We start from the raw sequence: 144,179 nt of genomic DNA, 5'->3' as shown, positions 1-144,179 counted from the left end.
TTTCATGAAACAATCTTCACCCTTAAAATGTTTTTAAAGCAATTTCATTTTTTCCGCACTTAGAAAAAAATGCATTTTTCATATGCAGTGTATTTGCGGTGAGAAAGAGCACCTTTTCCTTCAAAGAGCTGTGATGGTTCCATGTTTGTTCATTGTAATATTGCCCAATTTCCACATTTTAAAATTCTGAACCCTATTTCATATATTTTAAAATATAAGTCAGTGCCCAGCCGGCTTGGCTCAGTGATAGAGCATTGACCTATAATCCAGGAGATTGCAGTTCAATTCCTGGTCAGGGCACATGCCCGGGTTTTGGGCTCGATCCCCAGTGCGAGGCATGCAGGGGGCAGCTGACAATGGCTCTCTCATCATTGATGTTTCTATCTCTCTCTCCCCCTTTCCCTTCCTCTCTCTGAAATCAATAAAGATATTTAAAAATAAAATAAAATAAAAGTCAGTGGGAAAGTACAATTCAATAGTGAGTTTTCATTTGACATAATTTTTCAGGGATCCAATTAATTTGAAAATTAAGATTGGCTTCTGTCACGCCTGCTTAAGTATGTAAACATGACTTCACCTTGTGGTGCATTCTAGATAGTCCCTTTTAAAAACTGTGGTAAAATATACATAACATAAAATTTACCATGTTAACCATTTAAAATTGTACAGTTCAGTAGTGGTAAGTACATTTATATTGCCGTGCAACCAATTCTGCATTTCTTTTTTTTTTTAAATATGTCTTTGTTGATTTCAGAGAGAGGAAAGGAGAGGGAGAGAGAGAAACATCAGTGATGAGAGAGCTGTCATTGATCAGTTGCCTCCTGCACACCCCCGACTGGGGATCGAGCCCGAAATCCAGGCCTGTCCCTGACCAGGAATCGAACCATCACCTCCAGGTTCATACCACTGAGCCAGGCCAGCAGAACCTCTATTTCATTTTTTATGCGAATTGTGCAACTAAAGTGATTTCAAAACCCAGGATGGCTCTGTCCTGCAGTTGGAAAACAAACAAACAAACAAACAAACAGAAACCTGGTCTATATCCTGGGAGGGGGAGGATTCAAAATCTGGCGCCTGACTATGTGCCCTTTTCTTCACTACCACCCCAAATGCCCTCCAATCCACTTGGGCTGCTGTCCCCAGAGTGGAATGCTAGAACCATTTGCAGGCAAATTACCTGGGCCACCTAACAGAAACTCAGATTCCCTGGTTAACCCGGGGACACTGAATCTGCCTTTTAAATGAGTCAGCAGCCCTCTTCCCAGGTGATTCACGGAGCTAGAGATTTAGCAGCACTGTCTGGCTCTTCCTGCTCAGGCCCAGGGAACTTCGCTGAATGCCGCTGAAGCTGCCACTGCTGGCCAGAGTCCAGCTTGGCTGACCTTGAGCATCCCAGCGCGATGGCAAAGCCAAGGCGTGTCGCCAGGGCTCCTGAGGGCCAGCGAGGCCCTCTGGGCAGGGACAGGCCGTGAGGGAGCCGGGCGGGGCAGGCCGAGGGAACAGAAGGCGGGCCAGTTCCCGCTGCCCTTGCCTCAGGGGAAGCCTGCTTCGTGCACCATCTGCGGGGATCTGGAAGGGAGCGCCCGGCTTCCTCCTGGCACTGGGGGATTAGCAGCTACTTATCTCAGCTGTTCCCCCATTCGGAGGTGTTGCAGTATTTACAGAGAAGACAGAAGCAGGCTTCGCTTCTCCCCACGAGCCCTCCCGTCTCCTCCGGCAGCCCCTGCATTCCACCCCTAGGCCAGACCCTGGGGGTGGGGGTGGGGGTGGGGCCGGTCTTCCTAAACAATTCTGTTTGCTCCCCTACACATTTGCTCACTCCCACTGCCCTGGGGCTGGAGCTGGGTTTCAGTTTTCATTAAAAGAAGAAGGTGACCTGACTGTGAGGGATGCAGGCCCCCACACATCCTGGCGCGCAGGATTCAACGCCACCAGGCGTGCATGCTCTGCAGCCTGCTTGCCCGTGTTTTACATGCAGCCACCGCAGAGATTGCCCAGGGGGGAGGGCATTTCAACTCCATTAGACTCTGTTCTTGGCACACGCTGGCAGTCCCTGCCCTCTGACAGGATAGGACCGGCTGTGATGAACCCTTTAATAAGAGTTAGAAAAAGAAGACAAGGCAGGAGGTAGGGGGAGGCAGGAGCAAAAGGGAGAAGGGAGATCCTTTAGGGTCTTGGAGTCACGTGGGCCTAATGATCTCAAAGCTGAATTTTCACTCTTCCATCCTGGTGCAGGTCCGGGAAATCACAAAGGATTTCTAAAGGCTTTTCAATTCCATAAAAGGAGCCAGTCCTTGGAGAATGAAGTGCTGAAGCTCACAGGTTTCTGCTTGGAAGGTATTCTTCTGAGCTCAGACTTGGCTTGCTCCCCACACAGGCGGTAACTCTATTTATGGAGTATCAGTTTTTCAAGTGTTACCTGGAGCAAGCCTGCCTTTGAGAGCCCAGATGTGTCATTGCCCAACCCAAGCCTGACCGTGTTTCGCGCTCCCACAAGTGCAGGAGGGCCTGCGGAGGAGGTGAGAGCTGTGAGCTCACAGGTGCTCCTTCCTCCTGCCACTTTCGCTCACAAGCATGGGAATGTGGAGCCTGTCTCTTCCCCAGTGAAGAGCAGGCACACGTCTGACACAGGGTACGAGTGGCAGTAATTCGCATCACTAACACTCGCTGAGCAGTCAGAGGGGCCGTGCACTATCCTAGACTTTAGGTGTGCACATGGTTCAGGTGGAGTTTTCTAGGTGAAGCTGAACTGACTGCCAGCTGCCAGATCTGCAGAGCCGACACCAGTTTACAGAGCTGCTCTCTGATATGATGCCACCAGCTATATAAGAAATGCACCATCTTTATCACAGACAAGGTGTCACTGCCTCTATTGCAAGGATGTTGTCACAGGTGTTCATCAAAGGACACGGACTCCTTTTTGAGCCTCTCGGAAGAATTTCCAACTGACTCCAGGACCAAGAGCAGTTCTACTTAGTGACTGGCTTGTTTTTTTGTTTTGTTTTTTTAAATTTATCTTTGTTGTTGAAAGTATTACAGATATCCCTCTTTTCCCCCCCCATTGATCCCCTCCAACCCACATCTGCCTCCCCCCACCCCACAGCCATGACTGGCTTGTTTTGATCCTGTGGATCCTGAATCTAGTGACCAGCCAGGTCTTTCTTTGGGTGGTGGCTAAGAAAAATCCTAAACCACAGGTGTGGCCCAATTGTTAACATGATTATAAATTAATATGATTGACTTTACAGACCTGCCTCTATCTTTCATTTTTCGATCTCTCTCATTTTTAAGTTTTGTTGTCTGTCTTTGTAAGCTGCCATAGATCCTTTTGTGGGACAAGACAAAGGATGGAAGGATGCAAGGATGGATGGTTAGATGGATGGGTGGATAAGAACGCACTTTGGAGACAATGGAGAAAATATTTGCAATTGGAATTGGAGTGATCACTGTATAGGTAAATGTGTTTGTAGGTTTTTTCCATCCCAATGCAAGGGTGTATTGCTCAATAAAAACATCCATTGCCTATTCTGACTTCCCTCTTGACATCATGGGATGTATAACTGGCAACCTAAATTAACATTTTCCCCATTATAAAAATAATATGTGTTCTCTGTGGTAAACTAGGAAACATTAAACAGAAAAGCATGTCTGGTTGAGTTTGTAAAGCCCTATATTTTAACCCCCCTAAAATAAAGCTAAATGTGATATAAAATTTATGAGGCGTTGGCTTCCATAGCTACTTACAGCCGCTGGGTGGAGAAAAATAGTTTCCTATTCTGGTGATTTGCAAGAATGTACACTTGTTCTTCAGAGAGGTGTGCAATGCAAGGAATTCGAATTCAAAGCATTTCTTGATTTTACTATTATAATCTAGATTATCTCTAGTCAACAGCTGGGCCCAGAGAATGCCAAAATGGGAGCAGGCTCTGCCCTAGGGATTATACCATCCATATCTCACTTACAAACTTTAGTGGGTGGGTGTTAGTTTCCAACTCAGCTGTTGAACTCTTTCAAAGCTGCAGTCTAAAAAGAAGGATCTATCAATAACATAGAACTAAACCATATAAGTCTATTGCTGAAGATTTTTTCTTTATGTAGCTAGTCTGAAATCAGTTGTTTTGGGGAACATATTAGCAACTCCTCTTGGTTAAGACACAAATAACCAATTTATCTTAACCGCCACAGCCTCTGATTTAATTTCATAAATTCAAAAATAATAAAAATAAAGGCTTTGCCAAAAACCAGTCATCTGTGTTACTCAGGGGAAGGAAACAGAGGTTATGCCTCCAAAATAGAAACAACTGAAACACCTTCTCAAGCCACTTCTTGAGTGAGAATGCCTGCGCTCACACAGATAAGTAGGCCTGGGTGCTCATGGCGTTGCAGAGAGAAGAGCCAGCCTTTGAGAATGGAGAAGAAAACAGCCACTAAACCATGATGTGGCTTTGAAAAATGATCAGAAAACAAATCCTGAGCATGGCCCAAAGGATGCAACAGAGTAAAGTAGTATATCACCAGAAAAATACCTGCAAGAACTCAGGTGAGAACATTCTTTACAGATAAACAAGAAGGGGGTCCCCTGTTAACCCTTCTGCAAGTTCTACTTAAATGTGCAACTTTCCAGGGAGATATTTGAGTTGTTTAATATTATAGTTCAATATTTATAATTGCCACAAAAGTCGTACTAGGCTCATCTCTCCACCAATGTGTATAACCATCTTCTCTGTGTGTTTTCTGTCCAATGAGAGGAGGGCCCAGAGCCCTACTCCCAAGGGTGCAGAAAGGGAACCCTAGAACCTAAACTAAGCTGATCCCTGAGTCTGGCACAAACGGTCATGTCTGGTGTCCACTCAAGGATCACATCACTAAGCTACTGGCCCAAGGTGGTAGGTGGGGATGTGGAGAGGGGTAGGGAGACGGTGATGGGCAGAGTGAGCTATAATCCTTCCATCCTTCCACTCTTCCCATGAGTTTCTACCAGAATAGGAAACTGAAAATGATAAATCAGAAACACATACTGATACCAGTACAAGGGCTGAGTCTTTGCTTTCACACCGGGCAATGAAAAACCTTAGATAAATTGTGCTCATGATATCCAACTCAGGGATGTGGGCCCCACAATGGTAATGGAAGGAGCAAAATTGGTCGATGAAGCAGAAAGTATTGTTTATTAGAACAGCTCCAGTGTTTTGGAAGTGCCCACACCTCAGGCCTAAATATCAAGCCCATCATTAATAACTGTATCTATATACAGTTAGACAGTTTCCTTTGATCTAGCTGAAAACTAACCTTGATTCTGACTACATATGAAAAGTTAAATGTTAAGCTTGCCTACCTTCTCACCTGGAACATGTTTGTGTGAATCTGAGAGAATCTGTCATGAGTAGAAGATTTGTTGTTTCTATTTACTGTATGCCATAGAGCAGTCACATGGGTAGATCAAGTACCCCTGCCCAAAGCAACCAATTCAGTCACAATGATCTAGACAGGGTTCTAAAAACCCTAAGAATGACAGATGCTCTTCATTTTCTCAGGTATTTTTGGGTGTAGGTGGTCTAGAAAACATTTCATAATGTCACCACATAGAGGTTGTAATATGTAGGAATATACCATTTTTAAAAAAATAAGGGGTGCTAGGAAAATAGAGTACCCTATTGCCAGAGTCTGTGTCATTTCCAATAAAGTATCTTTTATCCCCCTTGTCTCTGTGAGCATTATTTAAATTCTCAGCATCCACCAAGAAGATGTCCAGGTCTCAGTGACTGATTTTGAACAAAGGGCCTCAAATAATTGCCCTGGGAAATTCAAGCTTGCTCTCACCTATGGGGAATCTCAAACATGTCCTTCGTCTCTCATTTTACAAATCAATCAGCAAAATATTTCAGGTCAAGAAACTCTTTGATTTGAAAGAGAGTTGTTCCTAAGTAAAATCAAAATAGTGAAGCTCATTGTGTAGATGTAGCTATGAACAAGGGAAAAGTTAATTTTCTAGCTAACTGGCATTCCCTTGAAATCACAGTGTGGTTCATTCAATCTGTCTAACTGCTATTAGTTAAATGCCTTCTTGGGGCAAAGCATTGTACTAGGTAGAACAAAGAATGTTAGAATGAATGAGACAGTGTTCACACACCAAGAAAATGTTTACACTACATTAGTTGTACACAGATCCGACCATCCACCACGAAGACTTGTGCTGAGCAGCATAGGAGAGAGATTTGACAAAGGCTGGCTGTGGGGATGGAAACGGGGAGAGCCTTTCTCACTAGGTCACTTGGGCAAGGCCTCATGGTCTAGGGACTTGGAGCTGAGGCTGTGAGAGCTGACTCGTAGGTTCCTTCCCATCCCAACCCACACCCTTTCTGCATAATTTTGTAAATGAGTTAGAGAGAGCGGACAGGACTGTGGGGAGATAGAGAGGCTTCAAAGACATGAACAAAACTGGGGAAATAATTAGTAAGCTTTAGGGTATTGTGCTATATTTGTGACATTATTTTCTAGCCTAACCATTTTTTTTCTTAATGACGAACAAACACAGATATGTTGCTCCCTTTTGGAATAATTGCGATGTGTTCCGCAGGTGCTCACCGAGTGCCCGCCGCGTACCATGCGCCACCCGGTGTCCTCCCGAGATGACCGGGGCGGCATCAAGTCAGAAGCGAGCACGCGACTGCGGGCGCCGCTGGCCTGGTCTGTTCAAATGAGAAGCGTGTGAAATGCGTGTGTGCGTGTGCGTGTGCCTGTGTGTGTGTTTGCAAGGGCAGCCTCTGCTTATTCGTGAGCTGAAAGCTGGCAGAGGCCTGAGAGAGAGCTCGTCCCCACTCCGCCAAGGGCCTGAGAAGTTTCAAGGTCACCTGGACACAGCCCCCTCTGACTGCTGAAGCTGTTTCCCAAACCTCAGCAGACACCAAAACTGTCAGCGGAGGGCAGGGGGCAGACGGGCAGAAAAGGAGGACTCTGTTACATTTTCCACTGGATATTTATGTATTGTTTGACGATTTTCCAGAGCCACGTGTTAATTTTGTAAAAGAAGAAAATCTGACTTAACGCCTTCTTGCTTCAGATGCAGGATGCTTTTGTCTTGCTTACCCAGTGGAGACATCTTCATAACAGCTTCCACATCGTTGAAGAAAGACACTGCATCCCACGTGCTCTTTGGATCTTTCACCAGCAGTGCGCATTTTAAAACTGTTTTTATTTTTGGTCAGTAATCTAACTCTGCTCCAGGATTTCCATGTGCAATAAAATTTCTTTTAGCCAAATTGATTATGTGTTGGGTTTCTGTTTAAATGGAAAACAACAACCATTGTTTGGAGAATTAAACTCATCTAAATACACCCACGCAAAATGACAGAGAAGATCATTTAATTTGCTTCAGCAGTGATTTATAGGATATTCTCATTTTGAAAACAAATTCTTGTCACATACGATGGCATAATATATATGACAGATGTAGAATGTTGAGCTTATAAGGTCCTGAAAAGTTGCTATATTAATTAGTTGCTGGTATCAACACACCTGTTATCTATTTATCTCTCTTAAAAATCAAGTAGAGATCAGACCTCTGGTTTTGGCCAAGATGGAGCACCCTGTTTCTCCCAGGTTCTCCCTCTTACAGCTGTGGCCATCACAACAAGCAAACATGGGAAGACTCAGAGGAAAGACGGTGGTGAACTGCCCGGGGTCTTTGGCCCTTGAGAAACAGCATGGTGAGGAGTTCTGCTGAGGACGTTCCAATGTCTGTGGGCATGTGTGCTGCACCAGGTCCTGATGGCAGTAGGCACACCACAGGGTGACAGAAGACCCCAGAAGGAAGCTCTTCTTCACACTTGCTTAAGGTGGAATCTGGCACAATGAGCAGACTCAGCAACAGAACCTAAAGCGTGGAGAGGAGTGATGCTTCTGATGAATGGCAAGGTAGCTTTGAAAACACACCAACTGAGCCACTCCAGGAGCAGGTGAGCACTTTGAACCAAAAGGCCTCTTTTGCAAACAAAGAGAGCTGTCCCACAGCTGTCACAAACTCACGGGGCCCGAGGGCCTGTGCTGGGCATTCCTAGGACAGGAGCAGAACTTAGAGGTTGGGAAGTTAGTTTCCTGCTCTGGTCCAGATCCACAGCTGAGCTGAATGGGACTTAGCCTGTGATGCAGCACCAGGGGAAGGCAGCCAGGAGGCCTGGGTGTTGGCAGCCAGGAGCAAGAGGCAAAGGCTGTGCAAATGACGGCCAGAATAGCAGCCCACACTTGACCTGGAGCACCTGAGGCACTCCCCAGGAAGTCTAGGGAACGAAGAAGAGGTGGGAACCTAAAAAGCAGGCATGTGTGAGAGATGGGGAAGGGAACAGTGATAGTTCTGCAGATAGGGGCTCTCAAGCAGACAGAAATCTAGCCCAGTGCTCTCAATCTTGGCCACCCATGGAATCACCTAGGGAGGTGATGCCTGAGTCCTGCCTCCACGAGTCATGAACTGAGAAAGAATTCTTGTTCTGTAACAAATCATCTCCAGATTCTGTTGATTTACACTGAAAAAAAAAAAGGAGGTATGTGTGTAAGTTGGAGGAAGGAAAAGAAGGGATGTGTTGCTTCTGCTTTGGGCATGAAGTGTTCACATATAACGTGTCAATACGATGGAAAACAATTTAGCTTTGGCCACACAAGGGAGGAAAAATCACAAGTGTGTCAGAGACCTGTGCTGGCCCTGTCACTCTGCCCTCCTTCTTCGCCAGGGCCAGCTTCCTGTCCTGTGCTAATTTATGAATTTTCTCTAGTGGAAAGTAGGATGTGAATCTCACCTCCAAAGTGAATTTGACGTGTTCAAGCTAAAGAACACATGGAAACAGAAAGAAAAAGCCACCAACTCACAGCCAAAGTTCTTTTCATTAAAGTGTCAGCAAGTCTTCAAAACTGATGTGTCCTATTTCTTATACATGAAAAGAATATAAGATGACATGAGGTCAGGAAAATAAACACCGTATTTACAATTAGAAGCTCTTTTGGAGATGTGGTCATGTCCCTGTGTGATACCATATAGACTGAGCATTTCACGGGGCACCAGGGGGCAAAAAACAAAAACAGAAACAAAAACGCCTCGTTAAGGAAAAGGCCCCACACAGGTTAGAAAAATGCCCACATGATCTGGCCACCCTGTTACCCAACTGGGCGTCCTGGGGGGCCAGGGAGGGTCTCTGGGAATATTTGTCCTGCCCCCTTCTCCCCAGTTCCCAAAACCATACTTCTTCTGTTCAGCTAATTAAAGACTCATTTGGGATTATTAAGATATTTATTTTTTCCATTTCCCCCTCTAAGGGTAAACCTATTGTATTATAAATGCACATTATTCTTGTTAAGTTTTATGCAGTTTGATCATCTAAAAGCAAAGATCTAGATTGGAACCAAAATCAGTTGATCCTTTCTGCCCACGGGAGCTGGCTGGTGATGAAAGGAGGGGCAGTGGTGCCATTAGTATTGTCACGCTATCTAATTTAGAACAACAAAGACAGAGAAGAATGCTAACTGGTACAGGGGGCTAATACTTAGAAGACTACTGGGGAACTTGACAGTGAAAGGAAAAAAGTGTGTGTTATTTTTATCAAGTACCCTTCTGCAGGTAATTGTTGGCTGTCGTAAGTCCCTGTAGCTGGAATTCTGCATTGGGAGGCCACACCTCCAATATTCATTTGAGAAAAGTTTAGGACACAATCTCCAAGGATTTTGTCCAGACAATCAGTGTTGAATGGAGAAAGAGCTTACTACAGGTTGGAGTAATCAGGGGAGGCTTCCTTGAGGATGTAGTGTTTGGTCTTGAGTTATGAGTAGAGTTGACCAGGAGTACAGAAAAGGGAATGGCAACCCAAATAAGAGGCACAGAAAAAGCCAAACCATAGAGATGGAAAAAAGTTCAAAATGTTTTCAAGGGAGACTAAGGAAAATGACCTGGTTGAAGCAGAGATGCTCAAGGATATAGCTTATAAATGCATTTAACAGTTTAATTAAGGGGAGAGAGAAAGATGCATTCCAATGACATACTTCCTTACCAGAAACTCGTTTTTTAACCATAGGTAATGATAATATCAGAAGTATAGGGTAAATCTAAGTCACCAGAAAAGGCTGGTTTAGATGCAAACATTACAGTAGTTAAATACAACATCCAGCTGATTGACAAAAGCCCCCACCCCAGGGGAACCCCGTATCCACCTTCTCCAGGCTTATACCCTAGCAGAAGACTTACGGTGACACTTTACCCCATAGAGCCCTAGCTGCCCGGTCATCTTTGTAAGTTGCCCTTGTCGGTGCATAATTTTACTCTCCACCTTATTTCATGCCATCTCCGGCCTCTTTGAACCTTCAGTGAACTCCCACTCTTGAGACAGACCTGTGAAAAGGAGTTTTAGAAATGAGGCTAGTGGGGGAATCCCAGCCATTACCAGATGTGAGAGACTAGCAGCATTTTCTAGGCCTTCACTTGGCCTTTCCTTCCCTGACTTTCTCTTTCACGCCTCACACTCACTAACTCCGGGCTTTTCTCCTCTGCGCTGTCTACTCTCCCACGGTGGTGTGCTGGTAAATTGCTCTCTAAAAAACCAAAGCCTTGATCTGTAGTGTGTGTTGATTTCTGTGATATAAATACTTCCACCACAGCTGATTTTAAGCTACTACCTTGAAATATTTAACAACCAACCGGAGAGCCTGGGCGCTGGGCCTTGCTCTCCGAGCACCTGTCTTGCCCCATGCTCCCTTCCATTCCCCAGACAGCTCTCCCCTAGGGCCTCTACTCTTTGGCCCTTGTAGGGATTTTGTGCTTGCTAATAGGGTTACAGCAACTAGGGTCAGCTGGCTGAAGTATCCTTGAGTCACTGATGTTCGAGCTGTAGGATGCTATGCCACATACTCTACTGTTTCGTGTGTTGGGGCTCACCTTCCATCTCTCATGAAGTTCAGTATTTTAGCAGGAGCAGGGTATGATCGGAGGGCGCAACAAGAAGCATTCAAAAGCCTCTTCCTTCTTCAACAAAATTCGGGCTCCCCAGCATTCTGGGCATAGTTCTTTTGTACCCTTGACAAAAGGCAAGACCTCTTATGCACGCCCCTTCAATTACCTGGGGATCTTGTTAAAAATGCAGATCCTAATTCAGGAGTATGGAGGGTGCTGACAATTTGCATTTTTAACCAGCTCCCAGATGACGTGTGTGCTGCTGGTCCCAGGACTGCAGTTCGAGCAGCATCGAGCTAGATGACTCCTGAGGTCCTTTCCAGCGCGCTGTGTGCCCCATGCAGGATCTCGATCCTCTGCCTGTTGTGCAGGGCTTTTCATTTATATCCAAAATTTCTGAGCATTCTAGAGAGCCTGTCAGCCTCATCTATTGCCATATCTTGGCTCAATTTTCACTTACATCAACTCTGACTTGCTTTAATATTCAGGAATAAGACAAAACCACAAAGCCAAAAATATTGCATGGAAGTGAGGGAGGAATCAAAGTGAATAATTATCTTATTAGAAAGTTTTGAAAATATGGGAGGAACTAAATGAATTGAATTGATTTGAACTGAATTAGAGAACACACAGCTCTGCAAGCCACAGGCTAGGAAAGACGGCTGGATGTTGACAGTTTTTCTGTAGTCTTGTAATACTCAGTTGGGTCACCACTGGAAATTTAGCAGCCTGTGGTTTTCTTCTATTGAGCATTTATAGCTTAAAAAGTCCCCACGTTTACATATAGAGCAGTCTGAAGTTATGTTATTTTAGCATATGGTATTGTTTCTGATATGTGAATTTTGGTAGATATTTTGGGCAGTTAGTGCTAAAAATTAAAATAAGGAAAGCCACCACTTACCTTCTACTACAGTACTAGTTCCCACTTAGAGTTAGTGTTTTCATACTTCATTTTAATCACTTTCATACTGTATTTTGTTGACCTATCATCACTTTACTGAATCAGCCTCTGAAATTCACATAAGAAAACAACAGTGCTCAGGATTTCAGCAGCTCAGTAGGCAGGCCTTTCTCACTAGAGGGGAAGAAATGAATCTCAAGATAAAGAGGTCGAGTCTTAGGTCTTCCAAATGCATTTCTCAGAATGTGTGCGTTCCAGAATTTTCAGCTCATCCGCACTTAATGTAATACTCAAAGCATGGAGAGAAGATATTAGAAAAAGCACCCGAGGTCATATCTGCAACAAGAAAATTATTGGCATTGCAAACTGATTTCTTTTATTGAAAGATTAAAGTTATTCTTTCTCTTTTTTTTAAATCCTCACCCAGGGATATTTTTCTTATTGATTTTTAGAGAGAGTGGAAGGGAGGGGGAAAGAGAGAGAGACATAGATGTGAGAGAGACTCATCGATTGGTTGTCTCCCGCCCCGACCGGGCCAGGGATTGAATTGGCAACCAAGGTACATGCCCTTGACCGGGAATCAAACCCGAGGCCTTTCAGTTCACACGTTGATGCTCTAACCACCGAGCCAAACCAGCCAGGGCAAAGTTATTCTCTTTTCCGACACGTGAATATGGTTCACTAAGTAAATATTTGCAATCATTAAATAAATATTTGGATGTCAGCTACGTGCAAAACCCTGTGCTTGCTGCCATAAAATAGGCTGAGCCAAAGGCAGAAGAGTTACTCTCCAAGTTTCCCAAGTTTTAAAGTGTATTTTCTTTTTTTTACCTATCGATGTCACTCTTGAAGGCACCCTACTTGTGTATCTTATTATGCCCTAAAACGGCCACATTTTTGTTCATTTGCACAAATTCTTTGAAACTTTGACCAAACCAAGTCAACTTTTTTTTAGGAAAATATATATTTCTCAAATGTGTTTTTTCCCTGGGGCTTGAGTTATCCGAAAAGCATGTTTGAAGTAGTCCCCAGTGCTCACAACCTGACAAACAGGAAAAGTTGACTTTGTGGATAATAATTCCCGACCTGTTTAGTAGGTCTGAGCACTGGGTGTCTGATGAAACGCACACTAGGATGCTACCCTTTCCACCAAAAGCCTCAGCCCTCTGTGTGAGCACACAGCACTTTCACGATTAGGGAGCTATCGATTGTGAAATGCACCATTGTTTCAAAAACAGATATTTGGGGGGGGGGGAAGCCTCTCTATAAAATGTACACATGGTTATAAATGTTAAAATAGAGGAAAAAGTACATCTTAGAATCGGGGAATATAATGTTATCACAAACATACATATACATACATATATAATACATATTTGCTCACAAGCATACCCATATATATTTAAATCTCTCTCTCTCTCTCTCTCTCTCTCTCTCTCTCTCTCTCTCTCTCTCACACACACACACACACACACACACACACACATTATCTATGTGGGAAAACCTCCAGCATCACAACAAATATATTTCCATTTCACATCCTGATTCACACATGCCATCAGTAGAAGCACACTTCTCACATAAGTGATGTAATTTTCACAGTTTGGGTGCCATTTATCCTTCTTAAAATATTTTAGTGCAAATGAGAATTTTAGTGTGACGATATGGAAGTTTAAATTTACAGCAGTCAGGAAATTCCCAAAGTAGATAAGAACTTCTAAACATCACACGTACACACGATGGCTACGTATAAATAGAAGCGATGATCCTAACGATTTTCATTGTGTTTAGAGGCATTGAAATCATATAACAAATGAAACGGAATTATTTTTATGTTGATTTATGTAATTTTAATTATTAGGGTCAATCACTTTCTAAAACTCAGTAAAATAAAGAGGTTAGATGTGACATTTTGACAGGGAAAGTTAAACCTGGCTCCTAACCACAGAAGAAAAACATAAGCAAAAGATAAAAGATAAACAAGAATAGAAGATGACATAACCATCTGTCAGCCTCCCAGGGCATATGTTGGTTTTCATGATGGTGTTTTCTGTTCCCTTTTTCAATGCTTTACTGGGCAGCACGCAGCTCACTTAGCAACATGCAGGTGTAGGATTGAGACAGACACTGCTGATAATAGTTAACTGGCTTTAGGGTCACTGGTAGATAACCTGGCTTGTCCACTGAAAGACTTTGGACAATGGCCTTAAAGCACCAGTTTTAACCCAAGATAAGAATCTCAAAGCTACTGAATAGAAGACAGATTTTTTACATGTATGTATGTATGTATGTATGTACGTCCATGTATAAAAATGCAGGGCAAGAGATACTATAGACAAAGTCATTAGAGAAAGTAAAGTCTTCCAGTTCCAGCAGATAGTGCACCAGGATCATCTTAAGCTCTCCCATGACACACTAGTAGAGATGCCAGGTAATATAAAGCAGTACTTTTTATAAGTGTATAGAAGTCTCTGTAAGAAAAGGACATCCCCAGATGCTAGAAATGAAGAGGGAGCCGAAAACCTGGAGTTAAGAATGTCTTCTGATGAAGGGGCTATTTTAGAAAGTGGCTGGCTATCCATTGCGTAACCTAAGGGCTAGAGTAATTTTTTCCCTTTTGTGTTGAGTTAAAATTCTATAAATCTTACCTTAGAATTATAAATATGATGTGCACATATTTTAAGAAACTTGATGAGTTTTTTAAAAATGCGCACGCCCACGTCTGCATCACCCCAGAAAGTTCCTTGGGCCCCCTTCCAGTCGATCTCTACTCCCACAGGCAATTATTGTTCTGATTCCTATCACCACAGATTCTTATCACCGTGTTCCAGAATTTTATATAAATGGAATCATAATGTATGTATTCTTTTATGTGTGGCTTCTTTCAACAGTGGGGGAGGAAGATCCAGATTATCTACACGTAACTATGCCTAAAGGGGTGTTTAACTGACAAAATTTACTGATGGTGACAAAAGGCTTTTATGAGAAGGACAACCCACACTCTACTGTACTGTAAAGGGAACACAGAGGATTCCAGTATCAGTCTCCTCTTCTGCCTCACTAAGAAGTTGTTGGTGCCCTGGCCGGGTAGAGCTGGGGGTTAGAGTGTCATCCCAATATGCAGAGGTTTCGGGTTTGATCTCCTGTCAGGGCACATACAAGAATCAACCAATGTGCATAGATAAGTGGAACAACAAATTGATGTTTCTCTCTCTCTCTCTTTCTTTTTCTCCCCAAAATCAATAAATTTTAAAAAAGAAAAAGCTGTTGGTAACGCTTAACCAGTGTGGATGGGGAACAGGCTCTGTATTGGACCCATCTTCATGGTACAAATTATTCCTGTCACGCAGGTGTGGATCTGTGGGCAAAGGTTGGATTTTTCTTCAAGGATCATAGTTTCAAGATTTGGACTTCACAGGATACACTTATTTATAAACCGCCTTCAAGCGCTGAGTCTTTGCTATTTTGTGAACCTGAGTAACCCTGCAGTTGCCTGTGTTTCTAACACGGACATGATGGGTCGTCTCTTTCTCTGGAACTGTGGACCAGGTCGGCTGCATTCTGCTTTCCTGGGACAAAGACAGGGGAAGGCTTCAATATCTAGTTTCCTTGTAAAAGTCTCTTTCTATGCCCGGCTGGGCGTGGCTCAGCGGTTGAGCATTGACCTGGGATCCAGGCAATCGGGGTTTGATTCCCGGGCAGGGCACATGCCCGGGTTTTGAGCTCGATCCCCAGTCTGGGGCATGCAGGAGGCAGCTGATCAATGACTCTCTCATCATTGATGTTTCTCTCTCTCTCTCCCTCTCCTTTCCTCTCTCTGAAGTCAATAAAGATATATTTTTTTTAAAAAATCTCTTTCTGTTTGAAGAAGCTTTTGTGCAACACCTTGATGCTTCCTCCAATCAACAATAGCACAGAACTTTGAGTTAATAACTTTATTTCCAAAATTGTACGAATTACATGCATTGCAAGCCGTCTAAAGGAGGGAGAGGCTGTGACAGGGATCCTAGACTGGTTTCCTCTTACCCTTTCTAAAGATGGTGGTGATGATCGTGGCTTAGAAACATTATGGCATTTCTTTGATTCTCTGGATATGGGATTGACTGAATGAATTTTTTTAAAGTCTGGGGAGAAGCTGAAATACCCAACTATAAATACCCTGCCTTTGAGATTTTCTTATGCAGGTAGGCAAAGGGGAGTGGAGGATGGGGACATCTGCAATAGTGTCAACAATAAAAATAACGTTTAAAAAATAAAAAATATTTGTATGTGCGTCACTGCATTCAGGTGAATGAGCACTTGGGAGCTTACTAGGTAATGATTGATGCCGACTCTGAGCAACATATAAATCTGCAGGCCTGTGGCATCCTTCAGGTCTCCAAACTAATGGGCATTTGGTCAGAAAGCTGTCTCTCCTTCGTTGTTAAATGGGACGGTGCTAGTTTCCCAGGCTTGAAAAGAAATGCAGGTGACAACATCCCAACAAAGCCCCGCCCACATACCAAGCAGGTGGCCTTAGCTGATGCACTTCTCACAGCTCCGCGCCCATGTGAACATCTCTGTCAATTTCTACACTACTCTTCTCCCAGTGGTCACATTTTATTTTATTTTATTTTATTTTATTTTATTTTATTTTATTTTATTTTATTTTATTTTATTTTATTTTATTTTATTTTATATTTTATTATTTTATTTTATTTTATTTTATTTTTTTAATATATCTTTATTGATTTCAGAGAGCAGAAGGGAGAGGGAGAGGGAGAGAGAGAGGTCGAAACATCAATGATGAGAGATTCATCGATCGGCTGCAGCCCACAACCCGGGCATGTGCCCTGACCGGGAATCAAACCTCGATCTCCTGGATCCTAGGTCGACACTCAACCGCTGAGCCACGCCGGCCAGGCCCAGTGGTCACATTTTAGATGTTTTAGTTAGTCCATAATGGCCCAGGTCTTTGTTGGAAGCTCTAGGCAGGATTTATTCCCAGCAGCTTGGGGCTGGAACGGCCCTTAAAGATCGGTCAGATCAAGGCTGCTGGCATTAGAGCTTGTGTTTGGTGACTTTCCGATCTAAGATGCCACTGGCCACCTTCTCTATCTCGGCCAGTGAAGGAGGAAGAAACATTTCAGCTGGGCTGAGATGGTGGTGGGACGGAGAAGGGAGGTGAGCAATGACCCCCTGCCTGGCGGGAAGGGGGGAATCAAGGCTCAGGGGGAGGAGAGACAGGTCAGGGAGAACAGGGTACTGGGGTGACCGTGGGGGCAGTGAGAAGTCCCAGACCTCTGACACTGGGAGGTCACAGCAAACCCTGGTGAGCAGGAAGGGACCCAGGGAAGAGACTGGGCCGTGAGCCAGAAGCAGAGGAGAGGCGTCAGCGGCCGCGCCCCAGCCAGCTCCCCCTCGGCAGGAGGGGCTGCCCGGCAGATGCCCGCGGCCTCGCGCTTGGCCGGGCAGGCGCACTGAGCAGCGAGTCAGCACCAGGCAGCCACTCACCCGTTTTTGGAGCCAAGTTTCTAGTCATTTCTGAAAAAAAAAAAAAGAAAAAAGATTGAGGGAAAGCTGTCCCCTCCCCCCCACCCTTCAGAACTGATGTGAGCAAACCCATTATGTTTTACTAATGCACGTAAAAGCAATCACATCTTAAGAGCAGCGGGACTGAGGGATGAATGCTACTTGAATACACCTTGTCCATCAGAGATGGTGCCACCAGTGGTGCCAAAGGGTGGTGTAGATTGCCCAGCAGCAACACGTGATGATCATCAATGCCCGCCCCACCCCCGGAAATATTCAGAAAACCAAGTGGGGCTTCCACTCATCGAAGAGGCTAGAGTGGGGGGTGGGGGAGGTAGGAGGGGTAAAGGGGAGGGTTAATGACTTGGGGTGGTGAGCACACAATACAACATGCGGATGATGTGTTGTAGAATTGTACACCTGAAACCTGTATAATTTTGTTAACCAGTGTCACCCCAATACATGCAATGAAATAAAATAATAAAAATAAAGAAAAGAGAATAAAAGCAGTTCTATGATTTAAAAAAATTAAATAAAAAAAAGAGGCTAGAGTGAGCCAGCTCACTCACCACACATATTTCAGTAGTAAATCCAAAAGGATCCTGCATCACCTTCTGTCTCCACACCCCCAGAGCCTCCACCTGGTGGTCTCACAGGACCCCACACACCAGCCACTGCCTCTCATTTCCCAGACCCTGGGTTTGCCCTTCTGGGCCACACTTCCTTCTATGCATGAACCAGTCACAGGTATAGACTCTGTACTCGGATATCCCGGTTCAAATCCTGGCTCTGCCACTTCCTGGCTGCGTAAATCCTGGATGTGTATCTTAACTTCTTTAATCTTCAATTTCCTCATCTCTAAAACAGGAAATACAGTACCAAGGGTCATTGTGAGAATCAAATGTGACCATTTGTGTGAAACACACACTACAGCATCTGATGCATAAGCGCACAATACATATCACCACCACCATCACGGACCTGCCCTCATTGTCTCAGGTCTCTTTCCCCACTCCGATTATTCCTGCTCTCTGTCTTCCTCCCTCAGCTTACAGGGACAGTCCCGCCTCACGTGCTGTCTCTGACACTGGTCTGCGACACCAAGCTATGCAAACCGCGGAGGATGTGGGCCGCGCCAGGACCGGAAGGAACACTCTTGATCGGAGCTTCTTGGACATTTCAAGCCACGCAAAGCAGTCTGCATGGTGCCCATTTACTGCACCACTGGTCTGCCTGATGGAAGGGTGTGAAACACAGTGGGGTGCCCTAAGGTTTTGAACCAAATAAATGATTCCTGGAACTTTTCTCACAAACAAACCAGGTCATGGGCTCCTTCTTCATCCCAGGTGCTTCAAATCTGCTTGAAACAGGAAAGCCACTCTGGACTCCAATCTCATGTGGGAGGGAAGAACATTTATAAGCAAGTAACTAGCATCATGAGGCTACGTCACCGTTCAGATAGATGATATTAATGGTGATGACAGCTGCTACTTATTGAGTTCCACTACGTGTCTGCATTATACTAGTCAATTTCCATATGTCAATACATTCAATCCTTATAACAACTCTTCTAGGAAGGTATTATGACCCCAATTCTGCAGATGAGAAAACTGCAGCGTGGTGTAGGGTCACCCAGTTAGAGAATGGCAGAGCTACTTCAGCAACTATTAAGTTAGGTTCTCCTGACTCCAAAACTAACCCACACTGGATGGCTGGGAGGCTGGGGGGCTGGGGGCTGGGGGGCTGGGGGGCTGGGGGCCTGGGAGGCTGGGGGGCTAGGGGGCTGGGAGGCTGGGGGGCTGGGGGGCTGGGGGCCTGGGAGGCTGGGGGGCTGGGGGCTGGGGGGCTGGGGGGCTGGGGGGCTGGGGGGCTGGGGGGCTGGGAGGCTGGGGGGCTGGGGGCTGGGGGGCTAGGGGGCTGGGAGGCTGGGGGGCTGGGGGGCTGGGGGCCTGGGAGGCTGGGGGGCTGGGGGCTGGGGGGCTAGGGGGCTGGGGGGCTGGGGGGCTGGGAGGCTGGGAGAGATGGCGGTAAGAGCATGGCTGAGGAGTGATTTCATAGGGAAGAGAGGTGAGGGAAGCATCACAGGGAGATGAACCTGACCTTGCGGCATGAGGAGTTTGCCAGGTCAACAGGAAGGAAAGAGCATTTTAGCCAGAGGCCATCTGAGCACAGACATGAAATCACACTGTATTTGGGGGACTGCGACAGACTGGCAAAGTGTGCCGGTGAACAGCGCTTGGGGGCTGGGGCTGCTGTCCCTGTAAGTGGACTGGTATGTCCCAGCACCTGTAGCACCACCTCACTTCCCCCATGACCTCCAGCATGGACCCTGTGGCCTTGCCTCACTGGGCACTGCATTTCCGATCTGCTCCTGCTCTCCTCACTGCCACGCTGTGCTGCCTGACATGTCACACTGTCCTGCTGAGACTGAGCCCTGGCTTCCTTTCCTGGTCATCACTGACCCCTCCAACTGGTTTGCTTCCAGCTCAGGACAACCCACCTGTCTAATCTAGCTCCAGACTGAGGACATTGTTCACATGCTACCCATTTCCAGCCCTAGAAATGGGCTTGGATTTTACCCTGTAGGCCAGGGATTTTAACCAGGGATATGTGGATGGGCTCCATGGAATCATGAACCATTAGAATTCCAGGAAAAAACAGACTCATAGATGCAGAGAACAAATTGATGGTGGCCAGATGGGATGGGGGTTAGGGGACTGGGTGAAAATGGTGACGGGATTATGAAGTACAAATCAGTAGTTACAAAATAGTCCCAGGGATGTAAAGTACAGCATAGGGAATGTAGTCAATAATATTATAATAACTATGTATGGGGCCAGGTAGGTACTAGGTTTATCAGGAGGATCACTTTGTAAATTATATAAATGTCTCACCACTATGCTATACACCTGAAACTAATTAAAATAATATTGAATGTCAACTGAGATTGAAAAATAAAAATAAGAAATTGAAAAAAATAATAATTCTAGAAAAAATACTTAACTGAATTGCTAAAGAAAAATTAAGCTTTCATTAGATTCCCAAAGTGTTCACGTAGGTAGCTAGATAGTAGGAAGAAAGCAAAGGAAATGGGGCACTGAGCCTGTTTGCTTCGCCAGGAAGCTACAGCTTCACACCCGCCCCATGCCCCAGGGGAGCCGATGGTAGCATCGTTCCTCCAAGGGATCGACACCCCTCCATTCCCTCCTCTGGTACCAGATTATCAAAATGGCACAAGGGGAGGTGCTTGACCATAGAGGCCTGTCAGTCTAACCTGGAAAAGGGATCACTGGCTAGGGGGTGGACCCATCAGAAACTAGCAAAAGCTTGGGAAATTGATAGGTTATTTTGAAAAAGCTCCTGGTTAAAACCCCAGGGGGACAAAGAGCCCCTCCCCGTAACAAACTTGCCCCTGTGCTCACACGCTCTGTCCATAAGCCACCATTCAGGTCTAGGCCACCTGGGGCCTGCGGCACGCTGCTCAGGCTCCAAAAGGCGAAGCTTTAATATGAAACCGAAGCTCTGGACACTGGCCCTTGTTTTGGCCCCGCTGACGACATGGCTAGACTATTTCCATGGCAGGGTGGAGGGAGATGGGACGCTGGGAAGCCAGGAGAGGCAGCCTTCCTGCATGAACTTTGCCACACCACTGTGGAACGCTTTCCTCGCGATTCCGTGGAACAACCTGATCTCTACCGAGGACCAAAGGGCCATATGACTTTCTTAAAAGACTAAAAACCATAGAAATGCTTCACTCTCCAATATCGAAGCCACTAGCTACATGTGGCCACTTAAATGATCTAAAATTAAGTAAAATTTAAAAGCCAGTTTCGCAGTCTCACTATCCACATTTCCAACGCGCCTGCGGCCGTCAGAGAGCACAGCGTGGAGAGCACGCCCGCCGCTGCAGGAGGCCCTGCTGGGTAGCGCGGGCACAGGGGACGGGCCCCAGAGGCTGGGCGGGGGCGACCGCGGGATCAGATACGAGGCGAAGGCTAACAGCGACTCGAGGACAGATCTGGGGAGGGAGCGCCACCGGGAGGAACTGATCTGCCGCAGCAACGGGAATGCAGAGGGGGCCACAATCGCGAGAAATGTTTCAGAGCATTTGGGGAAGACATAAGCTAAAACGTAGAGGCAGGAAAAGATGCCAAAGCCAACTCTAAGCTTTCTAATTTGAACGTCGGAAGACGCCAACACGTTCCCTCTGGCCTCCCTCTCCTACTCTCCTCATTCACCTTAAACACCCCGCTCAGGTCCTGGGGCAGGGCCTTCCCGCTGCTGTTTCCTCTGCCTGGAATATTCTTCCTCTAGTTTTCGAATGTCTCCTTCCCTCTAATCCTTGAAGTGTTTGCTCAGCGAGGCCTTCCCCCAGCAGCATGGGTGACTAGGAGGGGGGACAGTGAGTGCCACAGAAGCAGGTGTGAGGGTGAGGAAGCTGGTGAGTCATTCTGCGTGTGAACCTGTCAATGAAATGCTGAGCCATCGAGGGCCAGTGACAGGGTTCACTGAAGGGCAGCATTTGGAAACGGGTGAAACTGCTCTCACTCCAGGTACCCAAAGCGCTCAAGTGTCCACCATCTTTTCAAATCTCCTCTCAGGAGGTGTCCTGATAAGCTTATTGATGGTGAGTTCTGCAATATTGACATGTACAGTTTGTTAGCCAACCCAAGTGCTTTCCATCCGCATGTGGGAAAGGGTCCTAAGCCACAGACTGGATCCCTAATGGTGGATTTTTATATACAGATCCGGTGGGAACCCACTTCCATATTCCTGCCCACAACGCCACCTCAGAGGTGGCCTGCTGATCTTACCAGCTGACTAAAGCAATTTTTGAAAGGCATTCAGCGAAGGGTGGACAGAAAAAGCCTTTGTGACTAATTCCCCATTACTCATAAAATTTAAGTGGATCAGACATCCCCCTCCTCCGCCCCCTCTGAGCATGTTGGTAATCACAATGTTACTGTATAATGTGAAAAATTCCGAATAGAACTAAACTCAGGTCTATAAATATACATGAATTAAGGCTTCAAATATAGCGCTGCTTTATTTTCATGGGGCTATTTCTGTGTGGTGATTGCCTGGCTGAATTGCGATTTCCAAATACGAATGGCTCTTCTCCATCACTAATGAGGACGCTGGCAGGGTGCCGCGCACCCAGGCCCCTCGGTGGAAGTCTGTTAAACAGTGGCAAGTGCTCTTCTGAATTACACAAGCAGAGCTGACAAGCGGCAACAGCACAACTCCAGGTCCTGCAAAGATGAAATAGTGTCTGTTTGGTTTCTCTCCCGGTGCTAGAGGAATACAGACGGCTGTAATAAATAACGAAATGATCATGAGCACAGAGCCCTGTGATATTCTAAACTAAACGCGCCACGGCAGAAATGAGGAGTGAGTGCCAATGGAGGTTTCTCTGGCACTGGGTTCATGAGTAAGTAAAACATGTTTAAACAAGCGTGATGAGTGCATTCACAGCCATGGTGCCTGAACCTCCGAGGAAGCACCCGTAGCAAACTCACTCTGGCTGTTACAAGCAAAACACGGACTAGAGTTTAGCACCTCCATCAAATAGAAAAGCAGACTTATGACCCGTGGTGATCGCAGTACCATAAAGCAACTTTTCCAATATCAACACCGACAATACAACCTACCTCTGAGCCAGGCCTTTATAGACAAATGTAACGAAATGGTTATATTTTGAAGCAGCTTAGAGAATGATGGACCTTGGAGTCAAAGCTCAAATTCCAGTTCTCACGTACAGGTTTTGTAACCTTGGGCATAGGCTTAGAGAGGTTTTCTCACCTGTACAGTAGGGATTTTAAAGAAATACCTAAGTCTCAAGGTTATTGAGAAGATTAAATGAGAGAAAGCATGTAAAAAAAGCACAGTACCTGGCATATACTAAATCCTCAGTAAACAATATTTTGTCCGAAAGTCTATCTTCAGTGTCTCTCATTGATCCTGAACACTTGGCAAGCTAGGAAAACAATTCTAGTTTATGATAAGTAGTTAAAATGGGAGGCTGAGCCAATTGATGTATAACGGTAATTTAAAGAGGAAGTCTTGGTAAATCCTATCTTTCCCCTTATTATATAGTACACACTCTAAAAACTATTATTTAACCTGTTCTGACTTGGCTTAAAAATCCAGTGGTCTTCTGATAGAGTATCACAAAAACCTTTAGCAAACACTATATGTAATGGTGAAATGTTGAAAGCTTTGTTCTTAAGATTGGAGGCTCTCAGTAAATCAATAAAGCAGAAAAGGGAAATAAAAGACAGAGATTAAAAAGGAAATAAAAAGTATAAAGATTGAAGAGGAAGAAATAAAACTACCATTATTCACAATGACATAATTATGTATGTAGAAAATCCAAAGGGATCTACAAACTACATGTGAATTCAACAAGGTCGCTATATATGAGGTCAACATACAAAAATATATTATTTCTATATATCAGTAACAAATAATTACAAAATGTAATTAAAAAGTACCATTTACAATAGCAGAAAAAGATCAAATACCTAAAGAAGATATTTAACAAAAGGTGGCCAAGATTTTATATAGAAAACTGTTTACACATTATTGAAATTAAAAAAGCCTAAGTAAATGAAAAGAGATACTATATTCCTAGATTTGTAAAGATGCCAGTTTTCATAAAATTGATCTATAGAGTGACTACAATTCAAGTATTTTTAAAAATATTTTTTGTAACATTGACAAGATGATTCTAAAATTTATACAAAGACCAAGAATGGCCAATATCTTGAAGAACAATATAGCTAAAAGATATACCAACCAGGTATCAAGATTTATTATAAAGCTATAGTAATTAAAACAGTGAAATGTTGGCACATGAATAGAAAAATACACCAATAAAACAATTCCAGAAATATACCCAACACATATACAATCACTTGATTTATGACAAAGAGGACACTACAGGGCAGTGAGGGAAAGGATCCTCTTCTGATAAATTGTGCTGTTAATCTTGATCCCTACCTCACATTATGCAGAGAAATCTATTTGAAGAGACACAAAAAAGTAGATTCTGCGATTCCATTTACATAAAGCTCAAAAACAGGAACAAGTAATCCTGACAGAAAACAAGATGTTTCTTATGGCAGGGAATGACTGGTAAAGGGGCCAACAGACCATTTCTGGAGAGCTGGAAATGTTCTAATTCTTGATTGGGATGATGATTACATGATTATACTCACTTTATGAAAATCTATTTAGAGTTGTTGACCTATGATCTGAGTACTTTTCTGTATGTTTAATATACTTCACTAAAAAATTAACAGAAAAAAGTTGTCACCCATGGCTGACATTGGAACCAAAAGTTTGTATATTTCACACACAAAACACTCTTTCTTCTAGTATCATTTTGTCCCAGCACCTCCTGCTTCATGCAAGTTCCCACTAATTTAGAAACTCCTCATAGCTGATGCTTTAAATCTGTCCTTAGAGCACCAAGAGAACTTTGCCTTCATTTGACCTGCGCTCAACATTTCAGACTATCCAGGTCACGGGAAGGGAATCCCTGTGTTAGTTGTAGGCAACAACCAATAATTTCACTCCCCGTGCCCAATAGTAAGAGTATTATGGGAATTTAAGAGAACCACCTGATCAATTTAAGTATCACTGCCAACTGATGTTCGTGACTCTTCTCATCAAAGCTAGGACCACATTTCTGCAGACATTCTCTGCTTGCTCAGATGAGCCCACTCATTTATTTAATGAGTTCAACTAGATCAAGAGGTACAATGGCAGCCTCTAAAAAACTTATGTAATTGATTACTTTGAGTTGTTTTAAAAGTAGATTTTTACTCCTGAGGACTTTAACTCAGACGTTCACTTTAGCTCCTAAATGTGCTAACGCTGGCTTTGTGATCGGTAGAGTTAACTGAGAGGCTGAGCCAGTTGATGTATAATGATCATTTAAAGTGCAAGTCTTGGTAAATCCTATCTTTCCCCTTATTATATATATTACACTCTCTAAAAACTATGGTCATTTAACCTATTCTGACTTTGCTTAAAAATCAAACAGTTCTAGGATAATTAGCATTTTGGAGACATCGATTAAGTGCTATTTACTACAGTCCTTTCCCATCATGTTTCTCATACCTTTTTCAAACCAAAAACAAGTATCCATTTGTCTTTCACCCATAAGTATAAACACTGTAAACACTGAAGCATACTTTCTAGACCTCTTATTTCCCATTCTGATTCTGGCAAGGCAGTCACCTCTCTGGTATTCTAACCTTGGGAGGAATTCTTTAGTAGGCTTACGTGAGGAGTTAAGTATTGCTCTCTCTCCTTTGACTTGTCTCAGGTAAGCTTCAAGAACAGCATGGTAAGGGGTTTGCCTGAAAGGCAGATGGTGGGTCTAGTCCCAGTTCAATCGACTGTGGTGTCTTAGACAAATCACCCAGTGCCTCAGTGTTCTCATCTATGAATCAATGGGGCTATTTCTGGAATTGTTTCCTGTCACACAGTAGTCACTCAGTCTATGAATGCACAAGAATTAGATAGTTTCAAAGACATCCTCTAACTTTTTATTATCTAACTCAATTCATTTCTGTAAAAAGTAGTCAACCGGCAAATAAAATGCAACTTAGCCAGGTCTACTCCTGTTCCACTACTATTCTTGGGGCAGCCTGGAATTAGAAGAAACCAGCCCTAGAAGGTGCTGCTAGAAGCAAAGGGGCAATGAAAATACAGTGATACAATAAGCACATTTATATGTAAAGAATTAAATTAAAAACTAGAAGGATCCCCTGGCCCCAAATGGTCAAATGAATTAACTAAAGAAGAAAAAGTATTTTATATGACCATTTCCTACCCAGAACTCTTGATTTTTGGAAAAATGTCAATAAAATCAGTTTCTCAAAAGAGCTTTGTATATTGCACTGGGCATCTCCCAAGGAGAAGCAGCTACCATTAAGATTCTTGCACGCAGATTTACAGCAAGAAGAGATGTGCGGGCCGAGTGTGCCATGTAAGTCAGAGAAGGAGAAGGGGATCACGCAGCCAGTCATCTCTGGAGATCAACGGAGAGAATTCAACGTGTCTGCTGTGAGGCAACTTTTGGGGTTCTCTATATTAGACATCCTTAGGACGAGAACATTTCTTCATTTTCTATACTTGCCTTAATTTATTTCTGGCCCACCCCTATTGGCTATTCTTTTCCCTTCTTGAAACTTAAGACTTTTTTAAAGAAACAAACATTTCAACTTTTAAAAGAAACAAACATTTAAACAACTGAGAAAATAAGACACATTGGAAATATGAACTGCTCTTCCACTGCATGGTAAGAAATGAGAAACGCCTACTGTGAAATGCTGAAGTCTAAAATTAAAAGTAAGACAGAGAATGCTCAGTGACCTTTTTGTCGGAGGCTCACATGAAGAAATGTCATGATACATTGATCAAACTTTTATTCATTTGCATTTTCAGGATGTCGCTATTAATACCACATGACACTCAACAAATTATACACTACAATATGAGATTCTGTATAGATCACTTCACCTCTAGTTTCTTCTTCAGCTGTGCTATTTCAGACTCTGGTTACTTACAGAAAAAGAAAGCATTAGAGTCTTTTTTTTGTAGGGGAGGAAAAACTTTCTACCTTAAGGTCTGTGGCTGGGGTCTGTGAATTAAACCGACAAACGACAGATTAATACGGAAAAATGCATATATACTTGTAAACAACTGAACTCAAAACCAGAAGAAAAAAAAAATCCCAAAATGGTCAAGTTTACAAAAGCAAGTTTGATATTTTAAACTTTGCTTCCACAGGGGATACACAGAAAAGTGAAAACCCAAAAGCAGCCATCAGACTTGGAAGCTAATGAACCATTTTTTAAAAGGGTGATAAATCGTGAAGTAAATAGGCAAATGGAAAGGGAAGTTGGGCTTTTAGGGGTGGTAAGTTGTGGAAAAGTAAATATATGGGGAAACTGATGGAAAAAATAAGGGTTACTTTAAAGTTTGTTTGTGTAGACTCATCTTAGTATCATCTGTTTCCAGTGACAGGGGCCAGAAGAGAGGAGACACCTATACAAAGGGAAATTTATGCCCTGCTTTTAGACAGAAGCAGGACAGAGTTCTTCCTGCATCTATTGCTTCTCAGTTGCCTTCAACTCAAAATAATCTTTATGCCAAAGTGACATATTTTAGGGTGGCTTATTATGACACCCTTAATTTTCTAAGAAGCAATTGGTTCAATTGCTCCTATGAAAATATTAACTTCCAACCTGTGCTCTGTGAACCTAGTTCCCTAAGGAGTGTTATTTATTTAAATTAAAAAAAATTTCATCTTGTTGAAAGTATTACAGACGTCCCATTTTTCTCCCACATTGACCCCCTTTTCTCTACCCTCAAACCCCCGGCCTTCACCACACTACTGTCTCTGTCAATGGGCTATGCATATAAGCATGTAAGTTCTTTGATTAATCTCTCTCCACCCACTCCCCTCTCCCTGCCTCTCCCTGCCTTCCCTCGGAGATCCCTCAGTCTGTTCCATGCTTCTATGTCTCTGGATCTATTTTGTTCATTAGTTAATTTTGTTCTTTAGATTCCACATATAAGTGAGATCATGGGATACTTGTCTTTCTCTGACTGGCTTATTTCTCTTAGCATAATAATCTCCAGGACCCTCCATGCCGTCCCAAATGGTATGAGACCCTTCTTTTTCACAGCTGCGTAGTACTCCATGGTGTAAATGTGCCACAGCCTTTTTATCCACTCATCTACTGATGGGCATTTGGGCTGTTTCCAGATCTTAGCTATTGTAAATAGTGCTGCTATGAACATAGGGATGCATATATTCGTTCTGATTAGTGTTTCAGGATTCTTAGGATATATTCCTAAAAGTGGGATCACTGGGTCAAAAAGCAGTTCCATTTTTAATTTTTTGAGGAAACTCCAGTTTTCCATAGTGACTGCATCAGTCTGCATTCCCACCAACAATGCTTGAGGTTTTCCCTTTCTCCACACCCTTGCCAGCACTTGTCGTTTGTTGACGGTAGCTATTCTAACAGGTGTGAGGTGATACCTCATTGTGGTTTTAATTTGCATCTCTCTGATTATTAGTGACTTTGAGCATTTTTCCATGTGTCTCTTGGCCATCTGTATTTCCTCTCTGGAGAAGTATCTATGGAGTCTTATTTTCTTTCAAAAGTTCTATGGTCAAATAAGTTTGAGAAATGCTAAGTTAAACAGAGTTAAACATGATTTTTTTCTAGCAGGAATTCTCAGAACTTTTAATTAGCTAACAATACATTGTGATTTGATGAAAAGGGAATAATTCATTGTTTCCCAGTTATTTGACCATGGAGCATGTTTTTCAGGGCGTATCTTGAGACTAGTGTTTCCTCTAATACATACTGAAAAATAATGGGGTCAGCCACATTTGTGTGTATGCGCAGAAGTTTAAGCGGCCACTGAAATAAGTATATGCCAAAAAGGAGAGAGCTGACTGAATGAAGCTGCCAAGTGCCAGTCAGCAGCAGCCATGCTGCATTCGGAACCACGCTCCTGGGGACTGGGCTCTGGTTTGTTCCTGGGAAGAAAAACGAAGGCATCAAAAGCTTCTGGATCCCAATGAATTAAAACCCCTTCCTGGGCACTGAAGAGCGCCAATGGATGAAGGAAAAATGGCTCAGTGCTGCTCCAGTTGTATTATCCTTAAACATCTATTGCATGATTGCTTCATAATTACAAAGACTAACTGTCAAGCATTTTTCACAGGAAGCAAGGCGCTGCTTGGCTGTAACTGCTCTTCTGGCTGGTGCAAAAGGGTCAGCGTTTTTTAAAATCTTTATCTTGTTTTAATTGAAGAAACATCTCTAAAAATACCATTCGAGTGGCTTCAAGATGAAAAGGAAAAAGCACATTCAACGTACAAAACTGAATAATGGCAACAATATAGACGGTCTGGGGGTGGGGAGCGCAGGATTCGGAGCCGCCGGAAGTCATCAGCAGGTCAGAAGCCGGGCGGAGCCGTCCTTCCCTCCGCAGAATCCCAGCTCCAGCGCGGCCGGCCTCCATGCCCCATGCCACGGCAGAGCGCTTCAGAGGCCCCCGGTCGGCAGGCGTGGTTCTGGATCCTCAAAGGTCAATTGCCGCCGCGTCGCCCTCATCAGCCTCCGTGCTCCCTGGACAGGGGCACAGCTAAGCACCCAAGTCAGAGGATTGGCTGGTGAGACCTGCGCTGTCCCGAAGCTTCGGGGAAAAGAGGACAGTGACTAATATTCTCTGAGCACCCAGATGCCAGATATTTTTGTGCACATTACCTCATTAATAAACAAACAAATCTTTCCCTCATTTTGTACATAAAGAAAACTGGGGCTTAGAGAGGTTATGAAACCAGCCCAAGGTCAATACAAATGCTGATGAGTAAATTGGGTTGAAGTCTGAGCCAGGTCCGCGTGAGCCCACGGTCTGCTGACCGGTGTCATGCTGTCTCCTGGTCATGAAATACACTTCATTTTATATCGGAGCATAACCGGCCTGTTTCTTCCAGGATCTAGCAAAACATCTCGGCTCTTATCACCACCCCAACTTCTAGAGACCTGACAATGTTTAGATCTCATCCATTTGCTCAAATCAATGCAGCTATTTATTTTCAACTGCTGGTAATCAACTCTCTTAACTCAGCATTTTGTGGAAAAAAGTCTAAATACTTGAATTGCTTCATTTCACGCTCATTCTCTTTGCGTGCATCTTTTTGGCTTGCTTTTAAAAATAGAGTCCAAATCATCGCATATTCAGATATGAAAAACAGGAGGGAGAGCAATGGGGACACTAATGGGAACTGGCCTCATGGCTCGGGTACCTGTGTGTGCAGTCATCCAAAAGAGGAAACTCTTGAATTTATAAAACAGTCGCTCCGGTGTGCTTGATTGAAAAAAGGAAACAAAACACTATCTTAGGACTGCAGACTTGGATTCGCCCGCTCTCCCAGGCCCACCCTGCCTAAGGCTATTTGATTCAGTCTCCTCATTGTTTAAAGTAAGAGTTGATCTCTTAAGTTCCTTTAAAAATTCTGTAGTTAACCGCAACTCACTGGCCTTTCCAGTGATCAAACAATTTAAAATAATTCAAATCCCACCACCATAATCCTTTTTAAAATTTCTTTGACAAATGCAAAGGACTTACCCATCCTCTAGTTAAATTTTGAGCCTGACAGGAAATCAAGCAGCAAAGAAAACTATATGGTGACCCAGTTAGGCTGTGATTTATAGTGTTTGGAAAACGGTTTTTTAAATAGAAGTTCACTAAAAACATAAATTATGTCATATATTCTGTAGAAAATTCTTTTAATGTTGGTATGATTAAAGATACACTCAGTTAATGAGAAAAACATCAAAGGAATGATTATTTGCCCTTCTGATTGAACAAATGAAATGGAGTTGTTCATACACATACAATTAAAAAATATATATCCAAAAACAACAACACTGATATCAGTTAACAAAAACAAGGACTGACCATTATTACCTTCAAAATGGCAGAAGCAAATATAAAATACAAAAAGTAGCTTTACTTTGACTTTACGAATGAAATGTCCTCCTTAAGAAAGGCTAGCATTCAGTTATTTGGTCGCCTCTGGGGCAGGTGTGGTGTCTTGGTGGGTGCCAGCCTCTGGGGGCACAGCCTCAGGTCCTGACGCAGCACCAGTGATCTCGGAGACAGCGGAGATGGCTTCTGGACTGGAACTAGCTCCTGTGTGACTGGGGGTGGTCTCAGTCTGAGAGGCTAATGGTTCTTGGCTGAAGCTGGCATCTGTTACACTGGGTATGTCAGCTTGAGTAGACATGCCCTCTTCTTCTGTTTCCAATTCTGTTTCCTGACTTTGAACTTCCTCACCTTCCTCTACCATAGCAGGTGGTAGCTGTAAAAAAGTCTATTAAAAAGAAAAAAATCAATATGAACTAACTCAAGTGAAAAAACACTGGCTTATAAAGTTAAGCTCTAATATTAACATTATCCCCCTAATAAATACTGTTCACTCTAGAGTTCTCCATAACACTGCTGGCCACACTGTATTTCACACAAACAACTCTGATGACAACCGCCTAGGTTTTGTTGACTGACTCTAAGAATATGCCAACACAGATATCATAAATAATGATAAAAATACATATTAAATCTTTAGAGAGGAAAGGAATATGAAAGCTATTAGATTTTTTAGCAAAGGAATTTGCTGTCACACTTCTGGAAAAACAGTAGCTGATTAGAACTGACTGACACATTAAATAGAGAAGGGCCGACTTTGATCAAGGAGCCCTGTGAGGGTGGGAGGAACCAAGCCTTAGGAAAAAGCCATGGCAGGGAGGGAGGAGGCTGGCAGGAGACTGTCCCACTTAAACACTGGAGCAGCTCCAGATGCTGAGCCTCGTTGCCTGGAGTAGGTGGGAAAGGGATCAGTGAAAAATGATAATGGATTACCAAGAGGCAAGAGGAAACCTTTGGGAATAATAAATATGTTCACTATCTTGACTGTGATGATGGTTTCACAGGTATATACATGTGTTGGAACATCAAATTGTGTAGTTTAAATATGTGGAATTTAGTGTATGCTAAATTTAAAACATAAAGGTGTTTTAAAACTATGGATGTTATATGAATAATAGCAACCCATTTTGGTTTCGTTGGTTTTCTACAAGGAATCAAATATTTAAAAATTTATTCTGAGGTGAAGGGGAATACAGTCAATAATATTGTGATGTGCTGCACAGTGACAGATGATGACTAGAATTAGTGGCGTGATCACACTGTAAGGTATAAAAATGCCAAGTCATTATATTGTACACCTGAAACTAATATAACTATTATAATATATTATATACCAACTATACTTAAATTTAAGAAAAGATTTATTCTGCATCAAAAAAGATTCCTTTTTCAGCAAGAAGACTAAGAGCCAGTGTTGAGAAAAACTCACCTGATGATAGTGATGTGTGGTCTGTATCAGGTGCATGTACATGTTGTATACGAAGTTTGCCATTTGGGGCATATTTTTTATTATCTGTACTTCAAGAGATGGTCTCTCCCCATTCTAGAAGGCAAAAAAGAAAGTTAAATATAGTGAAAAACACTAAAAGCTAACATTCCAAAAGGAGCCCACATTTCCATTTTATGTGTAAGCACTATTAGGGTCTAGAGGACATAAAGATCCAAGTGTGAGAATCCCATAAAGAATGAAGAGGATTCAATTTGAATTTAGAAAATGTAGAGCTCAGGGGGGAGCTAAGTCATTAGCTTTTTTTTTAATCCTTACCCAAGGATACTTTTTCCATTGCTTCTCAGAGAGAGTGGAAGGGAGGAAAGAAGAGGGAGGGAGGGAGGGAGGGAGGGAGGGAGGGAGAGGGAGGGACATGGATGTGAGAGAGACAAATTGACTGGTTGCCTCCCACACATGCCCCAACCAGGGCCAGGGACTGAGACTGCAACTGAGGTACGTGCCCTCTATGGGAATTGAACCCAGGACCCTTCAGTACACAGTCCGATGCTCTAACCACTGAGCAAACCTGCTAGGTCAAGAGTCATTAGCTTTTAATACAATTTCAGGCTGGTAAGTAAAACATGAGTTTTGGTCTACTAACTAATGTATAAGAAAAGGAGATAAGCAATCATTTGACTAGAGAGAAAAACCTACATGGTCTAAAGTAAATGGTCTCTAGTACTGCATATGCTCCAAAGGCAATTCTCAAGGTTATTCAGAAAGAATATGTTAAAACTGTTCTTCCTATTTATGTTTTTCTAAAAAATGAGAAGCTAGCAATATTCAGACTGTCAGTCATGAAGGTGAATATTCAAAAAGGAATTTTTACTAATAAAGAATGCTCAGATAGTACAGGATGCTGGCAAGCAGTAGTCTAAAGTGCAAACTCTGACTTGAGTATCTAGTGGAGTCATGTGGGGGAAAATATTAAATCACAGGGGCCCGCTCTGGCTCCACAGGTAGATTCAGTAAGTCTGAGGCAGAATGAGGCGATTCTAGTGGAGTGGTCGTGGTCTCTCACAACCACCTGAGAAATAATGCTTTATCAGTGCGGGTAAAGTAAACCATACTAGAGTAAAGACAAACAACTTTCCTATTTATAGTCAATTATAAAATGTTTATAAAGTCTCACCCTTTCTTACTACAGGAACAATTCAGAAAACCATAACGGTAAAGAACCTTTAACAAGAAAAAGAATTTCACCTTAAAGTGACAAATTATTTAAGGCACATAAAATTAGAAATATTCAGTACAATAGCATTTCCCAGAATTAAATGGGATGCCTGGCTTGCATATAAGCAGGTGTTTTGATAATGGTCACCTTCTGCAATGGTCACAGCATCTGTGTGCAGGGACTGTCATGCTTCAAAACAGGAGGGGTTTTTGTTTGTTTTGATCTGTTTACTTTCTTTCTCATGCATAAAACTGGATTAACAAGAAAACCTACAGAACAGGGCTATTACTGAGATGAAATGAGATAGTGTATGTAAAGAACTAATTGCTTGGTACCCGGTGAGCACTCAATAAGTGTTGGCATATATTATTTTTACATAGAAAATCTAATTTAGTTCCTCAATGCAAGCAGCACTCTAAACCAGTAATTGGCTGATCTTCCTGATGATGTTCCTAGCTACTGTGGTCACCAACAAGAGAACGCAGCTCTATACAATGAACTAAGAAGTCCTACCTTTCTATTGGTTGGGAAAGGTTCCGTTGGAATTATATGCAAATGAAGTGGGCGGGCCGTGAGCTGGCTAAAAGCTGGAGTTAGTTCAAAACAGTTTTGGAAGAGGGATACTCTGGCGAAGATATAAAGTCCAAGTCTGGCTCTAGACATGGCCACCACTAAGCGACGGACATCCCTTTGAGAAACAAACAAAATTAATTAACATACATCAAGATTAATAACATATTTACACAGCTTTTTCTTTCTCTTACATATTCCACTAAATATTCCTGTTGTGTCAATAAAAAGTTAAATTTCTTCAAAACTTACAGAATAAACATTAAGTTAATCAATGTTATGTGACTAGTAAACAGTGTACAAAGTTAATGCTATATTTAATCTCAATGTTGTTCTTTTTGCGGGAGTGGGGGTGGGAGCAGGAGGAGAGGATCACAAAATAACCGATGCACTGATTAACAAGACCTAAGTAGCTATTCTGGTATTATGATATAGTTCAGCTGTCAGTCACCACTATTAAAGTCAATCTGAACCAACCCTTCCTCTACTTCTTTACCTACCAAATTCCCAGGCTCTTCAAAGTCAAATTTTAGTTTCTAGATAATTCTCACCACATGGTTTTATACTTATTTGCAATAATAATTAAATATAAACATACAATATAATGATATAACATGACATAAAACCATGTCTTATTTATGTGTTTCCTCTAGTACCTAGGCTCGATGCCTGGCCTATAATAAGTATTCAGTGTTCACATAAACAGTAATAAAAATGGCTAAATTGAGTGATACAACTATACATATGACCACTTAATGAATTATGTCAGTTTTCTTTATCTTTTAAATAAATGATTTTTAAAACTTTATTTGAATCAAATAAATTTATAAAAGGAGGGCTATATATTAATTTTACCTCACTACTAGTATGTGTTTTAGTAAGAAAAGATAATTTTGGTTTTAAATATAGAGGACAGTTTGTTTTCTCAAGATGCCCTTACATGGCTATTTAAATTTGTGAGTATTTTACAAAAAAGACTTTCATGAGTAATAATAAAATCTGGTAAAATCATCCCTAATCCTTGAAAGAAAGTAATAGTGTTACAGAGATCAAATGTTACAAAGATCATATAATAACCAGGGACACCTACCTACTCCACTTCCCTCACATACACAAAACTATGAGATGCTCACTTAGGTAGGAGAAAACGTAACCCTTTGCACCAGCATCATGAAGAAATGTTATCTTCTAGGTTACTGCAAACCAAATTGTTTTTTATTTTCTCTACATTTCCTTAGAACCCCAAGGGGCCATGCTGCAGGTGGGTGGTTCCAACAATGGTGACTAGATGCACAGTGCAAGAAATACTTAGCATGAGCTCTCACACAAACATTATAAAGGAAAGTATAGTTAAAACAATGCTGTCAGAGTAAAAAGGATGGCAGTGATGGAAGCAGGACCTCAACTGCAGTCTTCATGGTAACCACTCTGTTACAATGTTCAGTTCTCCCCTTTACATCCAGAGGCTCTCCACCTCTAGGCAGAGCACAGATACAGTGCTTTTGCAGTGATCCTGAACTTGCCCCTCTGAAGACTCTTCTCTCCAGCCCCAGTGCTGCAGTGCAGTAAAGAGGCTCTACAAGCTTGATCTCACCTGCACAGGATAGTTAGACTAAAATCCTCTGCAGAGTCAAACGTAGGTACCTTCTAAGGATATGCTTGGTATCTCCCCAGCTGGACTCTAAGCTCCATGAGGGTAGAGGTCATAAATATTAGAGTTACTTCTACAGATCAAGAATCCAGCACACCAACAAATAATAGATCGACTTAAAAGTATTGGTAAATAAATGACCAAACACTATGAACATGACAAGCTACCAGGCAAAAAAGTAAATGAGTAGACAGGGTTCCCTGGAGCTGTATCTTGAACTCAAGGCAATGAGATTGCCACCTTCTCTCAGTCCCCAGGATGCAGCTGGACACAAAGAGCACTGCTAAACAACAAGCCCTCGTTCTGACAGAACCCCTGGAGGAGACAACACAGAAAGTGCCAGTGTCACTGCTTTGAACTGAACAAGTCCTGAGCATTTCTACTGGTACCCGGGCTATTCAAATCAGGTGGGGACAAGAACAACGAATGTTGAAAAAGGGACTAGAAATGTCTCACTACTCTGGTTTCCGAATAGCCCTGCCTGTCCTAAGACAGGTCTCTGGCTCCTATACCATTACCTGACGAGTCTACCCTGGATGAAAAAGATGTGGGCAAAAGAAATATGGCAGGCACTAGAAAACCAGAAGGGTTAAACAAAGTTACCATATGACCTAGGTAACTACACCCAAGAGAAAGGGAAACATGTCCACACAAAAGTTTGTACATGAATGTTCATAGCAGCATTATTCATCATGGCCACATAGTGGGAAAAAACAAATATCTGTCAGCTCATAAATGCTGAATAAACTGTGATAATCCGCACCATGGAATGTTATTTGGCAATAAATGGTTTAAGAACATATCATGCCAAGGGATTCCATTTACACAAAGTGTCCAGAATGGGCAAACCTACAAAGAGAAGGGAGAATGGTGGTTGCTAAGAACCTGGGGGAGAGGGAAGGGAGTAACTGCTGGTAAGTACAGGGTTTCTTGTTGGAGTGAAGAAAATGTCCTAAAATTGATTGTGAAAATAGTTGCATAGCTCTATGAATATACCAAAAGCCACTGACTTATACACTTAAAATATGTAAATTGTATAGTATATGAATTGTATCTCAATAAAGCTATTATTTAAAAGAAAAATATGGAAGAAAGTAGGTTTCCTTGGTCTCTTGAAACTTTTAAAACACAAAGTATTAAAAAAACAAAGATACAACAGATTATCTCTGCAAACCAAAATATTCTATGAAGAGTTGGACAAAATTCTAGCTAAGCTACCTAAGGAATTTTGGGTAACTGGAAGCCCAAATAATAATTAAATTGACATTTCCCCTGTATACTTTAACAACAACTGAACCATCACCAGCAACCCCCTAAAGAAGCTGAATGTTCAAGAGCAAATTTTGTCAAATACAAAGAAGGCTGATTAACTGGAAAATGGTATTTTTGCTTAGAAAAATCTTGATATTAGACAATACTGAAATCAGATTTTTTTTAACCCTTCATTTACAATAAACATTTTACCATCATCATCTTTTTTTTAAAGTTTCCAGAAAAGTCAGGCAAAGATAGCACAGAGCTAAACTCATGGGAATTTGGAAAAGACAAAGCACAACGGAGTAAGAGAAAAGGTGGGGAGGGGAAGAAGCAATATTCGTGTACTTACACTGCGAGTTTTTGAGAGATAAAGGGAACTGCTTTTTAGAAAAGTTAGTTTCCAAATACACGCTTGACACTTAAATAAGCAAAAATAAACTGTATTTTCGAATGCGACAGTCTTCAAACAATTTCTTGAAACATGCTATCTTTGCTTACTCTTACATAAAAGTTATTAGTCTAACAGAACCTGATCGCTGAGCTAAGCTCCAAACAGATCTTTACTTACTGATAACATTATGAGCACTTGGAGAATTTTCTTTTTATATGCACCAAATAAAATAATAAAATGAACTCTCTATATAGTTTTGCTATTAAGTCATAAGAGTTGAAGGTTTATATAAAACTAAAAAGATGTTTTGTAATAAGATTTTATTCCCATAAATCTCTAGCACATAAATACATCACAATAAATGATGAAAATAGATTGTTTGTTTTGGCAATTCATAATCCTGAGGGAACAAATGGTTCCTTTACCCTCTAACAGTGAAGCTGAGAGACTGTGTGGAAATGTCAGAAATCCTGTGCAAGAAAAAATTCATTCTGAAGACAGTTTGTACCACTTTACTTCCATTAATTTCTCATGGTAAGTTTCCAGCATACAGCACCAAAAGCTGCCATGAGAACTAATGACACTTCAAACTTAAAAAAAGTAAAACTACTTAGCCACAGAAGTTTAAAACTGAAGCAGATGGTAATATTCAATAATATTATGACAGTTTTTCCTCACGTACCTCAGATGGCCCACTGCCCTGGTTCGTACTAGAGACAGAAGAATATAATCATTCTGTTGACCTTGAAATCTGTCAACAGTTGTCACCTAGAAAGAAAACATGGTAAATATGGAACATTTAAAATAATCAATCCCAAAAGAGACATGATCATATACTCGGAATTCAAAAGATAAGTTAATGAACACGAGCTATGAAATAAACCACAGTAACCCGATTAGGCAATATCCCTAAGTTATTCACGCTTAAGGCGTCCATCTCCACCTCTGCTGATAACTGAGTAACTACCTGTGGAATTCACAGTCTTCCCCGCATCCATCTTTACTTCTGCTGATAGCTGAATAACTAACTACCTGTGGAATTCACAGTCTTCCCCTACATCAATCTCCACCTCTGCTGATAGCTGAATAACTACCTGTGGAATTCACAGTCTTCCCCTACATTCATTTTTACCTCTGCTGACAGCGGAATAACATCTGTGGAATTCACAGTCCTCCCCTACTGAACTACTCAACTTCATGAAAGCAGGGAATGTGTTTAGCTCATTACCTGGTATCCCAGTGTGATGCCCAGCAATATAACTTAGTTTGCTCACTTATTATTTAACATATTCCTACTTCTCATGTATAGCATTCCTCTGTCAAAAAATAAACAAGTAATCTTTGTAGTACTTTTTGTTCAGTTTAAAAATACATGCACGCCTGGCCGGGTGTAGCTCAGCGGTTGAGCATCGACCTAGGATCCAGGCCATCAGGGTTCGATTCCCAGTCAGGGCACATGCCCGGGTTGTGGGCTAGGCAGCCGATCAATGACTCTCTCATCATTGATACTTCTATCTCTCTCTCTCCCTCTCCTTTCCTCTCTCTGAAATGAATAAAGATATATATATTAAAAAAAAGTTTAAAAATAAATAAATAAATAAATAAATAAATAAATAAATAAATAAATAAAAACTGTTAAAAATACATGCACGAGTAAAGAAATTCAGGGAGATTTCAGTCTAATATTGACACTCAAGCATTTATCTCTTTTTCATTAACTCAAAAGAAAATTTAAATGCTTATGCTGCACAACCTACAATCATGATCCTACCTTTAGATGTTAACATTTCCTTTTAAATAAGCTTCACAGAGGTATAATTTCTTACAATAAAATGTACTCATTTAAATGTACAATTAGATAAATTCTGACAATATATACTCCCATATAACCACCAATACAATTAAAATTGCTGAGACCTCAGGCCCCTTTGTTATCAAATCTGTATCCCCCAACTCCAAGCAACCACTGATCTGCTTTCTGTTACTATGCATACCCTTTTTTGTCTAACTTCTTTCGCTCAGCACATATCTCTGAGATTCATGCACGTGTTGTATCCATTAAAAGTTCATACTTTTTTACCACTGAGTAGTATTCCACTGGATGCATACACTACAATTTGTTTCTCCTGCACTTGTTCATGACTCCTGGACTGTCTCTGGTTTGGGGCTATTTTGAATAAGACTGCAACAAACATTCCTGTATAAATATTTTTGGTTTTGTGTCATGTTTTCACTGCTGTTGGATAAAAGCTGGGAGTGAAATTGCTGAGCTGTATGGAAAGTGTGCGTGTAACTTTATAAGAAACTGTCAAACTGTTTCCCAAAGTTTCTGTACCACCTTACACCTTCACCAGCAATGTTCCAATTCCAGACGTCCAGCCGCTCCACATCCTTGCCAACACTTAGTAGATGTCAATCCTTATCATTTTAGCCATTCTACTGGGTGTGTATCATACCTCGCTGTAGTTTCAATTTGCATTTCCCTGACAACAGATGGTGGTAAGCACGGTTTCAGGTGCTTATTGGCCATTTGTATGTCTTCTTGTGTGAAATGTCAGTTCAATACATTTGCCATTTAATACTGGGTTGTCCTCATTTAACACTGACTTTTATAGAAGTTCTTATATTCTGGATACAAGTCCTTTGCTCTTGTGTGTGGATGTTATACTGGGAAATTCTATTGCCATCCTGACCATGTAGGGAGCTTGTCTGAGAACTGGGCTCACAAACTGAGAACGGCAGGGCAGAAGGATGAGCTGAAACCTGGTCTTTGATGACATCACTGAGTCACTGTAACCCCACCATGGAGCCATGCTACTTTCATCTTGCTATGGGAGAGAATCACTTTATTATTGGAATTAAGTTTTTCTGTTGCTTATAGATAAGGGAACTCAGATATTGAGGTCCCTCTATTTCTAAACTTTCTACATTTCAAAGTTATTAGTTTCTCATTTTTCACTCTCTATATCCCTTATGAAGTGTTTCATAGTGTCTATTCCTCACAGCAGTCTTTCATTGTCTTCATTTCTATAATTTTGTTTTATTTTCTTCCAGTTCACATTCTGTCTCTTCCTGAGTTCAATTCTATACTCTGTAGTCTTCCCTCTCAGATACAGTTACTTCATTAAGTACTTTAAAATTCAAAGCCAAATATGTACTCAAAATTTTTATCTGTTCTAGGCCAACATGTTCTCTGGAATATGTATCTTGTCTATTAGTTTGTTTTTATGCTCTTGACCTGTTTTTTGTTCCCTATATAAATCGAGCTGGTACTCGTTTCCTTTTCCCTACTATTTCATCATTGAATAAGTGAATTTCCTAAAGAAATCCACTTACTATGCAAGAGATTAGGCTGGGTGAGCAAGACTTTTCTAAAGGCTGGATGCTTTTTACAACAGAAGGTTCTCTTTTCTTCTGCTACTATAGACAGTCTATTTGCAAATAAAGACAGCTCACCTACAGGCTTCTTTGAACCAACCTGGAACCAGGGAGACTTCAGCTCACCCTAATTCCTGCATCCACTGTTGAATAACAGGGACGTGGCTCTTGTGTTTCCGAGTGCGACACTCACCTTCGGGAAGTGTATATTTGCCGGCACTTTCAAGACTAATCCCCTAGATTCTCTTCTCCCCCCAGTTTCTTCACGATGTTAGTCACCCTACCTGTGCTATCTCACTAAACATGGAGTTTGTCTTCCATTCCTATTTTCCCCCTTACTTTTGGGTTATTTCCAAGAAAAGGTGAAAGAGCTTTTATATAGCCATATTTGCAACCAAAGTCCTAATTTCATCATTACTAATATGTTTGGTTACCCTTTCCAGTTTTCAACTCTTTATTTACAAAATCAAGCACATTCATTTTTATTTGATATTACTCCTTCGCATCTCGTTTGCTGTGAACATGACCACAAAATGTTTTTCCCACTACATTTTCTTTCTGCTACATTGCTAGCATTCAGCCTACTGGGAACATTTAATTAACCCTCAGTTATTTTCACTGCCTAGATCAGCACTGCCCAATATAAATATAACACAAGTTATATGTGATTTTGTAATAGCCACTGGTAATAGTGAGATTTTACAATAGCTGTCTTAGATTCCTGGAGTCTTGCAGATGTCCTCTATCTAGCTAATCCTTCTGGGTTGCTAGTGACTAGACAGTTTGATGTGACCACATGATTATCCTATATTCTTGTTATATAAGACTGACTGATGTGACAACTGTGGATTGAGCAAAAATTATTTTTAAAAGGGATTAAGACTCAACCTCAGGAGGAACTAAGGCAGTGGAAGGAATCACAACATATGAAATTCCTTAAATAAAAATGTATTAGCTTTAAATAATTGTGCCTATGTTACTCATAGTAAAAAAAAACCAAAAAAACCCTTTACAGAAAAAAAAAAAATCTTAGGTCTGGATGCACTGTATAATTTTCCTTTATCTTCAAGAAAAAACAGTCCCCTATACACACACAAGAGGCAGTACAAATTATACCTTTGCAAACAAAACAAAAAGTGATTCAATTCCCATTTCTATTCTAACAGTACCTAAACAATAATTTTGTTATCCATCATTTTGCCAATGAAAGGTTTTAAAAACATTTATTTCTGATTACAATCTATAAAAATCTTCAGTGTGGTAGTTGAGACAGAAGTTCAAAGAAAACCAATAACACTGTCAGTTAGGATTGCCAGAGAATTTATAGTTACCATAACTCCATTTTCTCACATGTCTTAAAAGGAGATAGCAAAGAGACAAGTGGAACAATATAAATAACTCATAATAAATATAAATCTTCCCGTCCTACCAACATCATGAACAAGAGAACATATGCATTGTATTCATAAAAGTACCTTATTTGGTCTTCCAATCAATGGATTGCTCCCGCATCGTCTGTTGATAATGTCACGAATAAGATGCTTCTGCCCATTATAAGTTGTTAGAATACTGATCTTGTCAGCAGGGTAACCAAGTAAACACATGTACATAAAGAGAGCCACCACATATTCTGCCTCTCCAAGGTTCTGTAATGCAAACATAGTCAGACTGAGCATTTATTTCCTTTTCTTTCAATTTCATAGAAAAATGGTTAACTAGCACAGTTTGTTCATTTATCACACTTCAAGAGGTGAAGAGTTAATAATCTGGACAAGTGAGTATCTTACATAAAACTGATGAACTGCCTTATTTTAGATTAACATTGATAAATAAACATAGAGTAATATAATTATTATCCTTTGACAGTTACAATATATTTGTAATATATAGAACATCATAAAATAAAAGTTACCAACTTAAAGACGTAATATTTCTGGGACCGCAAGAATCACAATACAGACCAATAATTTTCTGTTGCAGTGTACTGGAACTAGGGCTATGTGAGAAACATTTAACATAAAGGGGCGAGGTAACGCTCAGAAGCCAGTGTAAAATCCAGTCTAACAGCATATCCATCTAACAGTGTTAACTGTCAATTTCACACAATGTTTTTCCTCCTTCTTCCTACGTCACGGTACTGTTTGTGTTTAGTGTTTGTTCTCTTGTGATGGCCGCCATCGCTGCCAGACCACTTTAGGTGGGAGAGGATGTGGCCCCAGGTTGTCAGTCTGGCTGACTGTGAGGTAGGAGACTGGTTCTAGACCGGTGGGAAGGAGTCTAACTAAACTTGAAAGTCAGGAAGCATACACAAGGCTGTTTAATCCAGTTCAGTGGAGACTAAATTGGAGTAGAGATGAGGGAAGTAAAATAAGAATATAAGCATAACATAAAAATCAAAAAAGAAAGACAAGAAGCCGGACTTCATGTCAAGGCAACAGGAAAATTACAGGAGGACCTTCAGAAAAGCCATTTATATTCCGGTGACACTCATACAGTTTGAGTTATCTCTTAAATTTTCTAGTTCTTTGGAAGACAGGAGGGAAAAGAAACCATATGGCTGTAAATTTTATCAATTTTGTTATCAATAGCAAACTACATTTATCTAAGCATCAACTCTAATATAGGTAAAAGAACGTATCTTGTGGTATATATGCTGCCAGACCTTTTTGTATAGATTATCAGTATATATTTCTATATGTATGCGTTTCTCTTCCTTTTTAAAAATAAAATGGACACTATAAATATACTTACAACTTCATTTTTTTCATTTAATACAGCATAAACATTTTTCCTGGCAGTAAACCAAGTTATAATGTTATTCTTAGTGGCAATTTAGTACTTCATTACATGGAATAGGTAACAGTGTAATTAATCCCTACTGATTAAGACATTAAGGTTGTTTCTCATTTCCAAAATAATTTGCAGTAAAAGAAAAAGATAAAATAAACATTTTAGCATACAAGTCTTTGCAAATTCATCTAATTTTTTAAAGGACAAATTCCTAGAAGTGAGAACACTGTGCTTTTAATACATACTGACAGTCTGTCTTAAAATTACTTTCCTACGAGCCTTGCATGAGTACAGAATTTCCTCAAACCTGCCCCAGCAAAGTAGTGTCAGAGGTGAAAATATGTCCCAGTGGTTTGTACTTGCTATAAATCTACATTTCAGTGTGTGTGTAAATTGCATATTCTTGTCCTTACTGCATTTTTCTGTTGGAGCACTGATTTTTTTTAAAAAGCAATGTATAAGAGTTCTATACATTCAGACTTCAACCCACTGTTTGCTAAGTGTTGAAAATAAATTTTTTCTCTCAAACCAATATTTTTCTTTATGATTTTTGCTTTTGGTAACAAGCTTAATAAGATCTTTCTCACCCCAATAATCATATATTCATCAATATTTTCTTCTTTCTAGAAAGTTTGCTTATAGTTTCTTTTGTGAATGTATCTTCAATCAATCTGAAATTAAATTTTTGTGTTGTGCAGAGAAGGGGATCTAACTTACCTTTACTCCATGACTAGCCACATGGTTCTGTATCACTAATTTAGGTAGTAATTCAGTCCGGCAAAAGCAAAATAACGTAAAAGTTTCATGTTTTTTTCTTACCTGATAAAAGTAAGGATTAGGTTCAGACTCTCCTACTCCTTGGAAATCTTCAACATTGATGAGCTGGAAGTCATACAGCAAGCCAGCATTTGCTGTACTGAACTCTGGCAAGAGCTGCACGTGGGGTAAGTTGCCTAGTTTCTTGTATCGCCAGTTGTACAGGTTGCACAAGCTGTCCAAAGACAAATCCCCCCAAACAGGAAACGTTAGTAAGGTGAAAGCCCCTTTAACATACAGAAGGGTGTTTCTAAGGAACTGTGCTCTTCCTCTTAACGTTCATGTTCCCCAATTTTGTGCTCACCTTTCTAGCAGTAATGCTTCTCCAATCTTTGCCTCCCTACTTAAACTAACCAAATCAGAAGATAGAGGACATTACAGAAATGACAGCTCCCTTGTGCTCTCTGAGGTACATGCTATCTTCACTCAAATTAAAAAAGCAGGGAAAAGTTTGTAAATTCAGAAAAATGTTGAGGTATCTGAGATAGAGCCTGCACACTTTATGAAGCAAGAACTGGTATGCTCACCTCTTACTTTTTGCTTCATATTTCAAAATGATACTAACCGTAGACCTTTTGGGGGCATTAAAAAAAGAAGAAACAGTGGAAAAAATAATTTGGTCAATGTACAACCCATGCCAAAGGCAATCAAGGTGCTTTCAGATACTTGGGAGACCAGTTCCTGGACAGCATGAGTGCTGAGTTTATACAGAGATGTTATCAAACACTTGGATTATGGAACTGATGTCCTGGAGTGATCCCCTCCCTCCTTTACCTTGCTCTGGCTCTCCCCTGGGCATCGAGGTCCACAGTAGGAACTCCAATCCGGACAAAGCGAGTGAAGAGAGACTGTTCCATGTTTGAATACTTCTGAAAGGCCATGTTCTTAATGACTGGAGGTAGCTGGTGATGATCACCAATCATAATCCATCGTTTCAGTCGGCTAAAACCATCCTGAGGATTCTAGAAATGACAAGTGAGGAAATGGCAAAATATTCTAATGGATACATTATCCTGCTAGTCTCCAATTTATTGCACAAGATTCTTGCTATTCAAAAAACGGCTTCATTAGCTTACTAATTCTTCATATTCACCAGCTCCACAGAGAGGAATCTGGCAAATTTATAGGATGACTTGTGAATCAAATATGGGTACCATAGCTCTTTGCTGATAGTGTGTGAGGAAGGATGGGAGATTGAGAAGGTAAGCATGGAATTACCCTATTTTAACAGGTAGAGTAATCCAAACAGATGAGAGGCTTAGGTCAGGATTAAGCAAAGAGTGCAAAGAAAGAAACAGATGCTCACGTGGGGCAATAAAAAGATGTCAAAGTAAACACCTTGTATCATAATTATGCAGAGAGCCAGTTCTGCACCCCTCAACGCAGTAAAAATTATACCTTTTTAATTTCCTATGCTACTATTTCAATTTCCTACTCTATGTGTCTCCTTGTTCCGTGAAACATATGTTGATAAAATACATTTCAAATCCCAAGTAACTTGGCTCATAAAACTACTTTTGGAACCCAACTTATTTATCAGTTAGAGCAGTATCTATTCTTAAATTGGGAACTCCACATTTTGTTTTTAATACTTCCATACTAAAGACTATTGCACAATAAGAAACATACTTAAACATCATCATTTAGCTCAAAAAAATTTAGGCATAAAATAAAGAAAAGCAATGTACCCAATAAACATCAAAAATAATTCTGGAAACAATTCTAACAAAAGAAATAAAAAAATAGTCAGCCAGCATGGTTCAGAGGTTGAGCATCAACCTATGATCCAGGAGACCACTGTTTGATTCCTGGTCAGGGCACATGCCCGGGTTGCGGGCTCGATCCCCAGTGGGGGTCATGCAGGAGAGGCAGCTGATCAATGACTCTCATTATTAATGTTTCTATTTCTCTCTCCCTCTCCCTTCCTCTCTCTGAAGTCAATAAAGACATTACAAAAAATAAATAAAAATTGCTTTTCTTCCTTCCAAACTGCATAAAAATGCAATTTTCTTTATTAAAATTACTAAGTCTTTTCAAAACTCATACATAAATTATGAATTTTTAAATAGTACTCCCAGAAATAATATAAACTACTATATAACCAGTGAATGGATTAAAGGAAATTTACAGGTTTAAAACAGAATATCAAACATAATGATGTTAAAGAAAATAATTATGGCAATTAGCACCCCCAAAATTATCTAGCTTTCTGATGCTGCCCCTGGGAATTCTTAAAGCTCTTTCTTTGTTTCAAATCTCAATAGCTTACCTGTAGAAGGAGAGGTATAAAAGTTTCTATCTCCAGAATCTGAGCAGCCTCCTCCATTAAAATGTTGTCATACTGAGAAAGGGAGAAAGAGAAAAGCCTGTCAACAAGACAGCTTGAAAGCCAAACAATACCATCATAACTACAACCATCATGCAAAAAAATCCTAAATAATTTCAGATAAAAGTAATAAATTATTCAAACAGAAAGTTCACGGTCTTATTTATCACTATGCCTCTGCTTCTCCTACTTGTATTTAACCTCAGGGAAGCCCCCCAAATATATAACTACATTGAGAAGATCTTGCATATCATTGCTTGGAATATAACATCAATTCAGTTCTTTATGTTCTACATAAGCAAGAATCAATTTATCATTATATACGAGGTCATTTTCACTGGTACTTCTTTTTCTTTTAAAATTTTAAAAATTAGTTTACATTCAGTATTATTTTGTAATGGTTTCAGGTGTAGAGCATACTGGTTAGCTAAGTGCATATTTTTCCTGATAGTTCTAGTACCCAACTGGCACCGTACATAGTTATCACAATATTAATGACTATCTTTTTCTATGCTGTACTTTACATCCCCATGACGATTCTGTAACAACCAATTTGTACTTCTCATCCATTGGTACTCTCATCATAGGTAGTACTTTGAGGTAATTTTTCCCCTCTTATGAATCCTACCCAGCACTCAACAATCTCTTTCTGTTTCAGCCCCTGGCAGTCAATATATCACCAAAGTATGTTAATCTTACCTTCACAAAAACCCTCTTGAATCTATTCTCTTTTTTCCATTTCTACCACCACTATCACTCTAGTCTAAGCCACTACTCTGACCACTGCAAGCAATCTATTTACTAGTCCCTCCCCTTCCTGTCTTGCACCACCTAAATCACTGACACAGCAGTCATCCAATCACTTCACCTCCCTGGTGTCACACCTTTCCAACTGTCTTAGGGGAAAAAACCCTTCATATGGCTATATTAAGTTAGGGCCCATGGTCAATCTGGCCCTTGCCTTCCTCTCCTACTTTGTATGTCACCTTCTCCCATTTCATTTTCTCAGAAATGGCAAAACCATCCCTGCCTCTGGCCCTCTGCACATGCTGTTTTCTTTACTGTCTGTCTGCTTGGCTCTTTCTCATTCTTAAGTATCAGGTTAGACCCCACTGTATCTAGGCCTTCTCTGGCCTCCAACCTAAAGTGGGCTCCACGTATTCTTTTCCCTTGTGTCGCAGCACACCACAATTTGTAATTCTGTGTATTTACTTGTCTGATCCCTGTATCCTCCCACTAGCCCAGTGTACAGTAATGTTAGGCACTGCACATTTGTAAAATAATAAAATGTCAAGTATTTTTCCAACATAAGGAAATTTCATTCTCTCTTTGGTGATTATTTCTGTTTTATCTGCCTGATTTTCTTCTAGATCAGTTCTCAACATGTTTTTATCACTCTTCTCTACTTCTGATTCTGATTGCTACTTAGTGTATCTTACTCCTTGTTTTATTAGTTAAACACCTTTGAGAATCTCACTAAGTACATATTAGAGTTCCTTTGTTTTATGTTTTTAGTTTTCTCCTCTTATTTTGTTTTCTAGGGAAGTGTAAAGTAGGGAGATCATATTTCCTCCCTCTTAATGCTTAACTAACTCTCTCCTTTTAAACTAATTGTTCATATATCCTATATTTCTGTGCTACTCATTTTGATATGCTTGCATCTATATTTGTCCAAGATTGGTAACTGAGCCAGATTTCCATTGGACAGGGTGAAAGTTAAAGTTCAATTCTGCACTGTTTCTTACTGAAAAAGGTTTAGGCATGTGGGTGGTATCTTCTCTAGCTCTATCTGATTCTGAATTTCCCTATTACCATGATTAATTAGGTCATCCTGCTGAGAGCTTAGGAGAAGGAGGAGTTCAAAAAGTCACACTTTCACTGAAGTCCCTGCATGGGCTCTCAGGATCATAGACACACTATGCAAAACAGAACTGGAAAAGCTCAAAGGAGACAGCTTAAAGAGTCTCCTTTTTGGAAAACTCTGAAAATGTAATGCAATTCAACTTATAAAAACATATCTACAGATTCTGCTTTTGAAAAAGGAGCTTTTAACCACAAAGCAAAATTATGACAACTATATTGAGGATGTGCTCGCATGTCTCCTTGGGACAGCACAGTCAAAAGACAAGGCCTAACATGGAAATCTAACATTCTTTATTGATACAAATTAAAATAACAAAGGAAATACTAAAAGAGTTGAAAGACTGGATAAGTGAGGAGGATCAGGAAGCAGGGGCCTCCTTTTTAAAATTTTAAGCAGATCTACAAGGTTAAGCTCTTAAACCAGATACATGTATAAGTTGGATAAAAATAAAACTTTAAAATTAAAAACATAAAAAAATCTAAGAGATACTATCAGCACTCATGCTATCTTTAGATGTATAGTACAATGTAAGTGACGAAAATGATTAATGAAAATGTGATAAGCTACAAGTAATATGTTTAAGAATATTCATGAGAGCCTAGCTGGGCATGGCTCAGCGGTTGAGCATCGACCTAGGATCCAGGCGATCAGGGTTCGATTCCCGGTCAGGGCACGTGCCCGGGTCGAGGGCCTGATCCCCAGCTGGGGGCGTGCAGGAGGCAGCCGATCAATGACTCTCTCATCATTGATGTTTCTCTCTCTCTCTCTCCTTCTCCTTTCCTCTCTCTGAAATCAATAAAGATATATTAAAAAAAAAAAAAAGAATATTCATGAGAAAAGCTGCATGAAAGCATAACTTTTCACTATAATTGCATCATCTCCCCCTGTAACTAAACTGATAAGATTTAATATCAAATTCAAAGTATATTATATGTCAGCCCCAAGAATAAAATATTTAAGTGAAAAATTCTCACTAATAATTTGAAAAGGGTAACTTCACACTACCTTTTAATAAATTAACGTATGTGTCCTATCTTGCAGCTGAGGAATCTTTCATCCAAGATAACAACAACTCTAGCACCTTGAATTTATTTAGCACCTATCTTTCAGTTAACGTGTAACACTGAAAAATTTGTCAGTTACTTTCATCAACAACAAATGCTTTGCAAACTCTGAATTCAAACCAGTATACAACCGTATTTTAAACAATCTCAGATAAACCAGCTGCAGGAAAGTTAAATGATTAGCATTAAAATCAGAGTCTAGGTCAGTATCACTAGCAAAGTCACAGAGTCTGCAAATTCAAATTTACTGCTCAGTTATTACATTCCATTTCACCGAGTCACAACACAAGCTAACAGGCTATTCCATGCCCTTTAGGTCTCTGGTTTTTATCATGTGATTAAGTCATTTAATATCTCATCCTACAGTCTAAATAAGAGTATTCCATATCCTCACATGGAGGCTTTTTATTTATTGAATGAACAAATAACGTGTGCTTAATGCAAGCATATAGATGTTTAATAGGTGAAAGCCATTGCCAAATGTTATTTTTATAGCTTTTAGTTCTGTTCAGAGATTTTTCACATATTGGAAATATATTAATGTATTTTAACAAGTATTAAAATTTGGTTAGACAATCAGATGGTTATAATATTGTTTAATGGGTATATTACTGATTTAGAACAATTACATTTAAGGTCACTAATCATATAAACATAGGAAGTTATCATCACTTTAAGAGACATTTTTAAGTAATTATAAATGCAAACTTCAATGAGTGGTAAGCCAATCTCCAAGGGAAATGGCCTATGTTAAAAAAAAGAAAGCACAAAAAACTAACAGCTGAACAAATGATGAATTAAGGAACTAAAATATAAGTCTTTACCTTAAAACCTAACTTGACTAAATCATGTCGTTTTAAGGCAGCATGAGTACAGGTCATGGCAATAATTTTGGCTTCTTTCACCAAAAGGTATTTAGATCTGTCCAGTCCACTTCGAAGCAGTTCAGAGGCCCTAAATTCCTATGGGAATAGGAAAGGCAGTGAGAGATTATTTTAGAAAAATAAACAGTTTATGCATACATCCACACAATCCAGTTAATCAGACTTAATTCCTGAGAATTTACATATCATACACTAAGCGTAAAGAATCATAATTCTTTTCATTATTAGTTAGGTATTAATTGAATTAAAATAATAGCTGACAGTTAAGTTACAATTTGAACTGTTTTTTGTAAAAGGTAAAACATCTGTAATATTAAGAAAAATATTAGGCCCGGCCGGGTGGCTCATTTGGTTGGAGCATCGTCCCGTAGTACACCAAAGGGCTGCGGGTTCATTTCCCAGCCAGGGAACATACCGAGGTTCTGGGTTCAATCCCTGGTTGGGGCGCTTATGGGAGGCAACCTATTGATGTTTCTCTCACATTGATGTTTCTATTTATCTCTCTCTCCCCCTTCCTCTCTCTAAACATATCCTCGGCGAGGATTAAAAACAACAAACAAACAAAAACCCAACAATACTGAATAAAAGATCAATTACCACTATACTTATCTATTACTCAAGGTGCCTCCAGGAAAACTAAAACTATTTCAAGTATTCATAACAAAGGTGAATTTAATGCAGGGGACTTGTTACCCAGGGGACAGAGGAGTAGAAAGCCAATGAGGGAATGTCGAAGTAACCCAGAGATTAGCAACAGCAGGAAGTTACGACATTCCTCGACTAAGGACAAAGGGAGGAGGCTGCCCCATCAGAGCCCAAGGACAAGGGTACGAGAATAAGCTGGGACCCCAGAGGGCCAGGCCAGCAGAGAGAGATGAATCCCATGGCCAAGAGAGGTGGTGTGAAATATCTTGGCTTTTCTTTTTCTTCTATTTCTTCTACATTTCTCATTGGCTAAACCCAGTAAGTCAGCTGACATGGGAAGCTGGGAAATTAAACCTCCAAAGGTCAGCCCCTGACCATGGCAGAGGATCCCCCATAGAGCAGAGCTGGGGAATGGACAAGAGATGGATGTGAGGAGCAAACAAGCCCAAACAGAGTACCTAATAACAACTTTTATCAAATGTGAACATTATATCATACTTACTTCAGACTTTTTAAATAACATCTTCATTTTGTTTTTTAAATAATTAAAACATTACAAGTACAGGTGAGGTACCCTGAATATTCCTCTCCACACTCCCTCCCCAGACAACTACTATAATAATTATAGGCTTTAATCATTTTACTTTGTTTATGTAACTATAAACATACTATAATATTGTTTTGCAGGTCTTATATTTTTATTTATTATTGCATTGTATTATTCTGTATTTACCATCCATCCACCTACCCATATCATATAACAGTATTTACTGAACATATACTATGTGTTAGATACTATTCTAGAGAGTAGGGCTATAATCATATTTAAAGGTACAAAGACAAAAGAGGCAAAGTCTCTGCTGTTCTACCTGGAATAATCCTAAACTTTCTCACTGAGGAATCTGAGTCTGAATGTGATCCCTTTGCAGGACTGTTATAGTCTTCCAATGATGTTTTCTAGAAGGAATGAGAAAACCAGGAAGCACCCCACGGGTCCCTGGGTTTCAGACATATCCTTCTCTGTCCCCTTTGTACAGTGGTGATCCTTATTTCACTTCAGTGATCAGGATCAATCATCCTGGTTAGTCAGCAACCTCACTTTTTGTCCACTGAAAAAAGGGGCGTGAAGAACTTAGAATGGCCTCATGGCAGTCTCAAATCCGAATTCAAAGAACTACCATTGAATCTTCTGATGGAAGCAAGTCTTTCTTAAATATTAAGACTTTTACACAAGAAAAGCCAGAATAATGGGCATTCAATTCATACCTTAATTTTTACTTATTTCTTGAACTAGAACTACAAATATTTGCAATAAGCTCACTTAAAAGTAACAAGCTTGTTTGTCAGATTTTAATATTTCATTTACTTCACTCAAAAAAAAACCCAACAAACCAACAACTAAACTTAAAACCTTTAAAGGAAAGCGAAAAGAACTTGAGAATCCTTACCTCAAGCTGAGTAAAGATTTTCTTAATATGCCTGAAACATCCTTCAGCAATTTCCATATCTTCTTCATAAGATCGACCTTTAAAAATGGGTTGAGGGGCATTTGCAAAGTATTCGTGAAAAGGGAAGAAAGCAGAGACTTCCGTGACATCTGGGGAGGCGCTGCCTTTGCTTTTCACCTTGCTCATATATTCCTCCCAACGAGACATTACCTATAAAATAAGGGGACTTGACGTTAAATTTGCAGCGAACTATGTTTTAAATGATAAAATAAAAAAGAAATTACTTTACTAAGAAGAAGATCTGCTAGGTAAAGGAAAAGAAAGGCAATCTTTAACCCAAAAGAACTATTTCTTATCAAAGTAACTTTTAAGATTATAGGAAAAAAAGTTCCTTTAGTCAAAAATATAGAAAGTGAGGGGAAACCTCAGGGTCATCTCATGGGACTTTATCTCGGACATTTCAGATTCTCCATTTATGCAAGACAGTTTATTATTGAGCCTTAAAACAAATTAAATCCTTATTTTTTCATTATCTCTGTTTCTCTCCATACAGGATTAAGTTCAGCTTTTAGCAGTTTTTAAATCAATTTAGCACTTAACCCTTCTCTCAGACCTTTATAATTTTTTCCAATTCTCTTTAGTACATTTATAAAGAACTTCTGATTAAACCGAGTACACATTTGAAAGCTCATTTTATGACTTTTGTGATAGAGTTCAATTATATCCTGGTATAAAGTTAACTGTGCCTCTACCGCAAAGTTCCTACTTAATTAATCTCAATTACTGTAATTCTCCTAGGTCTTTTTCCATTACAACTTCAGTGTTTCTCAAAGTGTGGTCCTTAGGCAGACTATCTGAGAAGCTAAATAAAGATGTAGATTCCTATATGCCACCCCCAATTGAAAAAGGCTCTGGGGACAGAGCTTGAGAATTTCCTTTTAAACAACTTTCCCAATGTGATTCTTGTATGTTGAAAATTGTTGATCTAGCCCAGCAGGGCGTGGCTCAGCTGGTGAGCATTGACCTAGGATCCAGGAGATCGAGGTTTGACTCCCAGTCAGGGCACATGCCCAGGTTGTGGGTTCGATCCCTAGTTGGGGGGAGTGAAAGAGGCAGCCGATCAATGACAACTCTCTCATCATGATGTTTCTCTCTCTCTCTCTCCCTTCCTCTCCGTGAAATCAATAAAGATATATTTAGCCCGGCTGGGTGTGGCTCAGCAGTTAAGCGTCGACCTAGGATCCAGGCGATAGGGGTTCGATTCCCAGTCAGAGCACATGCCCAGGTTTCGGGCTCAATCAATGACTCTCTCATTATTGATGTTTCTATCTCTCTCTCTCCCTCTCCTTTCCTCTCTCTGAAATCAATAAAAATATATTTAAAAACAAAAACAAAAAGATATATTTAAAAAAAAAAATTGTTGATCTATACTGAGAGTCCTCAAGTTCATAGTCCCCAAATTTATTACTTAAGCCTCCATAATTTGTCAATTATTTCTCCTACTTTTAAAAGTAGTTTTTACTGATAGTCTAGTGATTTTTATTTTGTGCCAAATATGCACTTAAGCACGATCTTTACTCCATTCTTCAAAGTTCTAAACAGTCTGAATCTAATGCAGACTACTTTGCAGGATGATGCATATCTTCCCTGTTTCGTAAGAAACCATGAAATACGCTCACTTTAAATGGACTCAACTGGTTTGCGTATCCACTTAGAATGAGTACAAACCCATTCTTTCATATATATTTTAAAATTTAATTGTTATGATTTATACCTAAAATATACAAATAGCATTAGTACAAAGAGATCAAACAAAATTATATAACGATATTCATTATTTGATTAAGGCTTGGTCCATTTAAAATTATTAGACCAACTGGCTAGTAAAGTTTATTTGTATTCATTTTATTTGCCTTTGTTTCTCATTGGTTTCATACCCAAACTAACCCTACAAAAGCAAAAGAGCATACCTCTCAACTGAAGTCAAAACAATTTTTAATTTAAACTCCTACTTATTTAAATTAATTCTAAAACACAATTTTTGAAAATTTAAAAGATGTTTTCCTTTATTAATTGATTAATATGCATAGTAAAAGTAAGTTACAAACTGCACTCTGTTACCACTAGGTAGATAGGACATTACCTTTTGTTGAAAGAGTGAGTGAGCAAAGTTAGAAAGAAAACTGAAGGCTACCGGGAACAGAAACATTTGACATTCACAAATACTGCTTTGGTCATTTTAATTTTTTTTTTTTTTAATATATCTTTAGTGATTTCAGAGAGAGGAAAGGAGAGGGAGAGAGAGATAGAAACACCAATGATGACAGAGTCATTGGAGATCGAGCCCTCAACCCGGGCATGTGCCCTGACCAGGAATCGAACCTCGATCTCCTGGATCCTAGGTTGACGCTCAACCGCTGAGCCACGCCCAGCCACGCTGCTTTGGCCATTTTAATCTATTCACTGAAAAATAAAAATAAGCTTTCAAGAAAGATTTCAAAAACCCATCTCAGTTTCCAACTGAAGACCATATAAGTGAAGCATGATTTAAAACCCCTTAACTTCTTACCTGATATAAAAAGAAATAGCCTGCAGTCTCACAGGTATATGAAGCATCCCCTGGGACCCCTAGGCTTTTCTGCAACCGTTTGACTTCTTCTAACAGCTCTATCCGTCGAGCCAGGACGTAATTAACTCTTCCATACCTAGACATTACAAGGAAGCAAAAAGCCAACATTTGTAATGAAGAGCCTCACGGAAACTGTCAGCAAAACATTTAAGAAAAGTTGCACTAGAAAATATAAACGACGAAATAAGAAAAAAAATAGTTTATATTTAACTATAAGTAGTAGTTCTTGAATCACTTTATACCAAAGTTACTTAAAGTGCACCCTATGGATCAGTGAAAATCTGCAAATGTGCTAGTGGTCTGTAAGAAAGAAAAATCAACGACATTACTAAATACACCATTTAGTTCTACTATCAATTCTTTTTCTCTAACAAGATCTTCACAAAGAAGCAAACAGGTCAGTGCATTCCGGTGCTGGTTCATCTCATCAGACTGAGAACATACAGTTTACAGACTGACTGCCTTGAATAGCATTGTTTTATACTATTACAAAAGTAGATTCGTCTAAAGGCTTTGAAAAGTAATGTATTTTTCATTCTGTCATCCCAGCATGTGGCTTGGTCCCTGCACCCCGTAGGTTCACAAATATTTGCTGAATGAGTAAGAAAACGAAAATTCAGACAGTATATATATATATAATGTGGAGATATATATAATTAAGAAAAAAAAGTAGTGGAACCAGAATTGGATCCCAAAGTCTAGACATACTCTTTCCATTACAAGAAATTGCCCCTCATAACCCTCTAATAATGAAAATTATGAAAATAGTGTAAACACTGCTGTTCTCACGTTTAAAGATTCGACAAAGGAGAAAGTTATGTCCCTGACTGCTCCTGAGTTCAGAGTTTCACTTTTGAGGCAACAAGCAATGATCAAGAATAAAAAAGAGGTAAGACATGGTCTATATTTTTAAGAATTTTCCAGCTTAGAAGGATATAAACATTAGAACAGGTAATTTTTTTCTGTGGGCTTATCTACAGTTTAATCTTTTCCTACAATGAACACATGGTAATGAGAAAAAAATTGGGAATGCTTATAGTCTGTAATAAAATCCCAAAATCTTGTGATACCGTGTTAAATTTAAAAAGCAGTATATAATGGAAGTCTATGTGAAATTTGTTCAATCATTCTGTAAATCTAAAACTATTAATTTAAAACAGCAGTGTACAAAATTATAAACAATAACAAGATTACAGCTGATAATTGAAAAAATTACTATCAAACACCTGTTTTGGAGTAGTGAAATTATGGATGATCACTCCCTCTCCACTGTCTCATTAGATTTAAAATTTTTTCTTTATCAAAAATGGTATCACTTTTATTGTGAAACAATATTCACTACTTTTCTTTTTAGTTACAACAAAGGTAAAGAAATAAAAGAATATGCCCAATTGATCAAGCACACACTTAACAAGACCTGGAGCTTGGTTTGTGTACCAGAAAACAAAAGTATTTTTTTCCTAGAAAATCAGTAGTACCTAAAATCATTTTAAAATCCTATTTCTGTTCTATTACAATAGTCTTTAAAAACTATACATTCTACTGCAATATAATTGTAATTGCAGTATTTAGCATTCTATCAGCACTTACATGTTCGCTGAATTCGGGATTATTAGATTTTAGACTCTAGCCCTCTAGAAAGTTAGGTTCAATATGAGGAAATACCCATGGAAAGAATTCAGAGTATCTATCACTGGCTGATACAAAATTAAGAATCTAGAGCTCCAAATAACTTAATGTGTACTGTTCTTTGCCCTCTGACTTTTTAGAAGCTAACAAATGTTTGGTGAGCTCTGTAATACAAGAACTCAAAGTAACATAATAATTTAACACTCTTTTAGTTCTTTTGATGTCTATGATCAATTTAGTCAAAGGTCATGTTCATGTTAAAGACTGTATTAAATATGTGCAGCTGTAAATTATGCCTTCTAAAACTATGCTTTAAAAATGGATTTAAATACAAACAAAATGAGCTATTATAAAACAACTTTGAAGGGAAAAAACCAAAATACTAATAGCAGAAGAAATCTGCATGGTAAAATTTTAGTCACTTTACAATATGCAATATTAAAGATAAAGTCCAGCTAAACTGGTAGTAAGTGCCTGAAATAATACTTACAATCCCAAAGCTTACACTGCCATTAATCTTTAATTGCATTTCATTAAATGAAGCAACTTTCTAATTGGTGCCTAAGACATATGCAAAGGGGGTTAAAGATTCTTTAGCAGACGATTTCAAAACTCACCCCCATTTGCTCACCTGCTGAAATCTTTCTCTGTCTCCAGCTCTTCTTCTCCGTGGCCAAGACGCAGGAGGTGGCGTTCATCAATGTCTAAGGCCATGATTTTCTCAAACAACTGGTTCAGGGCCTGGAGAATAAAACAAGGAGGAGGACGGTGAGTTTTAAAGAATCAGCATTCCTTTAAAAGTAACAACCACCAACATTCAGAAGGACAGAAGAGCATAAGCACTGTTCAGTCAGATATGAATCAAACCAAAACACAAAAGTAAACATTTTACATTAGTCCACTTACAATTTAAACAAAGTAGTATTTTTACTGAATTCTGGTATTTCTGCCTATGTATACTACGTCAAATAAATAACTGGAAACCATAAAAGTCATCTATCCACTAAATCTCTGCATCTAACTTATGAAAAGAGAAAAGTCTGGGCTCAGTTTCTGTTTTCCCCAAGTAATAACAATTACCAAAATAATGAATAATAATGCATGCCAAGTTTCATTTTACTCAACGAAATGTCCACGGGTTGCAGAGAACTGGGAAGTTTTTGTGGTTGAAGAAGGACTCGCAGGTGGTGAGTGTGTAGGTAGAACACACCGAGAGGACCACGGAGTGAAAAGGTAAAGTGCATCATTCAAATCTTAGGCTGAAAGTCTACAGATCTCTATACTGCAAGGGGCACTCATTTACTGCAAATTCTTCTGATGGAGGCCATTCAGAAGTCACTCCTTTCTACCTATGAAATGTTCTTATTTAAGGTTCCCTCGAATCCAAGTACTTATTATCTAAACGTATGCAGTTGCAAAGTTTTCCAGAATGGGAAACGTTTCGTAGTATGGGACCATACACTAATAAAGACATCTTTTAAATATTAGCCTCCACTCAAATATTTCTCCTAATTTACCATCAGTTTAACCCTTCCCATCAAGTCAGCATCTAATCTTGTCAACATCCAGGGTGTATAATGTAAATATAGACATCCTTTGCTATCAAAATTCTACCAATCAGAGCTCAGAAACCGAAGAGATAAACATAAATTTTTAGAAAAATTCCCAAGTATCCAAAATCTTAATATTTTTCAGCCAAAACCAGAGGCCCAACTGATCAGACCATATCACATTATTTTGCTATCCAAATCTTCGCTATCTAAACTCAGGAACCACATAGATTTAGAGGGCAAAAATACTCCCACACTGCAATCTCAGAAAGAACTGCAAGATTTTGTGGTGAGTTAGAGTAATGTTGGAGAATTGCTTGAGTTATTTATATATGTACATCAAGATCTGGCAAACAAAATAGCTGTGAAAAATCAACAATTTGATAGGCATCAAGGAGGAGGATGTGATGATCAAAGAATCAAAAAAGACCCTTAGGAAATAAGTCTTTGGCTATTTTTGCAAAATAATCCTCTCTAATTATGCTATACAAATCAATCATTAATAACAGATACCATAGAAAGTCATTATCAAGTTATGACAAGATTTATTTAAAAATACATGAATTATTCTTTATTTACTCTAAGAATTTGCAAACAGAAAAAATTACTACAGACTAAATTTTATTAAATAGAAGAAAAAATAAGTCTTTACATATTTGTTTATCAAGATAAAATCTCAATCAACCCCCTTCACTGCACAAGTTTACCACAATATGCGACCATTACTATAACCTTCAGGGATATTAACACATGACATGAGTGGACATAATACTGATTTTTAAAACCTGTAAATGAAAAGTTGACAACAAAACAGAAGAAATGACATTAAGCATTCTAAAAACCCAGTGCTTCTTTGTAGACCAACTTTTTACAGAACTGGTCAACTCAAGTCACCATTGTTAATATGTATTCAGAGACAATAAATACCTTCGGAGGTTCAGACCACCATGCAAGTTTCACAACATGTGTGCCTGTCACATTCTACATGAGGACCAATAAAAGTTACTTGTTTTTCTTCCCTTCTATGACAGTGACAGCTTCAGAACAACCATCACATCACACAGGTAGACATAAAGATACATGTTTAGCCATTATTTACAAGAAAGGAGTTGTATTTTTTTTGTTTTAGCTGTTTATAAAGCTTATATATTGAACCTGAAACCTAAAATAGTCCTTCCATGTAATACAGATATTCATATTTATACTTCATGAAGATATAAAATTCAATCCAGTATTAATACAGTTTAGACTTAGTCTTTTAGGAATATTTGTTCTACTAGCAGAAAAAAAGCTACTAATGCTTTTATCTCAAAGTAAAAGCTCTAGCTTAGCACATAAAATGGGAGGGGTAGGAATTTAATTTAATCCAAATATTTGACTACATATCTAAATATTCGTCTTAGCTTTTCCACAACTTGACCCCCTCAATTAGAAATAAAAAATTGTTTTTTTTTCTTTTCCTCAATATAGTCTGGTAGCGACTAGTGATGATCAAAGAGTCACTCAACAGTGAATACTATACGCATCAGCCTTTCCTGGTATCCCGTGTGCCCATGACCAGGTTAGCACACAAGCAGAAATTTCCTTTGTGCCTCATGCATTCCCACTCCTTCTTTCCCCTCCAGGTCTACTCTATCCATTTACGTGTACACATACGCACCTGTGTGTGTGCTTGCTCTCTCTCTCTCTCTCTTACCTGATTAGAATGAGTAACAATCAGAGTCCTCTGCTCTGGAAAATTGTGGTATATATTGGATATGATCTGAACTGCCACATCTGTTTTTCCTGTACCTGGTGGGCCCACAACCTAAAAAGAAGACGAACATATAGCAAACTATTAAATTATCACATTGTGAAAATGTTAATTCTAAAACTGAACGATAAAATGTTTAGAAATCATCCAATCTAAACAACAAATAGGAAAAAAAGATTAAAACAAATCATATCCAGAGCCTCATGAATCTATAATACTAAAAGATCTAACATTCATATCACTGAAGTCCTAGAAAAAGAAGAAAAAGCATACAGTTATAGAAAAACTGTTTGAAGAAGTAATAGCTGAAAATTTCCCAAATCTGGCAAAAGACATAAAAATCTACAGTATCAAGCTCAGCAAATTCCAAACAGAATAATCCCAAAGAAATCTATGCCCAGACACATGGTAATTTACTGTTTGAAAACTAAAGACAAAGAAAAAGTATTAGTAGCAACCAGAGAAAAATGAAACATGACATAGCAAAAGGATGTTTCAAATAACTGTGTAATTCTCATTAGAAACCTTGGAAGTCAGAAGGATGTGGAATAACATTTTTAAAGTGCTGAAAGGAAAGAACTGTCAGAGCAGAATTATATATCCAGTGAAAATATCTTTAAAAAATGAAGGTGAATTAAAGACCTTCTTACACCAAGAAACCAAAGATAATTCATTGCTAGCAGACCTGCACTTAAGAATGGTGAAAGAAAGTCTTCAGACAGAAAGGAAATGATACTAGAGGAAACATGAGATAAAGAATTAATGGTAAGCATAATAACAGATGATTCTTCTTCTGTGGAGTTCTTAAAAATGTTTGGCCGGGCCGGCATGGCTCAGCGGCTGAGCGTCAACCTAGGATCCAGGAGATTGGGGGTTTGATTCCCGGTCAGGGCACATGCCCGGGTTGCGGGCTGCAGCGATCAATGACTCTCTCATTGATGCTTCTATCTCTCGCCCTCTCCCTTTCTCTCTGAAATCAATAAAGATATATTTAAAAATAAAATAAAATAAAAATGTTTGATGTTTGCAAACAAAAATTATAACATTGCCTGATGGGATTTTCAATGTATTTATATGTAATACATATGACATCTACCAAAAGAAAGGTAAAGGTACTTATATTCTAAGTAGACCATGAAAAGTTAAGTGTGCATACTGTAATTCTCTACAGCAGCCATTAAGAAAGATATAATAGCCCAGCCGGGCGTGGCTCAGCGGTTGAGCCTCGACCTAGGATGCAGGCGATCAGGGTTCGATTCCCGGTCAGGGCACATGCCCGGGTTGCGGGCTCTATCAATGACTCTCTCATCATTGATGTTTCTATCTCTGTCTCTCCCTCTCTTTTCCTCTCTCTGAAATCAATAAAGATATATTTTTTAAAAAAAAGAAAAAAAAAGAAAGGTATAATAGAGGAACAAAATAGATCAATAAAAAATAGAACTAAGCACTATCCAAATAACTCACAAGAAGGCAGGAAAGGGAAAACAGGAACACAAACAAAGGGAACAAACATAAATAATAAAATGGTAGATCTAAATCCAAGCACATCAGTAAGTACATTATATTGGGCCTAAACACATCAATCAAAAGACAGAGACTACCAGAATGAATAAAACAAGCCCCAATTACATACTGTCTGTAAGAAACTCACTTCAGATATAAAAGGTAGGCTAGAAATAAAAGGACAGGAAAAGCTGTATCACATAAACACTATTCAAAAGAAAGCTGCAATGGCTATCATATCAAAATAGACTTTAGAGCAAAGAAAATTACCAGTGATGAAGAGAGACATTGCATAATGAAGAAATCATCAATTCATCAAGAAGACATAACAACCCTGAATGTGTATATACATATCATAAAGCTTTAAAATCTATAAAGCAAAAATTGGCAGAACTTAAAGAGAAAGAGATAGCCCGGCGGGGTGTGGCTCAGCAGTTGAGCATCGACCTAGGATTCCCAGTCAGGGCAAATGCCCATGGATGTGGGCTTGATCTCCAGTTGGGGGCATGCAGGAGGCAGCTGATCAATAATGACTCTCTCTTTCTATCTCTTTCTCCCTTCCTCTCTCTGAAACCAATAAAGATGTATTTAAAAAAAAGAGAGACAGACAAAAACATAATTATAGTTAGAGACTTCAATACTCCTCTCTCTTAACAGAAATATTAGGTGGAATATCAGCAAGGATAGAGATGTACTGAACAATACTATCAACCAAATAAATCTATTTGATATATATAGGACACTCCTCCACCCCCAAACAACAGAATACACATTCTTTTCAAGTGCACATGGAATATCCACCAAGAGAGATCATATCCTGGGTTATAAAACAAACAAATTAAAAACAAAAAACTGAAATCATATAAAGTATGTTCTCTGACCATAACAGACTTAGACTAGAAATCAGTAACTGGAAGATAACAGAAAATCTCCAAAACCTTGGAAATTAAACACACATCTAAATCAGTTGTCAGCAGACATTTATGAAAAGGGCTAGCAAGTAAACATTTTAGGCTTTGTGGCCCATACGATCTCTGCTGCAAGTATTTAACCTTTGCTGATGCAGCACAAAAGCGGCCACAGGCAACACATAAACAAATAGGCACATCTATGTTCTAATAAAGCTTTATTTATGAACACTGAAATGAGTAGCAAGATCTCCACAGGCATAAGAAGCCACAAGTACTTAGAAACACTTAAATTCAGTTGGGCTTTTGTGCTTCAAATAGAACACACTATAAAAATCTGATGCTAACTTCTAGTCTGAATCTGTGTGAAAACATGTATAACAGTAATGCTCCTGCCTGGCCGGCATTGCTCAGTGGTTGAGTGTCAATCTAAGAACCAGGAGGTCATGGTTCAATTCCCAGTCAGGGCACATGCCAGGTTACAGGCTCGATCCTCAGTAGGGGGTGTGCAGGAGGCAGCTGATCAATGACTCTCTCATCATTGATGTTTCTATCTCTCTCCCTTCCTCTCCCTGAAATCAATAAAAACATATTTAAACTAAAGTAAATAATGCTCTTACCATAGTTAGCCCAGGCTGCATTCCAGCACGGATGGCCTCTATCTGTGTATGAGTGAACTGAATTGTATTTCTGCAAATTAGAATAGATAAAAAGTTGGTTAAAAACACAGATGAATGACACTTAGTAAAGATTTAGACAACAATGACCACAGTTCTAAACATCTGCTCTGCATTTGTCCCTGTTCTTCTAGTCTCTTCTCCCCTCTCATGCTGGCCCTTTGTGTGTGTGTGTGGTAAAACTACATAACATGAAATCTACCCTTTTTACAAAATTTAAATGTACAGTACAGTATTTTTAACTATAAGCACAATGCTGTACAGCAGATCTCTAGAACTTTTACATCTTACATGACTGAACCAATCTCTTTTGAATGACTCTCTTCACCCCTGCCCTCCCACAGACTAATTAGACTGAAATTTATGGAAAGACTGAAGTTATTTTTCAATACACTTAGTCCATCCTGGACATCATCTAGAGTGTCCAAGCTCTAGTTCACAATCTAACACCAAATGTAATGCCACTGTATTAGTTGTGGCACAGGTACGACCAGCTGTTATATGTAACACATGGTCATGAAGTAAGAACCCTGGGATCAAGGTAAGGTGGCCCTCTAACAGTTACTTCTCATAGCACCTGGAAATGTTTCTTTTACAAATCCATTTGAAACAGCAAGCTATTATTATTACAATTAGCACCAAGAGTAAAATTACCGTTTGGGTTGGTTGTAGGGATAAGGACCCCGATTAGGAATAACATGAGGCTCAACAATTAAGGCCTTTGCCTCTTCAGTGTCTTCATCTTCCCCATCTACATCTTTCCTTTTCTTCCCCTTTCCACTTCTTACTGGAAAAGTTATCCTACAAGACCAAAACTTTTGTTTAGTTTTACAATTAACAATGATTTATCAAGCACCTGTCTTGTGCATGACATCATATAAAGAATAATCAGGTCAGTAAGAAGCGTGTATGACCTAAAGGAACTCACTATTCATACATAAATTTTGAAAAAGGCAGATTTAAAAGCACAAAAATGGTGTAAGTGTGTTCACATTAGAAAAAGTCATTTAAGTGGAAATGAAAAAAGAAACATTTAGCCCAGCCAGCATGGCTCAGTGGTTGAACATCGATCTAGGATCCAGGAAATTGTGGTTTGATTCCTGGTCAGGGCACATGCCTGGGTTGTGGGCTGGATCCCCAGTAGGGGGCGTGCAGGAGGCAGCCAATCAATGACTCTCTCATCATTGATGTTTCTCTCTCTCTCTCTCCCCCTCTCCCTTCCTCTCTCTGAAATCAATAAAGATATATTAAAAAAAGAAACATTTATATACTCATATCTCAAGTAAAGTGCTATAAAGTGCTTTACATTCCATCCTTGATTTAATTAGAAAAGGCTTCCTACGAGAGGTGGCATCTAAGATGAATTTCGAAGAGTTCAGACATATAAACATGGGAGGGAAGATGTTCCAGGAAGAAAGAAGTAACAGCAGGGGTGAAGTACAATTCGCCAGTTTTGCTCGAGTGCAAGACACAATTCAAGGCTAGAGAGAAAGGTTGGAGCCTCGTTATGACACCTTTGGAATACCAAGCCTTTAAGGCAGAAGTTATTAGCCTGGGGTCAGGGATACCTCAGGAGACAGCTCTCCATAGGTACCCAGGGAAGTCAATGAATAGCCTAAAGTTCAACTAAAACATTCTGTATGTGCACTTTTCCCCGTCTTTCTTCCCATTCTGAAAGGATAAGTAATACTCCCCAAAATGCTAAGAAACAAAGAGGCTAAGAGGTCAGCCCTTATTTTGATAAGCACAGGAAAAGTCAGTTTTTTAGCTAGGGAATGGAATGACCCCAGCAGTAAAGCATGTAATAGGTTCAAGTGAGGAGAGGCAGGAAAGATACTGCAGCCATAAAGACTGAAGGTGTTGAGGGCACAGAGAGGTTGTAGTCAGGAATAACATATAAAAAAGTATCCTTAAGGCAGAATCTGTAAGACACAGCAGGAGTTATAGGAGTGAAAAGATTCAAAAATAATGCTGAGATTTCAAGGCAGAGTGACTAGAAGAATGATTTTGCCATTAATAGGATTTGGAAAGTATGGAGGAAGACTAGGTTTAAGTGTTAAAAAGATGCATGTCTGTAATATGTAGGATTATTACATTTATATTTAACAGTCAATTATAATTGTATGTTCTAATTTCCAACTAAGAGAATAGGCACTTTCTACCACCCACAGGTGCACAGGGTGCTCTGCCACTAATCATGCTGGAACTAAGGAACAGCAATCAGGGCTTTGAGTACTTTATTCCATTTCTACTCAAAATTTAAAACCAATATTCCTTTATCATTAAATATAACTATACTGTAAATATTTAAAATTTGTGAAAGCAAGCAAGGTTAAAAAAATAATTTTTTCTTAAAAACGAAAGTTCAAAATCACATGGCTATGTGTATTAATTAGGAAATATCCCAGACTACACATAATATGCACACTTATTTCTCCAGTCCAGTGCTATAAATATACTTATGCAGTACTCTTCAGACAAGCATTTACTGAGCCCTTATAAAACATGAAGCTGCTTTTACTATGGTCTCAAAATAACTACTACACAAATGATCAAAAATAGAGTGAAATAAAATAAATTTATCCCAGTGAGCATATGGTGAAGGTACAGATTGCCCAAACAGAATCCAAATTTGATGCTCAAAACTTACTTCAGCTACAGACCTAATGGCCTAACTCAGACTGACCACGGAAAAGCTTGAAAGGAGTATATCCAGTTCTGACTTTACCTGAAAGGGGGTATCTGTAGAGCTGGGTCATCCACAGTTACTTTAACATTATGACCAGGAAAGCTGGTTTTCAAATGCTCAATGGAGAGAAATGTGTCATTGAAATCCAGGGTGGCAATCTGATTGGGCATTTTTGAGTAATGTGCACTGCTTGGATCCCCGTAACCTAAAATGATGTCATGCAGCCAGGCAGGTACCACACAGTCAGTGTTCATCAGGTTCCGAATAGTCTCCAGCACAGCCTGCCAGTAGAAGAACAGAAAAGGGCCTTGTCAAGAAGACATCTCAAACATTTGCACTTGAGTGGAATGCAGAGCTGGCTGTACTAATCCTGAATTCCCGAGTGTTTCAGGGCAAGAAGCTATTTTTTGCTGGCAGGTGCTTGGCTAGACTGAATCAACAGCTATATTTTAAGCTGATGCCATACACTGAGTTAAACAAAAGACCAAACTTAGCAAGAACAGTTTATCCGTTTGGAGTTCATTTAGACAGAATGTCATAAATGAGTTACACTTGACTTCTGTTGGGTAGGATGAAAATCCAATCAGGTCTATACAACAGCAAGAAAACAGTACTGAACAAACAAACCCTTAAAGAAAATGCTTCCTCTTAGAAACTACTGGAGTTTTCTCCCCTTGATAATCCATAGTTCCTCAATGCTAAGAACACACACAACCAGAAGCACATTAATACATGTCTCAATTATGAAACACATATTAAAATGAGCATTGTTAGAAATAAGAAAGAAAAAATAAAGTGAGAGTGATAAAAATAAAATAAATAAAATTTCAGGTTGAAAGAGAATCAAGACTACAATAAAAGGCCATGACACTAGTTAATACATACATTGTCATAAGTAATTATTAAAGGCCAAGGCAAATTCTGAGGCTTTCCAATAATGATTTCAACAAAATGATCTATCCCACATATATAAACAGAAGGCTAGGCTATTAATTCCAAAGATTAAAATCACCACCACACCACCCCTTTTACATAGTAAATGCTATACAACCCAACAAGATAACAAAATGACAGGCTACTATACGGAAATCACACTCTGACCACACCGCCTTGTTTTATTTTCTTGCACTTAGCCCTACTTGAAATTCTCCTATTCATGTACTTGGATACTTGTTTACCATTTGTCTCATCACCACTAGACTATGATTTCCATGAGAGCAGGGACACAGGGCAGTTTAAACATAGGGTAAGTAAATGGATGGGCAGGCAAATGAATGTGTTCACATGATGAATAAGGTGAGGGCTCTACTCTCTAAGTAACTATGATTCTAGTAGGGAGATAAAATACGTCCTTAGCAATGACACAAAGCAGCAGAATGTGGCAAAAAGTAAAAAATACTACAAAATACAATAGAAACACAATTTGAGGTAGGTGAGAGATGAATGTAGGGGAGACTTTTGACATTAGAAAAGGTTTCATGGAGGAAAAGTGGCATTTCAATTTAGCTCAAGTAAAGGATTTGTGAAAAAGCTTTGATTTATGTCATCATTAACACAGTCACAAAAATGTTTCTGAGAAGCAGAGTGAAACAACTGGTGGGAGCACATGAAGAACAGGTGACTGGTGAGACTATGAGAACGGGGTAGGGACAGAGGCGGCTGTTTCGTGCAACTATTCAGGCAGGAAGCTAAGTATCCAGATGAGGACAGGCTGTACAAACAGGAAAAGAGAAGGAAGTAAACAAGGGGTGCTGCCCAGGTACACAGTAGAACACCAAAAATACCAAGAGCATTCCTCCTTTCCCAAACACGGGCAAGTTAATCATCCTTGCTTTCTCACAGATCAGAGCCTGAATGCCTCTTTGAACTTCCAGGACACTTCTACCTGCATCCTTCTGGTGGCTTCTGGCACCTTCTAAGCTTTCATGGTGGCTATTTGTCTACATTTCTAACCTCCCTTATTAGTAGTCTAAGCTCCCTAAAGGTATAAGCTTTGTCTTACTCATCTTTATTAGCTCCATATAACTTAGCACAATACCAGACACACAGTAGGTGTTTAAAAAAAAAAAAAAAGGTCAAATGAATAAATATAAGAAACTTTTTATTTTTAGTAAACTGACTAAAATTCAATCATTACTGAGAAAACAAAACAGATACAGACAAAACAGAGACCTGCCCTCCTAAACTTGTGTTCTAGTATCAGAGAAATAAAGCCACTCTAAAGTCAGATAAATAGCATATAATCATCGGGTATAATAAAGGCTATAAGGGAAAATAAAGATAATTGAATAAAGAATGATGAGAAAGGGAGATGTTACTTTACATAAGGTTGCCAGGCAGGGTTTCTCTTACGAGGTGACATTTAAATGGAGTTGTCCATATAAAGTCAGAGAACAAGCCATGCAAATAGCTGGGGAAGACTGTCGAGGAACCGAGAACACCCCGTGCAAGGGCTTGGGTTATTGAAGAACAGCAGAGAGGTCAGTGTGGCTGGCGTGGAGCAAAGAAGGAAAAAGTGTTAGACAAAGATGTTGGACAAAGATGTTGGTAGCCAGAAAACAGTGAGGGGGCCTCTCAGATTATGACGACAACTTTCTCCTGTGGTAAGAACCCACTAAAGAGTGTTGAACAGGGGTAGCAGGTACACCTGACATTCTGTCACTACGTGGAGAATGGTGTAGGGAAAAAGCAGTCACAAATGAAAGCAGGGGCATGAGAGATGGTGGCCGGTGTCCTGGACATGGTATCAGTGGAGGTGGTCGGCTGATCAGACTGATGATGCGGGTGGAGCGTGAGACCAAAGAAATCAAGGGTGTTTCCATTGTTTTGTCTTCAACAACAGGGTGGGGTGGGGAATAAATTCCTTTGTATGTGAGGTTTTCTTTTTTAATTACAGCAATGAGTAGAAAAGATAATCAAGTGATAATGTTTAAGAAGCACTGTGTTTGGTGGAGAAAGAAAGGCACTTGTGCAAAAGCTAGTGTTCCCAAATGCAGACCTACTCAATGTTTAAGGTTTATAATACAGTTTCAAACAACAGATTTTAAAATCGTCCTTTACTAAAACTCCTCTCCACACACAGTTAGTATAGAAGCAAAACTCTCTAGCCCCAAACCTCCTTTTTCCCAATAGCAAGTAAAGTATAAATGCATTATATCAAGGAGTAACTCAGAGCCCTAACGTTCCATATTAGTATTTTGAGTGATTTGGAAACACACCTACTCTTGATTCATAAAAGAAGTCCCAGTAAACAAATAAACAGGCAGTTTTCTTCACCTCATATTGGGGCACAAAATGAATATATATATAACATACAAAAAGCAAGAAAGGAGCTGACCTTTAAAATAACACATGAATTAATGCATATTTTAAGTTTCTAAATTCATCAAAAGACAATAGATTTAGTAAATAAATTTCCTTAAGTTACTATATTTAAGAGAACTGTTTAGAATCAAAAAGCAGTGATCATAATTTCCTTACAAATCATTTAAACCTAGTATCTACGTATTTGTCTAAAAAGTTTTCAAATTATGCAGCATTTTTAGTTATATAGCCCTAAATTTACCTTAAAGTTATTTTCCTTTGGTTTTCTCCTCATTATTATATTGAAAGTTTCATACACATCTTCTGCTCCATTTTGTATAGTATTGGTCATATCTTGTTGATACTGGTTTGGATCCAAAAACACTCTAAATGTCCTTGACTCTCCTCTGAGATTGGGTCTGGGTTCAGGTCCTGAACATTGCGAAAAAGTTTGTTAAACGAAATACTGTATATACTTTTCAAATATCAAAGTAAGTTAGCAGTATTCCTCTTCTAGAAAAGATAAGCACTGTCCAGACTTAACTCCAGCCATCCCCCCGACTAGAATGCTCTCCACTCATCCATTTCAAATTCCAAAAAGCTGAAAATATTTTCTCCTTTCTCTAAATTGATATTATTTCTTTCTGGAATAATCGTGTACTATTTATGACACAATGCCAGGAATTGCAATTATTTGTATGTGACCTCAATTATTTGCATATAACTCAACTAAAATTGGAGCCTTAGAAGTCAAAGAAGTTTACTTTTGTCAGTCCCTCATTGCTCCTACTACTGCCTCACATGGAGCAACTACTTGGCCGTCACTCTCTTCATCCTGCCACCTTCCACACCTAATATCACTAGTATGAAAGGAAGCTTCATATACAAATGGCTGAAAGCTCAGAGACTTTTTCTTTTTGTCTTAGACCTCCAACTCTGGTCCCATTATGTGGCCTTATATTTATTCCAACTCTCCTCCATTCCTTTCTCCTTTGTTTTATTCTAGTGATGAAAGTAGCTTAATTACCAGCACTTTAGCAATGGTGCAATTTTGAAATCACAGATAATAGAAGCTAATTCAAGTTCTATGAGAAGTTTAGTAAACGAATTATAAAATAAGTACTATATAATTTAAATAGTACGAATTTCAAAAAAAGTCAGGACAATGTAAGAATTTAAAAGAGCAATCAGTGATAAACCTAAGAACTCAAAAAGCTGACTAATCCTGTAAAGCAACATTTCTAAATGGAGTAATGCTAGCATCCCAGGCAGGACAATTCCTTCTACAAGATAGTCCTGTTTACATGCTTAGCATACCTGGTCCCCAACCAGCAAATACCAATAGCTCACCAACCCCTACACCCTTACCCTAGTCATCTGACAAGGTAAATACCACAGCACATTTCAAATTGCAGGGCAGTGCTACTCCCAATCAAGAACCACTCCTATAATGAATCAAATCAGTAAAACTTAAGAAAAAATTAAGACAAATATATCATTGAACAACTAATTATAAGAGGTTTCAGATGTTTTGTAAAGGCAATATTGTACATTATTATGAAAGGAAGTTTTAAATAAGGATGATTTCAAAAGATCCTGTCCTTTCCAGTATCTAACACAGAAGCTTAGAAACTCTATAGTTTATTTCTAAAACTGGGTGATAGGTACTCTACACACATTTTACATTTAATCCTTTGTGTCAAATTAGTATATAAAACAACTAAAATATAACCTAAGACGCAAAAAAGGAAAAAAGGCAAATGAATTTATCATTATGTACACACACTCTTTCAAAAGCATAGATCACCATACCGTCTTCAATGACACGTCCTTTATCATCCAACATGCCCTGGATCTCACAGCCCCTGACATAAACCAGGCCGACCTGCTCAATAAAAGGCCTCCTCCGGTCAAACTTGGTGCCGTATGGTTTTGTGGGACGCACAGTAATTAAAAAGCACACATCATGCTTACGAAGGCCTGGTAAAACATAAAGACATTTTCACTTAAAAGAATGTCATTGTTTCTAGTTTTTTGTTGGCAATTTCTTATCCTCTTATCTTTGTAATAGAGATATAAAAAAATTTTAAATACCAGAGGTGGTCAATGATTATATTTGTATTACAATACAATTATAAGCTTTGCTATAACTTCTAATATTCAATGTTTGATAGAAATAATTAAAATGAAAGTTTCTTTATATTAAAATCTGATACTTTTATGCCATGAATACATTACTAAATAAGCCCTCCAGGTCAAGCTACAGCTTCAAAATTGGATGCTTGTCTTCATTCTTATTTTTAACATTCTTAATAAGTAACCAAAATTATGGCTGGTATGTAATCCACCTATATCATATTTAGCAGGTTCACAACATCAGTTTAAACTATCCATCAGTCATTCCAGTAACAGTCTTAAGTGTATTTCACCAAAAAAGGTCAACTCAAAACTAATTCATCAAAGCACAACAGCACTGTTTACAGATACCATCTTGAGAAGATGGCTGAATATATATAGTTTCAGTTGACAAATATGGAAAATTTGTATAAGTGAATGTCAAGAAATAGGAGACTTGTGCCAAAGTCCACGGCTTCTCAGTCATCTGACCAAATAATAAATTCAACTGGATTTCCTGCTCTATCCAAAGGACAGAGTGGAAGACAAGGGACATAAAATTAGATCACGCAGCATATAATGTTATCTCACTTTATCTTTCTTTTCTGATTTGATTTTGTTAGCCAGTGTATGACATAAATTCAAATTTAAACAGTCTGCTTGCTCATAACCTTGGTAACAAGATACACAATTAAATCAATGTGACTGTGTGGCAAACAGTGCTGAGACCATTCTGGTTTGTTTAATATGGAGTGGGATTTGAGTGTCCTAGAAATAATAACTCTTGATTCAAATAATGACTTTATTTCCCAACAAATTCTATGTAAAGCAGCAGAAGCAACGAGAACTAAGGGGAGCTGTTCCACTATGACTTTGCACTGCCTGTATGACTTCTGATCTGCACGACCCATTAAAACTTCTAAGGGTTGGAGCCAAAGAAGTGGCCCTGAGCAGTAATTTAGTCTCTACCAATGCCACTTTTTGGTATCATGGAGGGATGAGTGCCTGTTTCCTCCTAAAGCAGAATATTTTACTGTGGGACATTACAGATCCACAAATACCTATAGGTATCAAAAATACCTATAGTACAATGAGCTCAACTACCTCTCCTTTCAACCGTTTGCATTCATTCCATCTATGAATGTGCCTTTTGGAGCAGAATCCAGCATTTCAATTTCCTTAATTCTATTTCCCTAATTTTAAATGAGGTATGGAGAAGGTAAGGGCCTGAACTTCACACATTCTTACAGGGACGAGAAGAATGTTTCACAATATTTAGCTTAAACTCTATGAAGCTACTCTGTTTTTACAGGATAATATTCATTACTGTTTACAGAACTTACCTCTCATTTTTTGCCTCAATTTTCTGCTTGGTGACTCTCTTTGTGATCACTACTGCTCTGAATTTTGGCTCTGGGCTCCCAGAAAACACTTTTCTCCCCACCATTCCTCAAAATATGAACTGCTTGTCCCACATACCCTATTGTTCTCTGTCCTGCCCATCAAAACTCATCCATTGTATTTCTTTTCCTACCAGAGGCCTATGTTTAAAAGAACAAAAGAACTCTGCCCCCACCTCCCAAGACTGATGTCCTGATAGCAGTCCGCAAAGTAATGGAGGAAATGGATAAAACATCCTTTCTTCCCCTTAACATCATAATGCAGACTTGTCATCTGTCACCTATAAATTTCAATAGTCTTTCAATTTTTTTAAGTTTATTTCCAGTATTACATCAAGGGATAGCCAGTAAGTATTTCAGTTTATTACCTACCATGTAAAACAGTGTTTAACGCCTCCTTAAGCTCTAAGGGGTAATAAATATAAGACCTTCTCCAACAACTTCACACCTTTCTCAAGGTTCAGAAATAATGAAGGTACATTATTCTAGATGTGTAATGCATCAGATTGGAACTCTTTTGAAAAAAACCAGAGCCACAAAATCTGTCACAAACTATACCCACTACAGTGGCCAATTGTCAAACATTTGGCCAGCTCTGTTGCTGGATTCCTTCAGAGTTATGTGATAAATATATCATATAGTCCCTGTGGTTATAAACAGCTATGTCGAGAGCAGTAATTTCTGAAAACTAAACCATTAAGGGACTATCCCTTTCCTTCTGGCATGCCAAGAAGGTGAAAGGAGATAAAACTTACTGGCTACTATTTCTCACAACAAGGCAGCAAGAGCTCTCACAGACAGCTGGGAGGAAAATATGAGTGCCAATTAAAACTCAGTTTATGTGTCATTTCTGGCACAGGTGTTAGCAATGTTTTAACTCTATCTGACTTAGTAACTCTAACATATCTGCCCCGAAATAAAATTAATTGTGGAACTCCCATCCCTTAAATCTCGCCTGGTTAAAAAATAGAAAAAATAACTCATTTAATTTCTCTGCAATTATATTTACCCTTGAGTACACTAAATTCCTTTTGCGTTTGTCTAATTTGATTTTGTATCTTTATTTTCCATAAATGGTATGCATCCCTATCCTCTTCACTGGTTGTTTTTATCTTTTAAAAAATATCATTTTTCTTTACTTCCTCTGCTTTGTGTTCCCCCTTTCTTTAGTGAACACTAATATTTTTACTCTTTTTATACTGATCCTACAAATTCATGAATACTACCTTACTAAATTTAAGATTTAAAACACTTTCAGCTCTGCTAAATGCAATTTTCAAAACACTTTGATATGAATGCTATTTTATGTTTTTATTAAAGTATTAAGGTATTTAATCATTCTTATATGATCCTTGGTATTTTTTACTACTAATAATTATAAAGACAATTGTCATTCTTTAAATCAAATTTTAAGGATAACATTTACTAAAAGTGCTTTGCTAATTCTCTAAGTAAAAGTCTATGCAATAAACTAAAAAGGTGAAAGGTAACCACCTTCTGAAATGCAAAATTACCTTCCCATTCATCTTTGATGTGATCTCTGACATTCAGATTGATGGTGACATCTGCGCGCACTCGGGTTGGCCAGTTTTCACCTATGTTGGGTTTGGCAACCTCAACCACAGTGAAAGCCACAATGGGCTGAGCCATTCGCGCCCAACCGCCAAATACCACACCGCCATACTCGGACTGCCTGAAAAGCAAAGTGGATGATTACTAAAACAAAATATAACTTTGGACAAGTAAAACTAGTAAGAATACACGTTTAGCTAGTATTTAAGCCCTAACATTAGTAATTTATTTCTACACTTAAAAAAAATTTAAGTCTCAATGTATATGGAGTATATATATGTACATATATATATATATATGTACATATATATGTACATATATATTTGAATGAAACAGGCAAACATGGTCCAGAAAAGAAAAGGAAGCAGAGGAACATCCCCCCACACCCCCAGATAAGAAGTTAACTCCATGTACATAAGAGCTGAGCCATTTTGTCAAAGAATGAAACAATCCAACACATTTAGTTTTATTTTATATTCTTATATTTTCCCCTTCTTAAAATAGTCTCAACTGTTTAATTTTACTTTATGTACCATAAAGTACTTCTATAAGCTGTTTCAAAAAACATTTTAGAACAAGCTAGAATTAAAAAAATTAAAAACAAGTAAACACATGATAATATCTATGCAAATGCCTTCTTTAGGGTATAATACTTAAATCACTTAAAAGATGTTACCATGGACTAGGGGGACAAGTGATCAAGCTAGTTGTAATAACATCTAACATCCAAACACTCATTCTTTCTTCTTATATTAATCTAAGTAGTGCTTTAATTTTTACATTAAATAGAACGTATGGGAAATCTGTAATATAAAAACTGCAGCAATACTACAAAATTTAAAAGTACTGCCAAAAATGACATGCTTACAAAGATAAACTACATCCTAAGTAAAGGCTTTCTGTCATAACAAAAATTGTAGAACTTTATAACATCAAAGAGTAAAACTAACTAAAAATAAAAACTTTGCCATCCAATTACTTAGTTCATACTGGGACAATTTCTAAAAGGCATTTACCTTGTGTCTAAACCCTTTTTAATAACATTCTATCACTGTCCCTGTCTTTTACAACTTTACTACAGTATAGTTTAGTGGCATATACTTCATTCATTGTAAATGTACAATTCAATAATTTTATTAATTCATAAAGTTGTGCATCCATCACCACAATCCAATTTTAGAACATTTCCATCATACTTGAAAAGATTCCTTCTGTTCAATTGTAGTCAATCCCTGTTCTAGCCTCCAGGCAAGCACAAATCAGCTTTCCCCAATTCTTTCTCCCCCCTTATAAAATCTACCCGCAACATGAGACATGAAAAAGTACAGATTTCTGCCTCATAAGCACTTCCTCTCTTATCCTGCTCAGCAATTTCATCAGTGTGAAAACATGATCACTAGAACTACGCAATGAGGAAAAATTCCTCTGCTACTTTTCTACCTTCAGGATACGTGAAACAGAGAGAAGCCCCGTCTCTTTTCAGAGCTCGTCATTTTTAAGTTTTCAACCATGGGTAATTAGGAATGAAAATTTAGAAAAATTTAGTATCACAAGTTAACTACAAAGAGTGACATTTTCTTCTCCCTAGCAGAAAATGTAAGTTAAAAAAAATTCCTTTATTAATAGATCGTAAGAACTGTCTCATTGCTTTATTTGGCATTTAAGTAAAATATAAATGAATTATATTCGATGAACTGCTAGTTAATAAATCGCTACTTTGCAAAATGGCCAAAATTAGGTCTAGAATTCAAGCATGTAAATGCAAGGTAGCTGTAAATTCTAAGGAAGCTTTCTAATCAAGCACTCCCTGGGGTCCAAACAATGGGCACCAATTTCAGCAAAGCTGTGGGCAGGGACGATCAGCCAGTGAGTATACAGGCTTCACAGTGCTAGCTAGCCTGCCTCCTGACTCAACTGATTATTAAGTCAAAAATACTTTATGTTGTGTTTTATAGTCTTACCCAGAATAACTATTCACATAATAATTAATCAAAAAACAGAACTGTGTATGAAGTAATGTACAAAGGAAAAAATAGATCATAATCACGGTGTCCATGTAGCTTTCTATAATTAGTAAGGGGAGAAGCCTAGAAGATACATACCTCAATCAGTTCACACTCAAAATATGTTAAAGTTTTCAAACAGAATGCTGTATAACTGTATATGCATAGATGGTGTAACTATAATGTAACAAAAATTCATTTCATAGATTTTACTGATTTATAGTCACTTGTGATATATAATTTACCTCCATCAATTTTATACTTAGAATGAAATAGTGATTGAGGGCATTTACCCAAAGTCAGTCATATCTAAAAAGCAAAACTAACCTTCACAAATATACTGCAGAGCTGCCTGCAATAACAAGAATGAAAGTCTTTTCTTAGCTAAAGGAATGAGCTAGCAGGTGGGAGTTAAGCTCAAGCAGAGAGTTCCTCAAATAACAGGACCTATGAACTGACCCTAAAAGGAAATGCTGATGATTTAGTCTCTTCAAGGCAATTGAAGGGTGGAGGACCAGACAGGACTTTCCCATGTTCTATTCCTTACAATGTGAACCTCCCCTCCTGGCAGGTTCCTCAGACAGGCTGACTGAGACGAGTGGTGACAGCACAGAGCAGCGGGGGCAGCAGAATACTCCGTTTCCAGAAGCTTCTCCAAGGACTTAAACTATCCTGCCCTCGCACAGGCCTGCTGGCCAGCCCACACCCTTTCCTCTTTTACTGGTGCCCAGCCTACTCCTCTCTCCATTTCAACTTCTCCCTCCCCTCCAAGAACAATGACTTCTCTTTCCTTATCCCCTTAATTTTGTATTTTAGCACTTTTGGTATATTCTAATTCACATTAAAGAATTTCTCAGAGTGAGTATCTCCTATTTTGGAGGGCATCTTCATGCCATGTATATCATTTCTAAATACACTTATGAGCTTCCTGACAGAAGTATGTAAGTCACTGTCTGCATATCTTCATTGCAAGTAGAACCAATTTACTAACCAAGGCTTCATTCTGCTGACACTGTCCTCGATGTCCTGCCTAATTTCATAAGTTGACTCTAAGCGGAAGAGATTAAAGTTCCTCAGGAGGTAATCATGAAGAGTCAAAAACTGCAAATTCAACTTGGGAAGAGCAAGACAACCTGAAAAGGAAAATAACATCCATATTTGAATTATTTTTTTAATCAGACATCTACTCTCTCTATAAAAAAGCCATTACAAATTTGGTAAGCATCTAATTTAATGTCTAAAATACAGCATATTTAATAAGGTCTTATTTCTACTTCCACACATAAGTGAAACCAAGTTAACAAATGCTATACATTAAGAATTGAAAATAAAAAATGAATTTCATTAATACAGGTAATCTGCATATCAACGATTCATATCCAAATAGTGCTTCTAAAAAGTATCTGAAGATGCTTTTATATAGTCTCAAGTAGTTTAAAAATTCTTCCTTTACTACCTAACTTATACTTGGCAAATCTTGAAACAAATAATGCCACCATAAAATTAGTCTAAGACAAAATTACCAAGAAAACAATGAATATATTACATTGTATAAATCTATCTCCAGCGACCACTACTGTGCTCTTCTGAACCTGTGCCTTCCTGCTAGACTTTAAGGGTAAGGTCTTGATTGTATATCACTCCTCGAGTCACTTCCCTTCTCTGACTGTTAATAAACAATATTCTTTCCACTATCCTCACTTTACAGTGCTTCCCTTGAATAATAAGTAATCAAACACTCAGCAGCAGTATCAAAAGGTTAAAAAAAAGAACCTAAAACATATTTTACTGGCAAATCATATTTTCATCACCCCATCTATACTTACCAAAGCAATAACACACCTAAAAGCAAAAAACACTGATGGATAAATTTCATATCGTTTATGCTAGTATACTGACTTAAAATCTAATTCAGCTGCTTTCAGGTCAGAGGCTGAGAAAAAGCATCTCCTTCAATAGCGTATTTTTATTAAAAGAGAAAAGACAAAATGCCATCATTTTACAATGCTCGTTGATTTAACAAATCTAGCTATTAAAACAGCAATGACTACTGATATGGCAAAAAAGGAGACAACCAGACATTATGTACCTCCTGATGAAAGTAAATATACTACCACCAAGAATCTTGCCAAAGAGAGAGAACCTCAGCCCAACTGAGCCTATGCATCCAGCTGCCAATTTGCAAGAAAAATAAAGAGCAGAGGGACATGCTGATAGTCACTTAGGAAAATGTAGACTATGGGAAACTATACAGATTAAACAATGCAGGTTCTTCAACAGAAAGAAAAGGAAGGGATATAGGGGGTACCCATAAGTGAAAGACATTTTTTTAAATGTGCAAGACTGACTTTAGTGTCTAGGGATGCATAATTGGGTGATAAAACTATTTTTAAAATGCAAGATAGTGATGGCTATAAAAGCCAAGAAACAAACGGTTACATTCAAGTAGACAGAGGAAGCAGTGACTAGAAAGGGGCACAGAGGAGGGTTATGGGATAGCTGACAAGGTGGTTATATGGGTTTCATGGTGTTTCCCTTATGATAATTATAATTAGTAAAGCTCTATATTTAGTGTTTATTTTATAATAAAAAGGTTTTCTTTACAATTCCTACACTGTATTTTTTTTTTATATCTGTCCCAGTTTTACACTTATTTTCTCTCCTTGGGAGCTAGAAGCAGTTTGGATAATCATGCAGCAATAGCTTTGATCTTTGCCTATTTCACAGCATCAGACACTGGGCCCCACAGCACAATCCCATCCATGGTCAATGAAGAACAGCAGCAAGATGCAGCCAAGTGTCTGAAAATAGCTGTATTAAAGCCCAACCATTTGGCAACTGATATTTTTCTGAAATTCTTTCATTCTATGAAAGGTGTAAAGACTTAAATTCACTAACCATGGGAATGAAAGAAAAGTAACGCTTTATACTAAGCAAAATACGTTTTAAACTCAGACCAACATCACTGAATGGTACCAAAAGCTAACTATAAGACTGTTTACATTTTTAAGGACAAACTTTTTATTAAAAAGACAAAATATTCTTAAGTGTTATTTACCGTTTAGGGACTGATTAGTCAGAGTTAGATGTCATACATATATGGTCACAAATGCTTTTAGTGTGAACAAGTTAAAAAAGTGAGAAAATAATGCATTAACCACTGTCAGAACATTAAAAAGGTATGAAGATAGCCTATTCTGAAATCTCATACAATTTTAGTAACTGGGGTTACAGGAGTTATGGCTCAGGATATGACCCTGAAGTAACAGTTTTTCTTTTAAATAAATGTACCAATACTCACACTGGCCATGTCTTTAAAATAGTCACATTTCTCCTAATACTGTTGCTCAAAACATTTCCTAAAAATTTTTGAAATATGCCTTCAAAATGTGTGAGAATGCACTTTGGCACATACTCAATTGTGGTGAATTCTCATCCTTAGAGGATGAGTGAAAGCATCTAGAAACAATCTGTTAAAATAGGTAGGTGAACAAACTAGGCAATATCATTTTGAATCAAAACTAAGGGTTAATTATTAACAAATGACAATGTCTTTTTATGGTGGTCATTACCTGGCTTTATAAGGAATTCAAAAGAGTCTCGAAAAGTCTTTGAAAATAAAGCACTACCAATCAAAGCCTATTATAGTGACACAATGAGAAGCTATACTTCCTGTATTTTTGGTCTCCTTACAACACAATTTTATTGCTTTTTAAATATTTTTATTAAAAGGGAAAAGACAATCAAAATGTCACCATTGCTTTATGATCATATTTCACAGGATGATACACACACATACACACACACAAACACAGACATACATGGGTATGGTTAAATTTAATAAAAATCCTTAATGCTAAGTATTCAAAAGTTTCTAGCTTCTAAAGTTGAACTTGAGTGTACCATAAAATTACCCTAATGTAATAGTGCACAGGAGTATTTTCAATTACATATGAATTCTAAACTTAGTTTCATGCTACACCTGGATCCTGTAATTCTTTATCATACCTTCCCCTGAATAGTACTCAGTTGGGACAATATTTTCATCCCATATGATTTTCTCAGTTGGATACAAAGGCATCTGGTTCAACTGCTGAATCTGAGAAATTCGACGTTCATGACGAGATACCTAAAAGAACAGGTTCAGGCAGAAAGTTAGAAGCATCTTTATTTAATCAAAATAATTTATGGAGAAACTCACCAAAAGTATGGAATGAGAAGTTTCATGTCTTGCAGTTACTACAGCACTTAACAAGAGATTTTATTCCCTTTTTCCATTCCCCCCCCCCCCCCCCCCCATAAATCAAAGATACAGGAAGTACCAATCGTGATGGTCTTTGGAATCAGACAGATGTGAGTTCAACTCCCAGCACTTCTACATATGAGCTACATAAAAACTGAGTAAGTTATTTCAACCTCCCTGATCTTAGTTTCCTTTTCATGGAAATAGATAAAACATCAGTCACCTCTCAGGTTTCTTATGAAAATGAAATGGAATGCTGTACAACAGTGTCAGAGTGCCTGGCATATGCCAAGATCTTAAAAACCATATAGCACTTAGCATTGGTTTATGTATGAAAAAAAATGGAAGCCCTAAAGTCCTAGGTGATAGTTTTCACTCTTGTACTAACTTGCTAAACAACATGGGAAAGTTTATTAATAAGCTGGCCTCGGTCTAATTTATAATGTGAAAGAGTTGGACTTGATGAACTCTATGTACCCTCCCATTGTTAAATTAGTGACTTATCTCAAATATTGAATTAAGTTTGTTGTCTAATTAACAGGTGCTAAAATAACAGTATGTTTGAAATGTGTGTCACATTCGTTTCAGTAGAGATAGCATTATTTTAGGAAAGAAGATAGTGTGAGATCATCTAAATAATATGCATATTTCAACCTTTTAATCAAAATTTGGATATCAGAAGAACCCAAAGCCTGAGGAAACCCTTTAGTAGAGGATAAATGAAAGATAATGCTGGAGTACTGTAACTTTTAAAAACTGTTTTCTTTTGGCATAACTATTTAAATTTTAAGGATGAAATCTTAGCTATAAGAGCCTAAAAGGCATAGAAACAACTTTATACTCAAAACTATTTTCCATTAGAAAGATTCCTGGAAAAACCCTCGTTTCTTTCTACAGTAAGGTTTTATTATTAACCCCTAAAATCTGACTTATGAGAGAAGATTTTACATTGTCGGGAAACTAAACAAAGAATTTTTAGGAAGCACTTATAGTCAGAGATAATGACAAGTGATTTGTAAGAAAGGGGGCAAAGATGGTGAACACATTTAATGCAAATAAATATATCGATAAAAAGCATTTTCCATGGTGATAGAAAAAAATAAAATTTAAAAAAATAAAAAAATAATTTTAAAAAGTATTTTCCTTACATGAATTAATTTAAAACCCTTCCCAAGGATTTCTCTTTCAATGGCACTTACACACCTGTCACCAGGCTTAAAACACCTGCTACAAAGCTTCCTGCTACTACCCCCAAAACTAGCATATCACCTTTCTTTATACAGTAAGGGATTATATTTTATACTCTGCTTTAAAAGTATTAGATTGGAATATAAGTCACAAAACCGTGTGCCCATTATTGTTCCATGTGCGTAAAAAAAGTACATATGCATCCACAGTGCATGTTTGTGTAGATATAAAAAAAAGCCTGAAACATGAAAAACAACTCAACCTTTTGGCAGTCAGAAACAAAAAAATTAAAACAAGCTATTATTTTTTTACCCGTGAGACTGGCAAAATTAGAATGACTCATAATATTCAATGTTGGTAAGAGCTTAAGGAGACATACTCTAATCCATTGTTGGAGGGAACATATACTTTTGGAGGATACTAAGACTGCATCTTTTATCTTCTAAATAAGCACACGCTTCATCAAATGATTTCACTTCTAAGTACCTCTCCTAAATGCCCACATATGGGCACAAAGAGGCATGTACAGGATTGCATCATTATCTGTAATAATAAACATTGCAAACAGCCTAAATTTTCATAGTGGGAGTATGGTTAAAAACTCATTCATTTATTGAAATATTTTACTGAAATTAAAAATAAGGTATATCTCTTCCCCTCAATTTTGCTATGAACCTAAAACTGCATTAAAAAATAAAACTTTACCAAAAAAAAGAATTAGTTTAAGAGTTAAAGCCTTCATTTTCCAAAATGATTGAGAAATCCCTTAGCATTCTTAAACCAAGTTACTGATTATTTTATTTCTAAACATTCCTGAATTTTCTAGTGATAAAGGTATGGCTTAATACTCAAGGTACTATATTTAAATAGCAGTGTGTAACTGTGACCTCTTACAGACAGGAATGGTGTCAGCTACTTATGTATCCCCAATGCCTTATGTAGAAGTTGCTCATACATGTTTGCATGGAATAAATCCATGCCATAAAGCAGTTTTAAGAGGTAAAAAAATTAAAAAAAGAAATCCAAGAGATAAGAAAAGAAATTGGATAAAACCAAATGATATCATCATTTCCAAAAAGGAAATTATCTAATCTTTAGCCAGGAAAAAAATCTGTACCAATCTACATCTTTAAGAATGATTCAGATAGGTAGAGAAAACCACATGCAAAATTCAAAGAAGATTAACATGTATTTACCAGCAATTCTAGAAGAAATTCTTTATCAAAAGTTGTGTCTTCAGTTTTAGGAAGAGTTGGTAACAAGCAGAGGTATGATGCCACCTGGTGGAGGGTGTTTGAACTGCAGAATAGAGAATATTCAAATCATATTTTAACAACTTACTTCACTTCTGAAACATGTAATTTTATAGACTGCTTAAAAAGTTTTACCTAGAAAATATAATCCTGTGACTCTGATACAAAATATCAACAATAAAAGTTAAACACCTAATACAGGGTTCTCAAAGGGTCTTCTGAAAATTTCCCATGGTCCCTAAGATCCTTTTAGGGATTCTGCAAGGACAACACTTTTTTATGCTAATACTAAGACATTATTTTTTTCACTGTCTTTACATATACAGTGACAGTGCAAAGCAATGGTGGGTAAAACTGCTGGCACAGATCAAGGCAGTGGCAACAACCAGTACTATAAGTAGTGCCTCGCACAGTTTTTAAAAAAAACACAAAATCCCAGTTTTAAGAAAGTCCTTGATGAATGAGTTATTAAACTTGGACCCCTGAGTATCTGCTTTTTAAAAAGTCTGTGTGACAAAACGGGTAGTCCACCATTTTGTATACAATGTTTACTTGAAAGAACTGACAAATGATGGTTATTCAGACTTGAATAAATGGCACACAAAAATTTAATTTGAAAAAAATAAACCTGTGCCTTCAAGAAAAACTGACAGTATTTGTTGCCAAAGATAAACCTTAAACTTTCATGTGAAAAACTTGAATTTTGGAAAACTTGCATTTGCCACTATGCGCTTGACAGCTTTCCACTACTTACACACAGCTTAACCACTCCCAATCCCCAAATTCCCTCACTCTATCCGTCCCTGGTAATCACGAATCTGTTTTCAATCTCTACATCTGTGCTTTTCCCACAAGGTCAAGTAAGCAGAATCATGTATTATATAGCCTGCTGATACTGGTTGCATTTGAGATTCACCCATATTGCTGTATCTTTTTATTGCTGAGTAATACTGTTGGTTCCTTTTTACTGCTGAGTAATATTCCATTATAGGGATATATCACAGTAGGTTTATTCATTCTCCAGTTAAAGGATATTTTTGTATTCCAGTTTTTGATAACTGTAAATAAAGCCACTATATACATTTCTGCACAGATTTTTGTGTGAATATAAGTTGTCTTTTCTCTTGGGGAATGTCTGTGAGAACACTAGATCATACAGTAAGTGCATGCTTAACTTTACAAGAAACTGTCAAATTTTTCCAAAGTGTCACTACCATCTTATGATTTCATTTATATGTAGAATCTTAAAAAAAGAAAGAAAGAAAGAAAGAAAGAAAGAAAGAAAGAAAGAAAGAAAGAAAGAAAGAAAGAAAGAAAGAAAGAAAGAAAGAAAGAAAGAAAGAAAGAAAGAAAGAAGAAAGAGGGGGGGGAGGGAGAGAAAACAAGAAAGAAAGCTAGCTAGCTCATGGCCGCCAGAGGGGGGTGGGGTGGGGAGTTAAAAGATACAAACTTCCAGTTAATATAGAACATGGGGATGTAATGTATAGCACTGTGACTACAGGTAACAATACTGAATTACACATTTGAAAGTTGCTAAGAGAGCAGATGCTAAAAGTTCTCATCACAAGAAAAAGAATTCTATTAACTATGTATGGTGATGGATGTTAACTAGACTCATTTTGGTGAACACTTTAATATTTCCAATTATCAAATCACTATGTTGTATACCTGAAATTAATATAATGTCAATTATACCTCAGTAAAAAAATTTTTTTAAATGTTAGGCTCAGAAAGCAGACTACCTAGGTTCAAATCCTTTCTGATACTTGCTGTGTGGCCTAAGCAAGTAACTATTCTGTGCCTCAGCTACTTTATATGTAAAATGACACCTACTCCTCTCACATGAATGTTTTCAGGATTAAGTTATTTACATACTTAGTAGAGTGTCTACCATATAGTAAATAAATGTATGCTATTATTACTATTTTTATTTATTTATTTATTTTTATTTATTTATTTATTTTTAAATATATCTTTATTGATTTCTGAGAGAGGATAGGAGAGGGAGAGAGAGAGATAGAAACATCAATGATGAGAGAGTCATTGATCGAGCCCGCAACCCGGGCATGTGCCCTGACCGGGAATCGAACCCCGATCGCCTGGATCCTAGGCCGACGCTCAACCACTGAGCCACACCCGGCCGGGCTATTATTACTATTTTTAAAAAAGTATATTAGCAGATAGCTAGGTGCCAGAGAATATAACTTCATAAACTTTAAGCATGCAAAAATTTCCTAAGTCACACCTGTAATATTACATATAATAGTCCCCTCCTTATCCACGGGGGATATGTTCTAAGACCCCCGTAGGACACCTGAAACTTCGAATAGTACCAAACCCTATATGTAAAAAACCCTAGTTTTTCCTATACATACATACTCTTATCTTTAATGAACCTCTTGAACTCTACCAGAAATGTGGCAGCAACTACTTCATTGGCAAATGCAGCCTCTCCAGTAATTTTATATCAGTACAAACCTATTCCTGAATCTGTGTGACCATCCCTCACTTGCAGTAAATGCCCTAGTGGGATTCGTTTCTGTGGATCCCTGGCTGAAATCTCTGTGTAGCCTCAACGCTTTCTGGCACAACAACTAGAACACAGTTTCTGCTCCTGTCTCCTACCCACAAATTTAATGCACTTTCCATCTTAACTAAGTATTTATCATGCACTGGGGCCATAACTTTTGCAGTTTGTGATGGAACAGCAAAACCAGCATGCATTTCTTTTTCCTTCTTCACAGTTTCAAGACTCACAATTTCTTTTTTTTTTTTTAATATATCTTTATTGATTTCAGAGAGAGGAAAGGAGGGGAGAGAGACATAGAAATATCAATGATGAGTCATTGATCGGCTGCCTAGCGCGCAAGCTGGGGATGTGCCCTGACTGGGAATCGAACCCCAATCTCCTGGATCCTAGGTCTATGCTCAACCGCTGAGCCACGCCCAGCCAGGCAAGATTCACAGTTTCAAGGCTGAACATTCATTCTTACCATAGATCTTAGCAAACTCAGCAAACCCTTTCTTATCTTATTAAACCAAGGAAGCCCTTTATGGCTTCTCTTTGGCACATTCAAATTTCCAGCATCACTATTCTTCTATTTTGGGGCCGCTATTAAGTAAAATAACAATTTCTTAAATACAAGCACTGCAATACTGCAAAAATTAATCTGGTTATCAAGATGGCAACTAAGTGACTAATGAGTAAGTACTGTACTCAGTGTGGATACGCTGGACAAAGGGATGATACACATCCCAGGCAAGAAGGAGCAGGACAGTGTGCAACTTAAACCTGATGATTGTTTATTTCTGGAATTTTCCATTGAATATTTTTGGACTGAAGACAGCCACAGATAACTGACACCACAAAAGGTGAAACTGTGGATATGGGGGGGGGGGGGGGCTAGTGTATGAACACTTTTTGATTTCTGTTATATGTTGTTTATGGCTGATGGGATACCAAGTTTATGTTCTATTCTAAAAAAATTTAAGATCCAGGAAAACTTTATGTTATCAAAAATATAATTTTACCAAAAAAAGAGAAAACATGGATAATTATATGTGTGACTCAGAGATACCACAAGCTAAAAGCAGCACTAGCTAGTTCCAGTTGTAGTAAATAGGCTAACAAGTGACATTACCTAAAATAGTGCAAAAATGATTAAAAGAAAAAATTAAAATTCCGTTTTCCACTCATGTTGCCTTACCTAAGAGGTCCAAATAACTTGACCAAGGATTCCCGAGTATCCACTTCTGCCACATTTGAGAGGGCAAAATCATAGAGTTCAGGGAAATGTGCGAAAGCAGCTCTCTAGAAAAAAACAGCAAAAAATAGAAATAAAAATCAATAATTAATGTCTACCTATTAATACAATCAACTACAATTCATATACACTATTTTTTAAAAATATTAATGCACTTATTTTTCATATGCTTCTCATGTGTGACCTCTGCCTTACTCAGCCAGAAGCATTCAGTACACTGGGGAAAAACTAGAACTGTCCTAGCAGAAATACAAAAACAAAGAGTCGGTGTTCAGTTTTTTATTTCTAAACTTGTACTCTGAATATATAATAAAGCCAGCTTCACTGACCTGAGGGGAGAAAAACAAAACAAAACACTTTATTATCAAGAACTCGCCTAACAACGCTAAAAGAAAGTTTTCATTTACAAGGAAAATTCCCACTCAAGGGAGAGCTTGAGAGAAAGGCCAAAAGCATTGTGTGCTTGTGTCCTGCTTTACTTTGGAACTCCGGAAAGAGGGGGCCTTGCAGGTTACACCCCCAACCAACATGGGTTAAGAAGCAAGAAAACAGAAGTAGCAGCATTAGGTTGATTTGATAACATCTCCAGTCTTCCTTAATGCCCATGTGGCACAGAGAAGATCCAGGGGTTTTCATGTACTCCACAGTGGATCATGCAGAAGGATGCCAAGGTTATGGATGAGCCTGCCATGGATTACTTCAGGCAATGGCAAAATGAACCTGCAATCCAAACCTGAAGAGTGAGCTAAGCTTGGAAATGAATGAGAGCTCTCAGGAGAGTTCAAGAACAAAGCTGGGGCCTCGTTACCAGGGAAATAGCCGAACTCCTCGTGAACAATTGCTATGCTTTGCCTATGCCAGAACAGACCACATGCCATGCTGGTTATGGTCACTTGAAGGGCAGGGTCAGGACAAAAACAATAATGCTCTGAGAAAAGAGGCAAAAGACATCTGAGCTGGGACAGTGTGCAGATCACTCCTCTTCCAAACAATGAGGGTTAGTGTCTTCATGTATCCAGGTGCCATTTGGGAAAGAAGAGGGAGAACAGAGACTCCTTGAGAGGTAATGGAATTGATTATGAAAGACAGTTGAACTTAAGTTTGACTGAGTCTTTACCCAAAAAATGCCTTTAGAATAGAAAGATCTGAATTACTTTAAATTGACAAATAAAAGCTTCTTTCTGTCACCAGAGAAAATGGAGCTCCAGAACAAGATTTGAGATCATTAAGAGAGAACACAAAGGTATCTTTTTCACATCTGAGCTGTACTGATAAATTTCATTAGCTGTGTTTATCTTTAAAATGTACAAAATGGCCCGGCCGGGCATGGCTCAGAGGTTGAGCGCTGACCTAGGATCTAGGTGATCAGGGTTCGATTCCTGGTCAGGGCACATGCCTGGGTTGTAGGCTCGATCCCCAGTCGGGGGCGTGCAGGAGGCAGCTGATCAATGACTCTCTCATCATTGATGTTTCTCTCTCTCTCTCCCTCTCCTTTCCTCTTTCTGAAATCAATAAAGATATATTTAAATAAACAAACAAACAAATAAATAAATAAAATGTACAAAATGTTGCCCTGGCTGGTGTGACTCAATTGGTTGGAGCATCATCCTGTACACCTCAAGGTGGCAGGTTCAATTCCCAGTCCGGGCACATACCCAGGTTGCAGGTCTGATCACCGGTCAGGCTGTGTACAGGAAGCAACCAATCGGTTTCTCTCTCTTCTCTTTTTCTCCCCCTTTCAAATCAACAAAAACATGTCCTCGGGTGAGGATTAAAAAAAAATGTTTTTAATAAGAAATAAGTCAAATGTACAATACAGTTATACTACTTTGTCATATACTGAAGTATCTCCTTTCATAAAATACAACTGATATTTAAATGCACTTAAATTGGCCCAGTAACAATTATTTCTGAGTGTCAAATATCAGTATGTAGATTCTCAGGATGAGGCCAATGAAAGAAAGCCATTTTTTTTCATGGGCTCAAAGTTCAAGATGAAAACAGTAGTAACTTAATATCTTTTCTATTTGTACTATACAAATGCTAAATTATTCAGGACCTGACATTATGGAGCAGAAGCGAAGGCTATCAAGCATTTCAATTACCTGGAGAGAAGTAATTCTATCATAGTGAATGGTGGTCATCTCATTCTCTGTCAGAGCATTTCCAGTCTGGTCATTAATCTCAAAACCAGTATAGAACTTAAGCATGTCCAAAAGCTGAAAGGATATATTTAAATTAATGAAATGTGTGTAACATAAAAGCAAGAGAGCATGAAAGACACTATTTATTTAAAATAATAAACAAGTCTATTTACCTTCTCAGAGGTGCTGAAAAACTTTATAATGTAAACAGTACCACAAACATTTCAGAACATATCCAAATGTGTTTTATTTCTGTGAGAATAGGTATGTATGTGCCTTGTGAATGAATTGTTAAGTCTATTTCATATACATGACCTACTTATCCAGAAAAGAACTTAAACTCCAATCCCAATAATAAGAGACAATAACGATCTAATGAAAGAAAGCCAATCATTTTAATGGGAAAAAAAAAATCTATCTACATCACTGCAAATTTATAGAATTACACCACTACAGGGAACTCAAGTCCTTTACTTAGGCCACTTAGAATTTTCTGAAGGAGGGTTTTAGAATTCATGATTGGAGATACTCTTCTCTATATGCTGCTTCTATGAGGGAAAAAAGCAAGGTGGGGAAAGCTAAATAATCTATCCCTCTCCTCAGTCTCCATGGCTATCAAGATGTTCTTTGGCTCATTTCCTGCTGCTAATGGAGGCCTGCTTTTCCCTGTGGCGGCAGCATCAACACAGTTCACTGGCTGCCTTCACCCCAAATCTTTACTATCCTTAATTCTAATCTATGGCATATCAGATAGTAGGGTTTTAATATGAGTCAAATCACTGGAATTTAATAACAGAATGAGAAAAAAAAGAAACGCTCACAGACATAAAAGAAGTCTTATAATATGTAAACACATAAAAATTGTATCTCTAACTAGGATCCCATTGAAAGACAAGTGTTAGAAGTGTGTTTGAAGGCTTTTCTTCTGGATGACATTTACAAATACAAAACCCTAATACTTCATCTTCCTATCCAAGTTAGCAAATAAAGCATATACACTTCCACACTATCAACTGCCTGCCCCCATCATCTCATGGAAGGAGAGCCATGGTATTAGAGCATAGTTCCCTTGAAATTAATGCTTGTCATCTATTATATTCCACAGTGGTTACGAGGGACTACATCACACATAATTTAGTAAAATAATAATAAAATCACATATGATTAACAAAAGGTTATAATATATCAGTAGTAGAGGCCACCTACATAAGAATATATTCATTTTGCACACTAAGACTTGATTTTACTTAAAAATGACTAATTAGGAATTTTCATTGTTCAATTCAATATAAAGCAAAATTGCTGGTTGTCATGTGCTGGTACTCCTAGTTTCACGGCAGAGAAAAGCTCAATTTAGAAATAAGAATAGTAACTTATGTTCAGGTACATCAATGCTCACCTGGGAAAAAAGATGGCCATCCTCTTCCCTATGAACAAGGTTGGAAAGGTAACAGTGAACCAAAAGGTGGGAGTCATCCAGGATGGTATTAAACCAGCGCCGTGTGGGGAGTAGAGCCTAGGAAAAATAAACACCACAGCAATAAGTCTGCAGGTTCTCTGCAGCTGGATGGAGGTAAAAATACTGATAAAGTGTTAATCACATCCAAAGTGCCCCCCAGTCTCCCAAAGACATCGTGCACAAAGCAAGGTCCATGTTGTAAATAAACTGTTAATATTTCTCAAAAAATACAGCACTGAAAAATATCTCAAAGATACCTCAGCCAGTAAGTTTCAAACAAAATCCTTTATGAAATGTCAATGTGTACTGTGTGTAGGTTTAAAAATGGAGCTGCTTTGAGAAAAAAAGGAGTGAGGAGCCCTGAGTGCAGGCTCCTTTTTCGGTTTCCACTTACCACATCCCCCAATCAGTCAGCAAGATGATACTTTGAAACTGTGAGTCAGTTTGAAAACCACTAACCTAATCAAACACCCTCATTTTATAGGCGAGGTTACTGAGATCCTCAGAGGTTATGAATTAGTTACTGGCAGAGCCAGAATTTGAATAATCTCATGAAAGACTCCTAGTCCATTACTCTAGTCCTCATGTCAAGAAATCACCCTACCTTTCCAGGTAAGGAGCAAATTGAAAGGATTTTCTTTCATTTTTCTTCATTAAAAGGAAAAGGAAAGAAAATACATTCAATCTGAACTACATCAACTCTACATTTGAACTTTCCATCAAAATCTCTTACCTAGTCATATGAAATCTTCCTTTTTAAGAACCTTAATTTTTAAAATTGACAACAGCAGCTACATCTTTCTTCATCAACATTAGGCACATTTTTAAAAGTGAGATTATTAAAGAGATGGCCATACACTTGTGACTTGAGCCACTACTGAGAACTCTATGAAGGGGTATTAAAACGTGACAGAAAATAAACTGCCGTTGCTCAACTCATGTTTAATAATGATACTAAATAATGTTTTTTCTACAAACAGCAGCCATCTAAAAACTTCAAGGGTTAATTGCTTTTGACTCTCTTCATGAGACACCTTTGAAATAGTTACAAACTAAGGACAGTGAGTTGATAAAAAATTATTTCACATATAGTCATATGCTTAATCTTAGCCTCCTTAATGACTATATAGCAGAAAAGTCACTGCACACTTCTTACCTCTAGATCAATCATAAGTTCAATGAATCTTTCACAGTAATGAACTTTGTCCATAGTGACAGGTTCTAGACGTAACAGAGAAAACATGTTAGAATTTCTCACTTAGGTTATTCTGTGGTCCTAGGTCCTAAAATTGGCAGGTATTTAAACAAGCTCACTTGTCCCTTATTTGTCAGGACTGGACTCTGAGATCAGAGGAAGGACCTCACATAGATTTCAAAAAAGGCAGGCCTGCCCAGCTGGGCATGGCTCAGCAGTTGAGCGTTGACCTAGGATACAGGCGATCGGGGTTCGATTCCCAATCAGGGCACATGCCCAAGTTGCGGGCTGCAGCCGATCAATGACTCTCATCACTGATGTTTCTATCTCTCTATCCCTTTCCTTTCCTCTCTCTGAAATCAATAAAGATATATTTAAAAAAAAAAAAAAAAAAAAAAAAGGCAAGCCTTATCCTTACATGTAGCTCTACAAATATCAGAAAACGAAAATCTAGGTTGGATCAGAAACACATAAAACAAGATTTGCAAAAATAATTTAAAGTGTTAATTTTTTAAAACCTGTACTGAATGATTAGATTTTGAAGAAACTTGAGATATAAAAACCAGAAAGGCAGTTTTATATCAGTTCTTGCCCCACTTTTCTTATTGTCTTCATGTGCTAAGCTTCTACAACTTCCTTCATATGCATAAATACATACACATATGTGTACATGTGTGCATACAAAGATAATGTAGAATATATAGAAAATGGGTGGGAAAGACATACACCAAACTAATTAAAGGGATAATTTTTATGACTTTTTTCCCACTGTACATGTGTTCCTTGATATTAACATGTCAATGACACATAGAGCAATAAAATATTTTTTAAATCATTATTTTATTGTATACTATCCATGAGCATTAATGTACTTTAAATAACATTTACATTTTAGTTTTTAAATAATTACAACCTTGTGACATGACATACTTTCAGAGTAAAAGTTTTTTTTTTCCTAATGCCAGCAAACGGACTACCATTTTACCAGCAAAACCATCCTGCCAAGATTGTTTCAATTAAGGAGGCAATTTCAGGGTCCCTACTGCTGCTTAGTCTAAGGGCTCCCAGCAGCAACTAACGCAGTGCTAGATCTGCAGAAGGCACCCTACAAATGCTTAAATTAATCCACTTATTAAATTCATTTGTATTATACAGGAAAATGGAAGGTTTTATGTCATGAAAGAAATGTGAATACTTTTGTGACTAACACATGGAAATGTTAACTGGAACTTTTCCATGTCTGTAATCCAGACCCTAAAATTACATAACCATAGAATTTCATAGCTGGAAAAGACTTTACAGAACATCTACTTTAGCTCTGCATTTCCAGGTGAGAAACAAACTGAGGACCAGAGAAAATGACTTGATAAAAAGGCAGAACAAAGTAATGGCTGATTAGAACTGGAATCCAGGTTTTCTGCGACACAGTCTAGGTCATACAGCTGTTGAAATTAAAGAATTTAAAGGAGCAACTGTTAAATCCATTCAAACCAGTCCTCTGTTGATATCTTTTGTTCTTGTTACTGATGAAGGAAAATATTTTTGCCGAGTATTAAAAATGTGGGCAAACTCTGTAGTCTGTATTTTTATTTATAACTTGAGAAAATTACTGGCAATGGCGTCCAGTCTGAATACAATGGTTGGCCCTCAACTTCTGAGCCCTGGTGGATAGAGCTGCAAGTTTTGAACTAGTCACTACTGGGTATACTGTTTGGAGTTGAAACCTTGTTAGTAGGATTTCAGACTTCACCATGCCCTAGCATGTGCTCCTTACGTGCACTGCGGTTTCTTTCCTTCTGACAGCAGGCCTGACATCACAGATCACCCTACAAAGACTTCCTTTAAAATAACTAATAAGGACATGCTGTTTATAACGACCTCGTAAAATGCAACTATAATTCTTCTTATTCTTTTAAAAAGTAGTTTTCTGTTTCCTCGCTATATAATCCATCCATTTTAATACCCTCTCTGAATTGACACCCTGTTTTCAACATCTTGTTTGTTCCTTTGCAGTGAGTTAATAAATTTTGATTGAAGCTCAAGATCAATCTAAGAAATGTTGTTTTCTGATAATATATACACAACAATGGCAATGGTTAGTGGTTTAATGGTTGCTAAAATTACTGCAGGCTCTAGGTTGTTACTTGATTATCAAACCTTTCTAAATGACTACAGATAAACATTTCATAGTTAGAGACATCAATTTTTATGACCTAATTATTACAGATATTAATAGTTCTAAGCACTCACTATTACTAATAGCTGCAAGAAAACCAAATCTCAGTCCTCTTCTAAGTGTAAGCAGCTTAAATGATTTAAATTTACTAATATTAAGTGACTTAGACTATAAGCACAGGATAATTTTTTCTTTATACTGATGATGATAGTAATACTATGCCTCAAGTCAGGTACAACTGACTTACAGCATTAGTACTACTCCTCACTGAATTATAGGTATGATTTTCAGTTGTAAAATATTACTTGGAGGGTAAGCATTTATAAGTAATTCTGTTGTATTTTTAGTTTAAACAAGCTACAATCTCCGATGCAAAAATAGTACTATGGTACATCTATAGAGCTGTTCTTAGATTATATTTCAATATTCCAGGTAAGAAACAAATTATTAACCAATAACATATCTTACAGAGCATGTATACACCTTCATTAAGTAAACAACATTCTATTTGCAATCACTAAATGTTTACGAAGATCTTTTAAACCCAGCATATAAGCATCTCTCTCTCTCTCTCACACACACACACACACACAACACACACTTATCTATAGTATGCACACACATATATATCTATATATAGTATAACCATGATATATTTTAAAGTGTATACTCTGCATAGTACTTATATTTGTTTCATCAGTAAATGGGGGCCACAATGGAAGGAAATCCTTTCCATTTTGTCTTATACCTTATATCTCAAAAAAAATTCTCCTTTCCCTCTCTAAACATTGTTTGATGTCTCTTGAAAACACTATTCGGCACCATACTGTAAATGCCATGTGGACAGGGTCTGTGACTATCATGTTTACTACTTTGTCCTAGCTCCTTCTTCAGGACCTGGGTCTTGTAATTAAGCTCAAAAAATATTTGCTAAATAAACGAACATTTCAACAACCATGCTGATGCGTTTAATATGGGTGGATTTTTCATGGCAGTCACAATATTCAGATTGATAATATATTTGAAAAGGGGAGGACATATGTTTTGTCATTGCAATTTAAAATCATTCTAAGATCAGTTTTTGGAGTAAAGATTAGTAAATCCCAGAGGGTTATCTAAATAACTGCACAAATAAGCCAAGTAAAAGAAGATAGTTACCAGAAAGCGGGACTGATTTCAGCACGGAGATAAACTTCTGGATGAGTCGTGAAAGAAATCTTCTTTCTTGATAGGCTCTACAATCACAGATATAACACTGATCAATTATTTTGAAAAATAATTATTTCAAAAGTAAAAAATGTTGAACAAGCCTTTCTCACACTGTTCAAATTCTCCATTTCTCTCTGAAATTGGAGCCATGATTTGAACACAGCTTCCTCCCTGTATGTCAGTACAGCACTAATGAAGAAAAGAAGAGCCTCATCACTGGCCTAATAAGCCAGCTAAAACGGCACCTCTTTCTTCTTAAGGTAAATTTTCACTTGTGATTTAAAGGTCAGGACAAGAAAGTTTTCAAAACTTCATTTATACTCTGCCCTTAATGTTAAAAATCTAATTAAGTATGTAGTTAAAATAAAATGAGCAATTTTATACTTAATATGCTTAAAGTATTAAATATAATAAAGTGTTACAATGTATAAAAATCGAATGTTAGTTTAAAAACAATTTCTATTCCTTATTAACTTACAATGCACTATGTATCAATTAATCAACAATCATCAGGTATTAGAGAGCTGCAAATGATTGTACCAGTCCTGCTGGAAATACAAAGGAGGGGAATGACTAAAACACACTTGAAATGACAAATCTGTAACACAAAGATAATTAGTAGCACTAACTAGCATGTATTTAATAAAAATGGCTGACATTAACTGAGCACTGACAGTGCCAGGATCTGAGTTATTTTAAGTACTTCATCTGAACAATCTCATTTAATGCTGAAAACCATTCTATGAAATAGATACTACTGTCGAGATTTCACACTGAGGCTCACAGAGGTGAGGTGACCTACCCAAAGTTACACAGCAACTGCGTGTGGAACCTAGCTGAGTTACAGAATGACACTCTAAACCAGTGATTTCCAACCTTCATCTCATGACACATATAAACTAATTACTAAAATTCTGCAGCACATCAAAAAATGTATTTTTTGCCAATCTGACAAAAAATAGGTACAATTTTGATTCACTCACACCAGACGGCTACTGTTGTGATGGCTGTTGTTGTAATTTTTATTTGACAATCTAAGGGAAAAGATATTAATGCTACTGACTAAATAGTCATGTATTAAATGTTTTAAAAATTCTTGTGGCACACCGGTTGAAAATCACAGCTCTAAACAACTATACATATTCTAACCTTCACACAAACAGCTGGTGTTTCAATAAAAATTACAGTGTGGTTTAAGAATTCAGAAAAAGAAAGCACTGTGGCCCAAAGCAGTTGGTCTGGAAGAGTGTTCAGAAGGTTAACCTTTAATCAAATGGAGGGGAGGGGAAAGGGCACTTAGAGAAGAAATCTTTTGAAGAAACAGTGATTTGGGAGAGTTACAAGAAATGTGGCTGTACTGCCACTGTAAGGTTAGATTTTGGCCTATGGAAGCAGGATACCACTGAAAGCCTGGGAGCAGGGAAATGACAAACCAGACACAACTTTCTCTGAAGATGGTGAGTTAGGCTCATCACTGTAGGAAATCAAGAGGAAACATCAAAGAGAAATTTATTGTAGTGGTTTAGTGAAGAGGCTATAAAGGCCTCAATTAGACAACAGCAGGGTGAATGGACAAGAAAGGAGATGAGGGACAAAAGATGAATCCGGTAGGACTGGCTGGCTGGATATAAACAGCTAGTCAGAGAATTAGAGTGTTTCAAGCCCAAATGGCTGAAAGAATTCAGAGGAACAGGGCAGAAAGGTGAGTTTGGAAGGAAAAAAAATGAGTATTATTTGGTTAAGCCAAACTGGAGTTCACTGTAATGCACCCCAACAGAAGTATACAGCAGAGTTATACAAAGACAGGAAAGCATGAAAGTGAGGGCCAGAGAGATATAAGGGTAAATCATATTAAGGTCATAGAAAGACAGGGTTTAAAAAAAGTACTCAAATACTGCAAGGGTATCATGTAATTAGTCCAAAAGGAGTGAAAAAAGGCAGTTAAAGGTGGAGAGGAAAAAGGACAACTGCCAGAACAGCCATGTAGGAAATAAGGCAAGCACACAACTGGACCAGTTAGCCTCAGAGACAGAAACAAACTTCTTAGCGTGTGCACGTCCTTCCTGTGTCCTCCTAATAGAACTGTCTTCGATGAACACTTGCTACCAGGCTCTTATCCAACTGATAATAATTACTATTAAAATGACCCATAACCCTCACTGCTTCTTTACTCCTTATACTTGGCTTGTACCATCTAATATACTATGTAATTCATCTGTTTACTGCCCTCTTCTCCGACCAGAGTGTAGCCCCAACAAGAGCAGGTGTCACTTTCCAGTATGTTCCCCGCTGTATCTACTAGACCACTGTTAAGAGTGAGGAAGAAAAAGAAAGAACAGCTGGATTGAGAGCCTGAAGGCTGTAGGAAAGCTGCGAACCATCCACGACAGACTGTGGACAACAGGCAGGGAGGAGACAACTGGTGTGCTTGTCCCTGGGGCAGAGAAAAGGGAAAGAAGAACAGGGTAAAACACGTCTTCATCATTTATGTGCTTCAGCACTACGTGAAGGGCATAACAGACCAGCCAGCGAAACCTAAGACCCACAACCCAGCACAATAAACATCATGGGGCGAAGCTTCAGCACATACTGCTCTCTTGCTTTAGGATCCATCTTTTCATCGTTCTTTTTAATCAGGTTCCAGAATTTTCTTAGCTTAGGTGTTTTCTTTAATTCTAATTCCAGTCGTGCCTGAAAGAACAATAATATTAAATTACCAGTCACCTCAAAGTTTACAAGAAAAGAGATCAGTTCATCTACTAGTTTTCTAATGTGTGAATATAATACAGAGCGATGGGATAAAACCTGAAAGCAACAGGACAAAACCTGAAAACTAAGAAACTAGTAACTACATTTTAAAAAATGATTCAATTCTAACATTTGTTAATAGAAAAAACTAAAACAAAAGAAACTGCCTTTTCTAGTCAAGATTTTAAACTCAATAATCATTTAAATTCCCTTATTTCTAAAATTAATTTCAGCTTGAAAAGATGAGCATTAACACTTATGAGCAATATGACTGAAGAAGTTTGAAAACTGAGTCTGAAACAATGAACATAAAACAGTTATACAAGTGAACAAAGTAATGTCCACATCACCATATTCTTTCTTATGGCACCTAGCAGTTTTTAACTTACTTTAACTATTTATATGTGTCTGTTTTCATCCCCTGCAAAAACACTCACATGCAGGAAATGGAATCCTGAATAAAGTATTATACTGAAATTTGAGTTTTAACTTTACTCCCTATGGTCTGTTAATTTGACTTTAACACAGTACATATTTCTAATAAGGATCTGATGAAAAAATGAAGTCATTAATATTAAACATGATTCAGACCTTCTCCTATAGCTATATGTATGTTCCAATCAAGGAAAATTAAAATTCAATTCTGTAGTGAGTCTCATCCAAAGACATATACAAGAATAACCATACTTTGCTAAATTAAGGCCCTTCTATATGAGCTCAATAGATATTACCTTATTTCACCTTATAATACTGAAAAACATATATTAGGTAAAATATATATTAGCTTGCACATAAGAACTTTAAAACTGAAAAACTACATCTATGATTAAATTAATGTAGAGTAAATCAGATACATATTTTAAACAGGACAGGGGATTTTTAGCTACCATTCTATATTCATATTAAAGCTACACAGTTTAAAACCACATGCTGCACTTATAACATATAATATACACAAGTAAGTTTCTAAAATTAGATACTTACAGGCTGTAAGCCCATCCACATTGGGAGGGAGATAAGTTGCTGTACTTGACTTCGTATCAAGTCTACTTCCTGTTTAAAGCATGAATTAAACAAGTTTATACACACGCGAGCATTGTAACCTAAGTCGTTACATACGCGGCACGCTGCCTTTTTAAGTTCTGAGGGGGTTGGGGGAAACATGCCATAAATACTTTCAAATTAATAATATTGTAATATTAAGAAGTTCAATACTTTGTTTTAAAGATAGTCAAGCCCTAACCAGTTTTGCTCAGTGGTTAGAGCATCGGCCTGTAGACAGAAGGGACCCAGGTTTCATTCCAGCCAAGAGCACGTACTTTGGTTTTAGGCTCAATGCCCAGCACTGGTCAGGCGTGTGTGGGAGGTAACCAATCGATGTGTCTCTCTCACATCGATGTTTCTGTGTCTCTCTCTCTTCCCTCCTACTCTCTCTGAAAAAGCAATGGAAAAAATATATATCCTCGGGTGAGGATTTAAAAAAAAAAAAAGTTAATCCTCATTATTTACAAATTCTGTATTTGTGAATTCACCTACTGCAAAAATGTATTTATAACCCCAAATTCAATACTTCCGATGCATTCAGTCATTCACAGACAGCACAGAGCAGTGAAAAACGAGCATTGCCCAACATGCGCATGCCCAGCTCTGCCTTCTTGTTTCAGCTCTTCTATAAGCAAGTGTCCTTTTCCAGGTCTATTTAGTGCTCCTTTTTCACACTTTTGTGTTTTGGTGGTTTTGTTATTTAAAATGTCCCTCCGCCACAGGGCTGAAGTTTGGTCTAGTGTTCCTAGGCTCAAAAAGGCTGTGAAGTGCCTTACGAAGAATATGTGTGTTAGATAAGGTTCATTCAGACCTAAGTTATAGTGCTGTTTGCCGTGAGTTCAATGTTAATGAATCAACAATATGTACTACATAAGGTGTCTCTAAAAAGAAACACATATAAAACCAGGTTATGTACTGACCGGTTGATGAAAATGTGACAAGAGGTTTGCTGAACCTAACCCTGTATTTTCCCTCAGGGGCAATGGTTCAGGTTTAGCTAATTCAGTGTTCACAGCTACTTTAAAGAGCATAACTACTCAGATAATGAGAAATGACAGTATACTGAAATAAAGAAAGCACTTCAATAAGCTAGCTTTTAAGTTAATTAAACCTAGTACCAAACTAACACTAATTAAACCTTGTTTCTGTTCAATTTTTGATAAGGAATTGCATCTATTTATATTTGCTTTGTTTGGTTTAAATACTCAGAAACCTAAGCATATACGTTCTTTTTTACAGGCAAAAAGGAAAGAAACCATTATTTGTACAGTTGATCCTGGAAAATATATGGAGTTTGTATGATGCTGTCTTTTAAATGCCGTCTTTTAAAGGTTAATAAATGTTAAAGAGGTAATAGTAACATTCAATAGGGCATTATAAACCTATTTTTTTGTATGCCTTTGCAACCCATGTGAGGCAGTACATGGAAACAGGTAATAACCATCCCTCTATCAACATAAGAAACAACCCCATGCATTCTCCTGCAGGGGTCTAAGTGCACTATCAATTCAGAAGCACTTATCTTTAAATAAATAGGCATATACCTTCAGATAACCACAGCAGGGAAGCACAAATAAAATATTAATTATTGTAAATATTTAATCTTTTACAAGGTAATCTTATGAAGGATTAGAAATGTATCATATACAACCCAAGAGATTTTCAAAGACCACCCACAAGTGGCCCCAATCAATCAATTCAAAACGACTCTCCTGCAGACCTGCCAGCCTGTGCGTGAGGTGTGACTGAAGAGTAATGAAACTGTTTTTGTGTGAAGCTGTAGCACAGATCTCATTACTCGAAGTTCCTATTAACCAGACTCTTTGCTGCTCTACCTTGGAGAATTTCAGTTCTCATTATCATTTTTCTTAGAGTCCAATAGAAAATAGGAGAGAGCAAGTCCAAACCTATGAAAAAGCAAACATCTTACAGAGTGGCTGATGAAGAAGTGGCTGAGGTTAAGCTGTTAGCAGTACCCTCATCCCCACTCCTATGAAAGAAGAGTTGGACAGAGGTAATTGCATCTACAGTCAACTGAGAAGAACAGGAAAACTTCAAGTTCCTCCAAGAGAGAAAGTAAAATTACCAAACTGTTGAAGCAGTGATCAAGAAAAAGCAGTAAGACTGTCTGTTCATGGAGTGAAAATTCACCATCAGTTTCAGCCAACGCTGCTTTCAAGATACACTGGAAAAAGAATGGGAAGTGGTCTGGCTTCTTTTTGAAAGTCTGAAAAGAGAAAAAATACAAATTCATTTTGAGATGGCTTGCTCGCCTCTTTTTCTCCCTTAAACAAGCATTGGTAGCCTTTTAGGAGTCTATTTTAAAAACCCAAATAATTACAAAAAGATTATTTGCTTACTTATAATTAATGGTAGTAAGTCAAATATAGGCTTCTGGACTACTGAGAGTTGCAGAAATCTTTGGCTAATAAAATAATGGTTTAATTCCTTTATTTCTTCTGTGCATTATGCCAGTAACTAGCTTAGGCTTTGTTGTCTTATTAAGGATCTGAAGTGGTTTAATTCTTCTGATTTAAATAAAACAAACAATGTCTTTAGCAAAAATTATAGTGCTCCCATTCTAATTAATCTCAAGAACAGCCTCTCCTGTTTTATATTCTCCCTTTACTGCCAACATGGAAATAATGTTTTTTAAAAAGTATAAGTAATGTAAAAATGTTCAAGTCTCCCTTTGATCTAGCTCCCTACCTAGTTTCTGCCACATCTCTCTTCTTTCATGGTCCACACTACTTCTATGGTCCACACTGCTTATTTTCATTCACTTCTCTAAAACAAGCTTGCCCCGCAGCACCCCCCACCAAACTGTTACTTCCGTCAAGTCCAATGGACTCTCACCCACCCTCAATTCCTGTTCAAAGTGCTGAAGGCTCCTCTCCTTTGTTGCTTCTGCAGCAGTGCTCCCGGGGTGCCAGTCTCCTTCTTCCTCTGCCCCTCCCACTACTTCAACTGCCACATGCTAATGACTCCAAATACACATCTTCAGTCTAGATTTTACTCTTTAGCTCTAAACCTTACATTCCTTTACCTACTGGTCAATTTCATCTAGATATTCCAAAGGCAATTTAAACTTGGTAAATCCAAAACTCAATTCAACAATTTTGTGCCCTCAAGTGTATTACTAGATCCTCCTTTACCTAGCTGGGAAAATGGCTCTATCATCTTTTATATTCAGTTGCTTGAGCCTGGAAGTTACTGAAAATAGGACCCTTTCTAATACTACTTCAATTACCTAATCCAATCCATTCCACTTCCTAAATCTCCATGTAACCTCACCATCTGTACTGCCATTTCTCTATTTCAAGGCACCAAAGTAGTCTTTATAATATGCAAATTGATCAGGTCATTCATTCCCTGGCTCAAAAGACTTTCCCTCCCCTTTCCTATAGTAGTTTGAAGCAACTCCAAGAAATCCCTAAAATCTCTCAGTGAGAGCAAGGCCCGTATTTTACTTTGGGCTCTAATCTGCCATAAATGGTAGTCACTTAATAAATATTTGACAGAAGCCACCAGGCTTTTATCTAAAGAGTCTAACACCTTTTCACTTTGGAGATCAGCCTCTCAAAAGAGATGACAAATACCCATGCCTTTTTTTCCCCCATTTAAAAAATAATGACTGAAAGGAAACTCATTTTATGTTCACAAAAGGAAACCTAGATTTTGAACCTCTAGTGACCAAGCCCCTATTACACTAAGCACAAAGAGAAAATGTCAGTCTACTAGAAGTTTCAAAACAGGAAAAGAGATCCCAAATCAGAGACAAGGAGGAAACTGAAATTACAATATAAACATGTCTTGACTTTGGAAGCACTATTTTATACATGTGAAACTACAAATATATACTCCCAGTTGTGAAACAAGGCACTGCAATCTTAGCTCATTGAACATTATCTGTTTATGCTAATTAATATAAATGTCACTTTATCTGATGTAAAAGTCTTTATAATCCATGTCATTCTTTGTTTTAAGCACAAAGCAGAAACACATTCATAATTTTTGATTAATAGTAAATTAGTCTGAAGAAAGTACTAAAACCAAATGAAATCTAATATTATTTTTTCACATATGTATTTTCCCCAACATTTACTTTATTATTGGATAAAGTTCTGTTCTAAAAGCATTATTTATTAACGGTAAAAATTTCTGCTACTTTGTAATGGCTTAAGTGAGCAGAGCATGAAGTAACTTAAATCTGATACCTCCCATGCAGGGACGTTTTCTCTGAACTTTTCATTCACCATACAACAGATGGACATTAAATAGGCCTTGCTGGACACTTCCGGAGAATAATTCATCCAGAGGTAATTTTCAAGGTACTGGCTGTAAAGAGTGAAAAGGCATAGAATATTTCATTAGTTAGTGAAAACATTTTGAATATCAGTATTTATAATTCGAGAGTCCTTCACAAATTTACCTGTAATCTAGGTCTCTGCTACTTACTGCAATCTTATGTATCTTTGTAGAGTAAAAAATAAAAGTATCTGACAAATATCAGCTTTAAAACAAAATGATATGATGGGTAGTTTCACAGATAAATGTATTAGAGAAATTAACACTAACTCCTATCAAAACCAAGTGACTTCCATAAACTAAGAAAGATACTTAACAATCAAAAAGAGTCTTTGTAATATTTAATTTACAAGATATTCAACATAAGTCAGTTTTCAAGATAACTGGCATTTCCCCCTCAAGATGCCAAAATTCTTATTTTAAGACTTTAATGAAAATATTCCTGAACAAATTACATATTTCTGATTTCCAAAACTTAACTTAGTCATTTCTTATTATTCAGGGTAGTTATAAGCATCAATTACTGTACTAGGCTATACTCTAAAGCACTTAAAAAAAAAAAAAAAGCAGGATTTTTGGTTCCTACATTAAATCATTCCACTTGCATAACCTTTTATTCATCTACATGTGTTTGCTTGCATGTGCACACAAACAGAGTTAAGTGTTTTAGATTCTGCTATGAGCTATAATTTTTCTACCACTTCTATGCACCAATGGTCTGCTCATATTGGTATTTCATGAGTCTATCTTTAGCAATCCTTCTTGCTTAGTTTTCAAGAAAATAGGAAACTACGTAAAATAGTATTTTACTCAAAATATAGTCAAAAGGCTTCAAGTTAGAGTGCTCTTTCATACACAAAGTGCACGAAGATTCATTTCATTCCTTTCTTACAAGTTTAAATTCCTTTTTCCTGAATTATATCCATTAGAACTTCTGTTAGCAATAGTATGTTAACAGAGATGTGTCTGGAAAATCTTTATTTCATGACAGTTTAGCTGGTTATAGAATTCTTTCTAGGTTAATAGTTATTTTTTTTCCTATGTACTAATCTCACTCTATTATCTTCTCTATTATTACAATTGAGAATTTTGCATTCAATCTGTTTTCCTTCTTCCTCTTTGAGTAATCTGTCTTTTTCTCCAGCAGATTTTAAGGTGTTTACTCTTTCTTTGCTGCTCTGCAGATGCTCTATTCAAAATCTGCATTCTCACACAGAAATTACATAAAAGTTCCTGAAAGGTAACCACCCACTTTTTCAGTTATTAAAAATCGCTCACTGTCATTGGTGCCTGCAATCTGTTCTGTTGATTTCTCCTTCAGTTCCTGCAATGTTCTTGGTATGTGATATTTGCCAGAACCATAAAATTATGGTTTAATCCTAACTACAGATCAGAATCCTCTTGATTTTGTTCTGTCTTTTTGAAAGATGGCATGATATGATGGAAAGGGCATATTAATCTAAAGGCCAGGGGGTCCAATTTCTAGCCTTAGTGTTCTCCTCTATAAAATAAGGAAGATCTTACTGGGGTTATTTAGACCTTAAATCAGATCAAGTTTCAATAACAACACACTTCTTAGGATATAGTAGGTAGTCGACTTACTAGTTAATACACAACAACAAACTTTAATTTCTCTCTGTAAAATTCATAAGAACACCTACTTTATGCCACTTTTTTGGTGAAGATCAAATCACTGTGTGTAGGGAGTAGCAGTTTTTAATACAGAGACTCTGACCTCTGAGGCAGACTAGACCTCAAGGTACTGTAGAGAAGCAGAAAAATGAGCTTTGGTGTCAGACACTGGGATAGCCCTGCTAATTACCTAAATGCTTTATCTTCAACACATTACTTAATCTCTATGATCTTAGTTTTCTCCACCACAAAATGGAAAGTATAATACGACTTTGCAGGGTTGCTATGAGAGCTCTGCATGTAAAACATTTAACACTGTGCCTCCTTAGTACAAGACAAGTATTCAATAAATGGTAAAAATTACTATCATCAGCAACAACTTTGGCTTTTATTTCCAGCCTATGGGCCATACCTGGTTGCAATATAACATAATCTACTTCCATGCTCTAAAAATTGTACATTCTCTTTAGTCTGAAATATTTATAAGTGGCCAAGTTAGAAAAAGGCTACCTTGGTAATAACAACTTAGCTTGGGTGGGAAAAAATGGCTACAGAATGCACTCCAATTTACTCACATTAGGGACCAGAGGGACCAAGGAAGGCTTCAGAAATTGCTCAGCAAACACTATCTTAATCAGTGAGAAACAACTCAACATACAAGTTATACTGACAATGGAGCATCATCTTTGAAAACAAAGGTTATCATATACACATTCCAAAATAAACAAATCACAAAAAAATATAAACCTTCAAAAATTCAGAATTATTTTCTTAACCACTTACAGAAATGTACATAAAATTTAGCTAAAAGTTAAATCATGTTGTCTTCTCTAACTTAATCAAAGTAGACTTTCAACTCACCTAAATTCCAAGAGCATTATCTTTCTGATGGCAAACCTAAAATTATAAAAATAAATAATAAAAATATTTAAATAGAAAATATAAACATTTGAGTTATTAATGAAGATGTATTTTGGAATTTTTTTTGATATTGACTCACATATCACCATAATCGTATTTAAATATGCACTGATAATTTTCCTTTATATTTTTTGGTTTGTGTTTTGTTTCAGAGTAGTTTATTTTATTTTTAAAAACTGCCCAAGAGTAACAAGTGAAATCTTATCCTACCCATGTAAGAAACATAATCAACACCATGACATACCAGGATATAACACACAGATTCACAACTAAATCATTCTAATTAAAACACAAATGTTCATTAATATTTATAATATTGAACTGCAACAGCCAAATGCTAGCCTGTCTCAATTTCTAAAAAATGACCAACATTATTACATTTACTATTCAAATGGAAACATTCTGCTGAAGTCACATCCTCCTATAAGCACAAGAGACACATGTACATATATCACAAATGTGGGAATCACCTTAAATTCTTAACATTAAGTCTAAAATATTACAAAATTGTGCAGGGAGTATCAGATACCTCTTTTTATTATCTTTTTTTTTTAAAATAGAGGTATTTCATTTTATATGAATAAACCATGATGTAGTTACAGGGTATCTCTCCAAAGGCAAGTGCAAATGTCCACTAATTTAGCTTTATCATTTTGTATATTAGAAACAAAGTAGCCAGACCAGAACACTGCCACTGGATAACAGCCTCTAGCTTTAAAAATTAAATATGTTATGAGTTTATAATACCCTAAGAGACCATTACCCTGTCAAAATTTTATTCCACTGATTTCTGACCTCTTAGTTTCGCTAAGTAAGCAATGTCACATAACTTTAGTGAGAAAAAAATGAAGACTTTTACTGTGCAAAAGCACAAAGAACACTGCTAAGGTGCTGGCTTCCACAGCCAGCCAGTCCACTGAGAGGATACATAAGCTTATGTGACACCCTCTAGGTCTCCAGCTGCAGGCATTTAACTTTAAATGCATGTTGGACAGCAGAATTCACTCAGAGCCCACTTTGCACATAACTGCAGCCTCATATTTGCAGCCACAAGTAGGATCTCATTGATGAAAAAAGAAAATCCTGGTTCATGAGATAGATAAATATTGTAGTCATGATTCTGTGTTACCCTGTCAACATCTTTTTTTTTTTTTTTTAATATGTCTTTATTGGTTTCAGAGAGAGAGGAAGGGAGCGGGAGAGAGAAATAGAAACATCAATGATGAGAGAATCATTAATTGGCTGCCTCCTGCACGCTCTCCACTGGGGATCGAGCCCACACCCTGGGCATGTGCACTGACTGGAAATCAAACCCTGATCTCCTGGATCGTAGGTCGATTCTCAGTCACTGAGCCACGCCTGGCTGGGCACTTGTCAACATCTTTTAAACATTCTAGGACTGTTTCTTCATGTACAAAAGAGACTGAGGGGCTCATTTATTTTTATTTTTTGGATACCTGGAGAAGTGAAAAATCTGTCTTGATAGGTCAAGATAAAGCAAATAGTAATCCTGGTGGTATTCATTAAACCTGGAGTTTTATGCTTCTACCAATAATCTCTCTGAGACAGATAAAGTGGAGAGCTTAACTAAAGGTGTACATATAAGATATTAAAATGGGTCTAGGACTAGACACCATGCCAGAAAACATTTAAAGATAAGGATGAAACATTAAAAGTAAAAATGAGAAATATAATTTAAAGGATTTGGGGATTTTTTTTTAAAGTTACTGAGAGCGTGTTTTATGCATGACTCTGTGCCAAGGGTTTAACATGAATTTCATTAAGTCCCCCTAAAGTTGGGTAATTTACGTACAGTAAATTGTATCCATTAACTCTACGTCAGCCCGCTCACTAAATTTCATAAGGAAACACGTGGAGAGGGGCATGCAAAGGGAACTTCTGCTGCTGCTATAACTGTCCCCTGCTTCCTTTCTTGGGCTATGGTTGTGTGAAAACATGAGGTCTGGAGCTGTGGAAGCCCCTTTCCATCCACATAGGGAAAGCTAAAAAAAAATTGTTAAAAGTTGAGAAGAGCCCTGACATTACAAAGTTCTGGTCTACCTACTTCCAGATTTATTGAAAGATGATTAAAAAACAATAGTTGTGAGCAAAAGAAGCCAGCCATGAAAGATTACATACTACGTGATTCTATTTATTTGAAGTTCAAAAACAAGCAAAACTAAACTACGGTGTTCATGTTTGCATACTTACATATTAAAATGGTAAAGGAAGCATGCAAGGGCTTCCGGGGTGCTGACAATTTTTTATTTTATTTTTTTTACCTTGGTGATGGTTATGAATTCCAATAATTCAGAAAGTTATACAATTCTGTTTTATGCCCTTTTCTGTTCTATTTCATAGTAAAGGGGTTTAAACATTTTAAGTAGAAATAAATGTCGCCCAGCCAAGCATGGCTCAGCTGTTGAGCATCCACCTAGGACCCAGGAGATTGTGGTTCGATTCCCGGTCAGCGCACATGCCCAGGTGGCTGGCTTAATCCCCAACCGATCAATGTCGACTCTCGCATCACTGATGTTTCTGTCTCTCTCTCTCCCCCTTCTCCCTTCCTCTCTCTGAAATCAATAAAGGTATATTTTAAAAATAAATAAATAAATAAATAAACGTAACTACTGGCGAAAGTAAATTGCTCTATACTCTATAACTCACTCCCCCCTCTCCTTTTTTTTAAGTATAAAACCCACTTGGATGAACTTTTAACAAGATTAATAATCATACCAAAGTGCCAAAGTGTGCTGGTTCAGCAACCTAAAGGGCAATGAGCCCTGTCCTATTTAAAAACAAAGTATTGGATAGAGTCAGAGACAAGAATTTAATACATGGCTCTGCCGATGACTACTAAGAAACATCTTGGGCTAGTTACTTGACCTCTTGGTACCTCCATTTCCTCACTCTTAAAATGAGGGTAACAGTGACTATCACAGGGTTGTTGTAAGGATAAATAAGCTACTCTATGCGAGGTGCTCAGAGTAGAATCTGGCAGATAATAAGCACTCAAGAAGTCACAATTATTTTTAATATTATAAAATCAAATGAAAATATATTAAGACAAGCTTGCCAAATTTGATAATGATAAGGACAGCAAACTGAATCAACTGTATAATACATACTACACTTTATAAGGTTGATAGGCAATATGATATTTTAAGATCTAATTCTGAGATGCTAAAACTGATCATTTGTACTATAAGAATGTTAAGAACTAACTGATTTAATTCCCAGATGGCTCGTAGGGACATAGGGTTGATGTGCCAAAAATGATTATTACAAGAATCTTAATGTATAATATTAGGAGTACTTTATGGCTATAAACTGCCTATTTTGATAGGCTACAAACAAGCTAATAAATCTAACATTTAGTCATTCCCCAATAATGAAGATGCTATGAGCACGTAACAGCAACAGAGCTTCCACAAGTCACTGATCTAAAAAATAATCATTCAAATTTTTAAATATACACTACAGTTTATGTGTTATAAAAGTGCATTTAACTCTTTGAACTTTTAGACTTACAGGCAGAATACAATCATTTCACTTGTATTCAAATATTTTAAAATGTGTACAAGATGAAAATATGGCTGTTAAAACTGCCATGATAATTCTAAATGAGCCCAGCTGATGACAGTTACCTCTTTCAGCAATTAAAATAATGTAGTCAAGTCTGTGTAATTTAAAAATCATTGGCAGCCTGGCCAGGCGTAGCTCAGCGGTTGAGCATCGACCTAGGATCCAGGAGATCAGGGTTTGATTCCCGGTCAGGGCATATGCCTGGGTTGCGGGCAAGCCGATCAATGACTCTCTCGTCATTGATGTTTCTTTCTCTCTCTCTCTCCTTTCCTCTCTCTGGAATCAATAAAGATATATTTTTTTTAAATTTTAAAAAATAAAAATAAAAATCATTGGCAGCTTTTAGTTATACAAAAATTATCTTTGAGGAACAAAGGTCCAAATAAAACAAACCAAAAACACAAGCAATTACTATCCACTGGATTGAAAGCCTACTCTGAAAAGAGGCAGAGAATTAGTTCTGAAAGGTCAAGATTATTTTCAGATTGGTATATCCTTAATATATAAGAAAAAAAGGACCCTAGAATTTATCTACTTGATCATCTTTAGTTAAGTTGCCTCAGGCAATTTCATCCATACCCGCCTCAGACCAACAAGTCACATGTTATATATATCTGCTCAAATGTTGTATCTTCAGAAGATTTTTGCCTGTTCATTCAATCCAAAATAGCAGTCTCTGTCACTGAATTCTTACATTTTATTTAAATTCATAGCATTTACTACCTGTTGATATTACATATCTGTACATTTTTTTGTGTCTAGGCAAAAATTAGAAGGTAAGCTCCATAAGTTGAGACTTTAACTGTCATGTTCACTATTGTATCCTTAGCAATGAAAAGGTGGTTGATACAAAGTAGGCTGAACCCAGTCCTCTCTTCTGAGCTCTACACCTAGATACCCAACTGCTTATTGTACATCTCCATCTGAATGGCTCATTAGCAGCAAAAATTAAACATTTCCAAAAGTGACATAATGATCAACACTCAATCCTACCCCAATAACAACAACAAAAGTCAGTAATGGCATCAATAATCACCTAGCAACCTAAGCAAAAAACTCTGGAGTCATCAATGATTTCTCCCATTTCCCCACTAACCACATCCAACCACCATCCATCTCCTCACGTCTCTCGCAAACTGTCAACTCCTCTCCAACCCAACTTTCCACAGTAATCTATACTATCATTATCTTGAACCTGACAATGATAATACCTAACTAATTTCCTGCCTCTTACCCCACCAAATTCTCCTTTAAAAATACTACCATGGTGCTTACAATTCTTCAAGGCTTCCCCTTACTCTTCAAATTTAAAAAAATTCTTTAACATGGTCTTTGGCCCTGCCTACTTCTATAGGCTTACCAAAAAATCACTGAAACAAAACTACTACTCTCTTTTTTTGATATTCCCATGGTTTTGCCTTTACACTATTTAGCAAAATTTACCTCTTAAAACTTAAACACATGAAAAATATCAAATCTGAGATTTTATAAGGTTTGTGACATTCCTAACATGGATGCTTCTACTTCATATTTAGTCAACTATCCTTTTAAAATACGGATTAGGCAGATATATCTAGAGGTGCAGATATGAAAATATACCCAAAATACATTGTTTTTGGTGTGTGTGTGCGTGTGTGTGAGTGTTTTGTGTGTGTTTCTGGCATGATGCCGAATGGTATGTAGAATATAAAATCTTTCTTGTTAAAAAAAAATCTGGAGTGAAAGTAGACTGGGACATATTTATAGATAAATAAATAAACTGAAGTTAAGGGATGGAAAAGAAGATTTATTTATACTTACACCCTTCTGTATACTGTTCAAAATAATTTTTATTTTTTATTATATACTTACACATTATGTAAAAAATGTGTATTTATTATTTTGTATTTAATTGTTATGTATGTTTTACTTTAAAAATTTTTTAAATAGACTTTTTAAAAGATTAATCCCTCTCCCTCACATTCCTTCAAAAACAAAATAAACCCTTATGACTCTTTAGCAGCTAAAGTTTTTATAGTCACCATTTCCCTGATGACCAAAACAAAAAAGAATAGAAAAATCTAATTATGATCACATTTAGTTAAGAAGTTGGGATAAGATCCAACTTAGTCCCATCTAATCCCTATTTATGAAAATAAAACTCATTCATACCTTGATTTGACAATCTCTTTCTCATATATTTCTTCAATGACCTGTTATTAAAAATACAAAAATGTTTACTGTATCAAACAACTTTTTTTTCAGACCCTAAGTAGTTTTCAATTACTGAGAATTACACAAAATATTTTGGTTTAAGAAAGCTATCAAATATCACTGCCATTGAAATAATACTTAAGAGGTTTCTCATAATCCCATTACATTCCTCGAAATGTGATAACAGAAAAAAATATAAATAATAAAACATATCTGCATAAAAAGAACCCTACAAAGAATTATTAAAATTATATGTTCAAACCTAAGTGTCCTTTGATGGATGATTGGATTAAAAATGTGGCGCAGCCCTGGCTGGGTGGCTTAGTTGGTTGGAGCGTCATTCCATAGACCAAAAAGACTGCAGGTTTGATTCCTGGGCTGGGCACATACCTAGGTTGCAAGTTCAATCCCCCATTAAGGTGCATATGGGAGGCAACAGGATCAATGTTTTTCTCCCCCCGCCCTCCATCTCTTTCAAATCAATAAAAAGATATCCCTGGGTGAAGAATAAAAAAAAAAAGTCATACATATACACAATGAAATACTATTCAGTGATAAGAAAAGATGAAATATTTCCATTTGCAACGATATGGATAGATTTTGAAACTATCATGCTAAACCAAATAAGTCAGACGGAAAAAGACAAAAACTATATGATTTCACTCATATTTGGGATATAAAACAGAAAGCAACAAATGAACAAAGAATATAAATAAACAAAAAGAACTCATAGACACAAACAATAGTATGGTAGTTACCACAGGGAAGGGGGCAGTAGTAAAGGGTAAAGGGGGTTAAATATATGGTGCCAGATGATGATTTGACTTTGGGTGGTGGGTACACAATGCAATATACAGATCATGTATTATAGAAATGTACACTTGAAACCTATGTAATCTTATTAACAAATGTCATCCCAATAAGTTTTATTTTAAAAATTATCTGTTTGTATTATTTTAGGGAAAATAAATGTTTATAAGATCAGGATATTTTTTAAAACTTAATTTTAGAGTGTATAAATATTATCAGACTCAATCTAATGTAAAACTGTGCTTTCAAAAGTCAGTAAGAAAGTAAATTAAAAGTGTAAAGATATAATAGAAGCAAATGTTAATTGTTACACAGTTTTCCAAATACGTATGATAAAGCCTCAGAATTTCTACTTATTAGGTTAGGATGGGCAGGATGGTGTAATAAAGAATTTAGGCTCTGGAGTTGGAAGCCTGGTTCAAACCATCCATTTCCAAGGCTACTTCCCAATCTACAAAAAGGATCTAATAATACAAAGTACCCCATGGGGTTGCTGTAAATAAGAAAATGCATGCAAACAATTTAGTTCAAGTCCTGTCACATGGTGAGCCTTCAATAGTTATCAGAAGTAATAGTAATACTAGCAATAATAGCAAAAAACAAAACAAAAAAATTCTGCCGTAAAATTATGAAGTGCTTTAACATGATATAATACATTATTATTTTATGGTAACTATAATGTCTTTTAACTGCTCAAAGTATATTTGTTAAATGTGGGTGGTAGAGGGAGACAATGAGGCAATTAAGTCTTGTTCTATTTATATGAAACGTTCTGTTATTGCTTTTCTTTTTATCAAAAGCCAAATTATATAATGAAACGAAGGGCATAATCTTCCTTTAATAACAACCTATAATAAAGTTCTTCCCTTTTTTTTTCTTTCAGAGAAAGTAGAAGGGGGAGGGAGAGAGAGATAGAAACATCAATGTGAAAGAGATACATTGATTGGTTGCCTCCAACGCCCCGGACGGGGACCAGGGATTGAGCCTGCAACAGAGGTATGTGCCCTTGGATGGAATCAAAGCCAAGACCCTTCAGTCTGCTAGCCGACGCTCTAACCACTGAACCAAACCGAATACAGCTAAAGTTCTTCTAAACAGGCATCGTTAGGTTCATCTAGAAGTATTACTTAATTAAAGCAATCTGGATATAAATTTAATTTCTAAAAACCTAAATATAATTAGGTTCAACTCAATCTAGCAGTGTCATCAAGATATTTGTTATTAATAAAAAATGTTCCTAGGAACCCCAACATATACAAACACGAACATGTACACAAAGAGCATATAATAAAAGAAAGCAACACTGCTGATAATTAAGAATAATTAATGTATGTCATGTTTATTAATATCCTACTGATGAATAAAACGCGATGGCTGACAAAACAAAATATATTTAAAATATTTAACTCAAATAATGTCAGAAATTTTGTGTTCAGTTTGACTATGGGTGCCTTAAACACCACAATTCAATTTATAACAGCAAAACTTAAAGCAAGTCTTTATTGTCCAATGGTATGTGGTATGTCAGCCCTATTTCATTTAAAGACCTCTCTTTAAGAACCTATCTCAACAAGAATTAATTCTACATTTACGAATTTTTTCCTTTCATTCTAAATTGCATCAACTGCACCATAACTCCATTCTCTTATTGATTATTATTGGTCCTTAGTCATCTAATCTTCCACACTAAACAACTCCTTCTTCTACCATTATTAAAGATCTTTATCTCAGTTCAGCAACCTAAAAATAAGAGAGAAAACAATAGATTCTGTTCTAAATAAACTGGCAAAAAATTATAGGAACATTTCTGTATATTTACAAAGATTTTCATTACATTGCCATTTATAATAATGATAAATTAAAAATCTAAGAATCTTAAACAGGAAAATTCACATACTTTTTTTTAAAAAGCTTAAAGGAAATTTAACAAAATGATAGAGATTATCTCTGAGTAGTGCTTTTTATTTTCTTTATGTCCTTCTATATTTTCCAAATTTCCTAAAATAAATAATTATTAGTTTGACAATTAGAAAACTGTAGTTTTAACTTTTTAAAAAATTCTGGAAGCTTTGGTTGAATTAGCTTTTAAAAAGAGATACAAAAGAGCATACCTATTCAAAAAGTATGTTGCAAACCAAAAACACTTACCTTTATATCAAAAGGTGATTTTTTCTTGATATGAGGAGCCCAATATTTACATGCTAACTGCAAAAGTAAACAGTATAAACAGTAAATCACAGATTGATACCATTGTAAGAGCTAAAAGACTGAGATCATTCAGTGACAAGCTGTTTCTTAACTGGGCACTACTGACCCTGGGGGACAGAGTAATTCTACCTTCTAAGGGGACTTATATGGGCTTGCAGGCTAGTTCACATCCTTTGCCACAACCCACTACATGCCATTAAAGCTCTGCACTGCAACCTGCCATTGTAATTTTTAAAAAATAACATACTTTTTAACCACCCATAGGGAAATAACAGAGCAAAGTTAATAACCATAGTCAAACATCTTCAGTATAGAGAAAGGGAAAGCCAGGCCTAGAAAGATTAAGTGAGCTGTCCAATATTACCATTAGTTAACAGCTGAGCCAGTACTAAAAACCAGAATCAAATCTTCAGGAATGTTGACTTATAAACCTTTAAATGATTAGTACACACCCATACACACCTGAACAAAACCTTAAAAAACTGTAGTCTATCAGTGGATTATTACAGAGAATAAGAGTTGGTAGGATATATTTCAGTAGATTGTGTTTTACCTGGAAATTGTGAATTTTACACACATATATACAATGTCTCCAGATACTTAGACGGACTGTACAATATTCAAGAAACAACCTGGTCTTATTGAGATACTGTTTTTTAAAAAAGAATCTACGCTACAATCTCTTGAAAAATAGAAAACTCCAGCAATGACAAACACTCAATGTATTTCTAAAAAGGTTCTATGCAGTGTCTGTCATATTGGAGGCACTTAAATAATAGCTAAGAATGGACGAATGAGTAAAATCTGAAATGTTACCTCTCCTATGAGGCTTTCTTCAACTCTACCTGATGGGAATCAACTGATTCTTCCTTCTCTTCATTTTGTAAATACTCTATATAGTCTTCTTTCTGTATTATTAACCATTTGATCGCTTATCTATCTTTCCTGCCCACTTAGTTGGAACACTTAAGAGATGGGACCTTTATTTTCTTCACTACTACAGCTAAGTATCTATCACGGTCGACGCACTTAAAGGGCCTCCCAAGCAGCGAGGACATTGGCCCTGAGGAAGTCTCAAAAACATGACAGTAATGGCCGACTCATAGGACACTTTCCCAAATTATCAACCATGCTCCAACTCTAAAGAAAACACTTAACCCCCAATTATTCTGTGGTATCCTCACTTCCTCATTCTGCTCCCTATGGGCATCCCAAAACTCAGCCTTCTTTTCCTAACATCACACCATTAAGAGAACTGAATCTGGCCCCGCTGGCACGGCTCAGGGGTTGAGCATCAACCTATGATCCAGGAGATCATGGTTCTATTTGCCGGGTTTCGGGCTTGATCCCCAGTAGGGGGCGTGCAGGAGGCAGATGATCAATGACTCTCATCATTGACGTTTCTCTTTCCCTCTCCCTTCCTCTCTCTGAAATCAATAAGGAGATTTTTTTAAAAAAAAAAAAAGAGAGAGAACTGAATCTGATCTGTTTTCTTGGATTCAGGGACTTACAAATAAATATGTAAATCCTATCTTCTGATCCAAACTGCTTACTGTACATTTCTACCTCATTAAAGCTCTAGCAAGCATTTATTAAGCTTCTGTCATGTGTCTTTTTTCTGAGCTTCTCCTTTTCCTTGGGGTCTAATCTGTGACCTCTCAGACACCTCCACCTCCACAAATATACTGCCATCCCCCATATTCTCCGGTCTCATGTAAAATAGAAATTCTTCCCATTCTCCAGCTTAGTATAGCTATGACAGTGCTGATGGTTCAAAATAAATCTTACTGTAAGACAAAAAGGAAGTAAAAATACAGTAGCATAAAAAAAGTGAGCTCAAAATTCAGATATCTAATCTTCTTAAAAGTACATCTCATCATTCACTCCATAATAATTTAAATGCACCTCCTCTGGTCAGGTATTGGGGGGTGGGGAGGAAAAGGAAGAAGATGACCATCTAATGTCCTCTCTACTTAGAAAACCTATTTCCCCACTTTCCTATTTATGTTTAAAAGTCCATCTCTAATTGCACTTTCTCAATGAGGAAATTCTTTCCTTAGACAAATGTAATCATTTTAAACATTGTTCTCAAAGCACTTCCCTCACATCACATCACTATTCTGGCATTTATCACACTGAACTACGATGAGTTCTTTAAGCGTCTTAAACACCTTGCTGACCGGCTATTTCGAGCCAGAATTCGCCCGTTCGGCCGGCTACTTTTCCACTCTCTTAAGACTCTACATTGCTTTCAGACCTTAAAGTTACTTAAATTAATGCAATTGCAGACACCAGTTATTTCATGACTGGTCAGCAAGGTGTTTTAAAATCTCCATCCACGGACTGTGAACTCCCTGAAGACAAGGATCACATGTGATTCATCTTTACAGACTAAGGAGCCCAAAACGGTTATCTGTCAAATATTAAGCATTAATGTTTGCTATCATATGGCCCAAGTTTGCTGAGAATGTTCATTCCTCCCACTACACCTTACTGCCCTGGTATGTTTATTCATTAATCCACTCCCTCATTCTTTCAGCAAATACATAGCCATCACACAATGTGTCCTAATACAATGCTAGGTGCTGGCAGTACAAGGGGAGTAAAAACAGACATAATGCCTAGCCCTCAGCTCCCACAATCTAAAGCAGGATACAATAAATATTATTACAAACAAAATTCTGTAGGACATCTCAGTCAACCCTACAGTTTTAAATACCATCTTGAGTGAATAACTTCCACATTTATATTCAAACCCAGATCTTGCCAACGTGCTCTAGACTCACATTCCACAGCCTTCTCAACATTTTCAATTTAATGTCTGCAGGCACCTCATACTTACCATTGCCAAAATAGAAATCTTGACATTCCCCACTAAACTTTCTCTTTCCCCAGTCTTTCCTATCACAGTAAATGACCAAATCATTCACCCAATTGTTCAAACTTTGTTCAGTTTGTCTTTTCTTCCGTCCCTCCACAATCAAGCTTCATCAAATCCTAGTGCCTCTAGTTTCCAGTCTCCTTCAACTTTTAGAAGTAGAGGCAACCACCATCTCTTACCTGGACTAAAAGGTAACCAACCCTATCACTACTTTTGCTCTCTTACCCTCATTCAATTAATTAATGTCACACATTAGCCACAGTGATCTTTCTAAAAAATTATTCACTGGATTGCAATTAAAATCTGTATTTAGAATAAAATTCAAACCTTGTACCTCAGCCTCCAAAACTGTATATGATCTGATCCCTACATACTCTCTGTCTTCATCTCATACCATTCTCCCTCTTACTTCTATGTTCACTATCCTGGCTTTCTTTACCTTCACTGGGTAAGACCATTTGCACTTGCTATTACCTGGACTTTTTTTCTGCTCTTCCCAAAACTGGCTCTTTTTTTTCCCCCCCATTTAGGTCTTAGCTCAAAAATCACCTCAGAAAGGACTTTCCTGACTGCCTTTCATACCTCACCCCAGTCCCTGTCGCATCTTGTTTAATTTTCCTGATAGCACTTATCACTCACTGTCTGAAACTATACTGTTCATTTGTCAGGCTCATCCCTCTAAAATATAAGCTCCGTGAGAGAAGGAAACTAATAAATGACTTTTACCACAAAAATACAGGCATATGAAAAATGAAAGATCTAATCTAAACTGTCAGGAAATGCCTCTCCAAAGCGATGAAGACAAACGATAGCGAATTAACCATATAAAGGAAGGAGGGGTGGAAATGAGGGTTCCAAGTAGAGGGAACAATGTTGAAAGGCCAGGAGGTTAAAGACTGCAAAGCACATTCAAATAAATGCGCTTCAGTATGGCTAAAGCAGAGTTAAAAGGGGAGAGGAAAGCGAAAGGAAGCTGGATATACCAGCACAGGCCAGATCACACAACACTCTGAACATTTGGGTCATTATCCTAAGGGCACTTTAGAACCCTTTAAAGATCTGAAGAAGGTAAATAATATGATCGGATTTGCATTTGTGTAAAATCACCACGCCAGCAATGTGAAGGATGGACTGGAGGAGAGCAAGAGGAAAGAAAAGACAGGTTAGGATGCTTAGGTAGAGGCAGGAATCAATGGCAACCTGGCTTAAGGTAGCGAGGCGCGGCGAAGGTAAGAGGCTATTCAGAATGTAGACATGTGGGGTCGAGGGAAAAGCGGGGGGGGGCTCAAAATGACTCCAAGGCTTCTGCCCTAGCAAATCCGCTGAGACAGGGACCAGGAAGCAGATGGGGTAACAACTTCTGCATCGAGCTGATTGCCCTCTTATCCAATATGGATTAACAATATGCCAGGGGCTACAGGACTGTGCTTCCCTAACTCGAAGCCAGCCGTGTGGTTCACAATGCGATACAGTAAACAGGTCCTAAACAAACGCTCTCAGACCGCAGAATTGCCCTTCTTACGGGTGCATCTATTTGGAGCGGGTTCTCGTCACTCCACTCAAAAACCCAGGTTACTCTGCGGCTAAAGAAAAAGCCTAACCATCAGCTCAGCATCACCTCTGCTACTACGAAGCCTGGCTGTTCCTGGGGGTGTTCCTGCTCCCGGGAATCCTTCCTCCTACGACAGACTCTACTACAGCAAAGCTCGCACAGTAGCTTTCTTTTTACATCTGTCTTCCCTGGGCTGTGCACTCCTCGGTGCAGGAAGGCCTCTTTCCCCATGACATCCCCGGCACCGGCGCGTCCTCGCCCCTCACACACACACACACCCCGGACTCGCTCCCTCGCACCTGGGTCACGAACTCCGCGTTGATCTGGGACACCGTAGGGGCCACGATTTTCTTGGGCTGAGCAGGAGCCGCCATGGCAGCACTCTCCGTCCGCTCCAGTGGAAAAAGAAAGGACCTCTCCGAGCAGCAGAGAACCCGAGGCGGCTGCGGGTGCCTAACCACGCGGAGCAAGAGCCCCGCGGCCCGGATACCCTCAGCCTTCACCGGCCCGTAGGGAACGCGTACGGCGGCCCATACATTCCCCCGGAAGCGGTACGGCCCGAGGCGGAAGTCTATGCAAGTGTTGGATCGGAGCTAGAGAGGCGAGGCTTCGACCTCCTCCGCGCGCTCCCCCTAGCGGGAAGCTCGGAGAAGACACCCAGCTGCAGGGTTGAGGTCTCCGCGAGGAGCGGGTGTTCTGGAAGGGTTTCCTCTGGGCATGGTTGCGGGAGGGGAGGCTTAAAGTTTCTTTCAACCCTACAACAAGCAGTAGGGGGAAAAAACAAAATAAAAACACACCAGGAATGCGGGGCTTGGTTTTAACTGTTTTCAACAGACTCCTGGAGACGTAAGTTGACATACAATGAACTGCACGTATTTATTTAGAGTAAAATTTGATCCGCTTTTAGACACATCCGTGAAAGCATCACCAATGTCATGATAATAAACACAGCTAATGCCCTTATAAGTTTCCACCCACCCTCAAGCAATCGCTGATCTCTGCTGTCACTATATTTGAATAGATTAGTTTACTTTTTATAGATTTTTATATAAATAATAGAGTATGTACTTTTTTCTTTCTTTTTTCACTCAACATGATTTTAACATTCATCCATGTCGATGCATGTATTAGTAATTTTATTTCTTTTTATTACTGAGTAGCATTCTATTTAACAGACATACGGCAGTTTGTTAACCTACTCATCTCTAGATGAATATTTAAATTCTTATTCTTTTTTTTTTTATTAAATATATCTATATTGATCTCAGAGAGAGGAAAGGAGAGGGAGAGAAGGAGATAGAAACATCATTGGTGAGAGAGTCATTGATCGGCTTTAGCCCGCAACCCGGGCATGTGCCCTGACCGGGAATCGAACCCTGATCACCTGGATCCCAGGTTGACGCTCAACCGCTGAGCCACGCCCGGCCGGGCTAAATTCTTATTCTTGACTATAGTCAGTTCTTGACTATTATAAAGCTGCTATGAGCATTTGTATATTATATATATATACATATATATATATATATATATGTATATATATATGTGTGTGTGTCTTTTTTTTTTAACATACCTTTATTGATTTCAGAAAGAGGAAAAGAGTGGGGGGGAGAGAGAGAGAGAAACATCAATGATGAGAGTCATTGATCAGGTGCAGCCTGCAACCAGGGCGTGTGCCCTGACTGGGAATCAAACCCTGATCTCCTGGATCCTAGGTCGAAGATCAACAGCTGAGCCACGCCTGGCTGGGCTATATATGTGTCTTAATATAAACATACATTTTCCTTTCTCTTAAGTAAATACCTAAGAGTGAAATGGCTGGGTCATGTGGTAGGTGTATGTTTGACTTTTAAAGAAACTGCCAGTTTTCCAAAGTAGTAGTAATCATTTTACATTCACACTGGTAATAGCTGAGAATTTCAGTCCCTTCTCTTCCTCATCATCACTTAGTAAGGTCAGTCTTTTATATTTTAGACATTTATATCTCATTGTGGCTTTAATTTGTATTTTCCTAATGACTAATGATGTTGAGACTCTATTTATGTGCTTATTTGCCATCCATACGTGTTCTTTGGGGAAGCCTCCATTCTAGCTTTTTGCCCATTTTTAAATTGGATTGCTTGTTTTCTTATTATTGAGTTTGAATGCACGACTCTACTGTTCCCAAATCCATACGTAAGCAAACATGGATCCCTGGTAAACTTTCCCTGGATGAATACAGGCAAGAAACTGGTAACACTACCTCTAGGGAGGAGCGTCTGGAGGGGGGAACGAGAGTGAGGGAAGGCTTATGTTACATTTATAGCATTTTTAATTTTTGAATTTCATAACATCTATAACCTGTCTGAAAATAAGAAGCTGTGAAAGAAAAAAACAAAAAAGTGTCTGTAGCTTTGGAAATTAAACATGGAGTCCTTTTTTCCATCTACACGCTATCATATAGTTTGTTGATAGAACTAGAGATGAAAATTTGCATGATCACGATTTTAGATGCAACAGATTTTGAATATATAATAAAATCTATTGACATTTATTTACAAATATAGTCTGTAAAACGAGAGAGGTAAAATAAGATTTTATAAATAGCTTTTGTGATGACTTTTGAAGTAGATAAAATTTCGATAAGCAAAAATAGCAGGGACAATATTTCTAGTATAGTCACACCACAGAAAAACTAAAGGGAGAGGCCATGCTGTGGGATGTCAGGGATGAGCAATAAGGGTTACCATGTCAAAGGCCTTGAAAGCTAGGAACGGGAGACTGTATTTATTGTGGAAGGCAATGGGAAACCATCGATTGGAAATTTACTTTTGGAAGATGCCTTTTCAGTAGTATACCAGGTTGGTTAGAATAGGTAACACAGGGATGGGAATACCAGTTCAGAGGCTATTGCAAATCTAAGAGAAAAGCAGAAAGGCCCAAATTTGGGTTCTGCCGGTAAAAATGAAGGGAAATAATAAATGTGTTAGACCCTGAAAAGATAGAATAAAGAGAAATTCATCATAATTGAAGAATAGTGGGACAGTGAGGCACAGTAGAGAAGACAGGGTAGAGTAGGTTTTCAAAGGCAAGATGATTCTATTCTATAGAGGGACAGTCTGGGGTAGCAGGGGAAGATCCAGGTGGTGACGAGCAGTTTTTATTCCCCAATTTAAATATTTATTAAATTCATAATTTATCTTATAATTTTGTGGCCAAGAGGATATTAAGCCAATAAGCTTCAGATCATCTGTAGCTTTATAATGATCTGAGAGGTTCTCATTTATAATACGTATGACAAAATGCAGCATCGTAACATCTTTCTCTTTCTTGCCCTCTCGCAATCCCCTCCCTGCCTTCTATTTTCTTATCATTTTTCTTAGCCAAGTTTTTGACTGATGGGTTTGGACATTTTAAAGTTATACTATGTGTATTTTATGATTTTTCCTTTATCTTACAAGCCGTCTATACTTTGTTTCATAAATAGGGAAGGGAGAAAGCAAAGGAAGCAGGTAATCAAGAAAGAAGAGTTTCAAAATCCAAGATTGTCAGAGTGTGAAAGGCTTCAAAAGAAAGCTAAGTGGACAAGAACTTCAGAAAGTCCATGGGTTCCATAGACAATAGTGAAGTGAAGGCCTGGGGCAGGGAGTGGGTGCAGGGTGGAGGGGTTAATGGGGAAAAAAGGGGACATCTGTAATATTTTCAACAATAGAGATAAATTAAAAGAAAAAAAGTCCATGGGTTTGGCAATTAGGAGACCATTGGTGACCATTATTAGTTGGGATATTTTTGTTGTAAGAAAATGTAATTCAAATGTGCTTTAAAATAAAGGAAATCTATAGGTATAAATAAAAAGTCTGACACCTGTCATGGTATCAAATTAGAGAAAGCTGTTCTGTACTCACTTCTCCTTCCTCAGCCATTGAAATAAATATGAGGTTTCACTCTGAACAGATCGACTTAGGTCAGTGCTCACTCCTGAGCCAATGACTCTTCCCGAGGTAGTGCTGTGCATTGACTGGCTTAGACTTCGGTTACCTATCCCTGAACGGTCCTGATGAAAAGGGACATACAAATATTTTGACATCTTAGACTGGTAATGACCCATTGCTGAAGCTGCAGTTAAGGTCAGTCCTACCCAGACTAAGGGGCTGATACACAGTGCAGGAGAGAAGACGTGTTGCACTACAGTGGTCATTCGGAGAGTAGCTCCCAAGGACGGTGAGAAAAACTATAGGTAGGAAAGGCTAAGAAGTTAGTGCTTGAAGAGGTACCGAGCAAGGAGGCGCAAAATGAATTTTCAACAGCTTTGACTATAAAAGGCAAAGAAGAAAATATAACAGTAACCAGAATAATAGGTTGTTTGTCCCAGCGGTCCTCTCTTTTTTAAGCTCCGTGCAGTGGAAATCATTGATTGCCTATCAAATCCTCCCTTCTTTCCAAACACAACTTCAAATTTGACCAGTGTCCATATCATCTTCAGGCAACCATATACACAAAGGAAGGAAGCTGAGCCTCAGCTCCAGCTCCAGGTAATTCTCTCTCTTGTCAGTAGTTGTTTCAGGAATGTGCCTGTGAAGCAATTCTGGCAGGTGAGAGGTAAGGTTTACTGTAGGCTTCTGGGAAAGTGGTTCCTTGCTCTCGTGAGTTTGTGCATCTCTTTCACCACCTGCCCCACACTACTCTCATGAAGGAAGCATGTGGTGCGATTGCAAAGCATACAAAAACCATAGGGAAATACCCTTGTCGTGAAAGGCAGAGCAGATGAAAGAAACCAGTCAATTCGATTATATGATTTGACAACCCTAGAGCTTACGTAGTCGCTGGACTTCAAGTCATGTAAGCCAACAAAGGTCCCTATTGCTCAAGCAGTTTGAGTCAATTGTTCTGTCAGTTACAGCCAAAACCATAACTGAATAGGAAATGTATGGACTGTTTTTTAAATTTTTATTTATTGATTTTGGAGAAAGGGAGAGAGAAATCATCGACTTGTTGTTTCACTTATTAATGCATTCATTGATTGATTCTTGTATGTGCCCTAATCAGGGATCAAACCTATAACCTTGGCGTATCGGGCCGATGCTCTAACCACCTGAGCTACCTGGTCAGGAATGGATGTTTTTTCTAGGCAGAGGGGAAGGAACCAATGGAGAGGGAAAAACTAAAGAGACCAGAAAAAGAAGGGACTATTAATGAAGTTCCTGGGACTAGAGAGTAAGGAAAACCTAGTTTCAGAAAGTGGAGGAACATTGTTATTTTGGGGTATATGGTAAGAAAAGGAAGGCATAAAGATAAAAAGACACTTTTGGGTGAGGAGGAGGGAAGTTTTGAGAGTACATTGTTGGACTGGCTTTGACCCCAACACATTAGAAAGCAAACTCATTCTACGAGTGAATAAAAGGCTTAAGTGAAGTTATAGATGTAAAGAGAATGTTAAGAGTTTATAATAATGGCTCCATTCATTTCTTCCTTTGTACATTCAGTATATATTTGAGGATATCAAGATGTACAAACATAACATACAGAAACTTTTAAACTGTATGCATAAAACATAAAAAGATGCATCCCCTTGCTTTCCAGAAGACTGTAGTTTAGCTCAGTAGTTTTCAAAGTGTACTCAATACAACAGCAACAGCTAATCTGTATAAATGCAAATTCTCCGGTCCAACTGCCACTGAATCAGAAACTCAGATGTAGTCTGCAATCCATTTTTAACAAGCCTTCTAGACGATTCCAGTGCACACTAAAGTTTGAAAACCACTGGTCAACAGTGACAGTTAAGAGTTATAAACAAAAGGCAGTGGGAGCACAGTGGGTGGAGCGCTTGGTAAAATCAGAAAGGCTTCTAGAGGAAGGAGTATGTAAGCTCAAACTTCAAAGAATGCATAGAAGTTTGCTAATGCTGGTGCAAAGTGTTATATGCTCCATGTCCATTTAATAATACCATTGTACCACTTTTGTTTTTTCTGTTAGTTCTGAGTTCCTGCAGTTAGCTGTGAAATTCTAAGCCCTTCTAACTGGCAATAGGAGAAATCTCAAGAATTAAATGTTCCCTTTTCCTGAAGCTTCTAAAAAAGCACATATTCTGCATCATAAAACAGTCCTTGTAAATGTTATTTCTAACAAAGAAATCCTGTAAGATATCCAGGCTTCAAAAACTATTGCTAAAATGTCTGTAATTCTAATTGGCTATCTTACATAATATGTAAAATAAAATGTTTTCTACAAGTCAGTTTTGAACACTTGTTTTCTCTCATAATCATGAAAAAATGAATAAAACCTGGCTCAACTAAATTTCTTCTTTGAGGAGTGTGAGAGTGCATATCTAATTTAAATCAATACTAAGTAGATAAGACAGAGGCAAGAAGAGCAAGGATACTATGCACTGGAGGAATTAATTCTACATTTCTTTAGTACAAATCTGGAGAGGAAGGCCAAAGAGGACAAATGGGTAGGCAGGTAGATTACGTGGCACACAGTGGAGTTAACACATCCTTCAGCAGGTGATAAGGAGCTGTCAAAGAAACCAAACATGAACAAAAAAGCAAATGATTAAATATCCATGTCAGGAAGCTCAATGTAGGAGGTAAACTGGAGTGGACCTAGGAAAGTATTTGGTAATTGGTGCCTTGATCCAGTATTATGTGATTTTCCCTTTAAAGAAAAAGTCCAAACTGTGTAATTTGAAACTTTATTTTAAAAATATTCTGAAATTTGAATGTTTCAAGAATCTTAACCACCACCACCTACTTTTCAATACATACACATTTTGTAGAACCTACTGCAATACAAAACAAGAACCAATCATTCCACTAACTCAGCCAATCAAATTACTTCTGTAAATAATCATACCATAGCCTGGAATCACCTGAAGGAAAAATTTATCTAATTCTCTTTAAAGATATTTATAAAGTTTATTTTTTCAGACAACCAAAGTAGTTGATTCCACACTAACCATTCTGGCATGCAGCAAATCATCATTTAATATATAATGTTTAATCTTGTCATGAATGTATACAGTTTATTTTCACTCCTATAGTTTCCACAAGAAGCTTGCAGTGATAGTAAAGGTAAATAAGTATTTTGTAACAGGTACTTCAAATAGCACTACAATACATCTTTGACAAAATTTTTACAATATTCCAACTTTCAATATGAAACAGCTTAAAAAGGCATGGGCCAAAAAAAGTACAGTATCACTTAGGCAAATGAAATCTAATAATCATACAAGCACAACACTGTTAAGGACTCTCCCTGTTTGGGCTGGGAAAGGCATATATGAGACATTTACTTCAAATAACATTATATTAGTAGCTTAGGAAAATCCCAAAATACATCATTTCAGACATATAAATGGGAAAAAACTCTTGAACCTGTATTCTTAGAAAATATGAACTCATTTTTACTTGCTTTAATGTAATAAATATGTTTTTGAAAAGTTTTTTCTAAAGTAAATTCTTTAAACCATCTTGCTTGCACTGGAGGAACGTACCTTAAGAAAACCTAAGAGAACTTATTCTTTAAAAGATGATTCTCCTGCACATTTGTAAACACTGGGAATTTTATCTGTACTGTTATGTTTCATCTCTGTAAATTAAACCCAAGCTTCTCAAAATTCACTTGCAAAACACATAAGCAGACCAACCCCTCCCTTTTCACACACAAGCAGTTCAGAGTAAATTCAAAACTTACGATTGTTCATTTATTCATTCTTAATAGAGGGCCTGGCTTGTCACTGTATTTAAGTGTGCTAGAATCAATACCCACCTGTTCTTTTCACCTTAGAAAGATAATGGTTATTTTTTTTATTGCTAGGAACTGCTATTCTTAAAGATTTAATTTAAAATGGCAAATATGAAGGGCAATTTGTGATTATAAGTCTTTTATGGTTTAAGATGAAATATTTCCCAAATCATGACAGTACTGTTTAAAAGAATGATAGCCTCAAGCATCTTGTTCCTATTCAGGAGTAATTATCTTACTAATTAAAATAACAATTTACTAAGGATCAAAACAATACTCTTTAGCATTAGAATCTTATAAAAAATATAGAGGAATAAAAACTATAACTAGACCTAGTCATTGCATTCTGATCAAACTTAACAGAATAGATCTAGTTAAGTCATAGGACCATTCAATTAAGGAGGCATTAAAAGAAAGTTTTACTGAAGTAAATGTAAAAATTCCTGCTATCAATCATTAATAAGCAAATAGACAAATTACATTTACTCCTCTGAAAAGATAACACTGCAAACATATCAAAAAGATTATGGCACTTGTGGGACAATATTCCTGATAAACATGTAAATGTGTGGAGGTGCACCCTAATTATTTTGGGAAAGACAACAGCAGGCTGGGCAAAAAGTGATTCAAATCACCAGTGGAAAAGGAGGTGAAGCTACCACAGAATCCTAAGAATAAATAGCTTGGAAAAGACCAATGAAAATAATGCTGATTCTCCTCCATTTTTCACTTTTATTGCCTTTATATTTTTTAAATTTACAAGAAAAAAATTTTGCAATGGGATTTGAGCCATAGGTGAACAAAACTATGCTTTCATGTGAAATGTAAAACAAACGAAATATCATGAAGCTACTTGCTGCAGCCAAAAACCAATTTTTACCTCTCGGTATTTTACTATTTCTAAAAGGAGATGGCATGTCTCAAGGAATAATTCCTTTAAAAAATAAATGGGGCTAAATTGTTTGTACCGCATCGTGGGTTTACACCACTTCCAATAAAGCCAAAGTATATATTACAATAAAATAGATGCTTACTTTATGACATCAAACCATGTTCTTCCTTCTAAAAATAGGGCTGTTCCTAAAACACTGTATTAATTGTCTATGTATCTTACCTTACTGTGCAGGACAAGCAACTGCCTATAAATATAATCATTCAACCTAATCAGGCCTTTTGATAAAAACACATTTAAAATGATACAGGCTTTAACAGCATCACCAGAGACCACAAATGTGTTAATGACTCTGGAAGTTACATAACTGAATTTAAGACAACCGCTTTTTCTTGTGGTTGTTCCTTAAAGTGAGTAAGTTGATGTCTCTTCCAGTGAGGGGCCTGTCTGAATGTTTTGCCACAAACTGAGCATTCGAATGGCTTCTGCCCTGCATGAATTAGATAGTGTCTCTCCAGTTTAGATGGAGATCTAAAACTTTTAGAACAAACGCTGCATGGGTAAAGAAGGCCATCATTCCTCTCAGGATGTTCTGAATAACTACAACAATGACTAAGAGGGCTCTGCTCTGATTCCAGAAGGGAATTAGAGAGAGAGGGCTGCCTGCTCCTACAGTGGGCACCAAGAATGAAATCCTCTGATTCTGCCTTAACTTTTATTTCTGATATTTGATCTGACTCTGAGGCCTCACATTTTTGAAAACCAAGAGCCTTGCATTGTTGAGAAGCATTATAGTTAACGTTATCACCTGGATGAATGAAAAGTCTGCTCAAATTGTCTAATTCTACTTGGCAAAGAGATCTTCTATAAGGAATCTTTTCAGTATGAGTTAATTTATGTCTTTTTAAGTGAGCTGACTGTCTAAAAGATTTCCCACAAACAGTACAGCCAAAAGGCCTCTGTCCAGTATGAATTAAGTAGTGTCTCTGTAGTTTGGATATAGAAGGAAATACTTTCTCACATTTGTCACAAGGACACATCTTATGTCCAGTATGCATGTTTTCACTTGGAACTGAAAAACCACACTGAAGCACTTCGCACTTATCAAAGAACTCCTCACCTGATGAACCATAGACAGATATGTCTTTATTATTCACTGAATTATCCATTGTTAACATGTTTTCTGTTGTAAGGATACCTTTCAAGTTTTTCCCCATATTTTGGCTCGGGAAGTGCTTTTGCCAAGAAGATGGCAAAGTCAATGTTTTCTTCTTTTTATTGCCAGCTGTCTTATATGTTCCATGTTTGCCAAGAGAACCCATAAATGTTCTCTGGGTTTGTTCAGGGTTCTGCTCACCAGAAATAAGATCACAATTTTTCAAGAAACCGTTTTTAAATACTTTTTTCTCAGATCTAAAGTTGTCCACTTTCTTACCCCCAACACGTTTAAGCTTGGCCAAGATTTTTCTAACGATGGTTTTATAGTTGAGGCTTCTTTTGAAACTGCTTGGGATTTTGCCGCTTCTGGCAGGAAAACACTTGTGTCCATTGAGAATCTGCTCTGATTCAAAACACTCTTCACACTCTGGACACTGGAAAGGAACAATATAAATAGAGTGGACATCAAGCTGATTATTCTCCTCGGATTCACCTATAGCACCATTTTCAAAACCATCCTGCTTTGCATTTAATTTATTAGGCAGGGGGTACGATTCTGGACTCTTCGCTTTTAATGAAAGAGTCTGAAAAGTCTTATTCCTGGTATGGATTTGTTTATGCTTCAGAAGTTTGCTTTGAATCTTAAATCCTTTTTGACAAAAACAACATTGAAAAGGTCTTTCTTCTGAATGTGTGAGTTGGTGGATTTTTAGATGAGTTGACTGTCGGAAAGATTTACTGCACAGGACACATTTAAAAGGCCTCTGACCAGTATGAATAAGGGCATGTCTATCGAGTTTTGATTGTGATGGAAACATCTTGCTGCAGATTGTACATGCATGAATATTCTTTCTTTTCTTTGTAGGGCTGTAGGTAGGATCAGACTTAGTACACGGGTGCAATGCCCATCTCTCCTCTGTGGTACAAGTATGATACATTCCATACGCTGGCTTTTCTTGCTTGGCCTCCAACAGTCTTCTGACCTGTTTAACATCATTCTGGTAGGTTTCATTGTGAAGGTGTTGGTGCTTCACAAATGTCTTCAGGTTTTTGAAGTGGCGTTGACAAATACTACATTTGAAAGGCAGATTATGAGTGAGTTGATGCCTCTCCAGATGAACTAGTTGCCTAAAGGTTTTATGACACACATCACATTCAAATGGCTTCTGACCAGTATGAATGAGATAGTGCCTAGCTAATTTTGATGGTGTTTCAAAGTGCTTGAAGCAAATATTGCAAATATATGGCCTGTTTCTAGGTAGTTTGTTGGCTACTACACACTGTTCAATCTTTAGCATTTTTAAATTGTTTTCAGCCATCATATTCTTCAATGACATGTTTTGAGGAGCTCCATAGTATTCTTAATCTCCACAGATATCTAAAAAGTTAAAAAAAATGTATTAATTTAAAAATTATTTATATTCATATGAAAAGAAATAATTTAAATTGTCCTTTGGCTAAAGATATTAAGGATAAAGAGGAGATCTGGACTTTTCTTGTGTTTAAAAGTTAATACCCATTTTGGATGAATACTTTAGAATCATAAAACTAATTTCACACATATAGAGAAATGATGAGTCTTTAAAAGAAATATTCAAAAACCTATCTAGTTTAAGCTATATTTCTAATTAAGATGATACATTAAAATGAGACTGAATTGAACATTAAGTAGACCTTTTAATTCCAATATTCTTAGTTCACTATTAAGTAGATTTGTCAATATTTAGTTGCTTTGTCACTTTTTAAAATTTGGTCTAGAAAGGTAAACAGTATAAGAATTAAAATTTTGCCCCGCCGGGCGTGGCTCAGCAGTTGAGTGTCGACCTGAGATCCAGGCAATCAGGGTTTGATTCCCAGTCAGTGCACATGCCTGGGTTGCGGGCTCCATCCCCAGTCGGGGGCATGCAGGAGGCAGCAGATCAATGACTCTCTCATCATTGATGTTTCTATTTCTCTCTCTCCTTCTCCTCTCCTCTCTCTGAAATCAATAAAGATATATTAAAAATAAAAAAAAATTAAAATTTAAATACTAAAAAGATGTATTGCACTCAATTACAGCATACCATGAACATGATTTGAGAATGGAATGTTTCATTTATCAAAGTTAGATTTCTTAGCCACCTTATTAACACTATTTATTCTCAATTCTTTGGACCAAAACATGACAACTAGAAGAAAATGTCCTAGAAAACCTAGATTCTACTCCTGGATTTGCCACCATATAATCTTGGTGGCAAGAAGAAGGAAATACAGATTCCTCATCTCTAAAACGGGGAAAATGCTTCCTGATGCACCTGAATGCTTTGGAAAACTTCAGCAATATACGTGTTAAGGTGTTATGTGGCTCAACACTGATCAGAGTTTAAAACTTTATCCTTACCTACGGAATTTCATTTCTAGGGTTTCTAACTAAGAGATAAATACACTAACTAAATTTACAGTTCTTTTTATTTCTCCTTTCCACTTTGTTGTAGAATCCCTAGAAGACAAGTATAGAGGCAATGAACTCCACATACTGGCTACATATACACTTTGTTTTCAGACTTAATATAAAGATAAAACTTTTTCTTCTAATACACTTCTGTAGGACACACAGAAAAGGCACTTTTGCAACCATCTTATACCCTATCTTCCCTTCTTTCATGAGAGACACCAATTTTCTTCTCATCCTTCTTCCACTATTGCATTCTCCTTAAATAAGGGAGTCAGAGGTTTAAATCAACACTAACAAGCAAACAAAATACATTGTTCTAGCTCTCTCATTCTAATGTTGTATCTCCTAGTTGAGGTCAGAGAGAAGACAAGTTTATCAGAAACTCAGGGTTCTTTTGTCAGTTGATTTAGCCAACATCCAACATATAAGCTATTTGCTATTTACTGTCCTCTCCTAGAAGACACCTTATACACAAAATTACAAACACACCCACTGTGTGGTTCTCTTCAGCAATCTGAATAAAACACACACACACAATCAAAATTCATTTGTTGAGCAAATATCTTCTACTAGTTGCTTTCTCAGTGTTTTTCAAACTGCATGTCACTACCCATTAACAGATTATAAAATCAATTAAGTGGGTCATGATCGGCATTTTTGTTCAATAAAACAGAGAAAGTATAAAATTGCATAACACAGCAATTTTCAACTAGTGTGCCACAGCACACTGGTGTGCTATAATAATTTTTAAAGCATGCAACACCTGACTATTTAGTCAGGGGCACTGACCTCTTTTCTCTTAGATTGTCAAATTAAAAAAATGATAACAGCCAACACAACAACATCTGTTTGGTGTGAATGAATCGAAGTTATAACTTTTTTGGGGTCAGGTCAGCAAAATATGTATTTTTTGGTGTGCCACAGAATTTTAGTAATTAGTTTATGTGTATCATGAGATGAAAAAGGTTGAAAATTGCTGGCATACATATAGCAAGGATAAATACTGTTTTGTGAAACTTCTGTAGGAAGAGGTAAAAAAGTTTGTGAAAGCTGTTCCTAGCGTACTTCTTTACACACTAGACAGAGGAATCCACAACAAATCAATTGCTTTATTCAAAGTGGCTAAGTAATCTATTAAGTAATATCAAGGCCCATGGGATGAGACAGGATTACTAAGAAAAACAAGTGTCTGGTTTTGTTCAGTTGGCCCATATAGTCCCAAAATACTTATCAAAAATCTAATTAGAGGCCAAATGAAATATTCCACAGAGATTTAAGAAAAAATAAAATAATCTGACTGCAAGCCACTATATTAATTTATAAAATACCAAGATATCCATGTAAGTAAAAATCAGCTGTTGGTGCTATTAATAAGCATTTTCCTGACACCAAGTTACAGAAATTACAGGTGAACAACCTCCAAATCCCTAAACATGCTAACACAGTAGCAGTTATGAAGATTAAAAGTAAGTCATGACTCCAGTGAACTGCCAAGAACTTGGCAATTTATTTAATTCCTGTGGAGCAATCAGGTATCAACATAGTCAACCAAGACAACCAGCCAAATTGAATCAAGCCTTTGTTCGCCTACTGCAACAGTGCAGGAAGGAGGCTGAAAGTACTGCTGGCTCGCCAGTGGTTTATTAAATGGAACAACACTAGGTAAGGGTCAGGTAGATGCTGTGCACACAATCATCTTACTGCAGAGGAGGCCCAAACAAAAGGCTTCTGCCTGGTTATGGACCTGTGGGCCAGGCCAGAGAGGAAGGACGGACTAGGAGTGGAAAGGTCCTGGGTCAAAATGGAGAAAAGTGCATCAGTCAAGGCTGTCCCCTCTCAATAAGGTCAAGGTAGAGATGCCTGGGAAATGCCTCAGCCACGGTCCTCAGAATGAAGGTACCTGAGCCAGGAATGCAGAATGAGCATGGCTAGCAGGAGGAAAGGGGTGAGTCCCTAACTGCAACTCCCTCCAGAAAACTGCAATGTACTGATCATGCACAGCTCCCCAGCTCCCCACCTCCCCTACCCAGGCCAGCCAGGCAAAGTCTTGCTATTGTCTACCTTTGGGTATGAAAGATCATACAAAGGATTTTGGCCTGGAGCTAGATTCCTCAATTCCCGTTCTATATTTTCCTTCCTTTTAATAAGTGTCTGAAACACACACAAAAAAAAGCCACACTAGACACACACACACAACCATCTCTGATTATAAGTTATTGACTACCTACATACAGCTCCTGTGCCAGAGAGTCTATGGTTGTTCATCTACCACTAGGACTGGATACTATTGTCACTGGCCTCCAAATCACGTAGGAAAACACTTACTGGGAGCCCCATATTGTTAGGCTACTGGTGGCAAGCAGTGATCTCATCTCCTATTTATAAGTGACAGCTCAGGAATCCTCAGCGCTCCAAGTGCATACTTATACAGGGTGCATATACTTATACAGGGTGCATATTAATTGGATAGAGGTCTAAATCCTACTTCATCTGATTCTCTGTGCTCTCATTTTTTTAGTCAATAATATTTTTAAAAAACAACCCCCAAACTTTGTAATTTTTCCTATGTTAAACTGAAAATGAAAATAAAATAGTAAACTTCAATGGTTCAATCTGAACACTATCCCTGACAACAGCAAGATGCGAGCCGCTGACTGTAAAAACTGGTCTCAAAAACCTCCAAAGTTGCTTCAGGGCCAAAAGCCTGTTGGTTTTCTAGCCTTAACGAACACCATTAAAACGAAGTGAGGATCTCACAAAAGTCAATGAAAAAGAAACGAAAGACCTGGGAGAAAGCTGCACAACTTTCACTAGGGGAATAATCTTTGGCGACACTTGCCACAGCCGTTCCCTCTTTCCACCTTCTCCCTCCTCCCCCCACACCCCCGGCCCACTCTCTCGGCCTTGAACCCTCTCCTCTCCCTCCCGGGGGCTGCACTGGACAGAGGCTCCAGACACCTGGCCCCTGCCTCATCGCCCACAACCAATAAGCACCGAGGGGTTCAGCCCAGTCCCGAGATTGCAAAATCCCACAGCAGGAAAGGAAGGGCAAGCAAGGGTGAATGAAAACCGCTTCGGTCCAAGCCAGGGATAACATGCCTTGCATGACGTGACCCGTCGCTGCCAAGGAAAAGCATTCTCTCCGGGCCTTCCCCTCGGCGATTCCCACTCCCCGTGAGACGCAGTCACGACGCGCGGCCGTGGGAAAGGAAAGGGAGCTAAGGTCGTGCCGCCCGCGCGCTGGGTCCCGAGTCCTTTGGCGGGACCGAGGCCGGCCCGACCGTTCCCGGGGCTCGCTACACCTCACGCCCGCGTCCCCGCCGCCCTCCTCACGCACCTGCAGCTGGCCGGGACCCGGCGACCACACATCTCAGGGACCCGGCGCCGCGGAGGCAGCGAGCGCCGCAGGTCCGCAAGGCCGGCGCGGCGACGGACGAAGCGCGCAGGCGCGGCACTCGGAGGGCCCGGGGCCGCGGTCCGGCTGGAAACAGGCTCCCGCGAACCCGAGGGCCGCAGTTCGCCGGGGCGCGGCCCGCGGCTCTCGTCGGGGAGCAGGCGCTCAGGCAGGAGCGCGGCCCCCGCCGCAGCGCCGCCCGCCCCGCCCGCACTTGGGGTGGGGGACAGCACAGGAGCGGAGCGGGGCGCATTTTCCATCTCACCCATGAGCGTCGGCTGGGGGAACCTTGTGGCCCTGACCTTGGGGCTCAAGGCCCGGCTGGAAACTGGCTCGCCCACCTGGAAAGCCCTCGGGGCTCCCCTCTCTCCCCAGCGCGGGAGGCCAGCGAGCCACCCACGCCAGGTGCCCTCGGCGCTCCGCGCTGTCACCTGGCGGGGGCGGGGCGGGCTTTGTGGCCAGACGGGACTGGGCGCCTTCCCGGCAGTGCCTCTGGCCCGCCAGCTGCGCCCCCGGGGGCCCCTCTGCGCCCCAGCCGGTCCAGGTCCCTATTTTGGCTTTCTGCAGGGTACCCATTTCTGCGCCTAGCGTCTTAGCTCCTTCAGATGGCTCTGACAATCAGACGAATGCAAAGTGCTCAACAGAATGCCTAAGTGCGCAGTAAGCCTCAAATAGTTGTTCCCATTTATTAATTACTGTGTTTATGTTACCTAGAACTTTATGGAGCGATAGGATTCTATTTTAAAATGAGGAAATTGCCCGGCCGGGCGTCGCTCGGGCTGAGCGTGGACCTAGGATCCGGGCGATCGGGGTTCGATGCCCGGTCAGGGCACATGCCCGGGTTGCGGGCTCGATCAACGCCTCTCTCATCATTGATGTTCTGTCTCTCTCTCTCCCTCTCCTTTCCTCTCTGTGAAATCAATAAAGATATATTAAAAAAAAAAAAAAATGAGGAAATAAGACCCAGACGTTAAGGAGCTTAACATCACAGGTGGAGGTGGGAGTTGAATACACGAAGTCTAACACCAGACCTGCACTTTTAATTCACAACTGCTTGCAAAATTATAGCTATTTCAGCATTTTATGTAGACACAATTAAGGGTTAAATGTGTAGTACAGGCTAGGGTGGCACATTATTACTGAATATGATGCTTACGTATCTACTGAAGCTTTTAAGTATAAAAGGCACTGGAAAAGAATTTATTGTAGATTTTTGCAGGCTCTGATTGTAACTGTCTCTGATAGAAGAGAAAATGAGAACAAGTAACAAGGACTTTTTTTTACTGTAATTTTTTGCATTGCTTTTACAGGACCACTGACAACAAAAGTTGTTATTTGTAATGTTAAAAAGGAGTATGTTGGGCCAATGAGAAGTAAGTCTATATTGTTGATGTGGTTACATGGAACTGGCTAATAGAAAATGAGCTTTTCCTCTCATGTAGCAACCTTGGAGGAGTCGTGTTTAGGAAAGGTTGAAGCCCCAACTTCCAACAGAAGCAAAGATGGAGAGAAAAGGGGAAAGGCTTAGGTGTGCCCTGAGTGCTAATCCCAGGGTGGGATTCTGTTTGTTCTGCTAACCTTTGGAAACTTGCTCTCTTCTGCAGCTTCTCCTGGGAGCTCAGCTCAGCCAGGCCATGCAAACAATTGCAACCATCACCAGCCACATAAATTTTTAGGAGAGATATACAGACATGAGAGGCTGTTTGTTACCTGATGTGGGGGAGGGGGGACTAATACAGGGTACATTACCTGCAAAATAAATAGGCCTTTGCACCAAGAACCTGAATATGGGGTGTGGACCAGCAATGTTACATGGATTAGCTAGTTTCCAAGGCCAAACCCTACCTCATAACCTTCTCCACTTACTTTGACAGCTATCTCAGGCTTCTGGAAAAAGGGGGAGAAATTACCATGAATAAGAGTGATCAGGAAGTTTTTGTTAGGTGAGATTTGAACAGGAACTTAGCAAAGGGTATAATATGGATAAATAGAGTACTGTGGACTGAACATCACAGGGAGAGATGGTAGTGCTGGCAAGGAAAAGTAAAGGAGTCATGGCATACATAAGAATTAGTATCTTATCTCTGCAACTTGTTAGTGTGTGTCCTTAAAAGATGTTAACCTTTCTGAACCTCTGTTTTGCTATCCGTAAAATGGGGAATATAATTAATCATTCATTTATTTAATGATATATCATGTATTAAGCACAAGGGATTCACTTCTAGGTGTATAAAGATGAAACAGTGAGGCCCTTGACTTCAATGTAGTTTTCAGCTCAGAACATGCGGGCAAAAGAAGTGCAATATACTAAGAGAAGATGTGTATGGGGCAGGTGTGGGAATGGGGACTCTAAATCTGCCTGGGAGCTTCAGGTAGAGATGGTCTTTGAGTGGAGGCTCTAATGAAATGATCCATCTCCCCATCCAGCCACCCTACATTTACTTTACTAGGCACTTGCTATATGTCATTTCCTGTTCTAGGTACTGGAGATAGAGTAGTAGACAAATTAAAAAGTTTGAAGTCCCTGTATTCATAGACTTTGTATTTATAGTTGATATTTTATGTATTTATATGGCTACTGAGAGAGACAATAAGTTAAAGTAAAATATATAATATGTAGTATGTTAAATATTGGTAAGAATCAAGGAAGAAAATAAGCACAGAAGGGGGCTATGAAAATTTGGGAGAGCAAGTTTGTTGGCTTTTTAGTAGATAGCCAGGGGGAGACTTACAAGTTCTGTGACTTTTGAGTTGAGACCGAATAGTAATAATGGAGCCAGCCCTGCTCATTCATGCTCCCCATTTAGAGCACCTACTGCTTACCAGGCACTTTGCAAGGTAGGAAAGACCTTAAATGCCTGGTAGAGTTTTTTGGGTTTTTTTTTTCTTCTTCTTCCTTTTATTTATTTTTTAAAAATATATCTTTATTGATTTCAGAGAGAGGAAGGGAGAGGGAGAGGGAGAGATAGAAACATCAATGATGACAGAGTCTTCACTGATTGGCTGCCTCCTACAATCCCCCTGCTGGGGATGGAGCCCACAACCTGGGCATGTGCCCTGACCGGGAATCAAACTGAGATCTCCTGGATCCTAGGTTGATGCTCAACTGTTAAGCCATGCCCAGCTGGGCTTCTTCTTTCTTTTAATCCAATAGGCAACGGGAAATTTTTGAAGAGTTTTGATCACAGGTATGGCATGCATAGATTTGTGTCTTAGAGAACTCACTAGGAAGTGATCTAGGTAATGAAATGGAGGAGGTGAAATTAGAATAGCTGTGCTGGCTGCCTACTCCTCAAATAATTTGGATGAAAATTCGAGTCTGTGGCCTTTGACAGTCTTCATGATACCCATGAGTTCTCACAGTTTGTTCCTAGTGTGTGGTATCTGTTTTCCTCTGGAGTCCTTAATCTCTGTGGACAAAAAGGGGCCACATGCTAAACCCGACAAGCGCAGGGCAGGCCTGCATGGCATCTTGCAAACTCAGAGACCCAAAAGTAAGCATAAAAGATGGTCGGAAATTAAAACTTTTACACTAAAAACAGTCTACGGTGGGTAGTCATGCCCTAAGGCAGTATTTTTCCCTCACAAAGGTTAATTTTCACCAACTTTTAAACCTTCACAACATTTTACAATCCTTTTTACAACTTTCACAAACTTTCTTACCCATTCAGAAATAACCAGCTTTAGAACTCTCTTTTATCCCTTCAAAATGTCTTTCCATACCTCATGCCTTCTTTTACCAAAACCATACCATTTCTTTCCAACTAGTTAGAATTCTTAACTCTTAGGAACCTTAATTTTTAAGTGACAGGTAAATAATTAGTATTCCTCAGATTAGCAATACATTTTAAGAGATACATTTTAAATAAAATACAAGACATATTCATTAACAGATTTAAATCCATCCTCTATATTCCCTATAATAAGAAACCAAAGTAGGCAAACTCAGATTAATATTTCAGTATCCTGTTATTTCAAAATACTTAGATATTTAATAATTTTTATTATTTAACCCAGCAACACTCTATAGTTTAAGTTACTAAAGACTTGGGGAAACTGTTCATATATATATATATATATATATATATATATATATATATATATGAAAAACTTTATCAAAACCCCTTCATTTTAGTTAGTATCTATTAATTATGCCTTAACAACTTTATGAGATTTTTGAAGCCAATTACTATTTCCCAAGGCATTTTTTTGTTAAATTTTGTAATTCCCTGGCCTTAGGGGGCCTTATGGTGAAAGTACCTTTATTTTTACAGAGCAGGAGTGGTACCCCGTCCTCGCCACTTCCTGCCCAAGGGCATTTCAGCAGCTCGGGCCCTTCTGAGAGAAAAAACTTGGGAGGGTTTAAAAGATTTATTTCCCATATTTTTCTTTCTGAGTAGAATGTAATATTATGAATTTTTGCGCATAAGAAGAGATCTTATCCTATTTCAAAACAGAAACAAAACAACCCCTAAAGTAAATAAATTAGTACTCTCAAAAGGAGGAATAGAGACTTTAACCTTAGAAGTTTTATCTCACACTAACCCAGCACAACAGCGGACAAAGGATTCCCTGTGTTCATAAAGTGGCTGGCAAGTCTCTGCTCTCCCCCCCCCCCCCCCCCCCCGGGGTCCAGTCCGCCAGAAGCCGGACAAAGTAGGGTATGCTCCTACCTTTAAACAAATTAAACCAAGCAACAAAGAGACACAAAACAATTACCAGAGACACTCTTATATGTAATATTTACTAGTGCACACAATAGATCATTTATTCATTCAGTTTAATTTTAGAGCCAGCATTTTTTTTAAATTAACGTATGCAAAATATTATTTTAGGTATCCAAAGACAACTGCATTTTGGCCATTTTAAGTTGATATTTCTAGTTAAATCTTTCCATTTCTGTAAAGCACTTGCAAGTAAAGGCCTCCTATCAGGAGTATTAATAGGGGCTGGGGCTGGGAGTTTCTGACCTTGGAAGCACAATTCCCATATCAATTTTTAGTTTCTTTTTTTAATATATATACCTGTAGAGTCTGAGAAAATCTACTAGGACTTCAGAACAGAACGAGTTCAGCTCTCATTTATACAGTGAAGGTTTTTGTTTCTCAGAAAGCAATTCCAATAGAAAAGCCAGAGTTAAAATCAGCCACCCATTTTTCCTCCCTTCTCACCTTAGCCTGGGTTCTGTCAGCCATTAACCCTAGTTCCACTTTGAGGATTTAAAAATTCAGCTCAGATTAAGTCTGACCCTCTACCAAAAGCAAGGGAAGGTCCTGGATCCAAGAGACACTCACTCAAGTTTACCAAATGGGAGAGGAACTGGCGGCCCCGAACGGCCCTTTGCTGGATGCTAGCACCTGGTCTGGGTCTGAGGCGTGGTCTTGGGGGAGCATCTTTGGAATCTTGCACCAAGTAATGTGAATTTAAGAAATCACTGAAACCTGTGAAGGATTTTTGTGGGTTTATTAGAGCCAAACTGTCCACAATTACCAGGAAGCCAAAACCTCAAAGAATGGCAGTTTTGCACCTTGCTTTATAGATTGCAATAAAAGAGGAAGACATAAATGGGTTATGTGAAATCTCTGGGATTGGATAAAAAGTAAAAGGATAGACACATACTTTTTTTTTTTTTTCTTTTTTTTTTTACATAGGTGGGTACAGGATAATTAACAGTCAACAGTTAACAAGATATCAATAACAATGAGAAGATTCCTGGTCTCTGCCCTGGTGCCTCAGAGGGCCCGGAAAAAGGGGAAATTACTTTGTTTTGCCAAAGGCTTCTGTTAATCAGATATGTTATTTGAGATGCAAAAGACAACCGGCAGGCTTAGTTAAGGTGAAAATTAACCTTTGTGAAGGAAAAATGCTGCCTTAGGGCTTGGCTACCCACCATAGATTGCTTTAGTTAAAAAGTTTTAATTTCAGACCATCTTTTGTGGTTACTTTAGGTCTCTGAGCTTGCGAGGCCGCTACGCAGGCCTGCCCTGAGCTTCTTAGGTTTAGTGTGTGGCCCCCTTTCATCCACACAATAAAACCATCCATTTGCCTCTAGCAGATAATAGACTAAAATCTGCACCCCTTAGGTGTCAGTTTCTACCCCCAAGCAATTATCAAAAGAATTTTCCAACAAAGATAACAGCTCTCTCTTCCTATCTTTGGTGAATAAAATCCTCTTCTTTCTATCATATATTTCCTCGAGAAAAATATTTGCAGCCTCTTGTATATTTTGCTACACAACTTTTGAGGGCAGGGTGGCAGGTGCTGGGGTGGAGAGTGATGAGTTGGGACCAGAAAGTAAATGCAGTACGGCTGTATTTTACTTAAGGCAGTTGGACCATCTCCAACTCATAGTCTAGTCCCAGTCTCCTAAAGCATTGCTGGAATTTTTCTCTGAAGCTCCACTGGGGATAATGCCTTTTGGATTTCTGGGTCTAGTTACACAGCAGCATCCTACCCCACCCCATAGACTCCTCTGTATCGGTTCACCGGGGTTCCAGAGTTACCCAGATTGAAGGCTGGATTCCCAGCATAAGGCTTTGACCACATTTGTTCACCCTTAAGTTAGGGCCGACTTCTGGACTCTCACTAAATGTCCCCCTGACTACTGTAACACCAGGATCTAGGCCAACCATGGAAGGAGGGTGGAGTTGTGGCATCTACCAAGCTCTTCTGCCTATGGGATCAGGAGAGCTTGATGCTGTGATCTCTCTCCTATTTCTAGATCTTAATTTCTGGTGGACAGGAGAGAGTTCTTCTCACAGACACATTCTGTCAAACAAAGTGTCCATCCCCAGAAGAGCCAGAACAGACCTAGGCATTTCTCTTCTCAGCCCTCCCCCCCCCCCCCCCCAGTAGTGCTGTGGGTTTGAAATCCTCTCTGGTGGCTGCTAGATTCCAGGAGCAAGTATATGAGATATTATTGATCTCTTGTTTAGGGCCTGGCTTCCTAACTAGATAAAAATTCAGTAGTCATGGTTCCTGTTTAAGGCCCAGGCTCTTTCTGGTGTGCTCTCTGACCCAAAGTAGCAACTTGCTCCACAAGCCTAGTATTTCCAAACTGCTTTCCACCTGCAATGTGGAATGCTTCATTGCAAAAGCCTCTTAGGTTTGTTTTGTTTTTTTTGTTTTTTGTTTTTAAATATATCTTTATTGATTTCAGAGAGAGGAAGGGAGAGGGAGAGGGAAAGATAGAAACAGCAATGATGAGAGAGTCATCATTGATTGGCTGCCTCCTGCACACCCCTGACTGGGGATTGAGCTTGCAACCTAGGCATGTACCCTGACTGGGATCGAACCTTGATCTCCTGGATCCTAGGGTGATGCTCAACCACTGAGCCATGCCTGGCCGGGCAAGCCTCTTAGGTTTTTAACACAAACGCACAGGTCATTTCTCCTTCCTGCTGTTACATTGTCAAAAGTCTGATTTATTTACCACATTGCTAAGTATTGTTAAGCATTCAGCTATCCACTGTACCCTGAGGGATGCATTTGCAGCTTTGAGATCATATAAATTCCTAATTCTGGATCCTGAAAACTTTAAATTAATGATTGTCTATATCCTGACGGCCACCCCTCTAATATTTCAGGGGAATGTAAGGATCTTCCTTTATGAATTACCTGAAAATGTTTATATTTCTTGTGGTATATGGTGTTCACTACGGGTCTTAATAGACAGTCCCAAGTTTGAATCTACGAGGGACCCTGTCTCAGTAGAAGAATAGTAATTTTTCATCAGCCCTCTAATGAGTTGCACTGTGTCCCTAAAAAAAGGATATGTTCCAATTTTAACCCTGGGTACTTGTGAATGTGACTTTATTTGGATTTAGGGTTTCTGTAGGTGTAATTAAGGATTTTTATATGAAATCATCCTGGATTTAAGGTGAGCACTGAATCTAATGACTGATGTCCTTATAAGAAAGACACACAGAGAGACACACAGACACTCACAGAGAAGACCATGCAAATCTAGAGGCAGAGGTGGGAGCCATGGAATACTTGGGGCCACTAGAAACTGATAGGGGCAAGAAGGAATTCCTTCTTAGAGCCTTCAGAGGGAGCATGGCCCTGCTGACACCTTGATTTTGTCTTTTAGCCTCCAGAACATGAGAGAATACATTCCTGTTGTTTTAAACCATTCAGTTTGTGGTCCTTTGTCACAGCAGCCCTAGGAAACCAACGAGTCCAAATATTTTTATTTATTCCCTCGACAAAACATTTCTTGAGTACTGCCACGTGCCAGGCAGAGAAACAAGACAGTCTTATAGAGGCTACATTCTGATAGTGATGGTGGTGGGGAAGATAGGAAATAAGCAAGTAAATGATAAATAAACAAAGTAATTTCTAATGGAGATGAGGAGGTTGGGACAGGGTGACGTGAGAGGGAGCTGAGGTATGTGGGGATTTCTTAGGTTAAGTAGTCAGGGAAGGTCTCTGAGGGATGTATGAACTGAAACCTGAAGAAAACGAAAGAGCTAGTGATGTGAAGCTAGACCAATAAAAAGAGAGTTGCAGGCGAATGTTGCAGCTAGCACAAAGGCCCTCAGGCAGGAATGGCCACGTTATACTTAAGGCCGGTGGCTCGAGAATGGCACCCACGGAGGAAGTGGCATAAAACGGAACGAGCGCAGAGAGTAGCAGGGTCAGATCCTGTGCAGCCTTGCCAATGGCAATGAAGAGTTTGGGTTTCATTCTGGATGCAAGTGAAAGCATTTGGAAGGCTTTAAGAAGGAAAATAGTCTGATTTGGGTTTTAAAATGATATCTACTGCTTCCATGCTGGAGTTAATTGAAGGGTGTGGGGGATTTGTATGGTGTCAGTTTAGCTAAGCCAGAATTATGTTTCTCAGTGTTCCCCTCTCTGCATGGCTCATGGTTAGCCAGCCTCACAAGAAGGATTTTGGACTCTGTTTGGAAGGCAGAAAGGAAGCAGTTTTCTATTGTTTCAGCGCTTGGAAGGTTAGAGCAGGGTACAAGGCACCACTGCAATGTATCCACATTATTGCAATCTGCTGGCTCACCTTGCTGTCCTGGGCAACATCCAGCCCACAGCTCTTTCAACTTCTGCCAATTTTTCTCCTTTAGCTTTTCTAAATCCTGGGCCAAGAGCATATTTAGCTCCATGACTAAGGGCATCAGCTTCTCCTGTGTGGCACATGCTCTCATCAGAGTTGGAGGCTCGGAGGTGGTGAGTGACTGACATTGATTCTAACCCATCCTTCTAAGTTCAAGTTTATCCTCATAGATTCCAGCTGATCCTTGCTTCTCCCTCTTCACAGTCATCATCCCTTCCAAGTGCCAGTCCCAGGCTCCTGCTCCAGATACATACACTGTTTCATCAGCTCCCAAAGTTGTATAAGGTCAAAGCTCTATAATAAATTTGTGTCTATAAATATGAATTTATTTATATGTTTATTATATAGCAATATAAAATATTTATATAGTTATATTTATATAAATGCTTGTGTATATTAATATATTTATAGAAATATATGTATATAAGTATAGTTATATATAAATATTATATATCTTATATATTTAAATATATTTCTATTTGAAATAAGTAATATTTTATATAAATATTTATTCTATATGAAATATGTATATTTTATGTATTATATATTTGTCACATGTTTTTGTATATCTATATTTGTATATAGAGAGATTCTTGTGGTTCTGCTTCTCTGACTGAACACCACTGAAGCAGAAGGCAAAAGTGAAAGCAGGCAC

General features: G+C 38.4%; 2 protein-coding genes across 3 annotated transcripts; both read right to left on the bottom strand.

Moving 5' to 3' along the window:
* Positions 1–30,638: 30,638 nt before the first annotated feature.
* AQR (aquarius intron-binding spliceosomal factor) lies at positions 30,639–119,359 on the bottom strand. Of its 2 annotated transcripts, XM_016220406.2 has the most exons (35): positions 119,157–119,359; positions 114,365–114,421; positions 111,365–111,405; positions 105,569–105,604; positions 102,985–103,105; positions 100,854–100,994; positions 98,708–98,776; positions 97,566–97,666; positions 94,925–95,001; positions 91,552–91,616; positions 90,336–90,452; positions 88,898–89,011; positions 86,736–86,839; positions 82,972–83,074; positions 80,353–80,473; positions 77,336–77,477; positions 74,284–74,462; positions 71,067–71,234; positions 69,517–69,686; positions 65,991–66,232; positions 63,917–64,063; positions 63,206–63,275; positions 60,118–60,228; positions 57,503–57,612; positions 55,183–55,318; positions 52,614–52,823; positions 50,461–50,598; positions 46,652–46,723; positions 45,157–45,344; positions 44,386–44,557; positions 42,252–42,422; positions 38,081–38,166; positions 34,043–34,217; positions 32,296–32,409; positions 30,639–31,254 (listed from the first exon to the last, which is right to left on the bottom strand). In XM_016220406.2, the coding sequence occupies exons 1-35, from the start codon at positions 119,229–119,231 to the stop codon at positions 30,943–30,945; spliced, it is 4,455 nt and encodes a 1,484-aa protein (XP_016075892.1). In that variant the 5' UTR covers positions 119,232–119,359; the 3' UTR covers positions 30,639–30,942. The 2 variants fall into 2 exon arrangements, with proteins under 2 accessions (XP_016075892.1, XP_016075893.1); XM_016220407.2 differs by lacking the exons at positions 100,854–100,994; positions 102,985–103,105; positions 105,569–105,604; ... (1 more) ...; positions 114,365–114,421; positions 119,157–119,359 and adding an exon at positions 100,698–100,846 and having other exon boundaries at positions 30,641–31,254.
* Positions 119,360–125,508: 6,149 nt separating this feature from the next.
* Positions 125,509–134,527, bottom strand: ZNF770 (zinc finger protein 770). The gene is made up of 2 exons (XM_016220445.2): positions 134,398–134,527; positions 125,509–130,004 (listed from the first exon to the last, which is right to left on the bottom strand). Exon 2 carries the CDS (start codon positions 129,961–129,963, stop codon positions 127,828–127,830), a length of 2,136 nt encoding a protein of 711 aa, XP_016075931.2. The 5' UTR covers positions 129,964–130,004; positions 134,398–134,527; the 3' UTR covers positions 125,509–127,827.
* Positions 134,528–144,179: the final 9,652 nt, after the last annotated feature.

Source organism: Miniopterus natalensis, chromosome 1 (genome assembly GCF_054644295.1).
Source record: "Miniopterus natalensis isolate mMinNat1 chromosome 1, mMinNat1.hap1, whole genome shotgun sequence".
Lineage (NCBI taxonomy): Eukaryota > Metazoa > Chordata > Mammalia > Chiroptera > Miniopteridae > Miniopterus > Miniopterus natalensis.
The sequence above is the reverse complement of the archived record's forward strand: the minus strand, read 5'-3'. Positions and strand labels throughout refer to the sequence as shown.

Coding starts and splice junctions, on each gene's coding strand:
- AQR (XM_016220406.2), bottom strand. CDS start 119,231: ATGGCGGCTCCTGCTCAGCCCAAGAAAATCGTGGCCCCTACGGTGTCC. Junction 100,995..102,984: donor AAAACGTCCCTGCATGGGAG/GTATCAGATTTA, acceptor TTCTCTTTTCAG/ACTTTCAAAAAGAAGCCAGA. Junction 32,410..34,042: donor CTTTCCCAACCAATAGAAAG/GTAGGACTTCTT, acceptor TTTGCCTTCTAG/AATGGGGAGAGACCATCTCT.
- ZNF770 (XM_016220445.2), bottom strand. CDS start 129,963: ATGTCATTGAAGAATATGATGGCTGAAAACAATTTAAAAATGCTAAAG.